At 36.9% G+C, this 111,297-nt stretch overlaps 3 protein-coding genes and 1 long non-coding RNA gene across 9 annotated transcripts; 2 read left to right on the top strand and 2 right to left on the bottom strand.

Annotated features, from left to right (window-relative positions):
* Positions 1-7,170: 7,170 nt before the first annotated feature.
* Positions 7,171-10,400, bottom strand: LOC139978825 (uncharacterized). Its single transcript, XR_011797026.1, has 2 exons — positions 10,006-10,400; positions 7,171-8,845 (listed from the first exon to the last, which is right to left on the bottom strand). It is a non-coding gene; the product is annotated as an uncharacterized lncRNA (long non-coding RNA).
* A 3,237-nt stretch (positions 10,401-13,637) lies between these two features.
* On the top strand, positions 13,638-34,764 carry LOC139979093 (D-glutamate cyclase, mitochondrial-like). 5 transcript variants are annotated; one of them, XM_071989760.1, is made up of 14 exons: positions 13,638-14,162; positions 19,407-19,516; positions 21,664-21,693; positions 22,014-22,214; positions 25,374-25,537; positions 26,094-26,253; positions 27,286-27,493; positions 28,740-28,890; positions 29,630-29,752; positions 30,227-30,433; positions 31,366-31,632; positions 32,219-32,482; positions 33,031-33,305; positions 34,002-34,764. In XM_071989760.1, the coding sequence occupies exons 5-14, from the start codon at positions 25,408-25,410 to the stop codon at positions 34,146-34,148; spliced, it is 1,932 nt and encodes a 643-aa protein (XP_071845861.1). In that variant the 5' UTR covers positions 13,638-14,162; positions 19,407-19,516; positions 21,664-21,693; positions 22,014-22,214; positions 25,374-25,407; the 3' UTR covers positions 34,149-34,764. The 5 variants fall into 5 exon arrangements, with proteins under 5 accessions (XP_071845861.1, XP_071845862.1, XP_071845863.1 ...); XM_071989758.1 differs by lacking the exon at positions 13,638-14,162 and adding an exon at positions 19,063-19,204; XM_071989761.1 differs by lacking the exon at positions 21,664-21,693.
* A 1,471-nt stretch (positions 34,765-36,235) lies between these two features.
* Positions 36,236-50,773, top strand: LOC139979092 (U3 small nucleolar ribonucleoprotein protein MPP10-like). Its single transcript, XM_071989757.1, has 10 exons — positions 36,236-36,387; positions 38,096-38,792; positions 39,361-39,566; positions 40,146-40,287; positions 40,816-40,957; positions 41,304-41,509; positions 41,738-41,851; positions 42,583-42,690; positions 43,293-43,526; positions 43,871-50,773. The coding sequence occupies exons 1-10, from the start codon at positions 36,290-36,292 to the stop codon at positions 44,018-44,020; spliced, it is 2,097 nt and encodes a 698-aa protein (XP_071845858.1). The 5' UTR covers positions 36,236-36,289; the 3' UTR covers positions 44,021-50,773.
* Positions 44,655-110,714, bottom strand: LOC139979091 (protein mono-ADP-ribosyltransferase PARP6-like). 2 transcript variants are annotated; one of them, XM_071989754.1, is made up of 22 exons: positions 110,406-110,713; positions 99,503-99,598; positions 97,769-97,858; positions 83,892-83,983; positions 79,393-79,587; positions 78,842-78,945; positions 77,550-77,610; positions 72,511-72,598; positions 71,704-71,773; positions 70,151-70,255; positions 68,117-68,257; positions 65,629-65,779; positions 64,820-64,969; positions 63,386-63,604; positions 62,321-62,457; positions 61,443-61,491; positions 60,264-60,376; positions 57,998-58,070; positions 57,342-57,527; positions 56,406-56,484; positions 55,607-55,691; positions 44,655-53,919 (listed from the first exon to the last, which is right to left on the bottom strand). In XM_071989754.1, the coding sequence occupies exons 1-22, from the start codon at positions 110,488-110,490 to the stop codon at positions 53,820-53,822; spliced, it is 2,469 nt and encodes an 822-aa protein (XP_071845855.1). In that variant the 5' UTR covers positions 110,491-110,713; the 3' UTR covers positions 44,655-53,819. The 2 variants fall into 2 exon arrangements, with proteins under 2 accessions (XP_071845855.1, XP_071845856.1); XM_071989755.1 differs by lacking the exon at positions 68,117-68,257 and having other exon boundaries at positions 110,406-110,714.
* Between the last annotated feature and the right edge of the window lie 583 nt (positions 110,715-111,297).

The raw sequence follows: 111,297 nt of genomic DNA, 5'->3' as shown, positions 1-111,297 counted from the left end.
ACTCAAATTGTACATCAGGACATTGGAACAAGCGGAAATCTGGATAAAAAATACTGACAATAACATGTATTCATTTATGCAACATGTCTTCGCACTTCGACCACTAAGTGAATGACCTCACGTGTGACGTCACACTTACGTGTAAAGTTTTCTGTTTTGTTTGTTTGGGTTTTTTTCTTTGGGAGAGTGGGGCGGGGGTTAGGGGCAGTGAGCGATTTGGGTAAGCTTCACCGCTAAAATTACTCACAGGTGGTTTGTATAATAATAAGTATTGTCGACACAGTTCGAAAAACAGTTATGAATTATAAATATTCCAATCGTGGGCTTGTAGCGAGGTTAAATTTTGCTATCTATAAAGATATTCAGTATAATATACAATTTAGAAATAATTGTAAACACCGCAAACAAGTCAGTCGTTTTGTATAGGCCACGAGACAGGTTTGAGATTGGATGAAGGTGGGGTGGGGTAGGGTGGGGAGGAGCCACACCAATGGTCAGTGGTCTTGAAATAACCCGAGTGCGTGGGATATGTGATTGTATGTTTGTGTTTCTTGCAACTTAATAAAGAAGAATTTCAATGATCCTGGAAGTAATATAAAAGACTCCCCGATGGCAGTCTTCAAACTTACTTCATGTTTATGTTTATCATTATTCCTTTGTTTTTGTTTAATTATATATTTGGATGAAGGTAATAATCGGTAATATATGATTCATTGCTGTTATCTCATTATGTAACATCGACATTTTTAAAAGTGATACAGAAATAAACCAAACTTCAAAGCAAAGTTGGAAACCAAATGGTAACGTGCCACCCCCCAAACATAAATAAGCCAAGATATGTTCTTGTCACTTAAAAGAAAATAGTCAATTTCTTTGCAAACACTACATGAAAGGTTAAAATATTTTTTTATGATAACTAAAAGCCATCACAAAAACTAGAAGTTAAAGTTTAATGCTGTGACGACAAGATACATCCCGGTATAGTTAAGTCCTACACTGTTAACAGGTATAGTATAAACATATCGCAATACCTGAAAATATGCCAACTAAAATGGTAAATAGTTTTTTATTAAACTACGGGACATCGTGTACAAGTTTGTGAAAATATCCACACAAATATGATTACAATTTTGCATAGTTTCACTGAACGTATATGATCTTATCCTTTCTTTGGAATGACAAAACTGAAACCAAGATAAAGCGGTGAACAATTTTTAGCTGTATATTGTATGTATATATGCTTGTGTAATAATGCAGCTCGTTAACCTTAATATTTGTTTATTCCAGTTATTTTTTTATTAGTTGTCATAGTGACCAAAAAATTCCCCACACAAAAACAAAGTTCTAAAATCATTCGTAAATCGTATCTGAGGTATAGGGAGAAATTTGTGCATATCGAGGTCGCTGTTTCTGTATTCTCTTCTTGGAAAGATTTGCGCTCTCTGCGCACAAGGTTAGGTGACGGATGTATTGAATTCGATCGTGGGGAAGTAACTCGTGGGAAGTAACTGCATGATAGAAGTCAATAACAAGTCTTGTATAAAACAAACAATATTCCGATCGATCTGCCAAGGACTATTCCTTGTTTCCGTGAGCTGTTTACTTGGCAGTAATTGAAAGTAGGTATATATCTATCACAGAAAAAGATAAATGTAGGGCTACAACGGCCAAGAGGTTAACCTCAAAGATACAACAAATCGTTCAGAAAACGAGCCATATATCATGTGATTTGTTTGGTTGTTTTAAAGCACCATTCACGTTTACCTTGGTTTGTTAAAGAATAAATATAAATCAAATTCACAGATGATGTGAAAATAGGGAGGATTCAAGATGTGCATAAGTTAGAGGATGCTAAAGAAAGCACAATTATCCAATAGGGTTATTAGTAAGAACCGTCTGGGAGCTGCAATAAGTTGCTCCTCTCATTACTCAAACTAAACGATGACATTTTCGAGTGCCTTTTGATCATCGCCATTTATGCCGGTAAACATTGTCTATTTTCGGGTCAAAAATAAAGCACCCTTTTAAGCATATATAAGCTCAGTGCTGGGCCCTAACTTAGATCATATTTACATGGCGAGTGTTCCTCGTTAACTATGACGTTATGGGATAGGGCGAACCCGAGTATAATTATGTCACCGATCCCTCTGTTTGATTTTTTCCTTTTTCCTTAGGTTTATAATGGAAATAAGAATTCATTTCTTTTATCCCATATTCCTCGGCCCACTTGCTCACCCCGGACGGTGGGGCTGTATCCACTGACCCTCTCTAGGGGGCCCTTTGACCATAGGCGTAGGAGCCTGATTTGATTTGGGGGGGGGGTGGGGGTGTAACGACTTGCCCGAAAAATATAACCCACAGTTGTTCGCGCGCTCCGCGCGCGTTCAACATGTTAATGTGCATATAGGCATCCATCGGTTATTACATCACATAGGCTACCAATAACATACAATCAGTTTCCGTGTTATTACCCTTCCATATTGGTTACTATTATTTGGGAAGTCGTTACAATAATAGGCCTAATGATAATAATAATTTCGGTTTAACCATTGAAAAACACATTGCAAATTATTCTTCTTTCAAGAGGTGCCCGCAAAATCTCAGCATATTACCCGAATTTTCACCCCCCAAAAAAATTGGTTGGGGGCTGCAGCCCCCCCCCCCGCCTCCTACGCCTATATGCCTTTGACCACCCCTCAGCCCCTAAGTCGATCATTATAGCCTGTGCGAACTGTCGTACACTCGGAATTCTTACTCAAACATCTAGTACTCCATAAACAAGGTTACAATGATGTAAAAGACTTTTGTAACAATTTCACCTCAATCAACGGATGGAAAATCTACAAAAGATGGAAACTGTAGACATATTTTTTTTTTATGAGTGACTCACGTAGATGTAAGCTATATATACAGGAAGCAAGGATTACATTCATACTATAATATATATATGGGGGGGGTGGGGGGAACGCGATCGAATATCTCATAAGAGCTATAGCAGGAACAACCGTGTTGCTTATTCTTCGTGTGAATTTTACATTTGCAGTTTGGAACACTCAACAGGATATGTTGAGTGGTGATAGGCCTAGCCTAGTTAGGCCTAACATAATGACATATAGGAAAATTTTTCTGCTTGTCTTTAGTCATTGTTTCCCCCTTGTAGTTTGTATATTCCGTGTATTACCGAATTGACGTCTTATGCGTTTTGTTTACCTATAGCTATATGACAGTGTACGTTGTGTTCATATCTTTACGCTTCGTCATGTAGAACTCAAACTATTCACAATACAAGGTTTGTGCTATCTCTTTTGTTTGGCATAAGAATACCTTCAGACTAGTGGTATTTGGATTCCTGGTAATATAGACCGTGGGGCATAAGGCAAAAATCCCTTTAGTTTTTGAGTTCCGTAGTCCACCTCTGGGGGCAACATAATTTCTTAATAAAAGTGTTGCTTAGAACACCCTAAAATAACCAGAATGAAAACATTTCATGGTTCCTTGCTGCTGTTCATTAGTTCCATTCATAGGGAAATTTCTAACAAAGCCCTAATACAACAACAGTAATTTATGCTCACAAACTTTTGTTGCCAAAGTAATGCTAAGCCCTGATATCAATTGCAACACACATCAGTGTGTGAAGACTATCTACCATTATCATCATACCAAGTTTGACGAAATTCCGACTAGTAATAGTAGCCAAGTAATTGCAATTTGTAGTATTTCACGTTTGACCCCATGACCTCATTAATATTCATGAAATGAGCACCAAAATCAACAGGGTTAATGTACTTACTATGGGCCACCCACTCACCAAGTATGGTAATGATTGGTCATTCCCTTGTTGAGTTATTGTGCAAACAAACTTTTCATAACAAAATAATGCTAGGCCCCCCCACCCCCCCCCCCCCTTATAAACATGCATGATATCAATTGCAACACACGTCAGTGTGTGGAGACTATCTACCAATATCATCATACCAAGTTTGACGAAATTCCAATAAATAGTAGCCAAGTTATTGCAACTTGGGAGTTTTTCACGTTTGACCCGTGACCTCATTAATATTTTTTAACTTTGACCTCGTATAACTTCGCACACGAAGGTCACACGGGGGTCAACCTATTGACATTTATGATCAGAAGGCACCTTTGACATCTGAAAATAGCATCGAAACTGTAAAAATCCCCAAAACACGAAAGGCCACAGAGGTCAAATTGAGGTCAAGGGTCACCCAGATGCGGGTCGACAACTGGATTACATTGAAGCAACTCCCAACCTTAACGGACAGTTCGTTCTCAAGTTATCACAAAAATACTAGTTTTTTTATCATTAATTGACCTTTGGTGACCTCGGATCACATGACCGTTAAGTTTGAAAATATTCCCCTATACCATTTGCAACTTGTCCCAAAATATCAACCGTGTCACACCTTGGAACTGAGAGTTATTGCATTAAATGTCTGAAAATTAACTTTGACCTCGTATAACTCCGCACACGAAGGTCACACAGGGGTCAACTCATTGACATTTATGATCAGAAGGTACCTTTGACATCTGAAAATAGCATCGAAACTGTAAAAATCCCCAAAACATGAAAAGGTCACCAGAGGTCAAATTGAGGTCAAGGGTCACCCAGATGCGGGTCGACAATTGGATTAAATTGAAGCAGCTCCCAACCCTAACGGACAATTCGTTCTCAAGTTATCGCAAAAATACTAGATTTTTATCATTAATTGACCTTTGGTGACCTCGGATCACATGACCGTTAAGTTTGAAAATATTCCCCTATACCATTTGCAACTTGTCCCAAAATATCAACCGTGTCACACCTTGGAACTGGGAATTATTGCACTAAATGTCTGAAAATTTACTTTGACCTCATATAACTTCACACACAAAGGTCACCTGGGGTAAACCTATTGACATTTTTGATTGGTGAGACGTGAATATAGCATCAAAACTGTAAAAATTCAAACATTTTTTTCTTTGCCCATTTTCTCACCCAAAATACTAGTTTTTTAACATTAATTGACCTTTGATGACCTCGGATCACATGACCGTTAAGTTTGAAAATATTCCTCTATACCATTTGCAACTTGTCCCAAAATATCAACCTTGTTACACCTTGGCCCTGGGAGTTATTGCATTAAATGTCTGAAAATTAACTTTGACCTTGTATAACTTTACACACAAAGGTCACCCGGGTGTCAACCCATTGACATTTTTGATCGGAAGGTACCTTTGATATCCAAATCTAGCATCAAAACCAAACATTTTCTTTTTCGCCCGTTTTCTCCCAAACTAAGCACCTTTTTTCTAATGTGACCTTTGACCTTTTGACCTTGGTTTCCAATGTAGTTTGATCTGCTGATTCCAAAAATCAACACGATAAGTCTGTACAGCCATCCTAACTCCGACCGAAAACTTTGACCACTTATAAGTTCGCACACAAAGGTCACACGGGGGTCAACCTATCGATATTTATGATTGGAAGGTACCTTTGACATCTGAAAATAGCATCGAAACTGTAAAATCCCCAAAACATGAAAAGGTCACCAGAGGTCAAATTGAGGTCAAGGGTCACCCAGATGTGGGTCGACAATTGGATTACACTGAAGCAACTCCCAACCCTAACGGACAATTCGTTCTCAAGTTATCGCAAAAAAACTAGTTTTTTATCATTAATTGACCTTTGGTGACCTCGGATCACATGACCGTTAAGTTTGAAAATATTCCCCTATACCATTTGCAACTTGTCCCAAAATATCAACCGTGTCACACCTTGGAACTGGGAATTATTGCACTAAATGTCTGAAAATTTACTTTGACCTCATATAACTTCACACACAAAGGTCACCTGGGGTAAACCTATTGACATTTTTGATTGGTGAGACGTGAATATAGCATCAAAACTGTAAAAATTCAAACATTTTTTTCTTTGCCCATTTTCTCACCCAAAATACTAGTTTTTTAACATTAATTGACCTTTGATGACCTCGGATCACATGACCGTTAAGTTTGAAAATATTCCTCTATACCATTTGCAACTTGTCCCAAAATATCAACCTTGTTACACCTTGGCCCTGGGAGTTATTGCATTAAATGTCTGAAAATTAACTTTGACCTTGTATAACTTTACACACAAAGGTCACCCGGGTGTCAACCCATTGACATTTTTGATCGGAAGGTACCTTTGATATCCAAATCTAGCATCAAAACCAAACATTTTCTTTTTCGCCCGTTTTCTCCCAAACTAAGCACCTTTTTTCTAATGTGACCTTTGACCTTGGTTTCCAATGTAGTTTGATCTGCTGATTCCAAAAATCAACACGATAAGTCTGTACAGCCATCCTAACTCCGACCGAAAACTTTGACCACTTATAAGTTCGCACACAAAGGTCACACGGGGGTCAACCTATCGATATTTATGATTGGAAGGTACCTTTGACATCTGAAAATAGCATCGAAACTGTAAAATCCCCAAAACATGAAAAGGTCACCAGAGGTCAAATTGAGGTCAAGGGTCACCCAGATGTGGGTCGACAATTGGATTACACTGAAGCAACTCCCAACCCTAACGGACAATTCGTTCTCAAGTTATCGCAAAAAAACTAGTTTTTTAACATTAATTGACCTTTGGTGACCTCAGATCACATGACCGTTAAGTTTCAAAATGTTTACCTAACCAGTTCACAACTTGTCCCAAAATATCAACCTTGTCGCATATTGGCACTGGGAGTTATTGCAGTTTTAGTATTTGGGGGTTTTGGACCATAACTGACCTTTGGTGACCTTTGTGGGCACCAAAAACAATAGGGTTCATCTACTCACTATGGGCCACCCACCCACCAAGTTTGATCATGATCAGTCAATCCCTTGTTGAGTTATCGTGCATACAAGCTTAAGCGTCACACACACACACACACACACGCACACACACGCCAACCTGAATACATAGGTTCCTTTGCTTTTAGCAAGGAACCAAAAATCACTTTGTTCCACCAAAATTTCGCGGACGTTAAGGAGAAAATGGCGGTAAAAGAATACTGGAAATAAAGGGCGCCCTCTATTTTTTCAAACTAGCATTAACACCTCTACATTTAAATGGAATTGACCTAACTCTTTTAGAAATGTCTAGATCTATTAGAAAGTAACATAATAAATGTCAATAACAGGTTTGGGGTTATAACCACACATATATTCAGTTTGTCCATACACACTCATAGTTTAAAAGCAAGCTTACACATAATGTAGATTCGAGGATTGACATAACTTAATGTGTGAACATGAAATGCAATGTTAATGTTACCTTAAATATGCCAGTAGTTATGCCAGTGGTGCACCTTTAATAACTATTCCTTCATTTTCTCACAGCATGTGCTATATGGAGAATGAGATTGAAGATCAACGACACAGACATTGTCAATGTGACAATTGTTAAGCTTAAATGTTCACTCTGAAAAGGGTATTTACAACCGATTTATGTGATGTTATAGTTTAGAAACATTGCAATTGGTACCATGAACTTTTTCTGGGGGTACAATTATCCTGAACTCATCCCTTCAAAATTTGTTTGCATAAATGATGATACTATTGAGTTAAACTTTCTGCTACCTTCTTCTGCCTTCTGCTACCTTCATTCCTTGAATTGACCACAACATAAAAGTAATTACAATATGGCATTGCAATATTTTTTAATTGACCAGAGACACAAAATTCTGATGGGGAAGCCCCCTCGAGTGCCAATACCCCATGGCTTTGCCAATTCTTGATTCTAACTTCATGCTACAAAATACAAACACATGAGAGCTCTCAAACTTAACATATAAATGGCTAGATTTGCAGAAAGTCTGCCTGGGCACAGCTTACACAGTCAAACATTATCATGGCTGTTCCAAGACTAAAAACTAGTTATTCCATCTGATCATCTTCGTCTGTGTCCAAGTCTTCTTCAATCTCAAGTATCATCTGACTGATGTTTTCACACCCCTTGCATTGGCATAAATCTGTGCATGGAAGGCCGAAGGATACACAGCAACTGTCTCCTGCATTTGGTAGTTGGCACATGTTTTTCTTACATGAGCAGTTCCCAAGTTCAATTATGCTTTCAGGAGCAGGTGGGAGGCTCATCCAATGAATGGCAAGGTGTCCATCATCAAATATCCATTCATGTTCACTAGGAGATGGTAAGTCTTGATTCTTCATTAAGCTTAGTTTCTAAATTCTTGCCTGGAAGTTGGCACGAAGGATATGTTGATGAAGGGCATCATTATTTGGAGGCATTGTACTCTCCATCCTGTTGGCTTTCTTAAACATATCAAACCGCACGTCGTTGACTGAAGTTACTCCATTTGACCATACAGCTTGTAGACGAATTTTTCAACGGCAAGGAAATTGACTTCATCAACTGTAAAGGAGTCACCCAACATCTTTAATGACTTTGCAGATTCTGCATCACCTTGTATGTGTCTCAAGGCTTTCACTTTTCCCTTCAAGAAAAAGGCACTTACTGAATCACATCTTGGCTTTCTTAACCATTTCAATTCTGGTTGCATCCGTAAATCTCTGATAGCATTTCCTGTGAAATCCACAATTAGTTGGAACTGGAAGTGCAGGTAGGAAGGCTGACTGTAGATCACAATTTTGAAAATGTAAAAACTTAATGGCAGTTTTTCCATTTTCAGTGTGAGGATGATCCTTTCAGATATCCATGCATTTTAGGAAAGGATCCCAAGTCTTGGGAGTGAACTTCTTGTAAATGTCACTGACATCTACATTGGATGGTGTATGACACATGGTTCTTCACCCCTATCATGATCAGTTGAGGTTGGTTCGGTCATAGTTGAAAGACCTACAAGGGAATGTAAATAAGCAATAGTTTAATTACTTTGCTATAGAAAAATGAGTCGACTACCTGTATTTAAGGTTTGCAAAAATAACAGAGTTTGGTCTACATAACTCGGTAACTGTCTTGATTTGTCAGGCATAGCAAAATTGATTTGATGTGGTTAGGTAAATTTCCAATATATACCCTGAAAATGAAAACACGTTTTACTGAATACAATGGGTTGATTATTGACAAAGCTTTTCGATAGAGGTAGTGTGACTTTGATAGTTTCCAATCCAAACTATGTCTTATATGCGACCAGGTTATTGCATCTCAATTGTCAAACCATAAAAGCTGTCTACTTTTCAATAGTCCTTAAATGTAAAGCAATTTCATACCGCCTTAGACATGTTGTCACAAATCAGTCTATATTTATTCCAACAGTGTACACAATTGGAAAACGAGACTGCTCAAACAGTAGCCCACAGTCATTACTATTACTAAACGATATAGTAAAAACAAGACATCAGTTTTATCCTAGTGCAATTCAGTTTAATATACATGGGACAAGTACTTCTATTCCTTCTTTTGACTACTGGTCAATGCTAGTTGTAGAAGGCCTAGGCCTAGCTTACATGTAGGGGAGGGCCTCGGTGTGATTAGCTTAACCGAATTTCACCCTCATGCCAAAAGTTAAATAACAAAACAAATTGATGTTATCTAGTTGTAAATATACATATAGTATACACAAAGATTACGATACGAAAGCATGTGACTTTACCTACGTACACTAGCAGCCTCTGCGAATAGTCACCATGTTAATGATTAACGTTAGTCTATCACTCAATTTGTCCTAATGTCATTTTCAATCTTCTTTTAGTTGACGGACTATAATGTAGACAAGCCTTGTTTTTAGCTTCCAGGGGTCATAAAAATGTAACTTTACTACCCACAAAGCTCAAGAGTATGAAAAAGTTAGGCAAATACTGAGTAAAAATGTCAGTAAACACGGGCAAATCGTACACTAATGACTCAACATTTAAGATTGAACCGTTTTCGCGAAACTAGCTGTTCCAGTGTCCATCCTATGAATACTTGCCAAACGTGATTCGGCTGTGTAAATACGAACTTCGAATGATGATTTCAACTTTATTTCATATGAAAAGAACCTGAAAAGTACTCACCATTGGGTAAATAGGTATGTTGTTTTCAGGTCATATCGGTACATCTATCAAATTTGAAAAACTTGGACGAACGAACTTGTTTTCGTACGCAAAATATGGACGTTTCAACATAACTATGTGATAGCCATGCTGATTTGTGTGTGCTTATTGTCATGTGATTGTCATTTGGCAGTAATGCTGCTTTGCGATTGGTGTATACGGACTTAATCCTACCTTTCAAAGAGAGAGTTTCCAAGTGCTTTCGTGCACAAAATAGTACCAAGTTTACCGAATAACTAAAAAACGTGCGCAAATTTTTCGTGGAACAAAGCGGATTTACGAATAATATAATTTTTGTGAATTTTTGAGAGTAAATTTGAGTTGCCCCTCTGACTGGACTACGGAACTGCAAGAAAAACGGCTTTGCCCTACGGTCTAATAATAGCTAAAAAAAACAGTCAAAGAGAGAGAGAAATATCTAAATAAGGAAGCCTTGGTGACTGAAAGAAAGGGAAAGAGGCAAGTTGCCAGTTTATAACAAACCATCAAGTACCGCACTTGTATTTGGGTACACTAGTGTACTGAAGGGGTTATATATAAAGTTTCAGAGTATAACCCGCAATAACGATCGTTCCCTCCAATGTATGTATTTTTAGATCCGCCTGCAATCAGGAACTTGCGAAGAAGCCTCATTGGATTATCAAAGCCGCAAGCTAACCGAAGTCAATCTCCGATAGATTCATACTTTAACGTCCATGATTATGAATTGTCAATTGACAAGAACTCTGTAACTGGACGACATACATTAATCTTGGAGTGACTCGAACTTCTCGGGACCTTTATATGATTGGAAGGCACCGGCGTTAACCACTGAGCTAACCCTCCTCTGTTTCCATTGTTTCTCTGTTTCCATGTTTCATATTAATTTACATATATATAATTATTTCTATCAATAAAAACCGAATTTCTCATGATCCCTTCCCCTCCAAATCCTGGGTTGTATCGCATGAAACAGTTGGGGCGTGATCCCTGGTTAAACGGTATGCAACGTATACATACTGTGTGGATTCTGTCTGGCTCCCCCAGCGAAGAAATGGCTATATCAGGGTTGTCCAACCTTTTGCAGAGGAGGGCCACATGGAACGATCGTGATGAAGGAGGGGGCCGCATAAACCCTATGCTCGATGTTTCGATTTTTTGCCCGAAGCCCAAGGCAACAAAATGTGAGCACTGCGCGCGGGCGCACTGATTTATTTTCCTTCCTGATGAAACAGATGAATACAGTTCAGCCGCCCCCCCCCCCACTGAGAGAGTGTCACACAAACTGACCTGTATGCAGTTTTTTGGACCCAGAATGTTCGAATGATTGATTATATAGCTTCAATTGTTATCAATAAATCTGCTCACTAAAATTTCGCACCGTAGAGCATCTCTGGCGGGCCGGACGCAACCCTGCGGCGGGCCGGATTGTGGCCCGCGGGTCATAGGTTGGACAACCCTGGGCTATATCATAGGGTTGGATAGTTCTGTTGGTATATAGAGCGCTAGGCTTGCTACCCAGAGGTTACTGATTCGAATCTACTTTTTAGCCGTAAATTTCGTTGTTCTTTAACATTGTCTAATATTTTCCAGTCATATTTTTCCATTATTAATTTACATACATAGAATATTACAATCGTGAGATGCTGCACTGACAACGTATTACCTCGAGATCGTTATCTGCTCACATATTATGTAAGCAGTTCACGATAATGCAGGGGCGTATCCAGGGGGGCGCAACAGGCGCGCGCCCCCCCTATTAGCCGTCACCAAAAAAAAAAAAAGTTTAGCAAAAAAAAAACAAAAATTGATGATGACCTTTATGTGAGATGTCGGTGATCGCTCAACCCCCCCCCCCCCCTCCCGTATGCTTTATTTTTTGTTTGCAAAAACAAGGTTCTGGCGAAGTTCGGCGGCATAATAGTTTTAGAAACATAGATGGTAATTGTGTTTGTATTATCACTATAAACACTAAGTGACATGCCAGCCATACTAAATTGTGCATTTTGTGTCCATATTTACTGGAAATGTTGCTTATTATTAAGGTCGAAAAATGGATCACATATGGCCATGGGCGGCGATCCTGGGTGGAGGGGGATATATCCCCCCATGAAAATGGGTGGAGGGGATGCACCATATCCCCCCCCCCCCCCCCCACCAAATGCCAGGGATAAGAATATTTTCATGCCTACATTTATGCATCTTCGTTAATGTACGGCTCTTTTTTAGCTTCATTTCTCGCCTACCATAAACGCAGTGCGATCTTTTCAAATAAAGCGTCTTTATAAAGCAAAAATAGTTGACTGTAGGCTTCATTGGCCCTATAACAACAAAATGTATTATTGCGCCCACGGTATTGATATAGTACATATATGCACCCTCATAGTATTCATATAGGCCCTATAGTAGGCCTACACACGTACATGTTCCCTCGAACAGCTGAGAATCTCATGTAACCAGGGTAATGCTTAATACTGGTTTCACCTGGATGCCCTAGCAATCGGTACCTAGGAATGTAACTATGTGTAATTGTGTATTGCATGTGTATAGGCCTGTAATAGCCTGCATGAGGCCATTTTCTTCATCGAATAATATAAAAGAGCTCTCGAACATTCTAACGTTGCGCCTGAAACAAGATTGACAGGGGCAATTTTCCCAAAATAACACCCGAAATTAAAAAAAAAGTATTTTGGATCCTGATTATGAGATATTTCGGACATGACATCCCTATTTTAAAGTTGGGTATATGCCGCTTGGAAACCTCGGGAAGTGCCGTTTCCGGCCATCTAGAGGGTTTGTTAATCCCAAAATTTTCTTGTACGCTTCGCTTAGATAGTCAACAAGGTCATATCCCCCCCCCCCACTCGGAAGTACGGATCGCCACCCATGCATATGACACCATTTTGCATTTCAGCCCTTCTTCGAAAGCAAAAATTGCACACCCCTCCCCTTAGACCCATCCCCCAGGACGGCGATCATTCATGCCTGGCGCCCCCCCCCCTATTGGAAAATCCTGGATACGCCCCTGTAATGATTTCAATTATGCTTGGTGTTCAAGTATACTATTCTTTCTGTATTGAATTTATAGTGACTCCCCCACCCCACCGGGCCCCTCACCCTCCCCTTCATTACTAGATATGTTAACATAATTACAAGTGTTTCCAAAATATCACAACAAACTTTTAGGTCTAAGGTGTGAGCTTTTTGGTTTCGATGATAATCGTAACCTATGCAGTCATCCGTTGTCATAGTAACACAGACTGGGGATTGTAGGCCTTTGAATTTTGGTTACATCAGTCGATACCTCTAATTTTTAACATTGTGTAATACAGGTCCTTTAAAAATATTGTTCGAATTAAAAGGGAACAAAAATATATATATTTTGAACTTCAAACACCAATTTTTTTGTTGGAAATAACCAGTCATCAAGTAATGCAACCTCAATTCAGTAAAAAAAAACAACACTTGTAATACTGCACAAAGGAGAAGTAAACTGGTGTGATGACTTAGCTGAAATGACAATCAACCCCAAAAATATATTTATAAACGCACAATGATGTCTGCGGTTCAGTGTGCACAAAGTACAGAACACTGTCACGGATCGCTTATTTTCTAAATGGATGTGATAAAAGATCGTGTATACACACCACCGTTAGCTTACATGGTTTACACAAAATTTACAGTGTTTTGTGTACAGTTTAAACAGTATACAACATCATATAGAAATAATACATGATGTTTACGCAAAGCTACTCTTCACGATTAGTATTAAGCGATATCAAGGAATTCTCTATAAAAATAGAAACATAAATGAGTAATAATCATCAATAAATAGAAAGGTGTCGAAACCGTTCCTACATGTAGAGGATTTCGGAAATCTTCTGTGTTTGCAGATTGTCATATCACCTTCAGACGTATGTGTTTACTTGTTGACAAATTCATTGATGGGAGAGTGATAAACACTAACACATCTGTAATTAAATACAGAGCTACCAATTTGGCTTTAAAGCTTTTTATTTACGAGCAGGTTTTCTGCAAACTGTAAGGAACTCGCTATTCATTGGGTGTTTATGAATAGAACCGTATATATCTCTTAAACAGACAGAGGGGTATACATAGGCCTACTCAAGTACCATATTGTGAGTATTACATTATACGACATATTAATTTCTTAATTCACATTTTAGTGTTTGACACCACTATATGAATAGAACCACAGATCTCTTAGACGGATTGAGATGTACACACAACTTAATGTGTGAGCATTGCATATATCGATCTCTGAGTCAGATTGAGAAAAATCCAGTTACAGTATGTGTGGCATTACCACGAACTGATGTTTTCGTTTAATTGAGAGGTATCCAGCTATGAATGAGTATTACATTATCGCATATCTCGACCTCTCAGTCATATTAATTGATACCCAGTTATATGTGAGTATAACATTACCACATATATCGATCTCTCGGTCAGATCAATAGATATCCAGTTATGTGTGAGTATAACATTACCACATATATCGACCTCTCGGTCAGATCAATAGAAATCCAGTTATGTGCGAGTATAACATTACCACATATATCGATCTCTCGGTCAGATCAATGGACGTCCTGGTATGTGTGAGTATAACATTACCACATATATCGATTTCTCGGTCAGATCAATAAATAGCCAGTTATGTGTGAATATAACATTACCACATATATCGATCTCTCGGTCAGATCAATAGATAGCCAGTTATTTGTGTGAGTATAACATTACCACATATATCGATCTCTCGGTCAGATCATAGATGTCCTGGTATATGTGAGTATAACATTACCACATACATCGATATCTCGGTCAGATCAATAGATATCCAGTTATATGTGTGAGTATAACATTACCACATATATCGATCTCTCAATCAGATTATGAGAGTTATACAATTAGGCTATATGTGTACATGCCATGATGGGAGAGAGATACTGAAATTTGTTGTACACATTCATAAGGATACTGATTATAATCTCGCTATAACATGCACAGCTAATAAATGTATACAGAACTGCACTATTACAACTTTTATCTCAAAGTATTATGATGAAAAGAAAAATATAGCCTATATATGTACATGTGTATATATATATATATATATATATATATATATATAGAAAAAATCGTACAGGCTTTAAAAGTTAAATTATATCACGTCAGTGTTTGTCAGGAAGGTTAATCGACATTGGCAACAAGCATCCGTCAATGTCTTTCTCTATTCATCAGTCCTATATATAATGAACGATGTAATTTGTTAAACAGCATTCGCTGTTGTATCCAAAGCTGCTGCAGGGTGTGGACTGTGACAGTTGCCTTGCTATATATTTCCTCTGATAACAATTAGATGGTAAACAATGTCTTTCACAATCGTGTTATTGTAAACCTTGCGTATAGCTGTTGTCAAGGAGATATCTAAATATATTGAACAAACGTAGCCATTAATGTAATATCAGATTCATTACACTGTGGGACCAGGGAATTGTTCCATAACAACTCCCTGGTGGAACTATCCATTTGTATACTGTTTCCAGTTTTTGTTAGTTATTTCCTGAGCGATAACAAAGGAAAAGGGCTCACTCGGTCACTTCACGAAATATATAAAGTGCTAGTATCGATCGAGTAGAAGAAAACGTTGAATTCGTGGGTTCCCATACGAAAGTATTCTTAATAATAAATATTACAAATTCATGACATTCCAAACATTTGAGCTTACTCTACACTAAAAAATGAGCTTCGAGTTGTTGAGATGGACTTTATATATGAGGAAGTCTTTTTACAGAAATCCAGCCTACTGATTTCCGCTTCTTTGTTGCAGTTCATAAATTTTAGGAACTGGCGTATATAACTATATCGATAGGTATTAATTGAATGGAAAAGAGCTCTAACAACTCAGTTATCCAGTACTTGGCGGCGATTCGTATATAGCATATTTTTGTTTTGGTGGCACCAGAGGTAAATGCCAGAAGTCACTGGTTTGACTCCCCTTCTAGCCATAAATTTCTTTGGTTGGCTAAATTTTCCCAGTCCGTTTTCCATTATTCATTTACTTGTGTAGTATTAAGTGAAGTAATAAAATGGCCTGTTTCCGCCCTTCAAGGATATTTATATACCATTGTTTTGCATGGTGGTGTTCATGTACGTATAGATGCAAGCGTGGTGTATGTATGTATGTATCTATGTACGTATATCATCGATATTGAAATCATGTACACCAATAACATCATGTGAATAAAGTATCAAGTAGTGGGTGGTGAGAGGATACCCCGCATTCCGCAACAGGAGATCTAACTTCCTTTTATCAATTTCAATAACAGTTCATTTCTGCAATAGGTCATATGGAGGCTGGTGAGAACTCTTTGAAACACGTATCTGTGGCATGATTGTTGGTATTCACATAATTATATTCACACCGTACCTTTTATATGCACGTATAGAACTTTCAGAATAACAAAAAATCTCTAAAACATGATGCATTCCACACTAATGACAAATACAACACAATGTGCCGTACAGACGAATAGCCTTATATGAGCATGATGCGTGGGCATTATATAAGATATTGAATGCTAGATACCTTTTAACGAAAAAATCACCAAGATGGACCATGAATGATGCAAACGTCGCTTAACCGCATGAACTGATACTCTCTCAGTCGAAGTCCTCTTAATTAACTACACCGTGATGATTGGCACAATCTGATTATGGTATAGGCCCGTATGTGGAGCAGTATGCAGATAGAACACACGATTTTAACCAACTATGCAGGAAAATATACTATTGCCAAAAGAAAGCGAACATGCTCGAGTTTGTGATATATTTTGGTCATCCTTTAATTCCACCTAAATAGAACCGATATTTTACAGTATTATTACTAATTTCAAACGAGTTGCATTGAAATTTCTCTTCTATATGCAGGACGAAGGCCTCTCGCCAGCAAAACCTAAGCGCTTGTGAAAAATAGGGGACCATTCTACCCCCCCCCCAGTGTAGGGGCCCTGCTGCATCAACGTCAACCCTACTATCGATCAATAGACAATAAACCAGTATAAATGAGGGCGCAAGTCTCGAACTAAAAACAAATGTTATTTTTTTATGTTGTGAAATGTTGCGCATATTTAGAGGCCCGAAGAAAAACTGCCGAGTACAGATCGGCTCCCCTTTCAGTTAAAAGCAAAGAGTCATGACTCGTATACATTTGACACGCAAGTACAGGTGAAGCCAATACACGCGCGCGTCTGCAGACGTATACGTTTTTCTCACACTGTTCCAATGTTTTCTTCTTAGTACAGATAAGGAACCGTATCAGTAGGATAAAAGAAGAACTCAAGCACAATTTTGATGTTTAAGTTAGATGCAATGGCAGGGAGTATTTTTAACAAGATATATTGGGTGTGGAAACTGAATGGAAGTAAAATCATTCCGGAATATCACAATTAATTTGCAGTTAAGATGTACTTTATATGTGGTGCATAAAATAATATCCCTACTATACTGGCAAAATTTACAGTTCGATTTTATGAATTAATAGAGCTAGAACTCTCACTCCATAGTAGGGAAACGTACCAACCATACAAGATCATGCACGGTGCACCCGGGTAGGTGCTACTAACATATTATTTAACCCTTTGTCAGTGCGAAATGATAAGCGGCTCCGTGTAGAGTTCGGCATTTTAGAGAGAGTTGCGACATGAGCGTTCCGAAAAATTCAGGTCACGTGATGAATGGAGCCATTTGGTTTCCAAATATGTTTCTGTCATTGTACATGCACATGTATGTATGTATGTGTTTTTTAGATCCTCCTGTAAGCAGGAACTCGCGAAGAAGCCTCATTGCCAAGTCAGTCTCCTACATTCATATTTAACGCCCATGATTATGAATTGTCAACAACTCTGTCACTGGACGACATAGCCTACATTAAACTTGGAGTGACTCGAACTCGGGACCTTATGATTGATTGGGAAGGCACCGGCGTTAACCACTGAGCTAACACTCCACATCGATTGCCAACAGCACAAACATTAAACTTTACCGTTTGGAATGATGTTGCACCTCTGGGTGCTTCAATGGGAAATAATCTATGGGAGAACAATCGCCGATCGGATTGAATCCAACTTCCTCGTCGTAGCTTTGTCGCGTATGTATAGTATATGCCAAGGCATACTTCTAAGGTTTGGCTAGGCCATAGCACACAGAACGTCAGTCCTATGTTATATCTAGATCCGTGGACAACAGAACGCCACTATAACGGATCTGTACTGTAAAACTGAGAATAATTGCTTAAGTTTGGAAGTTAATGGTGTTTAGATTTACTTTCTGTCTCATATAAAGCTTGATCTACATGGACCCTGGTTGCTATTCGAACATTTACTGCACGGGCCTTATAGACTACGTACGGCGCTCCCTCCATGTTAGGCGTTTTTTTTTACGAACGGTAAGGAGATTTGTGTTGCTAAGGAACAACGAATCCTGTCGTCTGCTTTTCGTTTTTGAATATCTTGTGCAAAGCCATGATAAGCTTCGTGCGTTCCAGTCGCAGGAAACACCACAAAATGGAAATTTTGGAATTGAAAATTGCATTGAAATTATGTACTACTTAGCCAAATTCTGTGTTCGCATACCTTTACCAGGAATGTGGTAGCCAAGATTCATGACATTAGTTGTTTATGGAATCCACATTTAAGGAGTAGCCTACGATAAGAGTTGAGTTCTACAAGTGAGCACGTCACATGACCCTCCGTGATTCGTTCGTTCGTATTTTTATTTTTCGCGTCTCCTCATCGACATAGTCTTTTTGGGAATTATGTACACACGGTTGGCTGTTTCATATTTCAAGTAAGAATATACGTATCTGGCGCCTTGGGCGCTGTAACATTATCTCTGCTGCTGTTTATGGTACCCAAAATATTACACGCTGAGAAGTTACACTTTATACAGATGCGCGCGCGTTTCACAGATGCGCGTCAAAAAATGTGACGAAACAGAGAAACTATTTCAACTGTTTTGTTTGTAAACACTAGTAATGATGATAGCTCACACTGTATATGGTCTTACTGTTGAAACAGCAAGGAAAGTAGAACCCGTTAGTTAGGTTTTAAAATGCACGATTTGGATAAAGCCTTAAACTGCATGCAATTTTCAGTGTTGGGTAAGTAATATAATTATCACATTTTGTTGTACTCAGACCGAAATGAAAACACGTTATCATTTTAAAGTTAGTACAGAACTCATATTGTGAGTGTCAGACCGTGATGTAAGTCAGCGAGGCCCATAGTCGCGAACACAACACAATTTGACAATTTCATGAGTTTCATGAATGTTCTTGGATTTCTATCATTCATATATTACAGATCACTTTATATAGAAGTTCGTGCATAAAAGAGTCTACGACACCGAGAATTGCAAAGAAGTCATCTTTCAAAGTACTATATAAGTACACACTCAACGCTGCTTGACTTAGGTGATTATACGAGAACCTGTACTTTTAGTGTAATATGTTCGTAGACAAACAATGGCTTTTCTTATTAATTTATTTCAAGTTCATAACACCAGACATGTCTATTTATTGAAATTAAGTTTCAAAAATATTCTAATTTAGTTTTCTTTCTTTTTACCTTAGTTTTTTATTTGTTATGTTTCTTATAAAAGTTTTTACATAAAAATGCTCATCGATCTTTTTATTTGTAAAGTTTAAGAATGATTTGATATTCATACTAATTTGTAAATGTATATAGGCATATTATTTCAAGTTGTCATATAACAAATGTATTCTTATTTATTAAATAAACAAATAAATAAAAACCACAAACTATATGTAAAACCGTGAATTTCTATCAATCATTAGCTTGAACAGGTCAATTTATATAATTGTTACAACAATAGAACAACAAATTTTAACAACATTTAAGTTAATTGTGCTGTAGTACCTAGGTTCTCAACCTTTTTCTATCCAGGGACCCCTTGAGATAAACTGAAATGTTTTGAGGACCCCCGGACAGTGACCGCCGGCCTGGGGGAGGGCAAGGGCGCCGGAAGCACTTTTAATCTGTCAAAATACTGAAAGACAAATAATGTTCTATGTGTTTTAATGGTTAAACTGATATTATTATGATCATTATTATTGTAACGACTTTCCCAATAATTCTAACCAATTTGGAAGGGTTATAACACGGCAAATGATTGTATGTTATTGGCATGCGATGTAATAACCAACGCATGCCTATATGATATGCACATTAAGATGTTGAACGCGCGCGTAGCGCTTGAAAAATTTTGGTAATATTTTTCGGGCAAGTCGTTACAGCCCCCCAAATCAAATTGGGCTTCCTACGCCTGTGGTAGTAAACATTTAAAACTTCCCGAAATATTTCATTCGACGTGGGTTTCGATTTGTAAACTCTTTTTTATTTAGAAATTTTTATGCAGAAAAAGGGCACATTTTTAACCTCAGGAAAAGTGGGGGGCACGTGCCCCCCCCGTTCCGCCGCCCTTGGGGGAGGGGTATAAGGGGAGGGGGAGTCCCCCTTCCGTTTGGATTTTTTTTCAATATTTGAGGTTTAGATGCGAAATGGTGCATTATTTTGTAACTTTTGCAGGAAAATTAAGGTTCAAGAATTTAGGTGTAGAAATGCATTTTTCTGGGCCTGGAATGCAGTTTTCCTAGACCTGAAAGTATTGCTAGGTATAGGCCTACTTGGAAATTCATACTTACAAATTATATATTTCCCAATTAAATTTAAATTTGGAAGCGATGAGTTGTCAGATAAAAACTGGTTGATTCTGCATGAGGTCAGGAGAATTATGAGATTTCTTTGTCAGAGATAGCTACAAATGGCACCGTTTTTTTGTTGTCAAATCCAAGTTAGTTATAACCTATCCTCCAAAGCCTTATAACTACCGCGCTTCGCTGTGACAACAATGAGCAACGTATCATAGTTATTGCTCTGCATATTGGAATGTATAGTGTGCAGCTAAGTTGTACACAACACTCGGGTGGCATGTTATCCATACCTCACCAATGAGAAACTATATTACTTGTTTTCATCGAGGAACGCACGATTCAACATTTATCGACTACTGACGATACGGTCTGATCATCAGGGTTCGACGTATTGACTGCTAGCCTAGATTTCTAGAGGCATACATACTTCTTCATTCGACTATATCTCTCATTCCATTTTTCACGAACCTCTTCGGCTTTCGCGGACCCTTATTTTTTTCACGGACCCTTATTTTTTCACGGACCCCCTGCGGACCCCTTTGCCCTCACGGACCCCTAAATAAATTTCACGGACCCCCTAGGGGTCCGCGGACCCCAGGTTGAGTAACCTTGCTGTAGTACCTCTGAGTGACCGAAGACGTGACGCCGTTACGGCCCGCTATGTACCTCTTTTTAATGCTCCTGTTCATTGCCATTATTTAATCTCACATTGTGCTGATTCACATCGTATCCATGCAAACCCATTCCTGGCATAAAAAAAAGGGTTCGATCGCTGATTGCTTGCGGAAAGTTCATGAGGTATGCATACTAACACAAAAATAATGCTAGTTATGCTGAAATGGTCACGATACTTTCAAATGATACAAGAAATATGTATTTCTTTACAGTTTTGGAATACCAACACCCGTTATACCAAAGTAAGTGATTATGAATTATTCGACAATCTTCCGGCATAAAGTGGCAACTTGTGACTATCTTTAGCATATGTAATTTGTCAAACAATTTGATTGATTATTTTTTTTATTTTTTTTTATTTATTTATCTATTTATTTATTTATCTATTTATTTATTTATCTTTTATAAAGTTTCATTATAGAATGCATGGCAAGGAGAGAAAAATATCAACTTGCAATTGTACATGAAAGAAATTCCCAAAGGGCTCGTGGAAGGTTATATGTTCTAACCCCGCCAGTGACATTTCGTTTACAAACAGTATGTGTCATATTCGTTTCGACAGGTTTGTTGACAATAAACAAACGACCTTTGGTCGCATCACAGAACGTTTGCCAACAATGTCGTTATACAAGTTCTGCTTTGTAGCACTATAAACTAGGCCCGAAAGTGTTACCTGGTGAGTTTACTATTGCGACAAGGAACATACAAGCATGGACATACTGAACAGACACCTCTGTCACCACTGAGACTATATATTTATCAGGTATGTAAGTATATATCGTAAGATATGAAAGTGTAACATTTACAAGGTTCTTAGACAAGAGCTATATAGACAGACGTCGATGTTATAAGTCTTCTCATTCGAATATTTTAATTTTTTTCATATGCATTATATTTCCTTCTTTATGGACTGCTCTGTATACTTGGAAGTGTATATAAATTCCCTCTCTTTAGGAAATTCGTAGCTTAATCAAATTCCCGCCTTACACATGAGGAACGTTAAGTATATACACGTACGGTATCCGTATACAGTGTGGAATGAATTTACCCGTTCTTGTTGGACTCTTATGCATATAGGATGTATTTGTATTAACATTCTTGCGTCAATATATATACCCTCGCATCAAGGCCAGCGACTGAAACACATGGGCCACCCCCCCCCGCCCCTCTGAGCAGACTACTGCACCCCTCCACCATGCATTTTACCCCAGTAATGTGTACATACATGCAACAAGTTTCAGGACACGAGAATCGCGCCGAGTCGTTAAATTGTTGGTACCCCTTCCAAATCAGAGTTGTTTGGCTATACGGTATCAATCGAATTAATATACAAATAATAAATGGTTATGAGTGCAATAGTGCAAATATTTCATGAGTTGAAAGATGTAATTTGTTCCGTTCAACGAGGCGCAGCCGAGTTGAATGGAACAAATTACATCTTTCAACTCATGAAATATTTGCACTATTGCACGAATGGAAACCATTCATTATTTGTTTTAAAGAACACCTTCAAATTTGGATATAATTGGATGTAAAATGCACTGATGCAACAGATAGTTTTGAACAGACAGGTTTCTCTGCTCTCTTACCATTGAAAAAGTGCTATCAAAAAAGTACAATGCATGGTTCTATCATCATAGCGTGCAATACAGCGGATTTTGCATGCAATCGACGAGCAATTGACCAATCAAATGGCCGGAATATATTTAGGTGTTGTATAATACCGGTTATTACATTCGTACGGACATTAAATCAGCAATTATTTCCCAATGGCCTACCATATGACTAACTTCGGGTTCGGTCAGCTTGCGGCTTTGATAAGCCAATTAGGCTTCTTCGCGAGTTCCTGCTTGCAGGAGGATCTAATATACATACATACATATATGTGTCTGTATATATACTGTGCAGAGAAAGGTAAGATATTCCATTTCACGACATAATTCTTCGTTTAGCCCAAGGTTACTCAACCTGGGGTCCGCGGACCCCTAGGGGGTCCGTGAAATTTATTTAGGGGTCCGTGAGGGCAAAGGGGTCCGCAGGGGGTCCGTGAAAAAATAAGGGTCCGTGAAAAAAATAAGGGTCCGCGAAAGCCGAAGAGGTTCGTGAAAAATGGAATGAGAGATATAGTCGAATGAAGAAGTATGTATGCCTCTAGAAATCTAGGCTAGCAGTCAATACGTCGAACCCTGATGATCAGACCGTATCGTCAGTAGTCGATAAATGTTGAATCGTGCGTTCCTCGATGAAAACAAGTAATATAGTTTCTCATTGGTGAGGTATGGATAACATGCCACCCGAGTGTTGTGTACAACTTAGCTGCACACTATACATTCCAATATGCAGAGCAATAACTATGATACGTTGCTCATTGTTGTCACAGCGAAGCGCGGTAGTTATAAGGCTTTGGAGGATAGGTTATAACTAACTTGGATTTGACAACAAAAAAACGGTGCCATTTGTAGCTATCTCTGACAAAGAAATCTCATAATTCTCCTGACCTCATGCAGAATCAACCAGTTTTTATCTGACAACTCATCGCTTCCAAATTTAAATTTAATTGGGAAATATATAATTTGTAAGTATGAATTTCCAAGTAGGCCTATACCTAGCAATACTTTCAGGTCTAGGAAAACTGCATTCCAGGCCCAGAAAAATGCATTTCTACACCTAAATTCTTGAACCTTAATTTTCCTGCAAAAGTTACAAAATAATGCACCATTTCGCATCTAAACCTCAAATATTGAAAAAAAATCCAAACGGAAGGGGGACTCCCCCTCCCCTTATACCCCTCCCCCAAGGGCGGCGGAACGGGGGGGGCACGTGCCCCCCACTTTTCCTGAGGTTAAAAATGTGCCCTTTTTCTGCATAAAAATTTCTAAATAAAAAAGAGTTTACAAATCGAAACCCACGTCGAATGAAATATTTCGGGAAGTTTTAAATGTTTACTACCACAGGCGTAGGAAGCCCAATTTGATTTGGGGGGCTGTAACGACTTGCCCGAAAAATATTACCAAAATTTTTCAAGCGCTACGCGCGCGTTCAACATCTTAATGTGCATATCATATAGGCATGCGTTGGTTATTACATCGCATGCCAATAACATACAATCATTTGCCGTGTTATAACCCTTCCAAATTGGTTAGAATTATTGGGAAAGTCGTTACAATAATAATGATCATAATAATATCAGTTTAACCATTAAAACACATAGAACATTATTTGTCTTTCAGTATTTTGACAGATTAAAAGTGCTTCCGGCGCCCTTGCCCTCCCCCAGGCCGGCGGTCACTGTCCGGGGGTCCTCAAAACATTTCAGTTTATCTCAAGGGGTCCCTGGATAGAAAAAGGTTGAGAACCTAGGGTTTAGCCTGTTCAACAGTTTAGAATTCGCAGCATTTCGAAGGCAATGAGTTCCCGATAAAAATGATCAAAACTGTTCACCAAATATAGCAATGAATTGCGATTAGAATTAGAAAATAGGAGACAAAGTCATAAATAGAAAATGGATGCCTACAGAAAGGGCCAAAGGTGTTATCTGGTGAGTTTACTATTACGAAAGCAAACCGGCAAGCAATAATTATCTATGGACATCCTGAGCAGGTAATTACACCTGTCACCACTGAGACGAATTCTTAATCAGGTATGTAAATAAGTCTACGTGGTAAGATTGAAAATGTAACGTTTACAAGGTTCTTTGCATGTCAGTGTTGCAAGATACATTGAAGATACATAAATGTAATGAAAAATTCGTTGTCAACATCATTTTCATGCAATTTATTTATTATCATAGGTTTCTCATCTCATATCATTTATCAAGTGCGCATGCCCCGTGCTTTGGTTTAGCGTGCAACATCCTCTATACGAAGATAGCTATATATGTCCATGATCTCAGGTTACGTCTTGTTATTCGTTTTCTTACTAGGTTGCTAAAACACTACAAGTAATTGCAGGGCGAAATGGACCATTCTGACACCGATGATGCAAAGTATGCTAAGGACAATCTTACCAGAATAACTACTTACACCGCCAGGGCACTTTCTCGCCAAGGAGCTCTTTTCAAAACAGTCACAGCAAATGTCTGTAAGGGTACGTGGCGTTTTACAATATTCCTTATTTTGTAAAGGACTCGTGGTGTTAAATGTCATCCAATGCTGCTCTCTTTTTCGTATGAAGTTTAAAGAAAATGTTTTGGTTGAGTTATTAGAAGTTAAAAACCAATGATTTAACAATAACATTTTAGGGCTGTATTGCGCAGGAGCCGACGTCACCTTCAATTCAGCCTTAAAGGTGCATTCCAGGGATATAAGCATATTTCAAACATGATTATCTTGAAAACCGACAAAATTAAAGAAACGTTACTAACCTTATATCTATCTGTTTTCTTTATCTTGGGTTATGATATACATCAAGTTCAAAATTTAGGCTTAAGTCATCTTTCAATGAATTCAAGAGTTTTCTTTTAATTTTGTGGTGGGGTGGGGTGGTGGCGGGGGTGGGGGTTAAGACCTTTTTTCAACATTCTTCATCTCTTTCTTTCTCTCGAAAGATGTACTAACATACGCACATCGATTTTCTCCCCTGTAAAAGATATGATAACCAGAATAAACGGATGTGCTTATTCCTTTTGCTTCTATATGTACAGGATATGTTCAAGCAAACATCGTTATGTTACCATCGAAACATTCCAAAAACTTTGCTGAATTTTGCCGGATCAATTCTGGTCCTTTACCTGTGTTGTTCGCGTCCGAACGAGGACAGTTTGATGCGCCAACACTTACGAGGTCAACGCCATCAGATATCAGGTAGAGTTAAGGGTGCGTTTCAGTACTAATTAAATGACTATCGTGGAAACTATTAGGATTAGATTCTTTGTCTTTACCTCCTCCCTGGAACGTATCAAGTCCATGCCCATCGTTTCTCGTGACGCAATATAAAGAATTAGTTCAGAAATCATGAAAAGCTCACGAGTTGAATTTGCCAATGTACATCAGTGTGGTTCCTTCTCGAATCTTTCGTGATTATCTTTTGCAATAGTGAATCATTGAATGCTAATATATTTTGTTATGGGGGGGGGGGGGGTTATCGATCAACCGTGATGCCATGCGTTAAAATGACATCCCGCAATAATAAACGAGTGTAGTCCACGCACATTATACCTGCATGAAGATATGCATGATCACGCATATATGATGTACATCATTCAAGTACTATACCAGTCATGCTGCTACTATATATAACACCTCCGAAAATGGCTTTAAATGTACATATACGAACAATTTAATGCCATATTCGGAGATTACAAGTACCAGCAGTATTGGTATAGCAGTCCACACAGGTCTATGGAAAATATATGTCAACAGGTGTTTGCATATAAACCATATAAAAAACAAACGGAGGCATATAAGGTCTACAAAACTCATGGCCAATAAAGAAAAAGAACCATAATGACTCATTGCTTTTACACGAGCAAAAGAGAAACACATGATTGCTTAATCATCATTTCCAGCTTTACGCCTGCCAATGACCAATGAACACTTAATTGCATTTCATTTGCATAATAAAAGTAAAGGAATAAAAGTAAAAGAAGGGAAGGTCGCATAGTCCACTAACCGTTTGTCTTTCTTACACAAATCATATCACTATTGTGCATGTGAGCTTGCAATTATCACGCTTATATCTTTCTCATCTGTCCTCTTCCGCCACGTTGACTATATACGTCACTGCCTCCCTCTGAGCATGTCTGCAGTTTCCAGAGTCACATAGGCCTATGCAGAGATAAATGTGAGGGGTTTATCCCTTTAAAACCTCAATCTCACACTTAAATTGTCTTTCAGGACTGACCTTGGAGCCTATGACGTCATTGAAAATGCGAAATACTCTCGAACTGTTCCCAACTTGGATGAATATACAGAAGAACTAAAAGATTTCTGTTTTTACTATTTGGGTTCCAGTGTTAGTTTTAATGATCGTTTACTGTCGGCTGGGATACCGCTGAGATATTATGACGAGAATGGAGATGTCGCAAACACTAGCAAATATAAAGTGAGTTATGTGTGTCTTTTCCCCTTTTCATTGCGCTCAACGGGCCGATGTAATGTCAATGCGAAAATATACATGTCAAGTGTATTCCACAAAGGGCAGAGTTGTAACCCATATCTCTGCCTTCCTTGTCTTACGAAATTTGCTGGTTTGAAAGTACACGGTATGTTTTTTGTTTTTTAAATATGCTTCGAGCCTGAATTGCTCATTTATTGAAAGAAATGTTATGTTTCACTTTTTGCAAGTAAATAAAGTGTACACGATAAACAAATAATGAAAAGAATGTTAAACATATAAGTGAGCTTTTCAAAGTCATGTTGCTATATTCAAAACCAGACCGGATTCACAGCCGCGACATATTCATTGCCAGTGCAGATTCATAACCTCGACAACTTATTCACAGCCATGAAAGATTCACAGTGGTGACAAATCAATAGTTAGACAGATTCCTAGCCTTTACAGATTCATAGCCAATGCATATTCACTATAGCAATATATCCACACCCTCTTCAGAATCATAGCCTCGTCACATTTATAGCATCGACAGGTTCATATAAAAACGACAGATTCCTGGCCTCTCTGTTACATATGTTTTACAGATTTCAGGACTGATATCTCGAGCGAATTAACGAATTAAGCCGCTAATATTGTACGATAGATCAATGAACTGTATGTATTGCATGTATTGCATATAACCTAATGTGTCAATATTATACGTAAAGTGTTATTGCTAGTCACTTTTTACCATCACCAGAGTTGGTCGATTAGCAGCTAATCGCACCTTGAACGAAACGAAACGAAACTTGCCATGTACCCTGCTTGTTAAATGTCATAATTTCTCGAAAGAACTTGTACGAGTGCTGGACACGTTATTCACAGTTTGGCAATTTCTGTGGGCGAAATCTACGATAAAGTGTTAAACAATTATGTCATGCGCGGTGACCTATCGCGAAGTCTTCAGGAAGGGGCGAGCGGAATAATTCTTCAAAACGTGATTTTCCTCAGTTCGATGTAATACCAGTTTCATTTTTCTTAATTCCTTTTGTGTTTTACTTTTACATTTATAGCTTTCTGTCACGTGCAGATTAGATAACGTAAGGGTGAAGGACCACAGATTTTACCATTGACCCTGCAGGCACCTGATATCCTAGCTTCGCCAATTTTAAGATGGTAACATGTTGGGAGACGAAGCTGTTATTTTTTTTTGTGGTTGTGTTTTCTTTATTCGATTTTAATTTTTTCCGTATAGAGCAAAATCAAATGCAACAAAGTGGGAGAGTTTGACTGTTGTCAGGTCGTAACAATGTTACCTATTCCTGCTGAGCTTGTGCAAATAGCGTATGAAGTTACCTTTCCTTTGCATTATGTACATGGAGCTCCAATACACATCGGAAACCCTAGTAAGTAACAGGGTACTCATTAACGTTACATAACCATTGCCTGTATAACAATTTATTACTTTGCATCGCTGCGGGAGGGAAAAGTTGCCCCTTCCAACCTGTAAAGTGCCGTGGCCATTTTAAGACAAACAAAAGTGCCCCTTTGCTGTAAATTTTGTAATTAAAACATGCCCTTTTGTGCATTCAATTTGTCGGGACGTTTTGAGGTAAGTTTCTGTTGTATAATTTAAAAAAATCATATGCCTCACTTGGCGCGCCGTCCCTAAATATTAGCCACATATGCATATGTGGAAAGCCGAATGACTCTCAATATTAACTTGACGTATAAATCGCTCCCTTTAAAAGTTATTATCCTCATAAACATGTTTAAGGATTTTCAGTAAATGAAGGACTACATCTATCTGTTCATGAATGTACCTCAAAAGAAAATTGAACGATGTTCTGCGTGTCAAAATGCAGCAGCGTCCTCTTCAGAGTTAATAAAAAAAATACGAAATATATTTTTCATATTGATGTTGAAAAGTGTTTATACGAAGCGAAAGAGCTTTCTTGTTGAGCAATAACTAAGCTGGATTAGGATATCCCACTCAGGCTCTATCACCAACCCCACGACCCATCGTTCTCAACCATTCCCCCTTTTTTAAAACAATGTAATATAATTTCATTTGCACAGCTGCCTTTTCATTTCATGTGGTATGTTTAAATTAAGATTTTTGGCCAAAATTAATTTTTCCATCAGCAATTATCGGAATTGAAGACTTGGCAAAGGTTGATTTCGGGGTCTCAACCACACTAAAACATGGTGATGTTCCCGTATTCTGGTCATGTGGACTGACTGGATTAGAAGCCATTAAAACTATCAGTAAGTAATTCATATTACAACTTAATTTTCAACATAACTGTAGGTGGTTGCCAGCCACGATTGTGACCCAATGGTCCTTAACATTGTAGAGTTCAATTAACATGCTATTATAATTCTCTGCTGCAGATGGGACGTTATCACCAGCTGTGTTTGTCGAAAAAAGGTGAATAATTTAAGGAAACGAGGTGAGTTTGATGCCCATAAAGTTCCTTCTTTTAACACGTTTTAATTCCTCCATAGACTTGATTTATTCAACTGCATACTCGTTTTCCAGCGTCCCTCTTACATTCACTAATGAGCATGGATCTATGTGTATCATTGATTACTTCGCCACTGATGGAGGAGAAAAGCTTCAACGCCTTACAAATAATCGACCCCTTCATTGTTTGGTTATCTCGGGATCTTTCACTTGCTGCGGTGCATTATCTCATATATATTTACATACTGACGGTATGTGTATATTCTCGTTTTCAGACATTCCTCTTGCATTGACGAATTGGCCTGGATCTATGTATACCAGTGATAGCTTGGTCTCCGATGGCGGAGGGGAGCTTCAATGTCCTACAAATGATCGACCTCTGGTTGTTTGGTTATCTCGGGAACCTCCTCTGGCTAGTGCGTTATCTCAAACTGCTGAAGACACATTGAGAAAGTTAGAGATCATATGTAGTGACGATCCTGGTGAGTACCGGGAGGCTTTGATACGAACCACCGTAACAAACAGTTTTTGTACATGTAGAGGCATGATATAGTTGTTCCGTGCTTTCCCTGTTGTAATATGTATATATATTATATCCATGGCACTAAATGTTGGGCAGCTAGTTGTGTTTTGGTGGGCCTGGGTTCTGGTCGGGCGTATTTAGCTTTGCAGGGGCGGCTGATTGTTTTTGGCGGGTGGTGCGAGCACTTCGAGAAGTTTTTGCCGTGGTTTCGGTTTTTGTGGGCGTCTATATTTGAGCTCGTATAGTGCTATGTTTGGCCGTGACGTCTTTGTTCAGCTGGGTGGGTAACGTCAAAATGACACTTTATAATCGTAGTTCACATGATATCAGGTCCAATTGGATAAGGTTCTCTCGTACAAAGAGATATTCCACATCATGAAGACAGTTATGCAATGGATGATGCGAATAGTAGGATGATATGTCTATTTTTGCTATTTATTCCTGAGACCAAGACACAATCTTTTGGGAAGATTCTTCCACCGAAGGATATCCGTTTTAGAATTGTATAAATATCTTATAGTAAAATGATAAAACTAATAAGATTCTGTTAAACGGGTGGATATTTAGAAGTGACACACACACAAAAAGCAATACATATTTTTGTAATTTAGTTTCCATACTAACTGTTTGTAAAAGTTTTTCTATCGGTCTCTTAATATGCATATATACGCATTTATATGCATTTATATGTCTTGAGGTGCATTTATATGCATTTATATGCATTGGTGTGCATTTATATGCAGTTATATGCATTTATGGAAATATTTCGCTACTGGATTTGCGTCTCATATTGTATACAAAAGTGATACTCAAGTCACTGTCTGTGCACATAAGCACATAATGTACCAATATTTAAATTTGAATTTAATGTTTCTTTCATTTCCTTCAAAGGAAAGCGAAACATTGCCGAACTAGTTGTGTCAGGAGATTTCATTAAAAGTGCTCTTTGCTTATCGCACGCTGAGAGCGTCGCCATAATAACTGGATTCCCTGCAATTGTTGATGAAGATTTCCCATTTGAGACTGATGGTCCACCTGGAGCCTTGGCGTTGGGGATGTTTCTCCAGAGCCTTGGCATTCACGTGACATTTATCCTCGATTTAGCAGCTGGATACAAGGCAGCTTTTGAGTCTCTTTTACAAACTTTAACTTCAAAAGGTACATTCAGTTCCACACGTAATCTCCTCTTGGGATAAACTTATTGCCAGATTAAGTTATTTATAAATTAATCATTTACAACAGGAAGGAACCGTACTTGTATGTAAAGGAGCTCCAAGTCGCCAAAAAATAAGTGATTCAGTGAGGTTAAGTGAAGCGATGGTTAATGATTTCAATTATTGCATCATCATATAATGGTTATTTGTGATGTCCGGGCACGGAGCTGAAAAGCCGACTAAAATTTGCTTAAGACGAAGACGAAGACGAAAATCCGTAATATCACACACTGACGAAAGTCCGTAGTAAACTACTAATACCACAACTCGTATTTACAGAGATATTTACTCCGTTCGTCCCCCCCCCCCCCAAAAAAAATAATAAAACAACAACAAGAAAAACAAGGAAACAAACTAACTGTAGAAGGATTCACTCACACAAAACGTAGGTCGTAAATGGTGATATTTACTGACTCGTAAATACCGTGTTGGCTTGTAGGCCTTCAACACCCGAAAACATAAAAGTAACTTTTCATGGAAGGCCAAATGAGCATCTCTGCCACTACAGTTATTTTCTTCCTCTTTACCAGGTATCATACGCAAACAATTTTCTCTTGAAGTATATCCAGAGCCAGGAAGTTCGTCAGAGGACCACACTGCTGCCTTAGAGTTTCTGACTGAGAATGGTGATATAACACGTCCTCGCTTTGATCACCTAGTGGCAATTGAACGTCCTGGAATGGCAGTGGATGGCAATTACTACACCATGCGAGCGAAAAAGATTACTCATCTTGTAACCAATAATGATGTGCTCTTTGAAGTGGCTAAAAAGATACCAAAAACTTTCACAACAGGTAACATTAACATATTTCTTCACGCCGTATGTATAGTTTCACGACACAACTTCTATTTGAAAATGAGCCAATTAAATACGTAAGACGTACATTGACGAAGTCAAAATGTCTTCATTATTGAAACTTTTATCACTAAGTTCGCACTCTTCGGAGAGACTTTTATCGCTAATTAAAGTGAAATAAATAATGTATAGTCATATGACACAATAAGTTAAGCAGCGCAATAAAAATTATGCTACATAGGCCTATGGCGACAAATAACAGTTGAAACTGGGAATTTCAGCTGATGTGAAACTCGCCGATCGAAAATCGTGCTTTTGCAAAGAAACCGCATGATGTTGTAACCGCCACCACTTCCGGGTTCTGTAAGTCAATGTAAACGTAATGGGTAGGTTACGTCCACAGTCGATATAATTAGGTTTGATGAAATTGATGCTTCAATTATCTGAGAAAATATGTTTTCGATATTTCTAAATTTCTTTTATAACTAGTCAAAGACAAGTGTTCCAGAATGTATCATGTCTTAATATTTCGTTTTCCTTCTTCAGGTATTGGTGATGGTGGTAATGAACTAGGTATGGGGAAAGTTCATGATAAGATCAAGCAAAATATTCCCAACGGTGAAACCATTGCTAGTAAGGAATCCGCTGATTTCATCATCACCTGTGGGGTATCTAATTGGGGAGGATATGGCCTCTGTTTTGCCCTCTTTGCACTCCGATCTGATCCTATTCATGACCGATTTAGAAGAAGAGGAATTGGATTTCCTTTGGCAGTAAAAGAGAGAGGGAATTTGAGAGCATCTTTGCCAGCAAAATACCAGGTAATTGGAAATTGGGGCAGTCTACTTTATTATTATAAGGTACAATTTTGAAGAGCACACAATAATTTTCTTTGCTCTTTGAAATTTGTTTATCAGTTTTCTTTCAGGCTTTCCTTCTTGATTTCATTTTAAAGTTTAATTTAATCTTCCATATGAAAAGACTCATTTTGCATCAGTTTTGTTTTTATTTTATTATATTTTTTTTATTAATGTCATCTTTAATGAGGGTAGCCCTGCTCAGTGCAAAAGCACTGCTTCCCAGAGGAGCCCTCAAAGATTTTTGACAAAGTAATTGTACTTGTGGAAGTTTGGAATATTTCGAGTTGGTATAAAAGTATAAGAATGAGAGCAAAGAATGGTATAACGTAAGGAAAGAAAAAATGCATGGCTACTATAAAAAAAAAATTAAAAAATCGAATGAAAGAAAGAACCATGCTTTTTTCGTGTCATTTTGTGAATACAAATATTGTCTAAAATATGATCTATTCTGTGGAAACAAGATATTCCCAAATGTAAAACTGAGAAAAGTGTGATTTTTTAAAGGTTTGTTTTATAACCTTGTGGTCATCTAAGCACATCTATTTTAATTTGTGTCTCAACTTTAGTCCCATTTAGAGTTGTATAAACTTAAATGTCACTTTTCATTCATTCTTTATTTTAAATTGTATGTATATATATATATTTATATATCTGCAGGAAGAAACTGTACTACGAGCATTAATGGAGCACGACTTCAAAGATATGACTAACCAGGTTTGCATGTCTGTGGACGGGCTGGACTTTAATGGTGTACATGTTCCCAAACTAAACAGCATGATGGAGTGCATTGATACAGAATCATAACGGTCGAAAGACCAACTGATCCGACATTATAATGGAGACATTCCAACCTGGGAGTCTGTTTCAAATCCCTGCAGTGTCGATCGACGTTGGTGACGTCATCCGGAATTAAAGCATTTTAAAATTTCTCAGTTGAATGGTGCTATAGTACTTGAAATGCGGTATATACATGTTTGTATCTTATCCAACATATGCATATTGTTCTTAGATTTTGTACCTTACTTCGGAAAAAATGAGACAAGGACAAAATATAAAAAGCGATCGTCAAATCAACTCAATGCTTGACATATGCATTAAAGTGATAATCTGCATTAATTGGTATGCTGATTGATGTTAATTCAAAGAATACACAGCGCTCAGTAAAGCCGTTATAGGCCGGTATAAATTTATCGTTTTTCAAGTAATTTGAAGCCTATCAGCATGTGTGTGTTTCCTTTCATGATGATAATGATGATGATGATGATGATGATGATGATGATGATGATGATGATGATGATGATGATGATGATGATGATGATGATGATGATGATGATGATGACGATGACGATGACGATGACGATGACGATGACGATGACGACGACGACGACGACGATGACGATGACGACGACGATGACGACGATGACGATGATGATGATGATGTTTTTTAACTTAACAGTATTATTAAAACCATATTTATTCAAATTGAATGAATACTTTTGGTGTTAACTTGATATTTTTATAGTCACTGATGGAGCAATTGTAATATAGTTTGACTGAAGTTTGTACAATGTTATGTTTGTTTCTCTTTTTTTCCCCTCTTCGTTTCCTTCCCAAAAAAGGGGACTGACAAGGCGTGGGTTTTGGGCGGTCACCTCACTTCATGATTATCTTTTGGCTTCAATCTGTGGTGGGATATGGGTGCACAAACTTTGAAAGGCAGACATATGTGTCTTTGATAAGAGGGGCCACATCAAAAATTCACCTCAAAACGTCCAGTAATGCCATTTTTAATTTTTGTAAACACATTTTCTAATTACTATTTTGTTAACGCCTATATACAACATAAAGGCTACCTTCTGATTAGACTTTTCTTAAATTGGCACTTTGTAAATAACAAAGGTGCACATTTCATTACAAAAATAGACAAACGAACAAAAAGAGGCAGAGTAATTCATAACATTTCTCAAAAGATGGCAGGGCGCAAGCACCCCTCCCCCACCCACTCCCCCTTCCCCACCTCACCATGCAGAGCCGTATATCTCTATGATCTGTGCGGCTCTGAAACTCACATTTCGGCGGACGGGGACAGGAGGAAGTAGACAGAAATGGCGCAGTTTTCAGTCTGTTAATATTAAGGAATTAAATTATGGCGCAAACTGTACAGGCTCATTATTGAGGTGACTCAGGTGACAAGTAAACCTTCATCAATTTTTATTATTGGATAATAAATATATTCTTGGATATTATATATTCTTTCATTTATAAGTGGTTCTACTAGCCAGCAGGCAGACGTATTCCGGCAGCGCCTCATCGAAACAATCCAAAAATTAGTACTATACTAAACAAGGAAATAAGAAAAATGGGTACTGCCATAAAATGCTTAATTTAAACCCCTTAAAAAAAATTGTGCCATCAAATGCCAATCATAAATTAATGCAACGAACATTATCCTATCGTTTACATGACATTTCAAAACAGTCGAAGTTTCACTACAAGCCAGCAGACAGGCGTATTCATGCGGCGCCCTCATCGATTCAATTGAAAAGTAGTACAGTAACTATACTAAACAGCGAAAACAGCGAAAATGACAACCCCCATTAATTACTTCCTCGGCTCCCTCGCCACCCTCGGCTCCCTCGCCAACCCGGCTCCCTCGCCACCCTCGGCTCACTCGCCACCCTCGTCTCGCTCGCCACCCTCGGCTCCCTCGCCACCCTCGGCTCCCTCGCCACCCCTCGGCTTCGGTTCCCTCGCCACCCCTCGCCACCCTCGGTTCCCTCGCCACTTTGCTCATCCACGCAATTCAGGCATACTACCCACATTTACTCTATCGCGCGGTTGTCACGTTACTGTCAGGTGACCGCATTATACCTACTTTTGAGTATAATTTGCTGTTTGCTAGCTCTGCCTGCTAGGTTCAGTCCAGTCAGTTTGAGAGTGACAAAATGGCGGCTTCCATAACCACATGTACCAGTGAGCAGACGCTCGAATCTATACATAAAAACTTCTTTACTGCTGTTCGTGCTCCCGAGAAGTTCATAAGGTGATAAATATCAGTTTGGCAGTGAAATTCAACGCTTTTAAACACCAGAAATCTATGTTCAATACTAACTTAGAGTAACGTGAAAGTTTCTAAGACATGTAGTGTGTGGCCTACACAGTCTACAATTAGGTAGGCTACACTAGAGCAATTAATTTTACAGAGAAAAACTGTAGACTATACTATAGCCCTAGTCCTAGTTTACCTTACATATAGCCTAGGACCTCTGTCAAGGCTAGAGCCTACACAATACAACGTAACTTGAGACCACTGCGAAGTTCGTCAGTCTAGGGCCTCCCATTCAGGCCTAGAATTCGCAATTGTATGTTACTTAGCCTAGTACTAGTATTAGCAGTAACAAATGCCAGTGTAGCTTCTAAAAAATCAACTGGCTAAAGTCATTTTGTAATGTTTTGACAATCATTTGCATCCAATAAGTGTCCATATATGCCTAGCCTAACCACAAAAAGGTAGACAGAAATAAATATCTGTGCATTTCCTGAGACTAACCAAAGTAGGGTGTCTCTGCTTGCAACTGTACCACTACCAGTTTCACAAAACTGTGCATCGATCAGTAATTACTTTGTTCCTCATGTTTCTTGTTGACCTGTCTGGATAGCTATATGCAAGTGTGTATGAACCTTTCGTAAGCTGGAATTGTCTCAAGACTTCGATGGTTCCACTTATCTATGTCCTCTATCAATTTATCATAGCTAGAACACCCACCCTGAAAACCTGTGGGTTATAATTGGACTATATACATGGACAGTTTTTTTTTATATTAAGTTTGTTGTTGCTGCTGTGAATTCCCAATCCTGTTGTAGAGAAAACTCAAGAAAACACAACGGCACACGGTGGTAGTGTATGCTCTACTGATCAATATCAATATATACTTAGTATTACTTAGGATTACATAGGCTTAGCTATTCTTAGGATTATTTACATAGTGACTTTCTATCTACCCAGTATCATAGGTATAGTAACTATTAACAATAGGCTAACCTGGATAAGGCCTTGGCATCTACCAAGAATGCATACAGTAGGTAATACTAATATGATTCATATCCATATACCCTACACTGTTTCAATGGCCTTACGTTTCTCTAGCATAGAACCTTGCCTTAGTTTTTGCACAATAATTGAAACATATTTATTCCTTAAATACCAAGGGCAAAAGAAATCTATGCGATTGTGATGTGTGTGTATGATTTTTGGGATTACATGAGATGCCCTTGGGAAGTGATAACTCACCATGCAAAGCATGGATGAGCTTCAAAATTGGTAATTAGATATCCCCTTTATATAGAAAGTTCTCAGCTGTTTTGATATTGAAGGTAGTATGTGTCATTTGAGCTTTACCTATGGCCAACACATGTAAACCTAGTACACAAACTTACCCAACAACCATAGCTTGGTGAATCTCATGGATGGGTGGTGGTAGGTTAATGAAAACTATTGTTCAGTAGTAGTTTTGGTGGAGGTCAAATGTCACTGGGGTCACCAGTAAGAAAAATCTGACAACCCTGTAAACAAGCTAACTCAAAAATAATTCAACTTTGGGGAATGTCATATTTAGTATGTTGATGACCCTTTGTAATTTCTTAGTTGCTTTCATTGTTGGGGGGGGGGGGGCAAAGATCATTTGATGTCACCAATACTTTTTAGGTCACATTAAATTTAATCAATTCACAATTCTCTTGTATTATTGCAGTACCCAAAGCAAACTTGGAGCAAGTTTAACAAAGAATACAAAGCACATATTTGATTTTGTGAACCAGCAGTGTAAGGATGATACGTTTCCAACTTGCCCATTGGATGAGCTGTTGACGGAGGGATTTGACGAGGAACAGATATGGCAAGAGATCGAACTCCTTAACGAACCTACAGTACAACATCTCCTTCAAAACATATCTAACGTGATTGCTAGAAAACATAAGTTAACATTTCTAGAAGAAGATCAAAAAAGGAATCAGGATGACAAAACTATTGGAGATGAACTTATGGAGGATGGAGAAGAGGATACACTCGAAAATACAAAGGGCAGATTAGAGGTCGACGGGTCTTCGGATGATGAAGTTGACTCGGACACAAACTTTGACATCGAAGATGTGGAGGAGAAACCTTCAAAATCTCGTCGAAAAGTAACCTTCAGACCGACTAGGACGATGCCATCGGTGGTAGATGATACATTCTTCAAATTGTCAGATATGGAACAATTTTTAGAGATGGAAGATGCAAAAGAGGAGAGAAAGAGACGGCAAGAGGAAGAGGGCAAAGAAGAAAGCGACGAAGATGAGTCTTCAGATGAAGAGGGAGATTTTGACTACTTTGAAGAGCTTGTGTCTACAGACGATGACATCAGCGACGATGATGACGACGATGATGATGAAGTCATTCTTTCCAGTAAGGTACAGAGCTTTTGCCAATACTTGTGTTACCTTAACGTCAGACGTGTAAGATTCACGCAGCACTTCATCGGTCAAATATTCACTGCTGTTTAGTACTAGTATGCATTACCAGTATCTCTCTCTTTGAAACCCAAATGTGAAAGAACTGTGATACTAAATAATACTATTTACATTTTTCCTGTTTTTGCCAAATCATATTTATCCCTCTACGGTTGTATAAGTTTAACAATTTTGTTGGTTTCAACCAGAGAGAAACCTTTGGTGAGAACAGTAGGGAAGGCCATTTGATGCATCATTTTTTTTTTCTTGATAAGTTTGCTCTAAAATGCCATCTTAACAATAACCTAAAATACAATGTGAATTTTTTCTTTCTTAATCTTAATTTGAAGATTGCTTAAGATTGACTGTAACTTGCCAAAATAAACATAAAATTGTATATATTTTTTTTAATTAAGTTGCTCTTTCATGTGATTGCAGCATGGCATCACAGTTTATCAGTCATTTTCTGTAATGACATTGATTAAACAGACTTTGTGATAACTGACAATTTTTACTTCCGTTGGCATAGCTTTCACCCAAGAAGATGCCCAGTACGAGAGATATGAAGTACACTGACTTCTTCCCTGCTCCAGAGGAAGCTGAAGAAGAGGAGCAAGATAATTTAAAGGACGAAGGAAGGAAGCTGGACAGAGAGGATGAGGAGGGTGTTTTGGAAGGAGGAGATGAGAAAGAGGCCGATGGAGATGATGATGATGATGATGAGGACGATAACCTGTGAGTGTTACTTGTTTTAATTGTCAAGCTTGTAAGGAATCTTCAAAATACAAAAGCAAAGAGACGCCAAAATTTATTATGGTCTGTCACTATTTCTTACATGGAGAAATTAACTCTAATTTGATCAGTAAATTTAGGATCAGTGATAAAGCATGACTGCTGGAAGTGCGGTTATTAAATTTATGTCATCATGTATTTCAAATCTTAATACTCTAAAACCTACATAACTCTAGCAAACGGCTCGCATTGTACTGTAGGTGCTACAAATTGATATTTCAACCTAGCTTAACAGCTGAGGGAGTTCATTAGTCTTTTGATTTCTCATAGCAGTTCAAGGTTTCCAATGGTGTTAAGAACTTCTATGGGTCATTTTTGCCATTTTTCCCTTACTACATTGATATGATGTAGGCTAGTAGCAGATATTGCACTGCAGAGCCATTAGCTTCTGCTAGGTAAAACAGGAAGCCCAGTACAAGAAGATGGAACCTGTGAATGTGACTACGTACTTTTGTGAGGGTCTTTGAGGGAAGTCATCTTAACTATACAGTAGCTGAAAAATGAAATTAATTTCTCTTTCAGTATGGAGGATGCTCAACTACGAAATTACCTGGCGATGAAAGCTGCCGAGGAATCAGAGAGTGATGGAGAGGATGCTGATGATGTACTCGGCAGAACTAAACCAGATGAAGAGAAGTCGTCCTTTGAAAAGAGACAGGAGAGGGTCAGTTCACCTATTCACTTCAGAGAATATTTGCTTTATAGTGGCTTTATAGTGTATTAGTGGTAGGCTAGCAGGCCTATCCATTAAATGCACAGATGACAATAGTAGTATTAGTGGTAGGCTAGCAGGCCTAACCATTAAAGATACAGATGACAAATATGTGTACACAGACAGTAATAACGTGTTTGATGAACATATTAAAAACACACAAGTTGGGTGGGCTTGTCACTCTCGTGGTCACCTGGTACTTGGTTCTAAACCTACCATTTCTTCAAAGTAATGGTGGATGAATTTGGTATTTTCTGAAATTGTATATCATGTTCTCGGCACAACATTTGATTTACAGCTGTACTGCCATGATGATGAAGCAAAGTGTTGTAGTGCTGTGATGTTCTTTGAAATTGATTAATCTACAGCTCATTTCTCATGCAGACTATAACATGTCCAAAACAACGTAATTGGTTGTTAGGTCTAGTCCACTACAGAGGTTCTTAACTTCTGATTTTATCTTTACCCTCTTTGACACAGTTGAGGGAGAGAATCCAACAACTGGAGGAGTCAAACATCTCTGCGAAGCCCTGGCAGATGATCGGAGAGGTTGCAGGAAGGAAACGACCAGACAACAGCCTCTTAGAGGAGAGATTAGACTTTGAAGTTGGCAGTAGACCAGGTATCCATGGTTACAAATTATTACCCTTCCCTCCATACACATCAAGCATATAAACATGTTCATTCTTGAGATTTTTTGAAGTGAAGAACAATATCACATATTTAACTGCATTTGGTGTGTTTCCGGGTTTCTACCCACAGGGGTGATGTTCTACTTTAAACATCAGTTGGGACTTTAGGGCGGACTGCCAAAAAAACATGTGACTTTTGCTAAATGTCAGTCTTTATGTGCAGTCGTCCACATTTACTACTCTCTTAATTGAACAAGGCGAAGGGACAAGGTCCGACAGAGAAATCTTGACCGATCACCGTTTCATATTTTTTACAATTTTTCTTGAAAACGATAGCTCCGGTAATAACTGAGGAAACCACAGAGAGTATAGAGACTTTGATCATGCAGAGAATCAAGGACCAAGCCTGGGACGACGTGGAGAGGAAGATCAAACCAAAGGAAGAGGCGTTTGAGTTCAAGAAGAGGGTGACTCTAGATCAAGAGAAGAGCAAGATGAGTCTGGGACAAATCTACGAGCAGGAATACCTGAAAAAGGCACAGGTTAGTCTCACACATGGCTTGAGATGAAAGAATCATTGTATCAATGTATCATTTGATCCATCGTTTTTCATTACCGATGCATTGCACATCCAACCTGCAGGGGGACAAAAACTATTATCCTAACACACTGTAACATACACAAACTGGAGCCTATATATATATCATGTGTACGCCGTGATTGATCCAATCATTGACTCACACGTTTCTCTTTTCACCGTATTTCGGCAGGATAATCCTGAGGAAGAGAAAGAAGATCCTGCCCATCAAGAGATTCAGAAGATGATGGATTCGCTTTTCCTCAAGCTCGACGCTCTCTCCAATTATCACTTCACCCCAAAACCTGTGAGTAAACAGGATTCTTATAGACCTAATAATACAACCATCACACAGTGAGATGAGGTGAAGCATATATAACTCCTAGGCAGAATCGTTGTTGAAAGCACAAAGACGATCTTAATATCAGCAACGTACAGAATACGAGGGAGAGAGTATGGGATGGCTGATCAAGATATAATGAAGAAGAGGGGACGTGAGCTAGGGGGGTATTAGATTGGCAACGGTAGAACGGAGAATGACAAGGGAGAAATTAGGGGATAGTTAACATCACATAAATAAAAAGTTGTTATTCATGTAAGCTGGACTTCACGTCTTATTGCTATGCAGTCCTAGCCAGGTAGCAAGTTATTGGCCAGTTTTGATGCACGTTTCTAGCCAGCTAGTTTCTTACAGAGACTTTCTAGCCGAGCTTACTAGCTGTTAAATTCTGAATACCCCTTGTCCCCTTCCACGTTATGCTAGCGTAAGTCTATTTATAGCACCCCCCCAGGTACCCCCTCACAGGCTTGAAATTGGTGGGTCATGCCAATGTTCAGTTGTGTTAGGAGTGTGATTGGTGCCACTCCCAGCATCATGAAAATGGTTGTGGTGAGAGTTATTGGAGCAATCATGGCCCTCATCCACCCCTAATTATCTGGCGTGCTGTACTATTTCTTCCCACAATCTTGTTTGACAGGGTTTTGGTTTCCACGAATCAATGGTTTCTATTTTTATCGTCTTGCTTTATCTCATCTCAGGCTGTTCCAGAGTTGAAGATTGTCACAAATGTACCAGCAATATCTATGGAAGAAGTGCAACCCATCAGCGTGACAGATGCTACATTACTCGCCCCCGAAGAAGTCAAGGTATTACCAGAAAATTTCATTGAGATTTCCTTGACAAAAACATTTAAAAAGGGCTAAATTAGATTTTTTTTTTTTTTTTTTTTTAAAGTGTGTGAATGTTCATAATCTTTGTGGAATCTCTTTGTGTTCTACTATGTCAGTTTTTCTGGGTTATGCGGTCTCCATAGATTTCCCTACATTTTGTTAAACCGGCCCAAACTTAACCTTCTGTAAGCACACCTGCTGACTGGGAGATCCCCATCCACTAATGTAAAATGAAAAACATTTTTTTCACGACAACATACTGAGGTATGATCATAAATGACTTGAAGCTGTTGCTTAGATTGAAGATCAGATCCCACAGTTGCTACAGCTTGGATCCCTTACAGTGGGATCAGATCCTGTCTTTGTTAGTGTCCTTTTGCTACATTGTGTTTGCCAATGTTTGGATCACATTCAGTCACTGATCCAACATTTCCCTCTGAAGAGGGGACTCAAGTTATCCCCTACCCTAACGGTAGATAACAAAATTAAATATCTGCATTAGACAAAATCAGTTGAGTCATCACTGCTTTGAGTCTGTACTTGTTAAAATTGTTTTCTTTTCTTCTTCATCTTTATAGGAAAAACCCAGGTCAGAGGTCAAAGGTGATACCGAAAAAACCCAAACAGATAGAAAACGAGAGAGGAGACTGAAGAAGAAGGGTCAGAAGGTGAGAGCGCAAGTGAGAGAAAGAAGAGAGAGAGATGCGGAGAAGAATAAACCGGAGACGAAAATAACCGGCAGTAAAGATGCGGCCATGGAAAAACTGGAGAAAGCCAGCCGGAAATCGTCTAATAAAACATCGATCGTTAAGGTGAGTTTAATAAAAAAGGAGTGCATTAAATTAGAGAATAATTACTTAAAGTTGTTATTCTTTTTCAAAAGAAGTATTTCTAGTGTCCATTTCCATGACTTCCAAGATTTCCATTGTTGACAGTCTTTTGCCCGTTCTGATATGACAGAGCATACAGCTTTCAACTTCAAACCTGATACGGTTTTGATGGAGGTAACCATCAAAACATATTTTGCAGGGGGAGGAGGGAACCCCTCAACTAACACCCTCAAGAGTCTTCTCCTGTCTTCAGATAAACTATGGTACCCAGAGAGAGAGAAACGTTGTAAGGTTATTTCTTACTGCTTTTTGGGTTTGTCTTTTAGGATGACAAGAACATGGATAAGAAGCTCTTGACCTCATCGAAGGCATTTTTCAGTAAATTACAAGAGGAGGCCGCCTCTGAAGTCAAAAGCCTTCAGAAGAGGAAGAAGCTGACAGATGTTACCGTCTCATCTAAGAAGCTTAAACTGTGAGACGTCCGTGAAATGTGATAACAAAGGTCACCATTCCTTGCTTATGGCAGCACCCGACGTGAAGGTCTTCCAAAGAGAGAATGTCGTTGATTTCATCGTCTTGGAGTAAGAGCATAAAATGTGACATTTTAAGGTCACTGGTGGCCACTCTCAGGTGAAGGAATGCCACATCTGAGGTCAAAGGTCAACCAGTAGGGGAAAAATGTTGACAGATGTTACTATGTCTGCTGACAAGCCGGTGCATGAGATGTGCAGTCAAAGTTTGTCGTTTGTCAGATGAGGTTGGCAGAGAAAGCCAATATCCATTGTTAGGCCAACTGGTCCTGCATGTTGCAGTGGCCTCAAGAAAGGACTTCTATTTTCATCACAAAGTGTCTATTGGCCCAAGCTTTGGTATTCTGGTGAGCAAGAAGAACTATGCTCCCAAGCCAAGCAGAAGACACTCAAGATGTTAGATTGCATAAAAAAATATCTGTATTTTTGGAAAGTTTTTCATCAGAAGCCTATCTAGTATGTCAGAATCATCACAAACTCATTTGTTGGTAACATAGGATACGAAGGCAATATAATACAATATATAATATGAAATAGGAGGGTCAATAGAATAAAACATTCAATGCTTGAAATTTATTATTTTTCGTTTTTTGTTTATTATACTTTATTTTCCTTTCACCTTATTTTCTTACAACTCTCTAAATTCCAATTACTTTATAAAAGCATTCAAACACTGTCAGCTGTCATACATACATACATTTCCAACTCTCAACTTTTTCATGATTTTTCTTGAAGCATATTAAATAGACCCTAGCTTAGTGCAAATGTGAAAGAAATTACATATGTAAAGGAAATAGTACAGTTTCACCATAAGAGTTTTAGTGTTTGTTAACTGCATAGACAGAACACATGTAATAATTGTGTTTGTAACCTCCTTATTTTTCGAATCCAAGTAAAGCCAGCTACAAGAAATAACCCCCAATTTAGAAATAAGGCTCTGATCACTGTCTCCCGGCCTCACCACCCCCTCCCCCCCTTATAAGCCAGTATGAGGACAGCCCAAATCCAGCAAATAAGAACAAAAATCCAATTCAAGAGATAATACCAGCACTATCACTTTAAAAACAGAAACTAAAAGAACAAGCAACAAATGTCAAACAGTAAATTAATAGAGCAAAACAGAACAAGAAACTATTATAACATAACCATAACTTAAGACAAAACCAGTAGAGCAAAGAGTTGATTGAACAACAAATTTTGAGAACATTTCCTAATGAAACAGAAAAAAAATCATTACTTATATATGTAAAATATATGTATGTGTCCCAATAGAAGAAAAACTGCCATCAGAAGTAAACACATTCAATGTCTGCACCCAACGTAAGCTTCCCAAATTAGATATAAAAAAATACATCAAATTCTATTTTAAAAAATCTGCCAGCTCACCATACAGCTTCAATAGTCAGATATCCCTTCAGTATGAACTGTTGCCGTTTGCTTCAAAAGTGGTCCTAGTTTCTGCTTTGATTTTTTCCTTTGCATGGTTAAAATCAGACTCATCTATTCCTTATTTTAAAAGAACAAACATCTTTAAAAAAATGAAAAAAGTTTCAATCTAATGGCAAGAAATATTGAAATGATATTTCATTGGAGTTAAAATATATACTTTTCTAAACTTTGATTTGAGCTGAAATCTTTCCATAATGGCAACACCAACAACTTATCCCTACCCTCCATCTTAACAAACAGAAGGCATATTTCATGAGACAACCAACAGAAAACAGTTACTCATTAAACAACTTCACAAGCCCCCCCCCCACCCCCCTCCAACATCCCCAATGCCAATAATGCAACAATAAGTTATCACTGTTGACAAAAAATAAATTTGGTAATTTGAGGATGCACTCTCAAATTAACAGCAAGACTGTATTGCATAGCTCAGAGAGGATATTATTTGTGGTACCCTGTAAAACTCACTAATTAATGAGAAATTTTATGCTGACACTAACAAATAACTATTCACCATTGTTAAAGACTATTTTAAATTAATTTTTTTGCTGGTAAAAGTAGTTTTTGGGAAGCATTTTTTTGTTATGTTCTCCTTCTTGCCACCTTCCTCGTTCTTCTTTAATCTCTTCTAAACTCATTCTCAACAAAGTTTTCAACCATAGTCTGGTCCTTACAGCATTCCTCTGATCCAATTTACATCTATTTACAATAATATATACAGTAGAAAAAAAGAGGACAATCGTTTTTGTATAATCCAAGCATGAAAAGTGAACAAATTCAAAGTACTTTTTAAAGTTAAGAGTTTTTCATAACAATAGGATGAAACACACTGTCGTACCCAATTATGACAACTCTAAACCCTTTCCGTTCACAGTGCAAGAAAAAATGGCTTTTATATTGGCACTGCATTCCAAACAATTAACGATATGCATAGCATAATACTGGATTAACATTGTTAATTAATTTGGACAATTATCCATTAAGAGGAATTCAATACACATGATACCACATTAAACTGCTATGATTAGTGAATGATTTTATTTTTTTAAGTTTTAAAATACCTGGAGTATCAGGTGTGTTCTATGACACAACCGACCTCTCACACAGAGACTTAGAAAAGAAGATGAAGAAAGTACACAGAGCACCGCAAAACCTTAAAGCAAATCCCTGATTTCACGTAATTTCATTTACCAACTTTTTTTACTCCCACATTTGAAATTAAAAATATAACAAGAGCCCAAGGGCACTGTGGTTCCTTGCTTGGGGTATATGACAATACACATATTATCAAGCAAGATTGGGCTCAAATAGTCCAAGCAATTGTGGCCCTACATGTACGCATAAAGTAACCAACACTATAGCCAACACTTTTGTGATCACAAAATGTGATCGGATTTTTGATCAAAAGGCACTTTTGAGATCTAAATATGGCGTCGAAAATGTAAGAAGTATAAGGTCACCTACAAGCGGGTCAACAGATATGATAACATTGGTGACCACAGATGACATGACCTTTAAGTTTGAAAATGTTCCACCACCCCATTCACAACTTGTCCCAAATTATCAACCGTGTCACACCTTGGTATTGGGATTTAATTGCATTAAATGTCTAAAACTTAACTTTGAACTTGTATACATAACTTCACACACAAAGGTCACCCGTAGGTCAACCAATTGACATTTTTGATCGGTGAGACCTAAACGGAGCATCAAAACTCTAAAAATTCAAACATGTTTTCTTTGCCCATTTTCTAAATAAAAAATACTAGTTTTTTAACATTAGCTGACCTTTGGTGACCTTGGATAACATGACCGCTAAGTTGGAAAATATTCCCCTATACCATTCGCAACTTGTCCAAAAAAATCAACCTTGTCACACCTTGGCACTGGGAGTTATTGCCTGAAATGTCTGAAAATTAACTTTGACCTCGTATAACTTCACACACAAAGCTCATCGAGGGGTCAACCTGTTGACATTTATGACCAGAAGGTACCTTTAACATCTGAAAATAGCATCGAAACTGTAAAAATCCCCAAAACACGAAAAGGTCACCAGAGGTCAAATTGAGGTCAAGGGTCACCCAGATGTGGGTGGACAATTGGATTACGTAGAAGCAACTCCCAACCCTAACTGACAATTCGTTCTCAAGTTATCGCAAAAATACTAGTTTTTTATCATTAATTGACCTTTGGTGACCTTGGATCACATGACCGTTAAGTTGGAAAATATTACCCTATACCATTTGCAACTACTCCAAAAATATCAACCGTGTCACACCTTGGAACTGGGAGTTATTGCATTAAATGTCTGAAAATTAACTTTGACCTCGTATAACTTCGCACACAAAGGTCACACGGGGGTCAACCCATTGACATTTATGATCAGAAGGTACCTTTAACATCTGAAAATAGCATCGAAACTATAAAAATCCACAAAATACAAAAAGGTCACCAGAGGTCAAATTGAGGTCAAGGGTCACCCAGATGCGGGTCGACAATTGGATTACATTGAAGCAACTCCCAACCCTAACGGACAATTTGTTCTCAAGTTATCGCAAAAATACTAGTTTTTTATCATTAATTGACCTTTGGTGACCTTGGATCACATGACCGTTAAGTTTGAAAATATTACCCTATACCATTTGCAACTACTCCAAAAATATCAACCATGTCACACCTTGGAACTGGGAGTTATTGCATTACATGTCTGAAAATTAACTTTGACCTCGTATAACTTCGCACACAAAGGTCACACGGGGGTCAACCCATTGACATTTATGATCAGAAGGTACCTTTAACATCTGAAAATAGCATCGAAACTGTAAAAATCCACAAAACACAAAAAGGTCACCAGAGGTCACCAGAGGTCAAATTGAGGTCAAGGGTCACACAGATGCGGGTCGACAATTGGATTACATTGAAGCAACTCACAACCCTAACGGACAATTTGTTCTCAAGTTATCGCAAAAATACTAGTTTTTTATCATTAATTGACCTTTGGTGACCTTGGATCACATGACCGTTAAGTTTGAAAATATTCCCCTATACCATTTGCAACTTGTCCAAAAATATCAACCACGTCACACCTTGGAACTGGGAGTTATTGCATTAAATGTCTGAAAATTAACTTTGACCTCGTATAACTTCGCACACGAAGGTCACACGGGGGTCAACCCATTGACATTTTTGATCGGAAGGTACCTTTGGTATCCAAATCTAGCATCAAAACCAAACATTTTCTTTTTTGCTCGTTTCCTCCCAAAATAAGCACATTTTTTCTAATGTGACCTTTGACCTTTTGACCTTGGTTTCAGATGTAGTTTAATCTCCTGATTCCAAAAAACAAAACGACAAGTCTGTGCAACCATCCTAACTCCGACCGAAAAACTTTGACCCCATATAACTTCGCACATAAAGGTCACACGGGGTCAACCTATTGACATTTATGTTCAGAAGGTACCTTTGACATCTGAAAATAGCATCAAAACTGTAAAAATCCCCAAAAACATGTAAAGGTCACCAAAGGTCAAATTGAGGTCAAGGGTCACCCAGGTGCGGGTCGACAATTGGATTACATTGAAGCAACTCCCAACCCTAACGGACATTTCGTTCTCAAGTTATCGCAAAAATACTAGTTTTTTATCATTAATTGACCTTTGTTGACCTTCGATCACATTACCGTTATGTTTGGAAACGATGCCTTACCCCATTCACAACTACTCCCAAAATATCAACCATGTCGGACCCTGTCAATGGGAGTTATTGCTGTTTTTAATATATTGGTTTTTGGCATCTAACTGACCTTTGGTGACCTTTGCGGGCACCAAAAACAATAGGGATCTTCCTCTTACTATGGGCTATCCACCCAACAAGTTTCATCATGATACATCATTTCCTTATTGAGATATCGTGTACACAAGCCAAGCGTCACATACACACACACACACACACACACACACACACATACACACACACACACACACGCCAAGTTGAACGCATAGGTTCCTTGCTTTGCAAAAAGCAAGGAACCAAAAATTGTGATTTCAGCTCTAAAATTTGTAACGTCAATATTAAAATAATGCCATGAATATTATAATAGTACCATCAATATTAAATTGATATCATCAATTTTCAAATGACAACAATGATATTAAAAGGATACCATGAAAATGATACCATAAACATTAAAATGATACCATCAACATAAAAAATGATACCATTCATATTAAAAATGATACCATTAATATTAAAAATGATACCATTCATATTAAAAATGATACCATTCATATTAAAAATGATACCATTCATATTTAAGTGACACTATCAACATTAAAAATGATACCATTTTATAGTAAAATGATACTACCAATATTACAATGATACCTATAAGTGAATGTGAATGTTTACCAATGAACAGCATTATACAATGATGTTTTTTTTTGTAACCTATGGATCACAAATAAATCAGCCAATTAACTTATGTCTTAATATCTTTTAAGGTAAACATTTTATCAAATCATACAGCTACAACGGAAAACTTAAAAATATCACCAGTACTTCCTTATTTACGTTAATTGTTCTTGACATATTGCCTCACGTAAGTCGTCTACGAGATTCCTCGTTAATGAAGACGGCCATCCTAGCCTTAACCGACAATATTAACTTTACCTTAACTTGAATGTGTTATTATCTTTCAAACCAATTTCAAAACCCAGTTACATTACAATAAAACTGTCCTCACTTAAAATGAATTACTCTAGTTACAAGTTCACTGAGCAGTTTTTTTTTTTCTCTTTACAAACTCGGGTGGCCTCAGTACCATTATGAATTTAACTCTTTTTTTCCCCATAAATTTACATTAAAGATCCCAAAAAAACCATACCAGCATTTAGTTTATTTAGTTTTTTACCTAAAATAAATAGCAGAGAAAGATAGATGAGTTATTTTGCACAGATGAATAAAGTCTCGATGTTACAGATATCTTGTACAGGTATCAGCTACAGGAATCAGGGACAGATACAGGTATCTTATGAGGGCAACGTACAAATTTCATCTTTTGCTAAAAGAGAGCAATACAAACAAAGGAAAAGGAATGAAAAAAATATAATTCTAAAGTGAAAAGTAGAAAGAAAATATTGACTACAAGGGCTTCTATAAGAAGTTATTATCTGCACTGGTTGGTATTGCAAAAATGGAAAATTTAAATTACAGATTAACCAAAGAGAATAAAACAACAGTAAAAAAAAAAAACTCTCAAACAACAACAACAGAAAAAGTTGAAGAGAAAAAAAAAGATGGAACTAAAAAGTCTTAGCTTTAAACATATGCAAAGAATGAAATGACTGCGGACAATATTGCAACATTTTTCTCAAGATTTGAAGACCATTTTAATTCAAATATGAATCAAATATGGTTCAAAAGAAACCAACCAATTTCATCATTTTACAACCAAATATTTTGATGTAAGTACAATTGTTTGGTCTCAAGGCCACCCCATGTTAGCATTCACATTATCCACTGATATGATTTTTGAATGGGCGGGGACCCAAACAATCATATCATCTTGTAAGGGTCACCAAGGGTCATTTGAAGTTATTTATTCCTATAGTACTATTAATTCAGTATTGATAAACTACACCTCACAACTTTCCAAACTCAAGTAGTTGTATTCCTTTTTTCTTCTTTTTCTTTACAAGTTTTTATGATTTCATTACATATGCTAAAGTTCATTCCAAATGGCAAAGTTGAAGGTTTAAAAACATCCAGATTTGCAAATAAACCTCACAAACTCAGTAAACTGCCCCCCCCCCCCACAACAAAACTCACCAGTATAGTTAATATGTACAGGTATGACCCTCTCCCTTAAATTTGTCAAACATTACATGATAAATGATCTAAAGAGAACTAAATTACTGCATCACAGACCCTGTAAGATATGTAGAAAAATTAGTGTGTATAGCACCAAGTATATGGTTATCACCAAATTACCAGCATTTGTAAATTTATCTTCCTTTCAACTCAATCATCTCTCCTAGGTACCGTTGTGGCTCTCATCTTTGAACCATCTTTCTCCTGCATGATTACATCTTCTACTTATTTCATACTATCCCAGCTCCTTTCATTCATACTTTCATTCATACTATCCTCCATTCATTCATACTATCCCTCCTCCATTCATTCATACTATCCTCCATTCATTCATACTATCCATTCATTCATACTATCCTCCTTTCATTCATACTTTCCATTCTCCATTCATTCATACTACCCCTTCTTTCATTCATACTATCCTCCTTTCATTCATACTGAGCCTTTTTATCTTACATTCCATATTTATTTCTATATAAATTACAATGCTACTCTATTCTTATTCTCCTTGCATAATTCTACTTCATCCCTCCCCACTTAATATATTTTCCTTCAGCAATGCACCTATTCATTCCCCTTACAGAATCCATCTTCTTTCATACTGAGCCTCAATTTCTTCATACAATTCAGAGCCCATTTCCATCATACTAAGCCTCTCTACTTTATTTTTCTTTTTCTTGTCATACTTTTTCCTTCATACTGAGCCTCCTCTCCTTCATACTTAGCCCCGTTTTCCATCACACTAAGCCTCTTTGCCGTCATACTACTTTCGCCGGAATGCTTTCTTCATTTGGTGACTTCTGTTACCTCTCTCCTTTCAAAACATCCCTCTCTCACACTAATACCCCATCATTGTTAAAGATATTTACCCCTCGCTTCAATCCAACCAACTCTTTCTCTCTTCATACTTTTTTCATTAACATCTGACTATCTAGTCTTTCGTTTTGTTCGCTTTCCCTTATTTACCTGTCAATTTTACCTCAGCCTGTACATAATTCTTCACATTATTGGCAAAACAGCAGCAGCGGTACATTATTCTTCAATACTTGATATATTATGATATCTAATAAAGACAGTCACCACTGAATGCGCAATATTTAATACTATATAAAGTATCTTGCCTTGGGACATAAACACTCATATCGACCCACAACACAAGATTTTGATCAATTTCTAAAACACAAGCTGTGAATTCTGGCAAATCCTTCATACAACAGTTTTTTAATCTACTTCTGTTTTCCCTAAGATACTAACCAATGAGGCAAATATTGCATCAATTCAAAGTGTCTCTATTTCAAATTTTGTGCTACTGTATAATGCTTCCCCCCCCCCCCCCCCTCTTCATGAATGGAAGAAAGTTTCCTTCCAGTCCAACATTTCGAAAAGACATCTTCAACCGTGAATGTCACAAACAAACACAAATATTAACTAGGGTATCGAAAGGGACTTTTAATCAATTTTGCCTCTAGGGTGTCTACGATTCTTGAACTTTACAATCAACCTGATGAATTGCTCTCAACGTAATTACATACAAGTGTTTAGTTCCTTCATTTTTGTCTTTCTCCAAAAGCATACGTTAACAGATTTTTCAAAGAAAATGTTCCACTTGAAACAACAAGTTGAGACTTTGCTATCCTGTATGCATACATGAAATATTAACAATATGATTGGCATATATGATCAAATTTAACCTTTGCGGCTGAAATCCACGAGATGATAAAGTTACATACAAGACAGGCTGTATCATCAATGAATCGGGTGTAATACTACGATCCACTTTGCTTTAGGACAAATTTTGGTTCCCAAAAATTTACCATCTCGCTTTTCCTCATGTTTCCATGATCTTGTGTGGGCATTTAGTCTGACTTTGTCTGCCTCCTTCTGTTCCCCTTCCTCTTAACCCCCCCCTCCCCGACTCCTGTGTGGGCACACTGTGTTAGTGTCTGTTAGTGTCTGTGTTAGTGTCTTGACCTGACAACTGTTTTAAAACTACCATAACCTGCAAAGTAATACATCGATTCTCTGCGGAAGTCAAAAGTACTGTAAGAAATGAAGAAAGACCCCCGACCTGTTTTAGTTCTAGACTTAAGACCAGGCTGGACCTGTAGAGGATACACGCCCCCCCTGCAGATGTGAGGCTGGGGGGATCCCAGGGGATACACCACACTGCTGCGCTAGCGTACCCCTTTTGGATTCAACATCACACTACAATCATCGCCTACCTCTCTCTCAACTGCATCCACTTCCAAACGGAAGGTTCATCTCAACGGCGCAAAGTATAACGTATCGGTCATTATTTCCATCTTTGTAAAAAATCACTCCTCCCCTTTATAAATCGGTCGGTCTACTCTTCCGTTCCCGGCATTCATCATTTCAGAATTAAATACATTTCAGTTTCGTCACGCGAGTTGAACTATTTTGAGTTTTTTCATAACGGCTGATATTCTTCACAGGCGGCCAATATTTCCTTTAGGTATTTCTCTTGAGTTGTGTCGACTCCTTGATCTCCAACTTTACCATCCTCGTACCTAAAGATGCAGAAAAATAAATGACAGTTTTAGTTTACCTTAAAGCAGAGAAGTAAACTCAAGCATTAACAAGGCTTATTAAATGGTTTCTATATATGGCGACAATACTTAATAAACTTCAAACAAAAATGAGTAGAAATGAAAGCCTTGTTTGAATATAAAGCAGACTACAACATTTCTGTCCTCAAAGAAAAATTTTCTGTTGCAACATATATCTATTAATAGTATCATTTGCATAATCATTTGACACAACAAATGACAAGAAGAGCAGGCCTTTTTAATCAAAAGTTCTGAGCATTTTTTTTGTAACAGTTTTGTAGGAAATGATTCTTAAGACAACCTTATGTAAATATAACATATACATCATAAAGAGATTGACCCCCTTGACCCCTGACCTTATGGAAATATAACATATAGATCATAAAGAGATCATCCCCTTGACCCTTAACCTTATAGAAATATAACATATAGATCATAAAGAGATCATCCCCCTTGACCCTTAACCTTATAGAAATATAACATATAGATCATAAAGAGATCATCCCCTTGACCCTTGACCTTATGTAGATATAACATATATATAGATCATAAAGAGATCATCCCCTTGACCCTTAACCTTATGTAAATATAACATATAGATCATAAAGAGATCATCCCCTTGACCCTTGACCTTATGTAAATATAACATATATATAGATCATAAAGAGATCATCCCCTTGACCCTTGACCTTATGTAAATATAACATATAGATCATAAAGAGATCATCCCCTTGACCCTTGACCTTATGTAGATATAACATATAGATCATAAAGAGATCATCCCCCTTGACCCTTAACCTTATAGAAATATAACATATAGATCATAAAGAGATCATCCCCCTTGACCCTTGACCTTATGTAAATATAACATATAGATAGATCATAAAGAGATCATCCCCTTGACCCTTGACCTTATAGAAATATAACATATAGATCATAAAGAGATCATCCCCTTGACCCTTGACCTTATAGAAATATAACATATAGATCATAAAGAGATCATCCCCCTTGACCCTTGACCTTATGTAAATATAACATATAGATAGATCATAAAGAGATCATCCCCTTGACCCTTAACCTTATGGAAATATAACATATAGATCATAAAGAAATCATCCCCTTGACCCTTGACCTTATGTAGATATAACATATATATAGATCATAAAGAGATCATCCCCTTGACCCTTAACCTTATAGAAATATAACATATAGATCATAAAGAAATCATCCCCTTGACCCTTGACCTTATGTAGATATAACATATATATAGATCATAAAGAGATCATCCCCTTGACCCTTAACCTTATAGAAATATAACATATAGATCATAAAGAGATCATCCCCTTGACCCTTGACCTTATGTAAATATAACATATATATAGATCATAAAGAGATCATCCCCTTGACCCTTGACGTTATAGAAATATAACATATAGATCATAAAGAGATCATCCCCTTGACCCTTGACCTTATGTAGATATAACATATAGATCATAAAGAGATCATCCCCCTTGACAGTTTTATCAAGCCTAGTTGTTAGAAAGATGAGAATTCAATTGATATTGAGCACATTTCTGGATTTTCCACTGGATTATTTTTAGGACTCTGGTATGAAAGTTAAAATAAAGTTATCTTAAGACTGACTCACACAAAGAAGAACCTGGTACAGACGTAATCTGGATTTGTGCACACCCACACGTGATTATGTTTGGTCAGCTCCTTAGAACTTATAACTGCAAAAGAAAACAAATATATGAATGTTTATGTATATATAAAAGTGTCGCCATGGCAACAAACTGCCCTGACCATGCTAGGAAGAAATAAGGTCACATACACGAATGTTTACGTCCAGTTGTCTGATGATCACCGCACACTGCAGGCGTGGAACCTGAGTAACAACATGCTGTAGGTTACCATATAGGTATACAATATTATGGACTTGCTCTACTTCTATGTATTGAGCACTTTGTGCAGCAGGAAGTGAACATCTGAATCTCTGTTATATATACATACATATATACATATATATATATATATATATTTATATAAATATACAATTTATCGGAAACAGGAACATTTTAAAGACAGAAATTGGTCTACACTCTCATCGTGGTTTAGTGTAGCACTAAACTATAGTAATAAGTGAAACACTCTGGCATGATCTAGTCTGCAACAGTTCAATGTACCACTGACGGTGCCTTTGTTGACATAAACATTAATAATTGATTCAGTCAACAGAGGCTGTTCTTTCACTAAAGCTTAAGGTGAACTCTCCCTAGAGGAAACCAGTGGGAGGTTGAACGAAAAAGACAAAGGCCAGCAGGCGTTTCCCGGCCAAACGGAACTGCTGAGGTACACATTTCTCAGAACATTGTCCATGAAATGACTGGAAGTGAGACCTTAAATAATGATGTTTTACCGGCATGACTAAGATCCAACTTACTAACCTTCACAGAGTGTGATACAGCGGAGATTTTGACTCTCCAGGAAACAGGTCCCTGATTTCTCTGATGGTGGGTCAGGAGCCTGGGGAAAATTGAGAGAAAGAGAAATGTATTACCACGATGAGATAAGAGAAAATTCTGAGCAATTCTTATAAAATAGGTATAGAATTGCAAGGAACGGCTAATTATTACGACCTCCGTGGGAAAGCAGCGACTGGCGTTTCCGGGTAAAACAGTAAAATGTGGAGGTGTTTTGGCAGATAAGAAAAACATCAAGACACTGTAGGCAAGGTTCTGTATTTTTGTTGTCTGTGTAGTTTGCCATGGACGGTTCAACTTGTATTTGTAACACAAATTTTATAATGCTTTTGACATGTGTGCTCATCTGAGTAATATGTTTTGATGTTGTTTACGTTGTCTGTGTATATGTGTATGTATATGTGTTGTGTATGTGTCATATGTTGTAACTGTGCACAGATACACAGATACACAAAGGTACAGCACGATCCTATCTACTGTAATGTCTCCAAGAAAACATAACATCTAATATCAATTCAGTGACTAGGTTATGTCTGTAACCATGATCTCAATTGGTGGCCATACTATAATTGTAGACCTAAATTTATAGTCTAAATATGCCTCAGAATTCATCACTTGACCTCCTCTAACTTCTAAATTTTTTTTTTTTCTTGGGGGAGGATCCCCCGACCTTCCCTACAAACAAAATCAGCTTCAACAACCCCAGGGCCATACCTCTCCTTCTACAAAATCTTAAACAAACCTCTGGCCCTACTATTATGATTAATGTCCCTACCTAAATCGGTTAGAGGAACTTAAGAATTTGCCCTCCTCCCCCCTCCCTCCCCTAACCCTTTTATATCCTGCAAATGCCACTGCTCTCAACCCTTTTTCTAAATATTTCTTAATATTAGTTCATACCGGTGCTGGTGGCCCTGGTGCCTTTTGTCTACAGGGGAGTACTGCTTTGGCCATTAGACTTGGTACACTCTGTGGGTTCTTCTTGACGGCTGCGTTGTACTCTCCCTGACCCATGCCGGAGTAACCGAATGAGACACTCGAGTTGGGGCTGAGGTAGATACCCTTACCGTACGCGGCACCGTGACACTGTATCGAAAGAGATATTAACCGTGACACTGAATCAAAAGAAGATATTAGCCGTGACACTGTATCGATAAGATATTAACCGAGAGACTGTATCGATAAGATATTAACCGTGACACTATATCGATAAGATATTAACCGTGACACTGTATCAATAAGATATTAACTGTGACACTGTATCGATAAGAATATTAAATTAGACTCATCTGGCTTCATAGTGACGACGCAGAACCTGTAAAAACTTTTTATTCGCTCAAGAAAAGCAAACTGTGATCAGTTTTTCATAAGTCCTTAGTAAAGAAGGGATCATAATAAATAAATCAAAACTGTAAAAAGAAAATGGGTTGAAATATCTCTCAGGAGGAAGCAAACAAACACACACAGACATAACTCAGACCGGTATATTTTATCACACAAACAAACAAACAGACATGTAATCAATCAAGAGAACTTAAAAATGAAAACAGGCTTACTTGATGTTTGGTCCCTGAGGCATTGATTAGACCGTTCCTTAATATGGAGTGCCAGTTTTCTATGTTAGAGCCACTGAAAAAAAAAATGAAGAATCATTGAATCATGAATCATTTTACGAAAAAATTGACAGTGGACTGGAAATTGTCTCTTTGATGAGGTGTTATACAACACAAACAGATACACAATATGTCAAGTCAAAGTTTAATGTATTTGTAACACAATATGCTACATGTATGTATAACACAAACACATTTATGTATTTGTAACACAATATGCCACATGTATGTATAACATGAGCAGAGTTACATGAGAGTAACACAATACGCTATGTGTATATATATAACACAAGCACATTTTGGTATTTGTAACACAATATGCTACATGTATGTATAACACAAACACATTTATGTATAATATGCTACATATATGTATAACACAAGCAGAGTTATGTGAAAGTAACACATTATGCTAAATGTATGTATAACACAAGCACATTTTGGTATTTGTAACACAATATGCTAGATGTATGTATAACACAAACACATTTATGTATTTGTAACATAATATGCCACATGTATGTATAACATGAGCAGAGTTATGTGAAAGTAACACAATACGCTATGTGTATATATATAACACAAGCACATATTGGTATTTGTAACACAATATGCTACATGTATGTATAACACAAACACATTTATGTATTTGTAACATAATATGCCACATGTATGTATAACATGAGCAGAGTTACGTGAAAGTAACACAATACGCTATGTGTATATATATAACACAAGCACATTTTGGTATTTGTAACACAATATGCTACATGTATGTATAACACAAACACATTTATGTATTTGTAACACAATATGCCACATGTGTGTATAACATGAGCAGAGTTACGTGAAAGTAACACAATACGCTATGTGTATATATATAACACAAGCACATTTTGGTATTTGTAACACAATATGCTACATGTATGTATAACACAAACACATTTATGTATTTGTAACACAATATGCCACATGTATGTATAACATGAGCAGAGTTATGTGAAAGTAACACAATACGCTATGTGTATATATATAACACAAGCACATTTTGATATTTGTAACACAATATGCTACATGTATGTATAACACAAACACATTTATGTATTTGTAACACAATATGCCACATGTATGTATAACATGAGCAGAGTTATGTGAAAGTAACACAATACGCTACATGTATGTATAACACAAACACATTTATGTATTTGTAACACAATATGCCACATGTATGTATAACATGAGCAGAGTTATGTGAAAGTAACACAATACGCTATGTGTATATATATAACACAAGCACATTTTGGTATTTGTAACACAATATGCTACATGTATGTATAACACAAACACATTTATGTATTTGTAACACAATATGCCACATGTATGTATAACATGAGCAGAGTTATGTGAAAGTAACACAATACGCTATGTGTATATATATAACACAAGCACATTTTGGTATTTGTAACACAATATGCTACATGTATGTATAACACAAACACATTTATGTATAATATGCTACATATATGTATAACACAAGCAGAGTTATGTGAAAGTAACACATTATGCTAAATGTATGTATAACACAAGCACATTTTGTTATTTGTAATACAATATGCTAGATGTATGTATAACACAAACACATTTATGTATTTGTAACACAATATGCCATATGCATGTATAACACAAGCAGAGTTACGTGAGAGTAACACATTATGCTAAATGTATGTATAACACAAACACATTTATGTATTTGTAACAATATGCATGTATAACACAAGCAGAGTTACGTGAGAGTAACACATTATGCTAAATGTATGTATAACACAAACACATTTATGTATTTGTAACACAATATGCCATATGCATGTATAACACAAGCAGAGTTACATGAGAGTAACACATTATGCTAAATGTATGTATAACACAAACACATTTATGTATTTGTAACACAATATGCACATGTTCAACATAAAACATTTTTTTGTATGAGGCGAACATAAACACAACATCTACATGACATGATCTTACATGTGTGAGATGCAAAACGAGTCATTCCAAAATAAAAATGATTACTAACCATCCAAAAAAAAAAAAAACATACCAAAAATTGAAAAATACAGAAAAATTCCACAATTTTACTGATATCATTGGGGCTGTTTTAAAGCCAGGGCCAACGATGAGCAGAGATTTAGCATCTAAGTCTACTCACTGGAATGCAAAGATACTTCCGTTGGTCTCCTTCGCCTTTTGAAATATGGCTTGTTTCGTAGGCGGACTGCTCATGAGTAGAAACTGGTGTGGTGTCCTCATGAAATTAATTTGCTGAAGAGTTGAGAGGGTAACCAACAAAAAAAAAAAGAATTGTCAACGATCAAGGAATGATCCATAAAAAAGTAGTTTTAAAGCGAATAAGCGAATGATTTTTATTTGACAAGCCCAGAGATTGTCCGGGGTCAGTACAAAATTTGGATCACTTGAAGGAAAACGAAGGCTGTTACGAGTTTTGTGCAATTGTTGCGCTTCATCAAAATACTGAATTGTATCAAGACAGCCTGTTTCCTCTTTCGTACAAAACAATAATATTGGAAAAGATCAGTACGAAGCATTTCCACCATATTTGCAGTAGCAACCTCTATAGTACAATTCTCATATTCCAATAGTTTATTAGACATTTGCCCGATCTTTTTTTGTTGTTGATACCACCCAGTATTCTCAGCGGGATGTAGATTACGTACTTCTGATTACACTGAACACACGTTTCAAAATCAAAAGTCCTGGAAATATTCAGTAAAGGATTCAAAAGGATATAATTTTTAAGCAAAAACATTTGGGGTGCGGCCCTCAAAACTATAAGGAAGCAGTTGGATCTTGTTTAACACTAGAAGATCATAGTGTAGTTTTATGTACCCCTTCCTCCCCCCTCCCCCACCCAACTTGCCCCTCCCCCACCCACACATTTCATTCTCCCACTATGAACCTAGTTACCTTGCTTATACACCAAATTCTATTCTACTTGATTACAAAATAAAAAAATTCAGCCAGACATCATCTAATAAATAATTTACATCAATGTTGAAGTGTTTCCTAATTAATTCATGATATCCAAGCTCTAGCATGAACAGCAAATATAAAGACATAAAATCAAATAAATTAAAATGAAATGAAAAAAAAAGGTCCATACAATGACTCTCGTTGTCACAGATCACACATCGCCTCATCAGTTTTACAGGAATCAGCCTCTTTAACAGGAAGACAATCAGTCACTGCTATCAACATGAGTGGGATTATGCGATAGAGAACTTATGATAATCTCGAGTGATGGATGCAAACATAATTTCCATTATAACTTAAAGAAGTAGAGATATCTAGGATTGACAGAGTGACTTACTTTATTAGGTGGAAGCTTTAGTATGTGTGACCGGTTGCTTGATATGATCCTGTCAAAATAAAATAAAAATAAAAATAAAAATATTGCTTAATATCTTCTTTCATACCTAGATATGAATATGCAAGTCAAACAGTGCTGTTTTGCTGTTATGAATAATTAATGAATTGGACCACAATGCCATAGTACCCATCAAAGTATGACTTTTTAATAACATTATTCGTTTCACCAATAACAAAATATCATAAAATGTTCTATAAAATTCAATTTTCCTTCCTTGACATCGGAAAAAGGAAGTCGTCATTTTTTCTTTAATCACTGATTATTGACTTTTATGTTGCATGATTTGATAGATGGAGTGTTAGCTCAGTGGTTAACGCCGGTGCCTTTCAATCATAAGGTCCCAGGTTCGAGTCACTCCAAGATTAATGTATGTCGTCCAGTTACAGAGTTGTTGACAATTGACAATTCATATTGACGTTAAATATGAATGTAAGAGACTGCCTTCGGTCAGCTTGCGGCTTTGATAAGCCAATGAGGCTTCTTCACGAGTTCCTGCTTGCAGGAGGATCTAAAATACATACATAGATATGTTAATACTATGATAGGACATTAAAATATAATTGGAATGTACCATTGCAAGAGGGGGAATGTTTTAATACTATGCTAGGACATTAAAATAGAATTGGAATGTACCATTGCAAAAGGGGGAATGTTTTAATACTATGATAGGACATTACAATAGAATTGGAATGTACCATTGCAAAAGGGGGAATGTTTTAATACTATGATAGGACATTACAATAGAATTGGAATGTACCATTGCAAAAGGGGAATGTTTTAATACTATGATAGGACATTACAATAGAATTGGAATGTACCATTGCAAGAGGGGGAATGCCAGAGCATCTTGGCTATCCATCTTCATTTTCACGTCACTCGGTGTGCTCGCCGAAAGCATCTCCCTCATCGATACAAAACTTTTCAGAGCCTGCTCGATTCTTGGAAAGTTCTTTTTCTGGATAAGATTTACAAAGTAATTAAAAAAACAAATGATTAATTAAAACAAACCTTTGAAACAATACAAAGGTTGTGCTGCTTTTAATGGCTTGTATGAAAAATAAGAGAAGGGCATTTAACAGTAGATATACTCTCCAACATCAAAATAAAAGACTTCATATACCGAAAGTAACATACCTATACAAAACTGTTCATGCAAAGTGGGTCACTAATCAATTAATTTCTCCATGTTGAAAATATCATTGATACTTTTTAATGGCAGTTTAGGGCTGTGAATTATGGTTCAATACACTTATCTCTCGTTTTAACACGTACAGAACTTTTGTTCCTTATTATGCTTGCGTTACAACAAATGACTGAATGACCCTGTCATAGAGTGTCACTTTTCAGAATAAACTATGGATCCTTTCCTCTAGCCCAGAAAAAAAAAATCTTGGCTAATATGTATCTCGCCCAAACGAAACTTGAATATTAGGATTTTGAGGCTGACTTTGTTATTGTCACCAAATGATTGGGTTTACTACATGTCTAATTGTACCAAGTGGACCAGAAAAAATGTAGTTTACACCACACCTGCAGGACGATCCACCATTTTCATAGAGTGAAAGATTTCAGTAACGCAGGAACAGCATAGGAGTTGTCATTTTTACAAGTTTCTCTCTCGAAAAAATAATAAGGTTGGGAAATTTCTACAAATTTTTTTTCTTCTTCATTTTTATTAGTGCTCTAGTAATAAATCATTCAGACACCTGCAAACGTCCTTCCCTTTCGTTTTTCCTAACGCAGATCGTGAAGTTTTTTCCCAAAAGATACTTCAAATCCAAGTGTTCCAATGTTGTTGCATTTTATTAAGCAACAATGACTCAAATCTAAAAAGTATATTGTAAGCATTTTGATCATGGCAAGTTGATGAGAATTTGACATACTTTGTGATGGAGGGCAAACTCCTTTGAATTTAGGGGGTCCACCACCATCGGGTACGGGTCGAAGATGATGTGTTTCCTCTTTGATTGGACGGCGGAGACCACCATAGCGACTAAGAGGTCCACCACTTCTGCTCCCGCAGCTATATTCACCGACGGGTCCTGCATGACACCCAACGTCTGGTGAGAGAAGACGCAAAGCTCCCTCTGACAGACCGCAGGCTGCGAATCAGCAAACAGGAAGTGAAAGGAAGGTCAATCCAGGAAGGAAGTAAAACAAAGGAATACATGAACTATGAGCTACACACAACAGAACAAACGATAACAAACAAAACCGAATAAATAAAGTCATGCTATTATTAGCTCCCTCTGCTTCCTCAATATTATTAGTCTCTTGTTAGCTACCTCTATTATTAGTTCCCTCTGACAGACCGCAGGCGGCGGTTCAGCAAACAGGAAGTGAAAGGAAGGAGGTCAATCCAGGAAGGAAGTAAACAATGGGAAACATGAAATATGAACTACACACAACATAACAAACCATAACAAATAAAAACCAAATAAATCAAGTCATGCTATTATTAATGTAATGAAATCCACCTCTTCCTTGGTCTTTTCAAGACCAACTAGAATTTAAAATCTTCATTCAAACTGTTTTCAACAGTATCTATGAGAATCTTGGTCATGGAAACCACATATTTTCAGCAAAGTAATTAAACCAATCAAGTCAATAAATGGCACTATTTTATCTGATATGTAATATGTAAATGCTACTTGTTTTGCAACTTTCCATCTAATACTGTCGAATCATGGCCACTCTAGACCCATCTTTAATACAAAATTTATGCAAATTTACACCAGGGATGAGACTGAGCCGGGGGAAAAAAATCTGAAATTTATCAATCGCCGTCCTGGGGGAGGGGTTTAAGAGGAGGGGGTCCCCCGCTTTTAGAATTTTTTTGTCAGGTAAGGAGGGCTTAAATGCAAAATGGTGGACTCTAGATGGAATCTATCACATCACGTAACTCGCCAAAAAGGTGTGGAATTTCTACTTGTATAATTTATCCATCAGCTTTTTTGAACCAAAAAAAAGGTTTTTTGCTTGCTTTGTGCTACTTGATTCCACCACTGGTCAAATTTGGTGTTCCTTCCCTTCACAGTCCAGCATGTTCGGCAAAAAAAAAATAAAAAAATTAAATAAAAAAAAATTAAATAAATAAAATAATAAAAAACGCGAATTACAAGAAAAAACGCGAAAATGAAAAAAAAAATAATCGGAAATCCGCGTTTCCGCGGAAGAGTCTCATGCCTGTTACACGGTTTATTAATTTCCCCAATAAACCTTCCAAGTATGTTCTGCAGGTAATCTTGTACGACCACAACCTTACCGACTTAAATAGTTTAATACAGGAGAATAAAATGCAAAGATGACAGTAATACCTTCAACATAGCACCATTCTGAAAGATGTGAGGCTCATCACAAACAACGCAGAATTCACTCAGTGTTATCAGTCTCTTGTTTAAGTAAGCAATGACCTGGTAAAGGAAGCCGTACTCTAGAGTGGGCTTCTGTTTGGCCGTCTTGCCATTCTGTGAGAAGAACAAAACATCGGAGTCAATGATTATGTATTGAGGATTAATCGGATGTGGGGGATATTTGTATGTTTATATATATATATATATAGATATAAATATATATATATATATATATATATATATATATATATATATATATATATATATATATATATATAATTATATATATCTATATATATATATATATATATATAAATATATATATATATATATACATACATACAAACATACATATACATATTTAATATTGTATACCTATATGGTAACGTACAGCATGTTGTCACTCGAGTTTCACGCCAGCAGTGTGCGGCGATCATCAGAAAACTGAACGTAAACAGGCGTGTTGTGACCTTATTCCTTCCTAGCACAGGTGGTTTGTTGCCATGGCGACACTTTGAGATGAGCTCTTCTAAATTTGTTATTAATCATCTGGGTTAAAGGCCAACAATCTTCTTACAAATGTCCCTTTTTTTCTCTTTATCTACTTCACTTTGCCCTTGGTCATGGCATAAATCCTGCTATACTCAGACAAACACCAAAAGATCACAAGTTATGTATTCCCTGCTTTTAAAGGTTCAGAATAATCAATGAGCACTACTATGTTCTTTAATACCCCCTCTTTTTAACAACTCTGTGGTGAAATTAACACTTACAAGTGTCCCATTTGGTATGAGGTGTAGATCTTCGTATGAAGGTGGAGACAAGCCGTACGTCGATGATGATCGTTGCCATGGGAACATCCTCTTCCTGCCTTTCTTCTCATCTCCCTCGCTAAAGCCCAACCAGGAGTGTCTGTTTGCTTTGCTGAATGAAAGAGAATAGAGACACCCATAACACAGCGACCCTATGAATATGCAACAATCCAAACTGTCGCCGACCAATGTCGGTGACATATACCTCGAACAAAACACAACGGTGTCATATTATTTCGACTGATATTTTACTACAATTTTTTTTTTTTTTTCCTATTAATATGTAACTGATTTTAACCATTATACATTATGCAATATAAAGATCTGCAACATCTTGCATTGTCAAAATGATAACAAGAATATAAGGCTACTTGTAAAAATCCAATAAGACATCACCATAGCATTTTTTTCTCCATTTTTCTCTCAAATATAGCAACAAGTGTGTCTTTAAAATGTTAAGTTCTCTCAAAATACATTTCAACCAAAATATACATTCTCTACCCAAACTAACATTTAAACAAAACATCCTAGAAATGTCATTTTCATTTTTCTGTTTCTATGAGAAAATTTGATTTATTTTTTTATTCTCATCTATTATATAATCTTTCCTGGCATATTTTCAATGGCCCTAAAGCTTTTCATCCAATGTGAAAAACAATATGCTGTACAAACTTCATCTTATAATTTCAGCCAATAAACAAAAAAACAAAATTATAAATAAAGCTAAATCTTGAAAGATTTAAATCAACCCCCCTGGGATTACCAGGTAAGTCTGTTACCGAAACTCGACATGTTTAATATTCATCTTGCTTTTCAAGTCGATTTCTGTTCTATCTGATACTAAACCTAAAGCCCTATCCTGCTTTCATATCGGCGCAGCATATCAACTACTCAAAATTCATATCTCACTATGACATAAATCTCTTAAATGTCAAGCATCCTCCACAGCATGAAGAGTTAACTTAAAATACAGTTTTATCCACTGATACAATGATCGAAAAATGAATGCCTGGGAAAATAGGCCATCGTGTAACACTGCTTTCACTTTTGATGCAATGGGAGTTTTATCCAATCAAAAGCCACTGATTTCTTGTTTCTAATTAGGTAGAAATTCTAACGGTGTGACTGCCGATGAATGTGTATAGATTGCTTTCCAACCGATTAGCATATGGTAACAGTGTGTATGATGGACCCAATATTCTAAATTGGACAATTATAGAATTATTGACCACCATTTGAACAGATACCTTTCCAATCAGTAATTGTTTTACTAATTACTTCTCAACTATTCCATATGACTGATTTAAAAGAGAGATTTTTAAAGGATCATTTGTCTCATTTTTGTTCAGGTACTTCTAATCAATGTTTAAAAAATTGTCAAGTGGTCATGAGACACACACATGCACACACAATAGGCTAGTAGTCAGGAACTCTTTGAGTTGAGAGAGGGGGAACCAACAATTTAAGGGGCATGTGCAATACTCATGTCCCGGTAACTTGCACACGGTATGAGGGTGGGGCAGTCTGCACGGGGGAGGGGGGAACAGCCCTGACACGCAAAGCTCCATTCCTCTTTGATATAAATATATCACAGCAGGTGAAGTGAAATATGTGTAGCTTTGAAGTTCAGGATGAAGGCAAACTATGTGGCCATTATGACATATACCAAGGAAGATGGATCAATCTGCTATATAATCATAACATTGCGTCACAGAGATGATAGAACCTCAAAAGTTTGTAAAGTCGTAACTTTTTATACTCAAAGATGGAATGAATAAATAAAATGAAACTGCTATTTCCCGGGATTAATTTATCTGCAATAGCAAACTACAATGACTACACATGTATTCTAATATCTATGAAGTAATTAAAAAGCGATAAGCAGCATTTCACATAGCAATGATCACACGACACTCAATACAATCTCAAATGGCAGACTCTGCTGTTATTATCGGCCGTTCTTGTTGCAATCTATACGGCAAACTATTCAGAAAGGAAAACTTTGGTTTGTTCTCACGCACGTTCAGAGAAATATCTACCCCAAAGAGTTATGAGCAGAGTGAAATAAACCATTAACCAAAGGCACATGAATTCACCAAAATACTTTGTAATCACTTGAATCAGTTTTGAGAAGATTAAATCTACTTTTCAAACTGACGACAAGTATCGTCGATGTCAAAATTTATCGATACCTCTCTTCAACATGAAAAACAGCTTATAACTGCTCTTTAATAAACACATGCTTGCATGTCAAGACCCGTCATCACTTTTTTGCGTCTCAAGTGAGAAATAATCATGTCCTATGTTAATACTAAAATGTGTTCCCCAAACAAAAGGTGCAACATCAAACTTTTTTTTTCATCATTCATATAAAGGAAACAATTCGAAATGCAAGAAGAAACAATCCATACACGTATAAAAAGATACTGGAAAAAAAGCGTTTACGCACTTTTGCGAAGAAGAGAAGGTATGATTTGCTAGATCAGCCGACTTTGAGCGCGGGAGATGAAGATTGGTTGGCGTAGAGATAGCTCGAGATATGACTGCCGATTGATTATGATGATGGTGGTTGCCTCTGGCGCCCGGTACCCTGTTAAAAGGATCACGACGACGATGATGATGGTGATGATGATGATGATGGTGATACAACTGAGATGCAGAAATACTTAAAGCAGCATTCAGGGTTCAATAATCACACTAAATGAGAGGTGTGACAACATTGGTTATGTCAAACAATGCCATATCCTATGTTCATATTAAGTGGTGTTTAGCATTTCATTTAAGCTTCAAAAAAACTCACTAGAAGATCAACTAATATTTGGTCTGTGTCAAACAATCACATTGTCTTTTCTCCCTTTAAGGCATTGTTTAGCATTTCATTTTTAGCTTCATGAATCGCACGTAAGGATAAACTTATTATGGTCTGTCTACCAGTTTTTAGCATTTAATTAAAGCTTCAAAAATCACAGAAAGAGGCAAAATGACACTGGTTGTATCAAACAATTACATATTTTTCAATTCCAATGATGGTAGAAATATCACAAAGCCAGTGAAAATTCAAACAAAACAGCAAGAAGCTGCAAAGGTGAGGTGCCTAAGCCAGGAGGTTCTACAAGGACCTCCTTGATTTAAGTTTACACATATAACATTGATTTCCTTTGGGCTTGCAAAGACTTTCTTATTTGCTCAATTTACTCACAAGAAAACCAAAACACCAACATTGTTTACCATGTGAAAATATTGTGCAAAAATACAAAAACAACCTCTGAATGCTGCTTAAGAAGAAAAGCAGCCAGCCAGCCAAAAAAAAAATTAGCAAGTATGAAGGAAAGAAGAGATTATCGTGTAACATTAACTACAAAGCTGCAGAATATGGGTATTTAGTAACTATAAACCAAACTTTCTGGACCACTAGACTTCAACACCCCTCTCATGCCCTCTAGCCCCCAAGCAATCCCCCTTCTTGCCCTCTAGTCCTCAACACCAAACACAGACATCATGTATGCCTAACACACCTCCATCTACTGTTTAAACGTTATTCGTGTGCATTTTTGCCAAAGAGAGGTTGGGGGAGGGGGGGGGGTTAATGCTTAAAGCTTTGACACTCTAGTACTCTTACGGTTTTCCCTGCGGTTTCATTCTTCACCGTGAAGGAACAAATGTAATATTTTAAATGCAAACTTTTGAGTATCAATCAAGTTATTTATCAGATAATACTTTAAGTTGAGAGTAAATTTTGACTTCTGACAATAATACTACAAAAGTAGAAAGAGATTGTGAAACTCCAATTAAGATGGCATGTTGATTGCTGATTAAGATGAAGAAACACAACTAATATGTGAGTGATACTTAACCACTTCCTTCATGGAACACAATCAGAAGACTTTGAGAATTTAACCCTGATGTTATCCTTAAAAGATTCCCTAAATTGAAAAATGCCATCTGACATTAACGAATTTGACATATTTGACGTCATTGATGTGGGAGAATATAAATGCATCATCCTTTCATTTTGCTCGGTCTAATTAACCACTAGAAGGATTCTGAGGGGAAGGGGAGGGGACGGGGAGGAGCAATGTTACAGCATGATCGCAACGATTCACCCTCCCACAATGCTGCAGTTATCCCTTCGCTATTATCAAGCTTTTCTGTCCGAATGAGAAAGGACTGTTTATAGAGGAATTCCCCATATTGTTTATTTTTACACCTATTCAAACCCGGACCCCCCTCCCCACTGCTACCCGCATCCCCAACCCTATCCGTACCCCCATAAACACCTTCCCTTTTACTGCAACACAGCTCAGACCCTGCCACATGTTTTCTCTATGTTTGATAATATATCATATTTGACTGGTAGTAATTTTGAACACAATAAGCTATGCTATCAAACTTTAAATAATTGACTTTGATTACTTTTAGTTTACTCCTATCATATGTTTAACTGTATTAATTTTAATAAAACAGGTTTTTTTTGTTACCCTACCTGTTACCCTCCCACCTGGAAGGAGAACTGATTGTCCTCAGCTGGGACTGTACAAACTCATTGCTTAGGCACTTCCAGTGATGTCCGACAAAACTTTCTGATATCCTGGTGAAAATAGGAAAAGAGGAAGAAAGCAAACGAAACTGTGTTTTTAATCTAAACAGACAAATCGTTTGATAAATTTTTGCAATCGTGGTAAGGTTGACAACTTCATTAATTCAAGAGCTGTTTATATCAGCAGTTTACCTGTATCGTGGACGACATGTCTGTAACAACGTCGCCTTACATTCCAACAAGGTATTTATGAGTGAAGCTTCTAAAGAGTGAGCTTATTCAACTGGATAGAAACCTCTACAAAATGCAAGTAATGTTATCATCGAAGATACAGCAAAGCAAAATCATGGGATTGGACCGAAGCAGAGGGGGGTTTAAGAAGTAGGAGGGGGAGGGAGAGGGGGATTATGGAAAGGCATTAAGGAAGAGTACCAATCTCATTTATAACCTATACTAACTTAAAAAATATTTCTCTTATATCTTCAACATTAGTTGTTGGCTCAGCGACAGAGAAGAAAGAAATCAAGAAAGTACCTTTAGGATAAAGATATTTATCAACCTAACAACCAAGTGATTTTTGGAGGCCAAAAATGGTGAATTTAATAACCTTTCCAAATGACAAGGTTTAATAATTTCCAAAAAACTTGATTACATCATGAGCTGATTTATCTGGAGATTGTCATCCAAGAACTTTCATAAACTTGCAAAACTTTGAACTACTTCTACTTTCTCTAAAAACTGAAGAAAAACTATAAAAAAAAAAAAACAGTTCCTATTAAATTGAGAAATGTTTTTATTCCCTCCAGAATAAAAACTTCAGAGTTTGCAAATGGAACAGAACAAATGCACTGGGATTTACAGTCTCTGAGATTGAAACGAAATGCAGGAAGAGAAAGAGACGAAAAGCCCTATAATTTATACTTTGATGAAAACGTGATCAGAAAGTAGAAGACAACATCACTGAGTCATAGACTGAGAGAGTTTGTGAAAATTGTAAGAAAAAATCTTTAATTGATTAAAAAGCCCTTCTGAAGAATACAAAGCACTCTTACTGGCAAATCTCAAAAGATCCTACTGAGATTTCAGAGGTCATTGAGAAAGAAAAACAATTATATCTAATGTACAAATTTTTATCAAATTGTATTTCCTTCTATTAAATAATAACATTTTACAGAGACATGCAAATGCCATAGGAAGAACAAAGACATGCAGAAGTTGTGTATAATGAGGCTTGGCTGCACGCTCTGTAATACTGAATGTACTGACAAATATATGGTGAGACATATCAACTCAAATCATAGTTCCCAAACCCCCCATCCATCCTCCCTCCCCCCTTCTCTGAAAAAAAGCCCAAGGAAGACCGTAATGAATGTTGCTGCAAATGACGTTTGAACTGGGATTAACCTGTACTACATGAGAGACTCTGTCTTAACTGTTGATATCTAGACACTAAGAGAGTACATTCTGGAAAAGATGGCACAAATTATGTAATAACTTACTTTTTCAACTGGTTGCATATACTGGTTGGTGAAAGACCTGGGCGTTGAAATACTTCAATTTTGGGAATATCTGAAACATGGGAAGTGGCAAACAGTGTGAAACATTGCAGCAGCTGGGTATTATTTTGTTTGGTCAATATCACAATCGTAATATTTTATCATACACAACAACAAAGGGGGAAAAAAGTATATAAAATAATACGCAGATGTGTCAAAGTTAATATCAAGCACAATGTACATTGAAAGCCTCCCCTCCCGACCCACCCCAAACTTCTATCCATTTCAAATAGTCCTAAACACCATAGCCCCCCCCCTTCATGGACCCTTCCTGTCTTCAAACAATCACAGAACCCCCTCTCTGACAAGGCACCGTCTATCACCAAGTGTTTGTGGGAATACTTGACAATTATTGAGAGCAAACCATTGTAGGTGGCAATGTTCTTCTCCCCACACCACAATCTGCCTCATACCCTTCCATTACCCACGCAAATGACCCCAAAATTACCATTATTAATAGGGTTACTAATAGACAATACATATGGGAGCAATATAATCCCTTCCCCCTTCCTTATACAGTAAATCCTCTCCTTAAGAAGATTGCTGTTCATTCTGGTAATTTTCTGAAATCAAAGACATCCCCTTCTCTCTTTCCTTAACTTCATCTATCCACTGACCATTCAAAAACCCACCCTCTTTCAACAAAATAACAACAACAAAAAACAACAATAACAACAACAAAAAACCCACAGCTCTGTAGTCAAGAGACTTCCTTCTTATACAGAGATGTAAAATTGTGAATTGACTTACGTCCATCCAAATATTTACTGATGGAGAAGTGCAGCCTGCAGACGATGTCATCATTTTTTCTGATGCCCCAAGCAGAAATGACTTCATCCTGGAAGTAAAAGAACGATATAAACAAACAAAAACTTGAGAAATGGCAAGGCCAACCAAACAAGAGATGACCACCTACAAAATGAAAACAAACATTCTAATTCTGGTATTCTAGAAAGTTGCAAAAAATATTAAGCAGGATTGCATTATTTTATTTATTAGATATTTATGAATATTATTATTGAAAGAAGGAAGTAAGGACGACGACATGTTCTCCTTGAGTAATGTCATTGTTAGAACTCGAAAAAAAAAAAAATCTTTTCAATGATGAAATCTGTGAAATGAGGAAATCAGTTACTTTGGTAACTATGAAACTATCAGGAAGACTTTAGATAGATTTTGACTCAAGAAATATTTTAGTCCAAGAAATAAAGTGCAAGTAATATTTCTATAGCTATTCCAGTTTTCAAAATATTCACCTTTACAACAGGGACCCCCTTTGAGCACCCTAAAATTTAACCAAAAGCAGGAAATATCATTAAAGCCCTTTTTTCAGGTTGAAGGAAGCTAAGCGACCCTTCTCAATCTTTCCCTGAAAGATAGTCTGCCACATAATACAATACTCTTATTATTGTTTATTTCCTGCAAAGTGGGACGCACTATGGGCAAAAATTTCTTTTCTACATCATGAGAAATGCCACTTTTAAAATTCCTCCCCCTCCCCTCCTCCTCCGCCCCCCCTCCCCTTTCAAATTTCTGGCTACGTACCTGCTTTAAGATATGCTACATCTTTGAAATGCTCCTTTAAGGCCAAACTGAAAGGCACAAAACTCCTCTCGGTGTTGACAAATGGTTAATGTTAAATTTATGAATTCTAACACTCAGAGCTGCCTTGGCAGTAGCGTAACTCCTATGGGCTCAGACCGTGCTGAGTCGGGGGCCCCGACCAAAAGGGGCCCCCGCTTTACTGATGCATTACTGAAATTATTAAAAGTCAAAATCCTAAGACATGGTATCTCAAAATAACCGATGTGTAAATGCAACTTGAAACGCTCGGGAAGTGTCTTGTCCGACGATCTAGGAGTATTTTTTGGCAAAACAAATCGTGGTGCGCTCCGCGCCAACCGATGGTGGTGCTCCACTTACATAGATCAAGTAATGTGTTGCACCTATATGACCTACTGATCCCCCTCCCCTCCCTCCCCTCCCTCCCTTGTCAATATTTCTGCAGACGCACTTGCTCGGACCTCCTGATAGGGGGCCCCTTTGGGCCAGGAGCCGGGGCCCCAGGCTCATCATTACGCCACTGTGCCTTGGATGACATTCACCAACATTTATCCTTAAAAATTGGTACTAACAATGCTGCTAATCATATCATTTTGAGGCCATAAACGTCTCGTTAGTCTAACATTGAGTTTTGCATTACTTAATAGGAACTGACCCAATGATCTGTGTATTATTAGACTACACAGTTTAGTCACGCAAGTTGATGAACCTCAACTGCTTAAAGGGTCGTTCCCTCAAATATTAAAAGGTGGTATAGACACATAACCTGAACTTAACTTGAATGGTCTACAAAACATCAAAATTGATTTTGTACCTAAAGTCACCCTTTAACATTTTAACTGAACCAAATTTGTTTTTAACACTGGTTGCTGTAGACTTTATAAGGTACAGTTGAAAAACACTTCCTACTACCGACCCAATTTCGAAAAGTATTACTCATACCGACCATAAACTAGGTGAATAACTATTGTTCTTCGATGCATAATCAATTTCCCTGGGTGGTCGTATCATACACTAAACATACACAGACTTTTCATACCAAGTGATCCGTGGTGTCTAGGGTTGCTATCAGCTAAAAGTTTTTCACACTTTAATCCACTTCCTTGTGATTTTAAGAAAATATTGCAAAAAGACTGAAAAATATACAACAACCTGACATAACCAGAATCCTCGAATAAAGAGGTCAGGCTTCTGTCTGTGAATAATTCTCCAGTCAGTAAAATTCATTATCACTTTCTTAAAGCAGCTTTCTGGAATGATCTTTCTGTTTTTCTCTTTCATTCTATTCAACAACAATGCAGTTGACAAGTTTGAGTAGTCAGGAATTCATTTAAAAAGATTGAAAAAATTGTGAATATACTTTACAAAATGTCTGATTTGCTGTTTTTTTAGAATTACTTTAGATAATGAAATGCTTACAATCAAAGACAGTCATTAAGTTAATAGCTAGTTAGAGTTTGTTGTTAAGATATTTCTGCCCCCTCTCTTAGATTGATCCACCGCAATATCATTTTTGGGGAATATTCCAGAGCTTTTGGGTCTACATTGCCCTACATTGGCTATCACGTACAAACAGTTCCTTAAAGTAACTGTTATCCATGAGTAATGCAACTCACTGAATAAAATGTACGTCACTTCAAATCACTAGCATCAGACCAATAGTACTGCCTTGGTTGGCAACCATTAGGGAGTCACTGTGAAAACCTACTTGATATGATTAAGGTCACACTTCATGATAAAAACAATAATATAACTTTTGCAGGATTGTCCTTTAACTGCACTGCTGGGTTGTTACAAATTTTCATTGTGAGAATAACAAAAACACACTTGGGTGAGGCGATGAAGTGTCAAAATGTAAACACTACAATCCGAAGAAGTGTTGGCTTCTGTACTGATAGCAGTAGCGTGTAGTGAATGAAGCATTTATTGCCAGTGAATATTTCTGCAGATTTTTACAACAGATGGGTCACTGTTCTGTGACAGGGACTATAGAACCTCAAGTGATATATCGGTAAAATCTGGAATCTTTGGCAAGACTGTTTAGGATGAATTGAGGATTTCTCTTGTCACTGAGTCATGTTTAGATTAAATATGTATCTCTTTGCATAATCTTTCCTGATTTAGTAATGTTATGCCTCCCGCTATGCAAAGGCTGATTAGATTTATCGTTTAACGTTGTATTTGTGCTCCAATAGACGATTCATAGAATGGCAGGCTAAACTCTTGCTTTGCAAACACCATGCCAGCTTACTATTTCTGAAAGAGACTCTTTCTCTGAATATATTTCAAGTTTACTTACACAGCCACCCAAGGGATCACTCATGCGTGCAATGCATTATGCTAACTTGCTGTAACTATATATAGGACTGGGTCGCAGTTTGTTATTGATAATGGTAACAATGAACAATTGTACATTGTAAAGCTATATCCTTTCCCAATGTGTATGAATCCCGCCTACACAAGACTTTCACAGAGGTAAAATAGACCTGTCCACAGGCTTCAAACTTCATACGCTTATCGTAAGGATCATCAGTGCGATTGGCCTCAAATAGGCTAGACACTCAAATAACGGTCACCAAAAAAATAACGGTCACAAGTGTTCAAATGTCAACAAACCTATCACAGTCAACCTTAAAGCATTTCTTTCCTTCCTTAAACCCTCTCGACACACATTCTAGAATTTGTCCAAAGAAACTACCTTTGAAATAATTTTGTTTAATTTTCTGGGGCGCTAAAATCTGAAGGCAATGTTGTTGTAGATTGAAGCTTCATGTGAGAGACTCTTGGGAAAGATTTTTTTGTTCTCTCTCTTTCTGACTGATTTTTGTCCCTTCTTTCCTCTCTTTAAAGCAGCATATTCCATATGTGACAGTTATTTGCCATATTTGCTAGGTCTGGGTGTTTACCTTGCAGTAAGGTGTTTTTATATATATATAATTTTTTTATATAACTACTGTATATATACTTATACACTGTATATGTAGTTTATATAACTATATATGCTTATATAACTGTAAAACATATACTTATATATATATATATATATATATATATAAGTTATATATAAGTTGACTTATATAACTAAATTTATATAACTTAAGTTAACTTATATAATTTAACTTATATACTTATATAACTGTATACTTGTATATATACTTATATATAACTATTGTACAAGTATATGCCTCTTCCCACTTAAGCTGTATGCCATTTCACTCCACTAACTGGTATACTGTTGCAGCAGTGTTGGAAATAGGCCTGGTACTTAGCCTAATCTCTACATATTGTCTATGACCTGCCACACAGAACATGATACATGCTAGATATAAATACTTTTCGAAGAGTGTTAAATGTCTGTTGAAGAAATATAATGTTACAAACAGACAGTATATTTTTATGTTTAAATCGTTCATAATTGAAACTATATCATACCGAGAACTCTCAAATGGCATTGAATTTTCTTGTAATATGTGGTACATTGCAAGCTATCCTTTCGGTTTCACAAGTTGCAACCAGTTGTTATGAAGTAAAGGCATTTAGTCGTGCCTTTAATTGTACACTACTCCTGTTATACATACTAATTACATTGTTGTGGCGTCCTTACAAAAAATTGATTGATTCATTGACTGACTGATTGAATAAGATAAGAAATAAACTCTCTCAATAATCAGCCAGGATAGATAAAATACTTCACACAACTTATAACAAATCAAGTTAAAATTTTCTGACCTATTCCTTTAAAATTTACATATTTTTTTTCACTTCCTTATCCCTGTTCTTTCCATCTCCCAATTCACTGCCATTATGATAACTGACTCATATTTTACACTGGCTGCATAGTTTTATCTCCTCATATCTTTAATCCTATCTTAACATCTCTCTTCCATCTCGCCATCCTTTGTTCCGATATAATTTTTGCTCCTTTCATTTTTCTTTGGTCAAATTTAGCTGTCTTTCAGCCTGTCTCTTTAAAAATACTAACTGTTATATATATATGTATATCTATATGTATATGTACATGTATATGTACATATATATATAGATATATATACATATAAACACACGTAAATAAGCATTTTGCAGTAGATAAGCAATTTGTTAACAATGTTTGTTTTTTTCTCTCCCTAAAAGTGTAAACAAGAAAGAATCGTGAAAAGCCTACATAATTTCCTCCTGTGACACTAACATCCTGAATTAAACTATCTCTAATTTTCTCTCACACTTACCTCAAGAAAACTTTTGTCGAGATTCAAATCAACGTCTACGTCACCAAGGGATCCAAATGTCCTAGACAAGAGAAATATATCATTATACAACCTTGCAGAATCATAGCACAAAATTCACACATTTGATGTTACAAAATAATATATTGCATGTTCCTGCTTATAAAACATAGTGATAGACACTTCGGCAATGTAATGTTTCTTTGAAATAAGTGTGTCCATAATTGCCTTTCTCTACTATCTTCATCATTGGGTGGATGCACATTGTGTAGACAGAGGGCATTGGGTAAAGAATGTTCCCTAGCTAAAACATCTTCTCCCCCCCCCTCCCAGCTCTACCTCCCCAATCCTAGTCTCAGCCCTACTCCACCCTCCTCTCCACCTTGGAAAAGGAAGCAGAAAAAAAACAATGGCATACAAACCTGGACATGAATTAGTGAGAATGACTAACAAATTTATTAAGATTTAAAACCTCCACAAAGACAACCCTAACACTCCTTGAGCACTTCATGTAGGAATATGTTTCAAGCACTTGGCATTCATATCATACAACAGTATTTCATAATTTGTGTAGAATGCGACTCCTAGCCCTACCCCCCACTTCCTCCCCCTAACTCCACCCCTGTGATGGGTGAAATTGGTTCCACCACTGTTCACACGAATCAGTTATCTTTACTCTTCCAAACCCTGCATGATGATCACAATACTGACAGTGAAAACTGTAATTTGTTAATTTGTATTTCTAATTTTATTTTATGTCAACTATCAACCCATAGCTAGTTTATGTGGATAACAGCCTCCTCCATAGTTAAAACAGCATCAAATTCATTAAGACTCTGTGTAATTTTTGGTTTCCCGAAATCGCTCCTGGCAACCTTCCAAATTGTGAGGGGACTGTTAATTGCAAAGTCAGCAATGACTATGACGATTTAGATTCGTCCAACACGGCAACATACAGGAACGTTGTACTCAAAGCCAAAGCCAAAGTGTATTAATCAGGTCACACATCCGGAGTCTATGCACACAAAGTTCTTCAATACTAACCTCATTCCCTTTCAGGAAACACTTCATACTATAGTTAGGATGCTTATAAATTTCAATTCAGTTAAATTTGTCTTTATTTTTTTATTTATATATCCTCGTTTTCAGTGGGAATGGTGGGTGGATGGTGGGGAGAGGGGGGGGCAAGTGTGGCAGCAAACAGGATACTTTGAAGTAACAGTTTCATTCCTTGTCAATGTTTCTTTTTCGTTCCTTGATAAGAGCACCTTCCATTTTGAAATTATTCAACGTACCTGTAGGAGCAAGCGTCGGGACCAAAAAACTTCTTGACTTGTTCCATGTCGTGTAAGAGCAAAGGATGCATGGTAATGTCAGCCTCGTCTTCCGATTCGTACAACTGCGGAAGGAGAATTAAGAGAGAGAAATGTCAGTTTGAAAAAAAGGGAAGAAAAGTACATACAGGGCCAACTGTACACCATAAGTAGCTGAGTATAACCAGGCCACCTCTGTACAACTTTGAGAGTCATTCTTTCTTTTCCTACTTCATGAATTAGCAAACTTTCAAACTTCTTCCCTTAACATTTTTCTCTAAATACACCCCCTACTACCACTAACTGTGAACAGTTACACTAGAGAACTACTATAAAGTCATGCAGTTAGCCCAAAACCTACAAAACAAACTCATTGGTCTGGGTGTTGCCTTAGAAGAAGGTAAATTCCAGGAGGCTTAGCGCTTAATAGGCTAAGTGGAGTGCAACAGTAGTGTCCAGAAAGGCGAAAGAGGAGCGCATTTAATCCTAAATTTGTCAATTTGACTGATTACTTGTGACATTGTCTTACGTACCCCGACATCATACTCCTCATCGTCATAGTAATCATCCGATTCGTATTGGTCGTCGTCTTCAAACTCTTCGATGGAATCACTTCCATCTTCTTCTTCCTCTTCTTCCTCCTCCTCTTCACCGTCCTTCACCCCATCCATCATCATCTGGTAATCATCCTTCCCATCATCCTCCTCTTCCATCATGGGACTAGGAGACTGAAAGAACAATGTCAGATACATGGTACCTGGTACTGTATATCGACCAGTTTGAACAAAGTTATAAAAAGGTTTTGTTTACAGTATATATCTAACCTTCAAACCCGAGGAACATTTAGTAGATTTTTAGAAGAGAAAACAAAAAAAGTCAACACAAATCTGAGCAAGTTGTTAAAGTTCTACGACATTGTTTGTCTTGGGTATTAAACCCAGCGAGAAGCAAAAAAGATTTATTTCACTTTCTCTCGTTCCTCACAAAGTTTCGATCGTATCAAAAGTATACGAAAAAAGAGAAAGAGGGCGGGCTCACAATGTTAAAAGGGTATCAGTGCATTTTAGGAACAGTAGAACAAGAGTGCTGAGGTTGTGTGGAGACAAGTAAGTGAGGAGTGAAGTAAATGTTCTTACACTGACGCATGTGAAATTATAAAAATAAAAAATTTCAAAACTCTGAATAAATCCCTTGGGACCTCTAAAAAACATAAAAGAAACCGACTCATACGTTCTCAAAGATTGTATCAATAAGGAGCAAACTTCAATATTAGATTTTTTTACACAATTGGCAAAGTTTTAACATTAATGTTCATCAAATTAAATTACAGCCAATCAAATTAACTGTTTTATTCTTCAGGCCTCATTGCTTCAACCCAGCCTTTTCCTTTTCTTCTCCTTCAAATCTATTGAGAGCTGTTTTATCAATAATGCAGTTTTTAAATCAGTTTCCACTGATGGGAAGTGACAGTTGATATATTGTTAGCAATTCTATTCTGAGAACCTGTCAATACTGTTTGGCTGTGATACCTACGTGTGGGATACGGCACATAATGAAACTACCAAGGTGAATGTAATGTATCAGTTGGGTGGGCTGTATTGTAATACTGTGGACAACGTTCCAATGGGATGGAATGGTACAACTTGCGATAGTTTTTAATTCCTGTGAGCTTAAAATGCATGCAAACAGGACTCTATGGTTATGCATGTCCATAGGTTCATGAATATTCATTTAAGAGAATGTTATGAATATCCATATCAGCCATATATACTTTTATCAAGTTCCTCGTAGATACCCAATACTATCATTATACTCCATACTTCATGTGGATATGCATAACAGCAGAGCATACATGAGACACCCAGTTGGGACAAATTTTTTTCTATACTGTAGTGTCATGTCCCGCTCCAGAGCCCTTCTATATAGTCAGTACAAGCAGTATGGATATCATGTTTCCATCAGATCAAGGTTAGGAACTGTTTGTACTGACAATACCAGTGCTTTGAGAGCATGATATTGGTGTGCAGTTTAAAGAGGTTTTTGCATTAGGAAATTGTCCCAACTGGCTGCGTGAGAACATTACATTATGAAAATTCATGTCTGCGTCCATATTACCACTACATCGTAAACAATGAACATCATAAATAAATATACATATGATCATTTTCTTTCCTTTTCCTTTTCCTATTTATGCTAATGTGATCTCCTTTGGTTCTTAGTCAATAGTTATTAAACATGAAAATATTAAGACTATGTCATTAAATACTATTGTTAGTGCAACATTCAAAAGGGATAAAAAAAATAACTGAAGTAGCAAACGATATGGAGTGACTTTTGTACATCCTAAACGTAAGAAAAACAATTTGTCACTCCCTCCTATTACCAATACACCAGCATAGAGAATATTTTAGTTACATAATGTTCATATAGCCTTCCACAAAATTAAAATGTAGGCAGTTAAACTTTGTTAAAGGATTGTTCCCCCCCCCTCTCCCCAACCCATTAGTCAGTATTCATTCCATGGAAACATCTCACTACCCACAGATAAACTTTAGCTATATTTGTTAGTACAATTTTAGATAATTATCAACCAGAACAGCACACGTATATATACTTATGGGTTTGTTGATAATATTATTAATTTAAAACTTAACAACATGCTGGAAAATGATATAAAAAAAATGTTGTAAAGAGAGAAGGGGAAAACCAATACCCACTGTGTCATAAGATGGCAGATTATCGTAGCTAACATTCCCACTTCTCAGTAAGAAAAATATGACAAAACTAAAAATTTTCAGGTCATTGGCTGATATGCAGAGCAGAGAAATAGTTTATGTTGGTTACCGTCTAACAAACGTGACAGTGATTGCTAAAATCTGTACACCCTCCAAGAAATTTCATGCAAGAAAAAAATAAACCTAATAATTAATAAGCAATTATCTTCAGCTCTGATGAGAACTTTTTGACAGTTTTATCGATGGCAAACTGTGTGAGCCGAAAGGAACACTGCGTTAAGAGCTGACTGTAAATATAAGGCAGGTCTTAGTTTTCTTAATTCATAGATATGGGGCAAATGGATCATCATCATCATTAATTAGCATAATCATCATCATGATCATCATCAACCAGTAATTTATGGAAACTTTAATACACGTATCAATAAATACATGGTTATATTACATACAAGTTTTAAAGATTACTTTTCAATGTTACAGTATCTGCAGCACTTGGCATTTTCTGATTTGTGACGAAGGTAAATTTTGGGAATTGAGAAACAAGACAAATATGTACACTGTAAAGCAATCTCATGGAGGATTTAGGTATAACAGTGACACTACCCCCCCCCCCCCACCCCCACAGGCAAGATTTCCAACTCTGAATAACACAGCTCTTTGACATTGTCTGTTCTTTTAATTTTCCTCCTTTTCTTTTCACTTTATTGGAGGGAAAGGATGGTTGTGGGTGAGGAGTATGGGGGAGGGGGTAGTGAAGGGGAGGGGAGGGGGTGGGAGGGAGAAAGGGAGGGAGAAAGGGGGATGGAGAAGAAGAGGAGGTAGGGTCAATGCAATTACACACAAGAATTAATACTGGTTGGTGATCACACAGAATTGCATCAATCTTTTAATAATAATAATAACAAACATGTGATAAATATTGCAGAAATAACAGGAAATTCTTTGGGCTAGGGACACGCATAGAAAGTAATATTACAATGTAATGTCATACAATGTTATAATATCTAACCAGCATTCAAAAGAGAAAGCGAAAGATGAATAGCTGCAAATAGGCACGAGACCAAATCTACACAACGATTCGTATTCGATAGTTAAACTGTCTGTTGCAATGTCCGCAGTCTGTTAACTAGTACACTAAACTGTACAGAGATGTTCCACGATGTACAACCCGAGATGGTAAACTTTCACGCAGACAAATCATTTATCTCCAATTTAAACAATATCATTTGTCGAGGACATGTTTTTTTCTTCTCAGCGGATTGATTTCTTGAAATGTCACCTTTCATTGCTAGAAACATCTTCAAAAAGCAGAATTATTGCTTTTGAGCCCCAAGCGATGTTTCGTGGTTCTTTTAATCCAACCACAGATCTTCAATCTAAAGAACTCTACTTTGATTTCAAATAGTCATGAAAAGTTGTCTAAATTTATGTTTTAAAGGATTAACATGATATTGCAAACAAAGTGTTCAACAACAAATTTGTCAGAATGGGTTGAAATTACTTACTTGCAAATTAAGTGTGTTAAATAACTAGGATGGTATCTTTTATCAACTGCAGTGAACTTTGGATAGATCTTAGAGTTTGGATCTTTAAAATCGTTGGAAGTTTGGCCAAGTACAATTATGAGAATAAGCAGCACACCAGCAGCAACTTCATGCCAATTGAAACTCCATAAATGACTGTACAGACTGCCATACACAAGAGCTGTTAAAAACCTTTTGTCAGCTTTATTAGAATGAACTTTTCTGTAACTAGAGACCATAATAGGACATTGCATATAAAGTTCTTTACTATGATTTTCACTAGGGACAGATTTTGTTGGTTATGACATGATTTGCCAACATCCAGTGAAGTTGAGTGCTTCCAAGCAATACACAACAAACTGTAGTTTGAAGGGCCTTTCTATGTTTACAAAAACAACCGGTGGCTAGACAAGCTTAATATTCCAAAAATATTATATAAACATGGTAGATTTGTTTGTTTTTTATGGATGTTCAAGATGACAACAATTAAAGGGGTCCTTGAGGTTGTCAAGAGACAGCTAGTTTATCTGAAGTAAAGTCTTCCTCTGTGAGACCTTTTCCATCTTGTAATAGACAACCTCAAAAGAGAAAAGCTACTGTACAGTTTTGTCCAATTGACAGCAGGCAGATTTTGTTAAAGGTCAGCCCAGCTCACACACATTTCATGTGCTATAAAAATGTACTAATTGAAATTTCACCATTTTTGCACACATTTTGCAACATTTACTTTCAAATGAATAAGAAAAACGGATTAGGATATTTAGGTTTTATCACCTTGACTGGAAAGATCTCCATTTTCTCTGGTTCCTGGCTTCGAAAGTCCTCCTCTTCTGGTATCAACATTGGTAGATCCAGCTTGGCATGCTCTGTAATTAAAGGCATAAGGGTCAAAAGTTCAAAAACTGGTCTTATAACCATTTATTATGTGTAGTATTCTGTGCAGTATTGTGTGTAGTAAAACTTTGTTATTATTTGCACAGACACCTTAACAGTACATATTCAAATAGAAACAAAAGGTTTGTTTCAACCACATCCTGTTTTCCTGCCACTTCCTCTTTATCTTCTGCAAAACGATAAATGTTTGACGTTTGAAAGGTGATTTACCTTTCCTTGAACATGATTTGAATGAATCACCCTCGGAACTCTCCACACACGTCATTTCTTGACTTGTTCAATTTGATTGCTATCGATCGATCGAACTTGTTTTCTTAAGCGTCTAGAGCAGCTACTTCTTATTTCTGATTTGGCGCTATATAAATACACTGTATTATTATTATTCGTTAATATTATTATGATGGGTATGGATTTTACTAGCTCTCAAAGTTCCTAAGACTTAAAAAAAAAACCTACTCTAAGTTCCTAATAAAGCAGCAACAGAAACATACTGTATGATATATCAATTGGTCAAGTTTAGAAGATTTGGAAATCGTTTGCAAAATGAACTTATTTGTATGAAATCAAAGTTCAGAGCAATTAATTTGTTTCGTTTTGACGTTCACCAAATTTAAGACAATTTTTTCTTCAAAATTTCTTGCCAGCTCTTCTGAATGAGTTAAAAGAGAAGATAAAGCATACATTAAGTTTTTAACAACTCATAATATTTGACTCGGGACCGTAAACAGGAGAGGTAAATCTTCAACTTGAGATACTCATTTCTCAGAACGTCTTCAAGGTCAAAGATGTGACATCATTATTTTAACTCTTTGTGGATTTTTAGCATGTTTTTCCAACAGTCCTTGATTGTACATAAGTTGTAATGTCTTCTTACAAGCTTGATATCTGAAGTCTTGTTAAATGGATGCCACGCATTCCTCTCACGAAATACTAGGGTGACAAGATTTGTCACTTGACAAGATGACATAAAATTTACAGAACATTTGATTTGATTTGTACGTTGAGGTTTACGCTTAAGGGGCTTGATGGCCTTGATGTTTGACATGTAATGATTGACTAAGGGGGGGGGGGAGAGAGGGGAGAGGAAGGGTATATATGCTACCATATTTATGTATATCTTGTATGTCAGTAAGGGACCACTACTTAGAATACTTGTTTCTGGTTCCTGCTTCTTCCATCTGATAAATTATGTTTCTATTCTTAGGAACTTCTACACTCTATTTGTTATATTTAACATTTTGTATAAATGATCTGAAAATATAAAATTATGTATCCATGGAATGTAGAAAATAAACTTGACAAGTTGAATATTTTTTTATAACATTGTAAAAAGGGCCATTTTTGATAGTCAAAAAGCTTAGCTTAAGACTTCTAAGGGCACCAAATTTCTTGGCAATTTGTCTGTATGCCCTGCTTTAAGTTCAAAGCTCATCAATCAAAAATTTTAAAAATTTGGATACTGTATATAACTGCTGGGGTGGCTTTCATCTTTTCAAAATGCAGTTTATTCTGCTACATAGCCAGATCAAGTCGCTGCAGGCAGAAAATATCACCAATATGAAGAAAACTTTGAGACACAAATATATAACTATTTTACAGTGCTATAGCTGCAAATACACGATATTCATCAAAAATAAGCGAAGGTTACATTCACTTCAATATGACACCTACGACACTTTACCTTTAAGGATCCATGGCGGTAACTTACCATTGCTGAGGGGGGAGGGAGGGAGGGGAGGGAAGGAAAAGGGAGGGAGGGGAAGAAAAGGCACCTGATTTTCAACTTGATCAGCCAACAATTTGCCTCATGTTTAGTTGGTTTCTAATTTCAAGCCTTGTTTAATAACAACAGAAGATTGACCACGCACTTCCTCTTATTAAACACCGACAAACTGTTAAACGTTGATCTCTATGACCAGGGAACTGCATATTAACCTCTCTACGACAACCTCAATACGCAAGTGACAGCTTTTAATTGAGCTTTGATGTCACTGATAGAGTTACATACATTAATCTGAACTTGCAAACACTTGCTACCCAAAGGGATATATAAGTAAAACAAGAAAAAAAAAATCTGGATAGGACATATCTTTTTTACTGACATGCAAAACAAACCAGTTCTAAATTTAACAATTTTTGAAATTCCATCACTTTTTCCTGATCATGGTTCATGCTATCTATATATTCAACAAGCTCTGCATACAGTAGCAATTTTTTTCCTCCACTTGCAAAAATCTCAAACAATTCGTCCCCACAGAGGAGAATATCTGTTTTTTCCACAAAGATAGTAATTACAGACTGGTAAGGAAACGTGACAATACCATGAAAATGACACAATGCCACCCACCAAGTGCTATTCATTTGCTTCTTTCATTTTTTTTTCTCCTTTGAAATTTTATCCCATCATTAACACTATTGAAATATTACCATTCTTCTGGCTTTAAAAGCTCTAATCTATTGTTCATCTGCCATTTCACTACACACGCTGTAAAAATGCACACAACATGAGTATTATGTACATGCAGTTAATAATTTCTCTCTCTCCTGCGAAGACCTTGACGACAAAACCAAACTACAATTTTCTTCTTTTATTTCCATTTTTTTCTTTGAAATGGTATATATCAGTTTACACTATGCAATCATGGGAAAGGCACAACAGTGTTAATCTGTCTGTATATTCTATCGACGTGTGGACACCCTTCTGCTAGTCTTATAGATCAGAAAATGTGTGCGTCATTTTTCTTGCAAAAATTTTAAAGAAAGGTGATACTCATATAGGCCTCTTGACAAATTAACATGACAAAACAAACTTCATCTTCCTTAAAGAGCAACATACCCCACATTTTGTCTCATTACTATCGAGGAATATATATACAATTTAATTTACAGCAGAAAATATCCAATTTAGGCATACACTTCAAAAAGCTTATCAGCTTTAAGAAAGAAAAGAAACCAGAATGCAAAAATGCATTGTGGTTTCGATGATGTAACATGAGCAGTTTTCTTTGTGAATCTGACGTAATGCATAGTGAGGGTGTACAACATACTTGACCATAGTTATACAGTGAAGAGCAGTGCGATGTGACAAACAATAAATTCACAATGACACAGGCTGTCCTAAAATGACCATTGACCTCAAGAACAGGCTTCTTGTACTAAATGTGATAGATACATCAACATTCTAAATATGACATCCGTCCTGCTGAAATATTGTGTAAAACATGGTTTTCACAATTTGACCCGATGAACTCAAACGACCATTGACCTCTGCCCACAACATTACGCTTCGTGTACTCAATGTGGTACAATTACATACCAAATATGCGATCTGTCCAAGCTTCCCTTGCGATACTATGTTTAGGAAGGTGCGTTAGTGTAGAGAGACAGGTAAGAGGGGAGTTAAGTCAATGATTGGTGTTTGTTGACTTCAAATTACCTTTCTGACCTCCACCAAAATCAATAGGCTTCCTTTACTCAATGTTAGACACCTTCATACCAAGTGTGACTTCTGCCCAAGCTTCCAATATTGAGATATCATGTTTACAGGGTTTTTACAATTTGATCCCTTGGGACTCCATATGACATTTGACCTCCACCAAAAGCTTATGCTTTTTGTACTCAATGTGGTTCATATACATATTGAATATGACATCTGCCCAAGCTTACCTTCTTGAGATATCCAAGTAATACAAGGTTTTCACAATTTGACCCCAAATGACCTCTGACCTCCACAAAAAAATAGGCTTCTTGTACTCAATGTGGTAGTCTACACAATAGAAATTGGTGCAACATTCCCTTCTTCAGATATCGTGTTTACAAGTTGGGCGTCACTAACGCACACACACACACATACGCAATCATGAATGCAAAGGTTACAATTATCATCAAAACCAAACAGGAAACGATTACATTAAATTTGTAAGACGGAAAATTTCTTCTATGGAAACCCCTTTGATAATTTGTGGCAGGAAGTGGAGAATTTTTTCTTCTTCTTTCCAAAATCTGTACATCTCTTTGTTAGAGTAAGTGGTATTCAACATATTAAATGGCTTCATGCAAATTAGGTTACAACCCAACATTAGAAAGCCCTGTGTTGGTCCTGAAGTGGTAGGTGTCGTTAAATTAGACGAATTGGTTTCTTGTAATTTCAATCTATACTGGAGTGCAACAAAATGTGTGCCATTTTGCAAAAGCAAATCTCTAGTCTTGTGAATGAGAAATTGATGGAACCTGTGATTGGTTCATGGAGAAACAAAGATATCTTCAATTATGCTGGTATCTGGAACAATCCTACAAACCCTGAACAGGCTTTTTGTAGGATTTTGTAGGACAATGTGTTTTTTCTCCATTCCTTCTTGAGTTGTTCTTGACCAAAGGTTGACCTTTTCCTCTACAAAGGTCGATGCCTTGGATGAGTCACTGCTTTTATGTACTGTTAAGCTTATAAGTAGCTTTTCCTATAAAGCACTAGAAAAATCCTGGAAAGAAAATCTCCCATTTCATGTGTTTGGTTTCAATTCCACATAGCAATTGATATGAAAAATGATATAGCAATCCATCATAAAAACAGAGCAATCTTGAATCTTACTAGTTGTTTGGAACAATTGTACAGAAAACTAAAACCTCAAGACCAATGTTTGAATATCTTCATTCAGTGACACTGAGTCAACAACCCCCACCCCCCCCCCATCCCAAGAAAGGTCAGTGGCATTGCATAATGATTCACCAGAGTTTTTTTTATCACATGTGCTGTTTCTGGAAATATAAGTGCAAAAAGTTAGTCATTCCCCCCCCCCCCCCAAAGGATTTTGGCAAAAGCGCAAGATTGGAGCCTTCTTGACAATAAATAGTACAATGACATGAGGGCAGATAAGTTCTTCCGAACCACATTTACTCTGTCTTTTCTTCCTGTCCTGAGTTCTGATAACATTCTTTGTTTAGCATAGTTTTGAATTAGTTTCTTTTCCATTTTCATTTTTTTGTAATTTTTGGTTAATAAATAAGTTTTACAAAACTGACTGGACTAATTAAACAATATAATGGCTGTGCTCATTAATTTGCAATTTATGGGATAATAACACAACAGGTGGAAAGTCGTCTCGCTGCATTAACTCTGGATACAGGTAAGTAGTGTGCGAGATCTACTGTCGGGACGATGTGGCTGAATTATTAAACATCTCAGTTTAATCATAGGTCCAGGTAAAGATGGACCTCCTTCAAACGTTTTTATTACTGACAATATTTTGTGATCAACTGTCAGTTTAATCACAATCTACCCATACTGCAATTTGTTCACATTTTTGTGAGTGACATACATAGGCATAGGAGCCTCATTTGATTTGGAGGGGCTGTAATGACTGGCCCGAAAAATACAACCAAAATTTTTTGCGCGCCCGTGTTATCACCCTTCCATATTGGTTATAATTATTGGGGAAGTCGTTACAATAATAATGATGATAAATAATATCAGTTTCACCATTGAAGAACACATTGCAAATTATTCTTCTTTCAGTAGGTGCCCGAAAAATTCTCAGCATATTGCCCAAATTTTTAACAAAACATTTCGGTTGGGGGGGCTGCAGCCCCAACAGCCCCCTCCCCCCCTCCACCTCCTATGCCTATGGTGACATACATACTTAACATGACAAATAAACAATTTATACCTTTGTAAATTAAATATGAATCCTTCAGTTGACTTCCGCAGGTAGTCAATATTAAAAACAAGAATTGTGTTAACTTCAGAATCTTACATAGTGATTGCATGGTTTGAAATACATTTACAGAGAGGCACTACAATACTAAGTTTCCACCTGATATTCCAATGTCTACATTCTTTAATACAATGTTGATGCCCCTAATATTCCAATGGAATCAACTAATCCATCTTCTTGCAGCCACGCAACATCCAGACATCGCTACAGGCAAACTCGAGCTTTATGTTAATCGTACATCCCTTAACTTCCACGAGGAAGGCTAAAAAGAAAAGAGTTTGCCTTAATAATCTCGACGTCAATGGGACAAATGTATGACGTCAATAAACACTAGAGTCGTCAGACACAGAGAGCCTTAATCTGAACCTTCGTGGAAAAATTTGTCCCAAATAACAGAGACGCACATACGGCAGAAGAAATTACTTTTTTTCAGAGTCAGAATGGACTCTCTTCTACAAGAATACATAATTCGAAAAGAATACATGAACAGGTGATACAAGGAAATTGAATATAATTTTTCTGAAATTCAATCAAATATGAAGAAACATGATATTATTCTGATTCTGATGAAAAAAAAAAATTATAAAGGCAAATCATAAGGAATGTAAAATCACCAGATGCATAGCCTCTGAATTAGTCAAAGGAGTTTGGCTTAACTTTACATATACATAAACATGTTAGAGTCGATTTTAAACTTAACACCTGTACTGGTTTCATTTCCATAATAAAAGATAAAAGTAGACAATGTTTCCATTTTCGGTTACATCAATAGTTTTCAAAACCTTTATTTTCCTGTGTTAAACTATAAACTAGTGCAAAGTTCAAAGACAAGTGAAATAATCATCCAGCCTCTGCAGGCATACTCCAGTAAGCCATGGAAACATAAATGCCAGTGCAGACACATTGTATGACATCTTAGGAACACAATCAGTGCAGATATACTCCAGTAAGACAACATAGGGATTTGTTAAAAGATACAGGATACAGAAAAGGAAGAGATACAGAAAAGGAGGAAGGACATAGTCAACAATTTTTTGGTCTCTTTCGTCATGTGATATATTAAGTTGCATGTTAAGTATCTATAGAGAAACTTATGCCACAAACATGTTACAACTGTTTGTGCCACTGCTATGCAAAACGGATCTGGTTAGGTAAATTGCTGTAACCCTCACTGTTACCGTACATGACAATAGAAAATGGTTTTACTCCTTTTCTACTGACATTTGCAGGTTAACAGTTCCTCTTTTCTCCATGAGTAATAGAAATTTGGATGTTTTCAAGCTTTGGCCATAGTTGACTGCAAGGTTCTGAACATACATGCCAACAACCAAGCTGCACTTTTTGAGATGCTGTGTTTACAAGGTGCATAAACATTAACGCACACTCACACAAACAAAATCAGGACCCTGAATGTTCCTTTTGCCGTTGACAAGATGAAAAAAAAAAAAGCACAAAATGACTGAAGTTATTACCTGTTTGATCTTGACAATTTCTCAAATATATTATTTACTGACATACTTTAGTAATTTTGATCCAGCTTTATGTATGTCTATTTCTCCGTCTTTTATTTGTTAAGTGCTAGTCAGAGTCCGGACTACGGAAGTTGTATGAAGCACTTACAATAAGTGGTGTACTAGTAATAATAATGATCATAATATAATTTAAAAGGTTTCTTCAAAATGTACATTACATCGCTCTCTCAGAAGTTAGCAATTTGGACATTTGCTGAAACACTTTTATGTTCGATAGATGTAACAAACTTACTGAGGCATCCCTGAATAACTAGTTTTAACATTTGTTGCAATTTGTCAAAATGATGAACACTTGTTAATAATTGTTTCAACTTTGTTCCAAATAATTGCTAATAATTGTTAAAAATGCACTGGGAGAGAAAACGTCATTAAATATGATGTAAAAAAGTTAAATTCTTCAAATTTGATAGGTGATCATTTTGTTGTCCTTCTACAAATTTTGTACGATTAATTAAATAGCCACTTAACATTGAATCTAAGAAAGCCATCAACTTGTCGCAAATTATGAACTTATTAATTCATTATGGTACAGAAAGGTAACAACAGATTCAAGCTAAAACTCTTTAAAAAGTTTTGCAGCACCTAAAAATCTCTCCATACGTAGGTATATGTAATTGCTGTTTAAAAGAGCAATTTGTGGGGCAAAATTCCAATCCTATGCCAACAGTTTGACCGGAAAATTTTTATTTTTACCGCAGACATTAAATTACACAGGTCTCACACAATTTTAACCATTAAAGGAACAGACTTCATTCATCAACAAACTATTCCCTGGACAGAAATAATTTCTTCCTGGTCATCCTTCACAGACTTATTTTCTACCAATGAAAATCCTTGTCCGATGCTTGCTACAGGAAATGTTTTCATCAAAAAATTAATTTACTACAAAATTTGAAAAGCTGTATCTACAGAAATAGCTTGTTCATGTATCCGGTCTCATTTACATTCATTGTATATACAACAGTGATCATTTTTTCATTTTTTATTTGTAAGTTAAAAAACAGAAAGAGTTTGTTATTAACAAACATTTCAAATTATATTATTTCCTGATGAAAGCAATATATGTCAACAACTTTGTTCATTGTCTTTCTTTGCGGTTCATTCAGATTTAATGAATACAATAAACAGCACTTTAACCTCATAGTCTCACTCAGATAACAAAACTTGTATTTCCCATTTCCTTGAAAGGTGACATCGTGTGTCAAGGTACTGTAGGCTATGTAAGCCCACATGATTTTAGCTATAAACCGTATTTTAAATGTTTCCCAAGAGTAAACAACTCAAATGAAGCTTATTTGAAACCCTATCCGTGCACTCACCTTTGATGAAGACAGACTCAAGCTCTTCAATGACTGTGCAGAGAATAACGAGGCTGCACCAAGTCCTGCTCCCTGCCCCCCTCCCCACCCTCCCCTTCCCCACTTTACTTATCCATCCAACAGAGTGGAAAGTACCTCAGCATCTAACATTGGCTAACAAATAGTAAGAGCCTACTGTACCTTTGTTAGAGAATAAAATACAGTGACCCCAAAATTGCTAGTGTTAAACGGTCACAATATTCATATATTAAAATGCACATTTACCACGTTTTCCCCAAGTTTGAGCATGTTTGCATGGTGTTTTATTCTGATATGGTGACTTGTGAGGACTTTAAACAGTTCACCCTGTTGCCATAGTGACACAGACTGACCACCATCTCCCCCTGAATTTTGACACCATGAAGAGATGCTTCTTTTTGGTTCCCGAAAGGAAAAACTATGGAGTCACTGTTACCAACCTTGCAAAATTGTGAGGTGGACTGCAGTTTGCGATGACTATGACGCGGGTCGCACAGTCGGTAATTACTATTACGGTTAGATTCTTCCAACACGGCAGCATACAGAAACGTTGTACTCAAAGCCAAAGCTAGAGTGGATTAATCAGGTCACACATCCGGATTCTACGCATGCAAAGTTCTTTGCTACCGACCTCATTACCTTTCGAGGACAAATTTCAGTACTGTTGTCTTGATTATATCATTGAAGACTTGATTATATCACTGAAGTCCCATTCAAAGTACCGTTTTGCATTTGCGTAGCCTACTAAGTAGTACTCAAAACATGGTTTGTAATTGAAAAGAACTAAGCTACAACTCCATTTATTCACCAGATGGAAGTTAATATACATGCGAGTGATTACTAACGGATTCTTTCCATCTGCTCAGCATTGCTCTCCTTGGCTTTTCGTATCAGTATGAATCAAACGTACAAAGTGGTAGATGTTCAGAAGATATTCCAACTATTACCTCGTTCTTTGAAAACTGTAACTTGACTAGTCATGCTTATTCGCATTTATAATTGTTTGGTTACTTTGGTATGAAATAGCAACACGAAAAATTGATCAAACCAAACTGCCAAAAAGATATATATAGAACTGTAAAACCAACAGACAGCAATAAAAACACACTAAATGTACATATTTTTCCCCATCCTTCATTTTGAGTCCATCCCGCTTACAAGGTGTCAAGCCTATCCATGATAATCAAAAAGAGTTGCCTATCCATCATCCTCCTCCAAATTCCATTGCTCAGGACACGAGTAAGAAGCCAGGGATCACAATCCCCTGCACAGGTGCATTACGGTTCATTCATCAAGGCAGGTGTAAAAATTCATAGCAAGGATGAAATTTCATCAATTCTCAAGTTTTCTCAACTATGAATGGCATTTATGAAAATGACCATCAAAATTACTTTCACGCTCACCTTTATTTTAATTGTCCAGTTTGTGTTCTTTTTTCTTCTTTTTTTTTTTCTTTTATATTATTACCAGAAAGGAAAAGAGAGAGAGAGAGCAGGAAAGCAGTGCTACAATCTCTTTTCATGCAGCAATATTTATGACATGTAAATCTGTTATTAAAGAGGTAACATAGTGCCTACGTTGTGCTGCTCACAACTGTATTAAGCAGCTTATGTTTACAAGGTACAGTAGAATTCACTTTTAATACTATCAAGGGATAATGTCATTACTGTACAAACTGTGTTTGCCAATTGAGGTAATGCTGTGTCTGGGGGTGGGGTTCAAATTAAATGGGGCGAAAAAACAATATTTCAGAGAAATATTGCACTTCATAATTTGTATTAATAAGTAAAATGAAGATTAAACTGTCCCTGAAACTGTCTCTGACTAGGACAAATAGCTGCACAAATAGACCATAAATATAACTGTAGCCTAATTATTAATTTTACAAGATGTGTTGGACCTCAAATAGAAAAGCACTACCTATAAGAAGCTTAATTATCCCAGGTGAATTCGATGAAGGAATAAAACATCTGCACGGAATCATAAATCCAGGTCAGAGGTCAATTATGCAGATTGTGCACAAGGAGAATATTCGTACAGTACATGGGGTACAGCAAAATTGTTTGTAGGTTAGCGTTTCGGGGAACTGATACTGCACCTCACACGTGAATTGCCGCAGCACTGTGGAAATAAACCAATTACTTGTATTTCACTGAATCAGTGGAATTTATGTGCAAAAATCAGTTGACCATGCATGACAACATTACACCACATTTTGATCTGATCAATTAGAAAGTATGCAATTAATTGCTATTATAATGAACACCTGTTATGATTACGGTAATTATCTGACAATCAGAATAAGGGAGAGATACAGTTTCTTACCTTTATTTCCCATAGGGTAGGGCCGGTGTGGGGGAGGGTAGGGATGGGGGGTCTGCATTAGATACTCTATGGGTCACCGATTTCTCAATCACAAGTTAATAACAAATTATGGTACGAGTAATTTCTCCTTTAATTTAGATTTGCATAAACATAAATATTCATATCTATATCTGGTGCAAAACTCTCAAACACCACAGGAGACACTTGGTCTGACCTATGACAACTTTTTCTTATAGCTACTGTAAATTTGATTCAGCCACATCGGGCCACGAGATAAACTAACGTTGTGTACTTATGAAATTCACCATTGAAAGAAATTACGCACCAAAATCTACGACAAGTTTATTCTGAAAAGTCTGATTCAACGCTTTTCGATCCCTACAGGGAGGGATATAAAGAACTGTAGACAGTGTGATTATATCTCAACGAAGTCTTTGATTTCACAATCCACAGACATCGCTAATATCGTCAGATTGAGTTTTGGGGGCAATGGATCTACTGTACTGAAGAGAGATGAGGCGCAGGGGGAAAAAAACTGAATCAATGATAATCAACATCGAAGATCAGATGTCCATTCTATAGGTAAACAATCCATATGGCTGCCTGTGTGTGTTTATATACAAACTTTCTAGTTATTACCATCCTGAGATAGTCTTTTAAATGGAGTAATAGACTTTAATACCTTCAAGGAACACATCTTTATAGATAAAATATTTGAAAATCATAAACCTGTAAGCAGAGTTTAAGTTAAGCATAAGTTTAGATAAGTGCTATCAGAAATTGTACATTCTTTCCACCATACAACAACAACAACCGATGATGATCTTACAGGTTTTGAAAAGGATTTGCCTCAAAATGTTTATCTCGCTAGAGTCACCATAAGTTTTCTAACAAAATCCTTTCCTGGAGGTTCTGTTACTCTGAGTTTTTCCAAAACATTCAACTCAAACAGCAAAAGTCTTAGAAAGAGAGAAATTGCCTTGAGGGTAAAGCAGCTAAGCGATCGCGGAAGTTAAAGTATGGGGGACCAAAACTTGAATTTCTAGCATATTTTCGAGGCAAAACTGAAGACTTTTACTCTAAAAACTGAGTGCATGCTTCAAGGGTTAATAGGGTCCACAGAGAATGTGTACATAAAGGACCACAACAAGATTTACAGAGATTCATTGTTACTAACTCATATATGAGATCAGCAAGACGGCGAGTTTCAAAATGTTTCGCTTATTCTTCATCATTTGAAATCAAAGTTGACTAGTCAAGCTAATGTAGAGTCCTGTTATGGGGATATTATCATCGAATGGTGACATAAAATTAACCAAAATCAGCTCGAAAATTTGGATGAACCAAAACCTCAGCATTGCAGATGTCAATGGATCTGATTATAAATCAAGCACAGGTTTCAATTTTTTTATTTTTACCAGAGTTGCCTGGTCGGTTTCTTTTCTTTTATTTTCTTTTCTTTATTAATCAAGCACTATTTACTATGCATCTATAAATTACAGCCAAGTCAATATGTCTGATGGCCATGTCTATCTTCATGACATATCTCACAAAGTCTATAACCATTAAATTTCTTTGCCTTTTTCTTCCATTGTCTAAAATTGCCCAGTAATGTTTCCATTTTTCATTTGCTTATACAATAAAGCCATTTATGTAACCTCTTCACATGGCACGGAAAGTCTGTGGTTTGATAATCAACCACAGACTGCTCTGGTTTTAATTGCTGATAATATGCTTGAAAGATTTCCAACTCTTCATCAGAGTTTCACAGTACTTGTATGTTCATACTACTGCTAGGTACAGAAGAATGATTTCACATTCAGTGTACGACTATCATTTAACTCCAATGTACATATAAATGATGATGTAACCATCCGTCAATGATATGTGTGCAGGATTATAAGTGTGCATGAGCGTCCATCCTTCTGGAGGATGTTAGGGCATTACTTAGCCATCGGTACGGTGTGTACATGTGACTTCCTTGCAAGACCGCCACATATATGTGCTTGCCATCTCGCCATCATGGAGTGGGATTTCGCTATGGCAACTTGTCAATGCGTTGCGCTTGACAATTTTTGGCGAGCAACCAGGGGAGCTGTCCGAACGTCAGTTTATTGAAACCTTGACCAGTTTACATAAATAAACTAAGCCTATTGTTGCAAACATTTCTCTAGGAAGTAGGTAGGTTGGTAGTGTAAAACAATGAAAGCAATAGATTTCTCAAAAATAAAATAATGTCACAGCAGCTAAAGGCTAATGTCTTGACAAAAGTATACTTAAACACTACCTGCAGTATTTATTCTAAATCTAACTTTACATGTAAATTTAAATCTAAATATAAATGTCTGAATATCCAGATCTTCCAACAAATTTCAAACAGCTGGTTACAACATTAACGATGTGACACCTATTAACATTGCACAGATAATAAACCATAAAGTATTGGTCTGTCACATCTATATCACAGGAGTTGTTGTCTACTTATGTGAGAAATTTCATGATTGGTTTTGCAACAATCACTAAGAGTAGCTTTGACGATATTACGAATACAACACAGATGTAAAACAGGTTTTGCCTTATTTGCAAATTTATAAGAAGGGAGGCACTCATCTCATTGCCAGTAAATCTGAAGGCAAAAAATACTATGAAAATCATACACTTCTTTTAAAGGTAAGAAAAAATTCCTTGGTTGTCACAATGTCACACAGAACTAGATAAAAACTTTACTTGAGTAAATCGGGCAGAAAGCGGAGCACTTCTCAATAAGTTTTAAGAATGTATTACAAACCAGCTGCTTCAAAAATTGTCATGACACAATATCAAATGTTTCTAGCCTTGAAATTCTTGCTTACCCTTAGCGAGTTTCTGTACAATGATTGGAATTCTTTCGTTCAGATATGCTGGTTCGTGACCGCATTTGGAACAGGTAAGGATTGTGTTATCTGAAAAAAGAAATGAAAAAGTTTTCTCTATAACAGAGTGAATGGCTGCAAGCTGATTTATCATGGGTAACGGGTGCTGTGGCCGAGTGGATAAAGGCGGTGGCATTTGAAGCAATGAGGCTTAGCAATCGGGAGGTTTCGGGTTCGATCCCTGGCCGGGTCATAGTAAGGTGGGTTTTTAATACAAGTGCAATCCACGGTTTTCCTATCTGTAATGATTTTTTTCTAAATTGAAAAATTTCCTAATTTTGATTTTCCAAACTTGAGTTAAAATGTTTAACTGGAAGCCACCCAACGTGAAAGTTGTAATCCATAAGCCCTTGAGGGCTTCTCCCACATTTGTGGTCGCTTAAGCATCGTAAATATAGCTGCCTGATTTATTATTAACTTCAATAGGAAACTTGTACTGATACACCGAAGTCAAATGTTGGAGCATAGTACCTGCCCTGGAGGCCCTCATCCTAGACCCCCCTGCCACCCCCCCCTTATCCCTCTTCCCTCTCTTTCCCATATATATACACAAACACACACATACTCACACATGCACACAAACATGAAGCAACATGCTCATTGCAGATTCTTTTTGCATTTAATCACCTGCTAGCTAAACTGATGAGTCAACCACTTTACCAGACACTTATGGATCTGAGGGGCTACGGCCTCTTGGATGCTGCATCATGGGTAAAAACAGTATGACCTGCCGTAGGCACCTGCGTTCTTGAATCAATTGTCTAGTCTCCCTGATTATTATATGACTTATCTTAGAGAATTCCAGACATCTTGACTTACTGTCTAAGACTGCATATTTTTTTGTACGAAAGTTCTATGAAATGAACATTTACCTAATGTGCAGAGAGCACAAAAATAATATACTGTATATTTTCAAGCCACCTTGGTAAAACGTAGACTTTTACACAGGTGAATGGATTTTAAGAAAACCTTCATCCATGTGCACAGCAAACAGCATACAGTAGGTCTATATTGTTTACAATATGCCTTCCCAGCAGCCACTGTAGGTGACAAATCAATTGTTTATAAGTCAATATATCTACCATAGAAAACTTACTGCATTTTGACACCTGCTTTTGTCCTCTTTCCCAAATTATGAAAACAATGGAGATTTGAATATATACCCAAAATAAAATGTAAAAAACTATAATGCTGAGCTAGTCTCTTAAAAGTACAGTAATTGATTGCAGTCATTGGTAAACCCCTAGTATCATCACTTCTTGCCACCATGTTGGTTTAAAATTTAGGTACAAACTATAGTATTACTTTTGTAGTAAATATTAGTGTCACAGGACACATTTTACAGTAAATACCTGGCAGAAAACTTTGCTGCACTTGCCTAAATTATGACATAGACACACAACCATAGGACTGCCACAACTGGTGATAAAGTCCTTACAGTGTACAATATACTCACATCAATTTTTTTTTACAACATCTTGTGACTTCACTTCTATGCAACTTACAGATCCAGAGACTTGTTAGCACACCTCAAGTGGAGCTAAAATATATTGGGTTGCTAGTTTTATTGTAAAAAAAATTGTTGAATGTCTCAAAGTGCACCACAATATGTACTGTACCACATTAGGTTCTCAAGATATTATATATACACTGAAATGTTGTCCTTGGTCTTACCTGGGTAATCTTCGCTCATATTCAGGTTGAAGCTGGTGGCCTCACATTCCCCTGCAATGTGAAGGAAGCTGATAGCCCTTTCTGTTGACTCAATACCTGTAAATAAAACAATCGAGATAATTTATCAAGCAAAAAAGTCAAAACATATTTGACATGAAAAATCAACAAACAATATGTACATGTATTGCTAGTTCACCAGACGCTTTCTCTGATAAGAAGAAAATGTAGCCTGCTGTACCAGTTGATGTTCTGTCCGTAGCTACGTAACTTTGATGAAAAGCGATTAACACTTGATCCAAAACTGTCCGAGAAATAACTTCATCGGGTACGACAGTGTTAACAACACTGGCAGTAATAATCACAAGCACTGAGAACATGATAGATGTTTTCTAGAGTATCCTTCGAGGGACAGAAACCATTCAGGAAAACAGAATCTATAATGCTGTTCCCTCCTTGTCTGACAGTGACTTATCACTTAACTTTGATATCCAGAGATGTTTTGTCGTATGGGATGCTAGTTATTTCAGGGTGATGCATGTTTGGCACTTCTTTACCGAGCATTTTAACACAATCATTTTGCATTTTAATGGCTAAAGGAAAATTATATTTTTCACCTCGTTGCTATGGAAATGCACACTGAACTACTTGCCGAATTGGCAAGATCCATATATGTACAGTACCACAGGTATATGAGTACATACAATTAAATACAACCAAAACACTGGTTACCAACTGTAAGAGGACATGATTAGGTCTCCGGGACAAGATCAGGACTCCTACACAGACGACAGCACGGCGGTCGATGGACGCATATTTTTGTGGTCACCAACATTTCTAATGTTTAAAATATAATTACACATTTTCTGAAGACTGAATGAATATCGCTTCCAAATAATTAATGAATTATTCATAAGGAATTATTTTTCTTAGACAAAAAGATTCAGAGAAATTGAAAAGAGAGACTCAGTGGTCTACATTCTCTACAATGTGTCACATCCTTGGCAATTGATCTGGTATTAAACAACCCAGTGTTACTTTACTTTGGTTACATAAAATGTAGAGATTTTAGAAAAACAGGTTTACAAACAATCATATTGCAGAGCAAAGTTTCAATGGTATTCTGGCTGTCCAAGACCACCAAATTTCTGTTTGGATAACCAATAGCAGCTGTACAGGTTGTCTGATGGACAACCAGTGTTTTACATCCACTTCAGATTGCATTTGTAACTGCATGGAATACTCACAAATAAGATAAAAGGATTGACTAGTATCACCCCCAAAGTTGGTGTGCTATTCACCAACCTACACATCTCTCCTTCAGTGTAAGGGGTGGGGGGTGTACATTACTTGGTCTTTGTTACTTTTTCAGACAACCAAATTTGCTGTTTGGACAACCAACCCGCAATGGTTGTACCACAGGTTCAGAAAATTTCATGACATTTTTTAAAGCAAAAGCACTTGATTCTACTGTCAGTGAGTCTTTTTACACATGTGCAGAAAAGTACTTAGTGTGTAACATAAAGGGAATAAACCTCAACATGAATGTTATCATTACTGTACATTTACATTATCCCCTGACATCACCATAGCTAACGTACAATGGCTTCGAGGGCAAATTATCATTTCATGTTTTTCTTTCCTTTCTTCTTCTCCTTCTTTTTTAACAATCAATTTGAAATCTTTACCGATTTTAGCGAGAAAGCAAAAGTGTTTTATTATTTGCATTGGACGTTGAGTTGTTTGACAACGAAGATAGCAAAATTAGTCTTCTCCTATCGTTACCTCTGCTAGATAATTAACAGAAAGCTATTAAAGTACAGTGGTGGGTAGCACTAGTTTCTGAATGGAACTATCTCTCAGGTCTTGACATATCTTCATATCAGCAGATATAGTACAGAACAGAGCTCTCCAGCTCTTGTAGGGACCACAAAAAAAAGTGCATAGTTATGATTGTGTGATTAGTTGTTTACACAATAGTACCATTTTAAGAGATGGTAGATTGAGGGAATCCATTTGCTTATATGTTTAAACACACTAAAAGCATAATGAGGCTTTAATGTACTGTACATGTACAAGCTTACAAATAAATATACCCAGATTAAGGTTATCCTGCACTTGCTAGTACAATAGACATAGATTACTACAAAAAACTGTGCCACAAAATTTGGAAAATCATACAAATGTCAATATATGACACAAAGTTAATTTTGTAACGAGTACAATCTTTCTTAATTTTACTAAAGAAGTATCAAGATTCTTTAAAGCTCATCACATTAACTGCAGACTACAAAATGCAGATTTTTGCCCCATATGTTATCGTCTCTCCAAACGATTCAACGATGACTTTTTCAACAGACCTTGTCATTTCCCTGACCAAGGTAGTCCAAAAGTTCCACAGGCTCTATTAATATACACAATATTATGTAAAAGTTACTCTATGTGTCTATTTGTCTGATGGTCAATGTTTTATGTCAACAATATGCCAGATAATCATCCAACCAATAACCATGTACACAGCTGGTTCTGAATTATTGAGTCAGGAACGTGCATTTTCTACTTAATTTGCATAATAATGTACACAGCGCATGGGTTCTAAATTACAGACATCAGTACCGTATCTGTATTAAAAAAAAAAAAAAGAGTAAATTACTGCATACCTACGGTGGCTTAATCAGGACATAGGAAAGAGAAAAAAATTGAGATAAAAAGTCAACATTTTGAGATAAAAAGTCAAACTTTTATTGAGATTTGGGGGACACTTTTTTTTCTCCTGATGTCCCTATTAAGCCACCGTACATACCAAACAATACACACCAAGCAATATGCAGTGAACACCGAAACCAAGAATGTGCACTTTTTGCCTTTTTTTGTAGTCTAGTACATGGTACCAGTAACTAGTGGGTTAGGTTACAAATATTTACAAACTTTCTTAGTTCTATTGTTACTCTCATCTGGCTTTGATGCAGCTCTTTGGAGTTGATTTTAACTTTAATCAGTCGAGCCTTCTCAAGATGCAATAACAAATTATGGATCTACCCCAAAAATACACTCTTTCATGAGAATAACCACAAATCAGTTATGACTCATGATCAAAACAGGTCAAATGTACTTCCCATGGCAAGATGTGTTCATCCTCAGTTTCACCAAGCTAATTTTGCCAAAAACATTTCATTAATTAAGAATTTAATAATCACAAGTATCAAAAAAATTCATTTGGTGAAGACAGATTGCATTAATGTATTCTGTCACGCCATGCCTCTTGATTCAAACAAACCAATGAGAGAACGGACTGTAATGCATATTCAGTACCAACAAAGCTCTCCTTGCTTGAAGAATAGCTGATCGTCACTAACAGACTAGCGACAACAATAATAAGTGTGCAAAACGTAGCCTTGATGGTCACACATAATACTACACTTGGTATCACAGCCCTTCGATCATCTACACAATCTCTCTCTGATAAGGCCTAAACTTTATTAGAACTAGGTCTTTTACTAGGCGACTAATATTACACTAAGACCTAGGCTACCACTTAAAGGAACAGTTAGCCCATGTTCTAACTGATGTTTGATGAAGCCGATGGAAGGAACACTGACTTACCATCTTTATTGTAAATATCAATTCAGCAATAATCTCACTTCCAACGTCCTATGATATTAAATCAGTTGACCGGTGATAAAACTATTATTAAGTCAAGAAGAAAAACAACTGGTATCTACTAGTATAGCAAACTACTAACAGGATTAGTGTGTAGTATATATGTACAGTATGCATACCTTTACCAATGCATTACCATTATCAGTACGGATCAGTGCTGACGGACCGTGGAGCTAATTATATAAGTACATGACGTGAGGCAGTTATTTTTACGATGCTAAGCGACCTCGAATGTGGGAATAACCCGCATGGGCTCATAGGTTACAACTTCACGTCAGGTGGCTTCCAATTCAACATTATAACTCAAACTTAGATTCTAATGCTAACACTTGAGTAGTATGCATATGTTACAACAATGACACCTTCACTGTTGAGTGTTGCATATTCATTACTAACCTCACATCTAGGCATGGTCTAGCTCTTTTAATGAGAATGGTTATTTCAAAAAATTCTTTCAAAATTCTACCGTTTTTACGCGGTTTCCGTTAGTTGTAACAACTATCACTGTCATTTTCACTCATTTAAATAATGTATTTCATCCATGAACAACACACCCTTAGTACATTAAAACCAAAAATAACATTTAGTATCAAAACATTATCTTATGTTTTTTTTTTCTCTTTTCGGTATGCTAACTTAGACAAATCATTTTTTCAGTGAAGGAATATGAAAGGGTGGAAAGAAAACGTTTTTATCAAAGGTTCAGTGTTAGTGACCAATGTTTGACCTTCTAGCATATTTCTAGCATATTTGGGGACAAAACACTGACGCTGGAGTTTGCGTTTCAAGAATTTGTTACAGTATGGGTGACCATTTTGAGGTGAGGTACAGGTAAGGTGCCTGAAGCATTTCTATTACTTTACCCATGCCGCCAAAACTGCACTTAGTTAAATTTGTTGACACAAAACTTCTCAAAACCAATACAAAAGGAATCTTAACCCCAGGTAGTTTGACTGACAGCCTTTTCTAGTGTTTTGCATTATATGAAAAGTCACTACTACAAACGACAATTTACATTGACTAAAAAACTCTATAAAAACGTCCAAATGAACCATACAAAAAGGAGCCTTTTAATTTAAAAAAAGTGTAGATTATCTATTCATTGGATTTCAATTACAGCAAGCTTAAATCCATTTTTTCATGGTACAATATACATCTAGGCATTATGCTTTATCAATATGGCTATAAATACCTTCAGACATAGAAAGAAACAAAAATTCAAGCATTCAAGCTCTATTCTTTTTATATACATGACAGCAAGGCCTTTTTTTCTTTCTTTTTTATGATTGTTTGTTTATATGAATAATTTATATAGACACACACAGGAATAATCACTTAACAAAAATTGGGCTTTAAGGGCTTAATATTGAATGCTAATTTGGAGAGATGCTTCTAGCACTTCAGTATTTTTCAAGATATGAACATGTGAAAAAAGAAAATGATTTAATGCCACATGTAATTACAGGATGTGCAGGGTAATCGTTCCCATGGTAACTAAGATATCTAACCATTTTAATCTTTAAAGGTACACACTTACGAAGAAACGGTCACTAATAAATATACTTGTATGCTTTAGCTACAGTATACAGTACTGGCATACAGTAAATATAAAAAGATTCCCACAGACGAAGATGTGTGTGATGGTTATTAAGTCATAATTTTCGGTGAATGTAGATCAGTTTACTGGTCATGAAATTTTAGAAAATTACGTAAAATTCCATGACTTTATGATAACAATACGATATATAACATATAAAAGGAATATCATGAACATGCATCCATTTCATGACAAGAATAGCAGCAGATGAGAACCAATGTTACACAATACGTCATGAATTTTAGAAAATGAAGTAGAATTCCATGATTTTTTTCATTTTTATGATAACTAGAGCACCAATGGTGCAGAAGCTCAAACCTTTTCGAGCTGAAAAATGTAGGGCCCACAAAACCATTTTGGGCCCGTGAGGGATACCCCCCCCCCCCTCCGTTAGCAGAATCCAGGCCACACCACTGGCTATAATTCCTATTTTCCCCTTTAAATCCTATTTTACCCACTCTCTCAAACAATACCACTGACCTACCCTATTAAACTTTCTCCCCTCTACCTTAGCAGACATAACAAGCACTCCCTACAAGTCAGAACTTCACAAGCTGCCTACATACCTCAGGCTCAAAGACTTCTAAGAATCGGCAAGTGCTGATTGGCTATAGGGCTCTCATGCTTACAGTTCAACAGTTAATCACAACTCCCAGTCCTGCTTTAATTCCACTAACAGCCTGTGCAGAGCTTAACCACAAATGTAAACAAACACTGCAGACACTGGGAGACAAATTAAAGGAGCTTTGGCAAAAAGTGAAGGCTCAGATTTTTTTAAACAATGGGGATTAATTGTAATTAATTAACTTTTGACCAAAAATTTTTAGGCATCACCTTATTCATACACAATCCAACAATCATCAGTTCAACTTTGAAATATGATCCATTAAAATCTTGAGGAGATAGAGATATTTGAAAATATTACAAAGAATGACCCCCGATGACCCCCTAAATGACCTTTGACCTCAATTTTCCGAACACCCCTCGTAACTCTCATCCCGAGGAACATTGTGACCAAGTTTCATTATAATTGGCCATACACTGTACGAACAGGAGCAATTTGAAAATATAAGGCCGCGGCCCGGGCCACAAAAGACCCCTAGTTGATCTTTGATCTCAAATTCATGAACACCCTGAAGGTAAAACTACCATAGTACTATCGTGACAAACCCTCAACATTGTACCATGGAATCTGTAGGAGAAGAAGCATTTTGCGTATTTCCACAAAATGGCCCATTACGGCCCACAGATGACCTTTGACCCCAAATTTTGGACCATCTCTGATGGCCCTATACCCAATGGTCCTTGTGTCCAAGTTTCATGAAATTCCATCAAACACTGTGCGAATGGGAGCGGTTTTACCAATTGTTGACGGATAGAGTGATAGAGTGATAGAATGATAGAGTGATAGACGCCGCACTGTAACAATAGCTCACACCAGCATGCTGGTATGAGCTAAAAATACCATCTAATGAGCATGCATCCATGCCATCACAAGAATAGCAGAAGATGTGAACCAATCTTATGCAACGTTAAAAAATCATTCGTCTTTAAATAATTCATTTTATGGCCAAGGCTGGAGGCTACTTCGTTCTGCCCACTCAAATTTAATGCAGATCTATTGTTTTTTAGGCATTGAATGTGTCTAGCCTTGATAAAAGAATTGTGTTTTTTTTTTTATTTGCTAAAATGTCACAGTGAAATATTCAAACCTGTAGGCAATTAACTTTTTACCTTACCACTTAACCATTAGATGGTTCTATATGCAGATATACCTATTAGAGACTGCTTTCAATTGATCTAACTTACATGGTGGAAGCCATTGTTGGCAAGAACAGGATAGGCTAGTTATCATGATACTGCACCCTTTGAATCGAGATGAAATGTTTACCTTTAAAGCTAACTTAATCCACAACATCTCCCTAGACCTAAATTTTATAAAAACAATCATTAAATCCTGACACATTATTTTTTAATTTTTTTAACTGATTAGAATTGATGGCATCTGGTTACCTCTATGAGAATTAGTGTCTTACAATAGATATCTAGCATTGTTTGTTTCTTTTCTTTCTCTTTTTATCTGGCAGATTTTTGACCAGTTTTTCCACACATTTTTTTACAACAACCGAACTAGTTCCTTTGTGAATACTCACTGAAAATCTGTAACACCTCTCCCTGATTTCAGTGGCCAGAAATGAATGTAATCGTGGAAGATTGTCATTGTCCCATAACAGCTGCAGTACAGTAAAGATCATGTCAGCCAAATGGTCAAAGATTTTGTTTTCCCTACTTATCAGTAGAGACCTTTCTCCTGGTACAATTCCTTGATTACTGCAGAGAAACCATTCTGAGCTGGTTTTTTTTTTTGGGGCTTTTCCTTTTCCAGAAAACTTAATTACACCCACAGGCCACAAGAGAGATCCTTCCTTGATGAAATTACATCTGAAAGGATGCAGCAATGCCACCGACACATTCACAGAGGTCTAGAAAGATTTTGGAGAGCTTTCACAAGGTGTCTGTTCTATTAGCGAGAAATATCACAGACGGAGCCAAATTATCCACAGCTGGAGCTCACAAATACTAACGACCACAGAGCAGGCCAGTCAGACAACAAATATAATGTGACTGGGGTGTAAAGCATGCAGGCAACACAATCCTATAACATTAGCTTTCCTTCTGTTTACACCAGTCTGTATTTTGAGTTGGAACTACAGTAGACCTTTGCAATCCAAACCAGCACTATTTAAGGAAACTTCTCACACAGTAGGTTACAAATTATTCACAGAAATGTGTCACTGATTGGCGAGGGTCAGGCTGGAGGGGGGGGGGGGGTGGAGGGGGAGGTGGTACCTTGTTAGAGTAAATGTTAACACTTTTGACATGTTAAGGAAATGGAAAAGTTGAATCTGCAAAAACTTTTTAACCATAAATATATTTTAACATTTAACAATTGCCAGGGCGACTATACATTTTTTGGTTGGACAATAAAAGTCCTTTCCAGGTGGTCAATGTACGCAACCAGTTTCCTGCACTCATTGTTGAGGATGAGATGACAAAATATGCAAAAGATGATCAGAGAGTCTGCTTGAACAGACTTAACAACACTGTATTTACACTCTAGCTGTGATCCACATCTACTATCACAGAAGTGGGTCAAAATCTATGGGACCATCACCCACAGGTGGGTCGCAATCAATAGGGCCATGACTAGCAAATGGGTCACAAAAATTGTCTTACACTGTAGTAGAATGCAAGTTCTATGATGTAATCACAAACATTGTACTTGATATGAAGGGGTGGGTTTTTTTTTGGTTTTTTTGTGCTTTCCAAACACTTGTCCAATCAGGTGCAGGCGGTGCAAGAGATTGGGTTACTGACCTGAAATCTCCTAAAAATTCCTGCATTTGTAATGCTTTTACCTTGAGTTCAAATGAACAGGACAACTGGTTGGGCAACCATTTAGTTAAACTGTTCTATAAACATTCTTTCTGGGTGCCATGTTTGTTCAGTATTCATGTAGTCTGTGATATATATAACTATGCACATACAGTCATTACTGGTATGACATTAGCTTGTCCATCATAGTGATGGAACTTTACACCTAATGAAAGTATACCACCATAATACCCTCTTCTTCTTTCTTTTCCCATTTTGATCCCATTTCAAAATGAATGCTATCTGATTGACCTGTCAGTTTTGAAAAGAATTCAATTTCACTTCTGGGTTTTGTAGTCGAGGATTTATTTGCCATTGATCTATTCTAACCAACTATCATCATAACCCTGCCAAGATGTAGTCACTGCTCCAGCAAGATGCTTCTTCTTTGATATATAACATGTACATGTATGTACATCTGCAAGACTATGAACCTGTACAATGAGCCGCTCAATTGGATTTTTAACCCTTTATAATTGCAAAATCTGAAATTGGACCCCAAAGAAAGGATTCAGCACAGATGACAGAGCTGCATGGGTAGGTTGAAGAAAGAAAGGAAGCCAGGATCTGATGTTTCAGGAAGGAATAGGACTGGAAGGAAGATGCTATAAAGACAACGTCAAATTTATAGAGAACCAGTGTTTGTGACATTTCCACAGAAATTTTGCTGGTATCATGATCTCACAACACAAATGTGTTTTAATATCTTTCATTTCTTCTACCAAATTTACCTTTCCTTGGTTAACACATATGTCTGAGCAAAGGACTTACAATTGAAAGAAAAACTACAAACTCTCGTCAAACTTTGCTTTCATTCAATTTCTAAATGTTGAAATTTGCAACCAAAAATACTCATCTCTGTGAAAGGCTAGTACTATTCTAACACAGCACTGACTTGGGTCAAGGGTACTCTTTTTAAAATATTTCCAAAACTTGAATTCTTCATACAAAAAATAATGAAATTGTAAATCTTCAAATCAGGTTAAATTTGCTCTTTCCTTTTATTTAGAAATAATTTACCAAGTTGAACACACACACACAAAGAGAAAAACATAAAACCACATTTTTCATAAAGCTTGGAGTTATAGGCGATTGACAACTATTTTTAAGTGCTCACTAATAGTTCAGAAATTGTTGACAAAACAATGCAAACCACTGTTTCAATACATTCATCAAATATTGCAACATCGCTTTTGGCCCTGAGGGGCGATGGGCAGGGGGGTGGGGGGGCAAGGAATATTATTCAAAGTAGAAAATATGAGCAAAACTTGAATGGTGTATTAGTATTATCAGTACTAATTATGATATAGTAAATCAATACAACATGATGCAAACACTGTACATCACAGCAGTTCCTTGTACATTGCATTATTGCTTTGGCCTAGGCTACAGTAACAGATTCATTTTCCATAGAAATCTCTTTAGATGAAGGATCAATCCCTTTTTCGGTCAAAATCTCAGCAACTTAGAGAAAAATATACTACCTTGTGATTCCGAAAGAAACTGAGAAGAATTCATGAAATTATAACAGAATTCTACAAAGAATTCTACCAGATCAGCTACTGTACAAGCTAGAGATTTTACGTAACCAATATATTTGTCTGCAGTTTTGATCAACTATGCAGATCACACACTCCAAACAAATTATGCATACCTAGGTAATGTCTTTTTCATACCACACAGGTACAAATCCCAAGATTTAAGGTAATTTTATTTTCGGTAAGGAATAGCCACTTCCAGGTCCATGAAAACTGTTTGGGTATCCATGAGGGTAAGTTGATGAAAAATGGTAGAAAAGCTAGATGCCAGAGGGGTCATCTGTATTATCCTAGTCCATAATAATGTGTTATATTGTAGGTTTACCTAGGCCTAGTTCTCAGTCAAAATGTACAGTGTTAGTTACAGAAAGCCTATACTTAAGGTCAATTGAGGATAATTTCTTCATTTAAATTAGGTCCATAGCCTAAAGAAGCTAACCATATATGGCCTAAGGAAGGTACTGTAGCCTAACCTAAGTTAAAGGAATTAGCCTAACGTAGCTAACCCAATTAAGTGAATGATTCAGTTCACTAAAGAAACCAAATTCATTAATATTTACGTCAATGTAGTGAATGTAAGGTATACAGTACTTATCAAACACTATGGGACTTATAAAAGTGATTAATTACCATAGGACTAGGCCACAGTGGTGGGTTTATTAAGAACCTTACTCACCACAGAAGGTATTCTCTGGGTCGGCTCTGCACGCAGCGATTACCGCCTGGATATCTGCCTCCAGAAGCAACAGTCGCCGGGACATTTTCCCTTCATATATGCACTGCTACGTAGCGTAATATATCTACAACAAAGAACTTTTATCGAAAGAGAAAGCAGATGCCTGGCTAATGGGTAGATCTTCCCGGAAATAACTAAACATCTAATGTCGTGTTTAGCCTAATTGCGTTATGAGTTCTACCAAGCAAACCCGCACAGCTGTATTATTGTGTATAATGTTGGCTACAGTGCACCGGTGCACCGCATTGTAATCCACGGCGCTAGACATGAAACACACACACAGCAATGTTTTTGTTCCCGAGAGTTTTTGCCTGAGCAAAACATTACGTCATCAAAATTACGGTCTAAGTCCCGCCTACTTCTTTGTATGTAACTGTGACGGGACTTCCTTTTTCGCTGTTTTTGTCTGTCCGAGACATGTGCGATTGAACTTCGCGGCATTGACTTTTTTGTTGCAAAGAGGAGTGAAACAATTTAAGTCTTCTCCAATATATTATCAGTTCCATGTTTTTTAAAACACCTACCCTCTGATACGTGAACGTTTGTTTGTGGTAGCTCCAAATTTAGAATGACGGGAAATTGTAAAGTCATTACAATTCACATTTTTGCATGTTTAACATTAAAAGTTAATTAAATTGAACGAAAGAAAAATCCTCTCATTTAGACTATACCTCAGCTAGCAAACTTTTGATTTCAGAAACTGGAAAATCAACATCCACTGAATAATGAATTTATCTTTAATAAAAGTAATTGCCATATCTTTAAAAGTCCCGGATTGGCAATAAAATCTTGCTTCTTTTACATCTAGGTTTCATGTACGTTTCATAAAGTT

The sequence above is a fragment of the Apostichopus japonicus genome, chromosome 13 (assembly GCF_037975245.1).
Source record: "Apostichopus japonicus isolate 1M-3 chromosome 13, ASM3797524v1, whole genome shotgun sequence".
Lineage (NCBI taxonomy): Eukaryota > Metazoa > Echinodermata > Holothuroidea > Aspidochirotida > Stichopodidae > Apostichopus > Apostichopus japonicus.
The sequence above is the reverse complement of the archived record's forward strand: the minus strand, read 5'-3'. Positions and strand labels throughout refer to the sequence as shown.

Excerpts from the sequence above, each read along its gene's own strand:
- LOC139979093 (XM_071989762.1), top strand. The coding sequence starts at position 25,408 with ATGGACCATTCTGACACCGATGATGCAAAGTATGCTAAGGACAATCTT. Across the intron at positions 28,891-29,629 it reads AATACACATCGGAAACCCTA|CAATTATCGGAATTGAAGAC; the intron begins GTAAGTAACAGG and ends TTTTTCCATCAG. Across the intron at positions 32,483-33,030 it reads ACCAAAAACTTTCACAACAG|GTATTGGTGATGGTGGTAAT; the intron begins GTAACATTAACA and ends TTCCTTCTTCAG.
- LOC139979092 (XM_071989757.1), top strand. The coding sequence starts at position 36,290 with ATGGCGGCTTCCATAACCACATGTACCAGTGAGCAGACGCTCGAATCT. Across the intron at positions 36,388-38,095 it reads GCTCCCGAGAAGTTCATAAG|TACCCAAAGCAAACTTGGAG; the intron begins GTGATAAATATC and ends GTATTATTGCAG. Across the intron at positions 38,793-39,360 it reads AAGTCATTCTTTCCAGTAAG|CTTTCACCCAAGAAGATGCC; the intron begins GTACAGAGCTTT and ends CCGTTGGCATAG.
- LOC139979091 (XM_071989754.1), bottom strand. The coding sequence starts at position 110,490 with ATGTCCCGGCGACTGTTGCTTCTGGAGGCAGATATCCAGGCGGTAATC. Across the intron at positions 79,588-83,891 it reads TGGAGATCTTTCCAGTCAAG|TCTCCTAGTCCCATGATGGA; the intron begins GTGATAAAACCT and ends TTGTTCTTTCAG. Across the intron at positions 77,611-78,841 it reads CCCGACGCTTGCTCCTACAG|GACATTTGGATCCCTTGGTG; the intron begins GTACGTTGAATA and ends TCTCTTGTCTAG.